Source organism: Leuresthes tenuis, unplaced genomic scaffold (genome assembly GCF_036924035.1).
Source record: "Leuresthes tenuis unplaced genomic scaffold, fLeuTen1.0.hap1 SCAF_19, whole genome shotgun sequence".
NCBI lineage: Eukaryota > Metazoa > Chordata > Actinopteri > Atheriniformes > Atherinopsidae > Leuresthes > Leuresthes tenuis.
In genome coordinates this window covers 29,999,560-30,119,087 of record NW_027325373.1, presented here as the reverse complement: position 1 = coordinate 30,119,087, position 119,528 = coordinate 29,999,560, and the positions used below count along the sequence as shown (strand labels likewise).

Here is a 119,528-nt window from a genome sequence, read left to right as displayed (position 1 = left end):
GCTGCCTGTTATTAGAGAATGAGGCTGTCCATCACCTGTAGGCACACACATGTCTCAGATGCCTGCCAGATCGCTGCTGCCTAAATGTGTCACTGTGTGGGGACAACCTGAACAGCAAGTTCATGTGTGCCACATTCAGGTTTGCAGAAGGGCGTTCGGGGGGGGGGCTGCCACAGAGAATGAACAGGTGCTTGTGTGTGCTGTCAAATCTACGCTTTACTGTGCATGCTTTAGGTTATTGCATTTATCCTCTCTTTAATAACATATGAACAAGAAATACAATACATAAAGAACATTTATGCTCAAGTTATGTCATTTCATCATTTGCAGCAATGTATAACAATATTAAAATTGGAAGACAAAGCTCGTAGCTAGTACTTTAATTTAAAGTCATGACATCAATAAGTTTAGTAAATCTCAGACCCATGGAACAACAATTCCAAAAGGTACAAATAACCATTAGTCAGTAAGATATGATAAAGGTGACTAAAGTGTCATTTTCCTGTACATTGCATTCTCCGTAATGCTTGCCACCACATTTGTTAAAAGGGTCTGATGTACATAATGTTAAGCTTTGCTGTAGGCAGAATCCAGAATGAGGAAGCGATTTTATTTACAGGCGGTAGCAAACAATGGACACAAACTCGCTGGTGGAAACGCTGGTCTGAGAACTTCTCCGAGGGGAGAGATTAGTTAGTGAGGGACTTAATATTCCAGAAAGGATCTTATTCCAAGGTGATAGCACTGACCGGTGGATTGTTTTACTGAAGCATAGATCGACTATCCTGTGAATGTCCTGACTGGTGAAGGTGGCAGCGATAGTGGTGGCGGTGCAGAGTGGCTTCTTCTTTCCGTAGTGGTTACAGCTGGTTGAAGGTAAATCTGTCTCCAGTCTCTCTGTAAGCAAAATTATACGTCTTAGTAAAGTATCCACAAGAGCGTTGACGTGAACCATGAAACTCATGAGTACTTTGCCGGCGTAGTTCCACTGGAGATGAACAAACTAACTGTTGCTGAGCACAGGGAAGACTGGAGCTTAAGAGTTGGAGCCACTGGATCAGTCACATGTGGACGTAATGAGGGCAATCAGGTCACCACCAACTGCCATGCCCACAAACACACACACAGACCAAAGAGAACTCTAACACAAACCACAGATCCTGACTCAGAAGTCAGAGACGGATCTCCCACAAGAACAGAAAAATAATCTCTAATCATGACTCATTGAAATCATATTAGAATTCTGATGAGGAGCAGCTTTGAACAACCAATTATTCGACAAGCACTGGCAGGCGCCCCCCATCTGTGTTAATGTTCCACACTGGGCTACAGATTATTTACTCCCTGCAGCACAGCAGTAAGAAAGAGGAAGATCGTTGGACTCGTTATTGTAAGGAAAGTGTTAAACATGTAGGCTGTAAGTTTAACCCTTTCACGCACGAATTATGAAAGCCTCAGTCAGGGTCTTTATCCATCTTTGGGCACAAAAAGAACAGATTATTATTATTATTATCATTATTTTTCACTGAAATGTCACATGGAACGGTCATTGTGCATCTGAGGAACAGAAAGAGAAAACGTGATGCTGTAACGTCCACTTTAGTGGCCTATGTGCAACTTTGACAAAAAAAAAAGGTTTATCATGATAAAAAAAAAAAAAAAAATTCCCGTGCATGAAAGGGTTAATGTAGAGAAAGACTAAATGTGCAAGAAGGTGGAGTTCAGTTGGAGCCATGTTTTCCACGGGTCCTCACTCAGATAGATGGCTCATCTCTTCAGCGCTTAAAGCTCCGCAGAAGCCTGCTGAAACCTCTCTGCAGTTCGTCAGAGTTCACTCACACTCATTTCAGACTTCGCTCTCCTTCTCATTCACTTTCAGCAAAGTGAAACCTTACCTAACAGGCCAATGCCTGGAGAAATGTGGGTCTGATGTGAGGCAAACATCGTTTGAGATGAAAAGGTGAGAAAAGTGAAACTTCACAATGAAGTACAGACTAGCCAATCAAATTCTGTGACTTCACATGTAGAGGAAGTATCAGACATTCAACCTTTGGGTTCTGTTTTTTCTCTAAAGTACATTTTATCATCTGAACATGTCTTTATGTTGTGAGCAAAAAGAGAAGAAAACGGTTTAAATGAAAACTGACTTTATTGTATAGAAATCTCTCTTACAGTTCCCATCAGGTGGTACTACTGTGCACCAGCATTATATCATGGTGAAGTCCAGATATGAGCAAAAGAAAACAAACTTTGAATGATTACAGTCATATACTGCTCTGGTTGTTCTAAAACTATGTCCAATAAAATAAAGCTACCGGTGCGGTTACTGAGCAGAGTGATGATGTTATTGCATTTCAAAGGCAAGTGACCTAACAAGAGCACTTTATTAGCTGAAATACAGTGCTTATTTTCTATACCAGTAGGCTTACATTAGGTCCATTTAATAAACTCATCTTTATGCAAGTCGTATTAACAGCAAAGCATTAGGTAGCCAAAGCATCGATGCATACCTCCGATCAACATCATGACTGACAGAATTCAAAGGAGTATCACATTGCATCTGACACATATGATACTAGAGGAATCAATAAACACTTTGTAGCCAAATATAGGCCCACTGAGGTCATTAAATATATGGCTTAATAATCATTACATAAACAAGTCCTCCAATGTAATCCAGAACTAAATTCTAACACACAGGAAAACAATATATTTCATATCTCACTCTTTAAAAAAAATACTGATTTTCCCAATAATTTCTTGAATTCTTTTTTTATAGATTTTTAAAAAATCGCAACTTTAAAAATTTCATTCAGTTGAAGTAATATACTGAATATCATGAGACCCACTACTCGTCATGGTCCTTTGTAAATGTGTTCAGACAAAACGAAATGTGCACAGAAACCTTGCATAGACTTTGAATAACTGGACTTGTAGCAGAATAACTGGCAACAGATGTAACAGTTCTAATAGTAAGGGCAAGCAGAATCATTTCATGAAGCCACATAGCATGTACACAAAGTTAAAAAGAGACATACTGAAAAGTATATGAACACATATCATCCAAAGCAAAGATAACTTAAAACGCACTTGAAGGCATGTATTTCAGTATCAGCTCAATTGATTATCAATGGTATTGTTACACTTTTACTGTGAAAACTAAAGACAAAGACGTCCTGATACCAATCAGCTCATTGTTCCATTTCTAGTGAAGCATTAGCAGTGGGGAGATCCTGAGCTTTCCAGGAAAAAGCATGACTGTTGCTGCTGCTGTTTGTTGGCACACCCACTCGCTCACTGTTCCTGACTGTCCTCTCGCAGCTCTGAGGGGAGGAACTTGTACTGCTGCTGTCTGATCATGGCCAGCTTCTTCCTGGCCTCATCCAGCTCCCTTTCTTTCCGCAGCATCTCCTCCTGAGCTGCAATGATCTGCAACATCACAAAGTCTGTTAACACACTGAGGAAACACCAGCTTAAAATTGTTCCCAATCTTACTATTCGCAGTTGAGCTTTTCCAGAGGGTAGGTCGGAGAGAAAGTGCATTCTAAACTAAGCTGAATCTGAGTTTTCCAATGCTCATCAGTATGTCACTGTATGACAGATGAAAAAGTGCTGCACACACTGTTCATCATTTGCTGGATGACACGTGTCTCTTGGAGGTTTGGCAGAGAAGTATGATAATTACACAACAACAGTGTTTAAGAACTTTAACCCATCCATTACAGCTTCCATCTCGATTTCTAAGAAAAAAATAGCATTTCTGATCAAAACTTTGCAACTGTCTTAACAGGGTCAAAACACTCATGTGTTTCATCAGGTCTGAATGAGTTAGAGAGACAGGTACAGGTGCACAGCAGTTCTCAGGCTCTCCATAAACCCGAGCAACACAACTCACTTCCATGCTCAGGGAGTGCAGACTCAAAGTATTCAACGTGTTGGAAAAAGAATGAAGATGTGATTGTTGTAACCCTGTGTGTGAGCAGGCTTTCCCTGTTACTGTTCAGTGTTCTTCACTGCCATCGGGACGGCACACATTCGGCTCCTACACTAAGAACGAGTGAATTTCTACACGGATGCAGATGGTTCCATAAGGCTGAAAACTTTTGAATGTATCCATGCTGTGTTCAGGCTCTTTGGCTCACCTGAGCGATGCCTCCCACCATCTTACTTTTGACCACCACAGCCTGGTCATCCTGAGCATCAAAGGCTGCTTTCTGTGCTGCTTTCACCAGGTTATCGGAGGCTCTCTTCACAGCGTTTCCGGCCGCCTACAGAAACAAACAATGAGTCAGGACTTTTTCACAATGACAACAATAAACGGACAGAAATCAGTAAACAGTATAAAAAAAAGGACAATACAATACCTTTTGTAAAATGATTAATATCTCTGGTAATGGACTGTGACTTACACTTTGAGTTAATGTGAAACAGACCCACTGACAGAGCTTTTGTAAAAACTGTGAGAACAGCTGTGAAAGGCAAAGATGACCAGCTAACTGAGTCATGCTCAGAGCTAAACAGGAGCTCATTGGACAGCTCTGCTGTAACGCCACACGTTTCCTTCAGCAGCCATGCCATACAACATGACATTAGCAGCCCGATTCGTCACTTAAACACTTTGGTCGCACAGTAAACTGGAACTTTTAAAGATTTTGTCCAAACACGCATCACTGTTGAATGTTTGGAAAAACGTACATCAACTTTAAGAATAAAGATGACTTCTCACTCCAAGTTATTACAGACAGTTAGGATTCAGTGATTCAAGGTTCACTTTATCATTAAGCAACAGGGTGAAAGAATTTGAACTCGGAGCTTTCTCTAATGGGGGCATTCATTCCCAGGAACCTTAGGAACCAGCCTCTCTTCAGACAGCAATCTGAATATTTGCTTCTTTTCTCAAAAATCAGCTGGCCTTTGATTCCGTTCTGTTTTTCTCTGAGCTGTGCACAATGACACTCCAGTTTCCTCCTGATATGGCATCTCATCCTTGTTTGTAATTTGGCCAGTAACAGTTGTTTTTCTGTGGGAATAGACATTGTGATGGATGTAAGAGCTATTTTCAACTCGTGTGAGGACAGACTGAGCTCCTGTTTCTGATGTGAGGGACATCCCCTCTTGTGCTGATATTAAGATATCAACGATAACATAAATGAGCTGACTGGCACATGCTTTTAGTGCACAGCTATGGATGTCATCAGCTTGAGCAGCTCAGTTCACTCACGCCGTTGGCAGAATTCTTCACAGTCTCTGCAGTCACACAGTGGCATGTCCTCCAGACACTTTTCAGACGGTTTTGGAGATCAAGGTGAGGACAAAAGGTACTTTAGCTCATCATGCTTTGTTGTCTGTGATGCTCTGACCTGCCTGCTCCACATGCTTGGGACTCTGGTCATGTCAGCTGACAGGTATGGGTCCTTATCACTTTACTTCCTTGTCACTGTTCCTTCAGCATCCATCTTTCCCCTGGACTCATTACAACAGATTTTTTCAATATAAACTTAGTTAACTGTCTACACCATTACCAGCTTGTCTTTCATTCACAGCTGTATTGTGAACTAGATGGTCATAGTCATGTAGTTTGTCATGTAGCTGATCCAAAATGCTGCAGCCAGAGTTCTGATGAGAACTAACAGCAGAGATCATGTTTCTCCAGTTTTAGCTTCTCTTCATTGGCTCCCAGTTAAATTCAGAATAGAATTTAAGAGTCTTATCCTCACATATAAAGCTCTAAATGACCGAGCTCCATCATATCTTAAAGGTCTCATTGTAAGATATTTTCCTAACAGAGCACTTCGCTCCCAAACTGCAGGTTTACTTGTTGTTCCCAGAGTTTCTAAAAGTAGAATGGGAGGTAGAGCCTTCAGTTATCAGGCCCCTCTCTTGTGGAATAAGCTGCCAGTAAATGTCCAGGAAGCAGACACCCTTTCCACTTTTAAGATTAGGCTTAAAACGTTCCTTTTTGATAAAGCTTATAGTTAGGGATGGCTCAGGTAATCCTGAAACATCCCATAGTTAAGCTGCTATAGGCTTAGACTGCTGGGGGACCTCATCTGTCACACCTTTCCTCCTTTGCTCTCTTTTTCCCCCTGTTTAATTTCACAATTGATTTTATGTACATGTGATATTATTGTGGTTATTAACTTGTGTTTCCCTGTTCCAACAGGTATCCTTTGAATGGCGTTATGGTGTTTTTCCCCCCTCTTTTCCCTCTTTTCTGTCTTCTCAAACCCCAGCTGGTGGAGGCGGATGGCCACCCTTCCTGAGTCTGGTTCTGCCAGAGGTTTCTTCCTGTTAAAAGGGAGTCGTTCCTTTCCACAGTCGCCACAGGCACGCTCAGGACGGGAGATTGGACTGAAGACAAGTTTCGATGCAATCTGTTGGTTTCCTTAGCTAGGATATTATTTTTTGAATTGGCTCTATATGAATTAATTGGATTATGATTACAATGAATTGAATTCCAATTGGCTTGAATTGGACTATATTATTGAAGTGCCTTGAGATGACAATTGTTGTAATCTGGCGCTATATAAATAAAACTGAATTGAAAAATTGAATTGAATAGTTTCTTGTGATAACAAACAGGATCTTTTGATCCCGCTTCTTCACAGGATTTAATCTAGCATTCAAAGATGTGAAATGAGAGTGGCTCATACAATGTCCAGGTACATATTAGTGGATGAGCAATTACCAGAAACGTCTTTATTAGCTACTATTGTAGCATATGCATTATTGAAGTGGCCACATGTTCAACAGAGACTGTATATTGGTCAAGACTGAGTAATTACAGCTGTAATAAGGACCATGACAAGGAGTGGAGAGAGCAAATGCTCCTGGTGTAATCATAGATCCAGACTAATGTTTCCAGCTCCCGGTGCCACGGGTAGACTGGGCAGATTGTTTCCAGAGCCCCTGTCGACGTAAACGTATGGGAATTACTGTGGTGGCAGCTGCAGGCCCAGAAGAGGAGGAGATAAGCCACCGCTGATTGGATCAGAGAATATGAGCTGGCCTGGGCAGAGCGATGTGCTCACAGCTAGCATACACACAGCCTTAAAGATAGTATTTTTGGGAGGATGAGGGGACAGGAGATACTGGCACTTTCTGCTATGGCTTGCAACTGACTGCATCAGTTACACATAAAGGTCACAACAACCCTACTGTGCTACAATATTTCCACCATTGAGTCAGTGCTTTCAGTGCAATTCATGAGGGAAAACCAGGAATATCTTTTTAAAAAGGCACCCTACTGATTCTACACAGAGGTCCATCAGTTTTGTTATTGACTGCCAAAAAAGCTGTTGCATAATGTCTGCTCTGTAGTCACCCTGTCAAGCCTAAAAAAGACGTCATCAAAGTGGCCAATGTCTTTGGATTTGACTAAAAGTCAGGATATCCCTGTTGTTATCGCACTTCAGTCCACCGAGTTTCAGGAAATCTTTTCACACCCTGTCATGTATGAAAACAGCATTCTTCTGCATTTATGACAGCTGTAGTTTTTGTGAGAATAGTACCACAGTCACAGCTATTTTGTCATACTCCACTCAGATCAACACCATAATGAAGCTTTAACCTATCCAACTGGGCCAATGTGCATCAGCCTAGTTGTAGCTCCGAGCAGAGAAAAATCAAACCAACGTGCAGAACACACAATGAATGGACAAAAATGGACATACTTTTCTGATAACTAGATGTGCAAAGTACAACTAGTATTTCTCCTTATAAATCATACTCTCTCTTCTGACTAGAACACAGCTTGAAAAACGGTCCAGTAACGAAGGGCATACTAGAAATCTGAGGACACGGTAGTTCTGCTCAGTATCTGGGCAGGGAATACTGCACTTATCCACAGCAGCAGAGGCTGCAGGCTCCTTTTCCCTCAGCTTCACCTCTCTTATAACTGCATCTTGACACTTCTAAGGATGATGCCTTGTAATTTCTCTGTGGAAAATATGCTTAGATAGGACAACTGCTGTATTTTAATTCTTTGGTAGAGAGCTAAATAAGGTTTTTTGAAGAGTGGCAGTAACACCATGGTGTATATAAAGAGTGGTGGTGTGTACTGCAGTGCTGACCTGGAGCCTCTTCATGGTCTGGGAGTCCTGGTCAGCCTTGACCTTGCAAGCCACCAACAGCTGAGCAGTGGAGGCCGCCACCTGCTTGGCTGATGAGATGAGCTTCTCCTCACTGGCATGTCCCTGTACTGCAGAGTTGGCTGCCTCACACAGGTTGTTGGTTGCTGCCGCAACCATCCGAGCCTGAGGAGCCGAATGACATCAATGGTAAGGAATTTCACAACCACGTTCAAAAGATTTTTACATTTAAGCTTGAAGAAACAGACTTACAGCTGAAATCAGCCCCTGAGACCACTGTCCATCATCCACGGCATTGGCTGGGATTGCTCCCACCTAAAAATATAAGACAACTGGTTTCAGTATGTTTTTTATGACAGTTACCAAAACCATGTAAAAACTTTAAATGATGTTCAAATCTAACTTTTTGGAGATTTTGGGAGAAATGAACAACCAGATCCTCATATAGGTAAAACCTGTTCGATTCATTCCTAAAATAAAAGCAATGAATAAACCCAGGCTTTGGTTTGAACATCATCTCCATAAATCATATTCAGTATTCGAAAACTCACTAATTATAGCAAGCAGCACAGGTGAGACGCACTGTTAACAGTAGGTTTTGTATGGTGCTTTCAGTTGGGTTGTGACAGACCTTTCCTTGAGCTACAAGCTCCCTCTGTGCTGCTGAAGCAGCTTTGACCAGAGCACTTGTAGCGGCGGCAATGGACTTGGCTGCCTCCAGAATCTGCTCTTCAAAGTTTAAGCTCTCGTCTGCCTCCTGTTTAAAAGAGGGGGAAACCAACAGGCCATGAATACACTGGTCTTGGGCTGTGATGAACTCAGAAAACAATGTGAAAACAAAGAACCGTTAAAACAGCTGGTGTATTGCATAGGAAGAGCTGGTGTTCAGAATTACTGAAAAGGAGAAAATTAAATGCCAGCAGTGTAAGGTCTGTGGGACAGCAAACATTCATGGTATGGCAAATTGACAGGCCAGAGGATGTGAAACACATACACTGAGTGTAACCCTGTGGCGAGGTTAACAAACTAAGTGTGAATGCCTCTGCTCTGTAAAAAGTCCTCTAACCTTGGGTTTGGTCCTCGGCCTCAGCTGCTCCAGTTTCTTGGCAGCTGCTTCAATAGCTGCCGCTGCTCCCAATAGTTCGTTCTCTGCGATGACAGTAGGGTCCTCTGGGTCCACCCACTCTGTGCCTACAGCACACAAAAATAACATTAGGTCAGTCTGTACTTAAAAACGAAGTTGATTTGTACTTGTTCCAAAGATGACCAACAGAAGGCAGATGGTGTGGTTCTAGTCAAATATCCCTCCAGACCTTCACAGGTAGGCCAACTAAGCTAAGTTCACCCAAAGAGGCTGAATTTTCAATTTGTCTGTTCTATATGTCCATTGCAAAAACAAAAGAAAGGTTTGTGCACAGCCTTGGATCTGAACATGAAGCAAACACTGTCTCAGTGCAATTCAAGTACCAAGGAATGTTCACTCTCATACGCAACATGTACAGAACTGCCCAGTGAACAGTGCTGCCAAACACAACCGCAGTCGTGGAAAAGAAAGCACACTTTGTTCTAATTCGAGGGATTTACGAATCAGAACCGAATAAAAAAAATCTTTCGATCTATTACACTGTGTTGATATTCACTGAACAAAAACCTTCCACAAGAATTAAATGAGTACTGTGAGTAGCAGCTAGGTGCTGCTAATCAAATGCACTTGGTTAACCGATCATCAGCAAGTATGATCACCTCTATAAAAGCAGAAGTTTAGTCAGTTTGCTGGCTGAGAGCATTGAGGTGTTTTCAGTTGTCAGTCTTCCCAGGAATGGACGGCCCAGCAAGTTCACCCCAAGGTCATACTGTGCAATGCTCTAAGAAACTGTAAAAAAGCCTCAGACTCTACAGGCCTCAGTTAGCATGTTAAAGGTTAAAGGTCATGACAGCACAGTTAGAAAAAGACTGAACAAGGATGGCTTGTTTGGAAGGGCTGCAGGAGAAAGCCTCTTCTCTCTAAAAAGAACATGGCAGCACAGCTTAGGTTTGCAAAGCTGCATCTGAACAAAGCTCAAGACTTCTGGAACAATGTCCTTTGGACAGACCAGAGCAAAGTGGAGATGTTTGGTCCTAATGCACAGCAGCACGTTTGGAGGAAACCAAACACAGCATATCAGCACAAACACCTCATACCAGCTGTCAAGCACGGTGGGGGAGGGCTGATGATCTGGGCTGGTTCTGCAGCCACAGGACCTGGGCACCTTGCAGTCATTGAGTCCACCATGAACTCCTCTGGATACCAAAGTATTCTAGAGTCAAATGTGAGGCCATCTGTCCCACAGCTAAAGCTGGGCTGAAACTGGCTCATCAACAGGACAAAGATCCCAAACACAGCAGCAGATCTACAGCAGAATGTGTGAAAAAGAAAAGAATCAAGGTGTTGCAATGGTCCAGTCAGAGTCCAGACCTCAGCCTGACTGAGATGCTGTGGTGGGACCTTAAGAGAGCTGTGCAGAAACCAATGCTGCAAACCTCAATGAGCTGAAGCAACGCTGGAGAGAAGAGTGGGCCGAGATTCCTCCAGAACCATGAGAGAGACTGATAACGTTCACTGCTGCTGGAGCTGCTGCTGAAAGCTGCTGGATCAGTGGTTCACTTAGTTTATCACTCACTGCTGCTGCAAGTTGCTGGTTCAGGGGTTCACTTAGTTTATCACTCACTGCTGCTGCAAGTTGCTGGTTCAGGGGTTCACTTAGTTTATCACTCACTGCTGCTGAAGCTGCTGGATCAGGGATTCACTTAGTTTATCACTCACTGCTGCTGAAGCTGCTGGATCAGGGGTTCACTTAGTTTATCACTCACTGCTGCTGCAAGCTGCTGGTTCAGGGGTTCACTTAGTTTATCACTCACTGCTGCTGAAGCTGCTGGTTCAGGGGTTCACTTAGTTTATCACTCACTGCTGCTGCAAGCTGCTGGTTCAGGGGTTCACTTAGTTTATCACTCACTGCTGCTGAAGCTGCTGGTTCAGGGGTTCACTTAGTTTATCACTCACTGCTGCTGCAAGCTGCTGGTTCAGGGGTTCACTTAGTTTATCACTCACTGCTGCTGAAGCTGCTGGATCAGGGGTTCACTTAGTTTATCACTCACTGCTGCTGAAGCTGCTGGATCATGAGATGGACTTGGTTTTTCTGAAGTTCTGCTACCACTCTTTTGTTACAAGCCAAAAGGTTCAAATACCTTTCATAGCCTCGGCAGCTTGGATGAGCTCAGTGACACAGCCCGCCACCCGCTTGGAGTAGCCAGCCAACTGTTGCTTCAGATCTTGAGAGGGCTTCTGGATGATCTGTGGATTAATGAAAAAGAAACAAGTTCAACTTCATGTGCTCTCCATAAGGATTTTTAGCTCATGGGTCCAAACATGTCATAAGTTAATGCCATGATAATAAGGAATCTGTACCATGTTATACTCAAAACCCTCCGATTCAAATGCTTTGATTCCTGGATCAAATCATCCCTGGTAGAGCTCAACTGCTGCTAGTGACTTTCATTGAGAAAAAATGCAGGGTCAGAACTCACAGAACCCTGACACTTGCTATAATTTCATTGTTCTCATTTCAATGTTATTTTTAGCACATTAAAGCATATCGAAATTGAAAGTTCAATAACCAATGTTTATGTTTTTAGCAGATGCTTTTATCTAAAGCAACTTACACTGGTAGGTAGTCAGGGTAAGAGGTAGTACCTTTCATGCAGGGGATTTGAACCCATGTCTCCCACATGAAAAGTGGGCAATCTTACCACTACACTATCCAGTCCCATGATGAAATGATGAAATGATGAAAGCATATGATGCTTAACAGTTGCAGTCGCATTAGAAGTTTGGTAAACTCACGTGTACACTAACCCTAACCAGCAATCTGCTAATATATCATAGAAATAGCTTCATACCTTTAAATATATACACTTTAAGTATAAGGAACTTAAGCATTCCTCATTCACTAGTGATTCCTGTTTTTTTCTTAAGAAATACCCAGCATCTGCTTTTCTCCCTTTATTATGAGTCCAGTTTTTTTTTTTAAATGACATTTTAGTTGCATTTGATGGCAATTAAAAACTGCAGAAATTGACCATTCTCCGCTGCCCATATGGTGACATCATGTGCATACTTCTGTGGGACAGCTCCATTGCCTCACACAGCCACACTTATTTAGTAGAATGTGATTTGAGGCACTCATGCAATCCCAGAATCATGCATAAGTGTATAAGCATACTTCTAACATTTGTCAGTACATGTTCTTCTATCAAACGAAACATTGAATGAGGAAATCAAATTTCTAATAAAATGTTTGGTCATCTTGTGACTGAATGGCAGAAACAGCAGACTGGCTTCGTACATAGTTGCTCAGATATGGTTGGGTCTGAGTTGGTGTCCTTAGACTGTCCTTGACGGACAGGAAACATTCAGATTGGAACGGTGTGTGACAGGTGCAGGGAATTAACAGGGCTCAGCCCATACTCAGCTCAAGTTTATTCAGATGTGATGTCATAAGAAGATACATGTTACAGCACGGGAACACAAGCAGGGGGCCACACTAATCCAACAGGCAAACAAAAACACACCGGCCAACTCTCAATATGGGCTGAGAGGTCATCATTACCCAATGAAACAACCTTAGAGGTCTTAAACAAACACATGAATGTTTATGTGTCACACAAATGCAAACATCCATTAGTTCAATAAAAGTTAGTATGATATTAAATGATTTAAAGGTTAACTTTACTAAGTTCTTATTTAATGGGGTAACACTGACAAGAAAGAAATAGAATTAAGAAAAGATAATGCGCAGATTAATAGTGGATTTGTCAACAAGCAGCCATGTTCTTGTTCTATTCTAACCTATAGAGGACTGACCACAGGCTCAACTCCCTTCTCAAGGCCAAAAAGTTCTGAATTCAATGCCTAATCAACTGTTTCATGGATTATTTTTTTATATTCAATACATATGAATGGAATCATTCTCGGTTTTATCCAGAAAACATTTTCATTCAGGTATCAAATGTGCAATTATAAGAAAAAAACAATATTTATGAATTTTATCACCTGATTGATCCACTCTGTATTAAGAAGTTCCAATCAGCTGACAGTGTGACTGCACTGCTAAGTCCAGCGTCACATGACCACTGGTCATGAGCTACTAAACTCAGTCAGTGTTCAAACACTTCCAACTAAGTCAGTTTCCATCACTCTCTTATTGTATTTCTAAGAATGTGAGCAAAATATTTATGCATTATGCTGTGAGATTAAATGGTCAGTGTACCATCCAAATGATGCAACCCCACACTTGTGTAAGTCAGTCATGCAGCGTACTCACCGGCTAGCACCAACATCAGTGAACCAAAAGTTAAAGTGATATTGGTAAACCGTTGGAAGAAACAGAAAAAAAAGAGTTCATCAAACATATGACACCTACAGAGGAGAGGTTAGCATGCAGCCATCAAGCTACACATGAAAACACACAAGCTCTAAACCTATCAGATCTCAAATATAAAATCATGTTTGAAAAGACTTCATCAAGTTAGAGATTACACACAAGACGATAATGTGGAGACAGCAGAGATTCGGTTTGAGCTGAGCACTGGTGGAGTAAATCTATACTGGAGTACATAGCTGTTCAGCACCCCAAGACAAGACACCTCCATCCTCCAGCAGTAACGCTCTTCATCTCTTAAGAACCCAACACACACAGACAGGTGTAATGGTGGAGGAAAAAGACCACTCCCTACAACACAATAAACATCAGGGAAACTCAGTCTGGATCTTCCCACACTTTCCACACAAAGTAGGAGAATTCCTGTCAGTGGAATTCCAGCATAAAGACAAATGAAACTTCTTTAAGTCTGTTTGACTCCTTGAGGACCGAAATGCTTTAAAAGTCACTATGACTATGCCATAAAAATAAAGGCATATTAAATTATTTCTAAAAGAAAGACACTTGGAGTTTTTTTTATATTCTAAATAATGGTACAATTTGGTTTTCAAAATAGGCAACATTAGATGTGAAATGTAACTAAAAACAGAAAGTATTTATACCCAACTCTATATTTAACTGAAAAAGTATTTTATTGTAAATATCAATGTCTTTATATTTATTCTGAGTTTAATGATGGCATCAAATTAAAACTTGTGACGGGGGCAGGATTGATGGCAAAATCAAATCTCTTAAAGAAAAGATTTAATTAGTTGGCCTCGACTGTTTTATGGTTTACACACTGCGTGAATGTGGGGAGGGTGGCAGCAAAGGAGTAGCGCGAAGGCCTCTGGATGTTATGTCTGTAGCTGAGTCATGGCATTGTAGAGGTGCTCACACGCAGCGGCGACAGAGGCAGAAATATACACGGTAAACACAATCATGTGTGAAAACTCCCTCGGAATATAATATGGCCGAATACTGACTGCCATCAGTTCAATGTCCATGCCACAGACCGGCTGTTTAACAGTGTATCTGCCATTCACAAACAGCGCCAAGCCTCTGCCTCTCCTTCTTCCACTCTCGGCAGCACTCCTGTCAGTGTAAATCCATTCATAGAAACCACAGTTCGATATCGTCTCGTTCAGCCACGTCTCCGTGAAATGCAGCAGGCTACACTCTCTGAACTGCGTGTGTGTTAGAAGGGAGGATCTTTTCAGCTTGTTCGCTTTGTTTGAGAGAGGGCGAATGTTGCCCATAATAATAATTGATAAACATGGCTTTTATTTCTCCCGACACTTCATGCTGGTACTACAGCCTGTTCTCCACCTCCGCATCTCTACTGGGATCTCTGGACTCTTTGGGTAAAGGAGTCACTTTTATAGTGTCACCACTTTAAACACAGAGGATAACATCAGTGGTATTCACAGTGAATACCACTGATGGTGAGCTAGTTTATGACCCATCCTCTTACTACACACACAGTTACAATCTAACCTGTACGGACAGATATGATGATGCCTTCACAGATGTGAAACCTATATTTTGTTGACTAATGTACCTGCATACCAACACAGAGCCTGGCTTTTGAACAGGCTTTTAAACCATTGGTTATTCCCTGGATTAACTGAAAGGATGCAATGTCCGTGATTTCTGACAATAATTCCAAAATTGCACTTGGGTCTCTTTGGATCATTGGGAGCCATGCCTGCAACACCGCCAGCATTGTTTACATCCGCGACCAGCTGATGGCCCTGAGGTCCCAAACCCTCTTGGCCGGAGAGAGACCCACCACACCGGAGGAGCTAAAGAGAAGACGACAAAGCTACAGAGCGGGGCTTAAACAGAGGATGAAGAAAAGAAGGTATAAGCCCTACATCCCCGCAGTCATCACTGGAAACGCAAGGTCATTCGCAAATAAAGTGGAGTACAGCGAGTCCAGTATGTGTTTCACATAAACGTGGCTGCAAGAGCAGATACTCCAACTCCTGGCTTCCAGACGGTTCGAGCCGACAGGGACGCCACCGCGACCGGATTCATACAGAGATTCATACAGTGCGTGTGACATCATCCACACTGTAGGGATGGAGTATTTTTTTTCGATCGGATCGTCTATCGGCGACCATAGGGAGGATCGTGATCTTTTTGTCAAACGGCAATCTTTAAGGTTATTAACTTGTGTTTCCCTGTTCCAACAGGTATCCTTTGAATGATGTTTTTCCCCCCTCTTTTCCCTCTTTTCTGACTGAAGACAAGTTTCGGTACAATCTGTTGGTTTCCTTAGCTAGGATATTGTTTTTTGAATTGGCTCTATATGAATTAATTTGATTATGATTACAATGAATTGAATTCCAATTGGCTTGAATTGGACTATATTATTTAAGTGCCTTGAGATGACAATTGTTGTAATTTGGCGCTATATAAATAAAACTGAATTGAATTGAATATATTTGAACAACAATAACTTTATTAGATCAAGGGATCAATGTGCGTAAATGAAATGCTCCTCACACAAACAACCAAACCAAAATAAAATTTTGAGCCACAGACACTTCTAACTGTGCAGATGTGGCACAAAACCTGCTTTTCTAAATAAATAATAGGCTGTAATAGAGATGGAGTGATTTTCAATCGGATTGTCTATCAGCGATCGACGGTGGCCACGGTCGAATGATCTGAAGACAGAGCCGATTTCACATCCCTACCACACTGTGACTGCAGGACAACAGGGCCTTCATCATCTTAACAGGTGACTTTAACCATGTTCCCTCTCATCCACACTCCCAACCTTCTACCAGTGTCTCAATTGTGCCACCCATGAAAATAAGACTTTGGACCTGGTGTATGCAAATGTTAAAGATACGTACAGTTCCACTGCCCAGCCACCACTGGGCAGGTCAGACCACAACCTAGTCCTGCTCTCACTATGATACAAGCCTGAGGTTCAGCAGCACCCCACCACAGTGAGGACAGTGAGGAAATGGTCTCCTGAGGCCATGGAAACACTGCATGGAGCGCTGGAGGCCGCAGACTGGGATGCACTGTATGAGCCACATGGTGAGGACAATGATGACCTGACTGACTGTGTCTCTGAGTACACTGGGTTCTGCACTGAAAACACCATCCCCACTGAAGAGGTCAACAACAAACCGTGGGTAAACCAGCGACCTGAAGGCCCTTTTCAATTAGAAGAGGGCCTTTAGATCAGGGGAGCGAGCAGAACTCAAACGAGTACAAAGGGAGCATAAGCGAAGCATTAGGGAGAGCAAAGAGAAGTACAGGAGAAAAATGGAGCACAAACCGGAGAACAACAACATCAGGGACGGATAGAGTGGAATGAAAGGGATCACCGGCTTCCAGAGGAGAGGTGGGGATGCAGCTGAGGGAAACGAACGACCTCCCAACGAGTTGAACCAGTTTTTCAATAGGTTCAACTCCAACCCCGACACGCTTGGCAGTCCCTCTACTGCTTCTCCGAGCAACAACCCCCCACCTCCTCATCAAGGCAAAGGACGCCAACAGACTGAACAAACTGATTAGGAAAGCAGAGTATACTGTTAGCATTAATGAATCAACTCCCTCTGACTATTTAAATGTTCACGTTCCTCCAACCACAGGCAGAGGAGGAGGGGTGGCAGCTATCTTCAGATCAGGGTTACTAATCAGTCCTAGACCCAAGATTAGTTTTAGCTCTTTTGAGTCTCTGATTCTCAGTTTTTCCCAAAGTGGAAATCACAAAAACCTCTTGTGTTTGTTGTTGTGTATCGTCCACCTGGCCCTTATTCTGAGTTCCTGTCTGAATTCTAGGAGTTTTTATCCCAGTTAGTGCTGAGTACAGATAAAGTCATTGTAGTGGGTGACTTTAATATTCGTGTAGATGTTGAAAATGACAGCCTAAATATTAACTTTAATTCTATATTAGACTCTATTGGATTTTCTCAAAGTGTCCACAGACCTCACTGCCTTAATCATACCCTTGACCTTGTGCTGACTTATGGCATTGAGAGTGAACAGTTAACAGTGTTCCCTCATAACTCTGTCTTGTCTGACCATTTTTTAATAACTTTTGAATTTACATTACTTGACTATACGGCTTCTGAGAAGAATTTTACATATAGAAGGTATCTATCAGAGAATGCTGTAACCAGATTTAAAGAGTTGATTTCATCATCCTTTTCTTCACTGCCATGTGCAGATATGACAGAGGACGGCTACCCAAATTTTACTCCAGTAGAACTTGACTCTCTTGTTGACAGCACTATAGCTTCAATGCGTACAACACTGGACAATGTTGCCCCTCTGAAAAGGAAGGTAATCAGTCAGAAGAGGTTGGCTCCTTGGTATAATTCACAGCTGCGTGCGTTAAAGCAGACTGCAAGAAAGCTGGAGAGACAGTGGCGTTCCTCTAATTTAGAAGAGTCTCAATTAGTCTGGAAAGATAGTTTAATAACGTATAAGAAAGCCCTTCGTAAAGCTAGAACTGCTTATTATTCATCATTGATAGAAGAGAATAAGAATAATCCCAGGTTTCTTTTCAGTACTGTAGCCAGGCTGACAAAGAGTCCGAGCTCTGTTGAGCCATGTATTCCTTTAACTCTCAGCAGTGATGATTTCATGAGATTCTTTATCAATAAAATTGTTTCTATCAGAGAGAAGATTAATGGAATCCTTCCCACTATTATAACTGATGTATCATCAAGTAGAGGAGCTTTAGAAGTATCTTTAGAACCTGATTTGTATTTAGATGGCTTCTGCCCAGTTGATCTCTCTGAGCTAACAACAGCAATAGTCTCTTCTAAACCATCAACTTGTATGTTAGACCCAATCCCAACCAGACTGTTCAAGGAGGTTTTCCCCTTAATTGACACTTCCATATTGGATTTGATCAATCGGTCTTTGTTGATAGGATATGTACCTCAGGCTTTTAAGGTTGCTGTAATTAAACCTTTACTTAAAAAACCTACTCTTGATTCAGAAGTGTTGGCTAATTATCGACCTATATCCAATCTCCCTTTTTTGTCTAAAGTTCTTGAAAAAATAGTTGCAGTTCAACTTTGATCATTTACATAGAAATAATCTGTTTGAAGAGTTTCAGTCAGGATTCAGAGTGCATCGTAGCACAGAAACAGCACTGGTGAAAGTTACCAATGATCTCCTCTTAGCCTCTGATAGCGGACTTGTTTCTGTATTTGTCCTGTTGGATCTCAGTGCTGCATTTGATACGATCGATCACAGCATTCTGTTACAGAGACTTGAACATCTTATTGGGATTAAAGGACCCGCATTAAGCTGGTTTAAGTCATATTTATCTGATAGATTCCAGTTTGTTCTTGTAAATGAAGAATCTTCCTCACACAGCAGAGTTATGTGATTGTGTAATTGTTCCCAGTTTCTAAAAGTAGAATGGGAGGCAGAGCCTTCAGTTATCAGGCCCCTCTCTGTGGAACCAGCTGCCAGTTTGGCTTCAGGAAGCAGACACCATCTCTACCTATAAGATTAGGCTTAAAACTTTCCTTTTTGATAAAGCTTTTAGTTAGGGATGGCTCAGGTGATCCTGAAACATCCCATCGTTAAGCTGCTATAGGCTTAACGAGTGCTGGGGGACCTCATCTGTCACACCTTTCCTCACTTTGCTCTCTTTTTCCTCCTGTTTAATTTCTCAAATGATTTTATGTACATGTGACATTATTGTGGTTATTAACTTGTGTTCCCCTGTTCCAACAGGTATCCTTTGAATGGTGTTATGGTGTTTTTTCCTCTCAAACGCCAGCTGGTCAAGACGGATGGCCAACCTTCCTGGTTCTGGTTTTGTCAGAGGTTTCTTCCTGTTGAAAGGTCACCTTAGGAACGCTCAGGATGGGAGATTGGACCGAAGAGAAGTTTTGGTGCAATCTGTTGGTTTCCTTAACAAGGAAATTGTTTTTGAATTGGCTCTATATGTATGAATTGGATTATTTTGTCCTTAAATGGTCCAAGACTTTAAGATAGCATGACTGGACTAAATAACTGGGTCAGATGAAGTCTCTCTATCAGGTCAGACAGACTGTGCATTACATACACGCCTAAAACAACACTCACACACGTTTATCACATCCAAAGAACATGACGAAGATGGTGGTTGGCCTGTTCATGTCACTAAAAACTGGCCAATTTTAGTTGGTTGCGTGCAAGTACAACCTCTGTGAGATAAATGTGAAGAAAATAAATATGAAATATTTCCGGATATTGTGGGCTCGGGCTGACAGATTTCCTGCGCAAGCTCTGTCACTCCAAGTCCAGCGTTGCCATACTTTCCCTGTGACCAATAACAAATACTCTGTTTAACTTAAGATTTCTCCAGCTTGTTCTTGGGCTTCCAACGAAAGAATCGGGCTAACACACTTTCTAAAGAAAAACTAAACTAAAGAGCAGCTTCAGCAACACACTCATGACGAAGATGTAACAACAATCTCAGATACAGTGGTGCCCGACAGAGATTGGGTCTAGGCCAGATACACACAGAATGATATCAGGAAGTATAAAAAGATCTCACAAACTAAAGTTTTTGGGAATCTCTGTGCATGTTGTCATGTGTATGGCTCTATGTTGTTCTGATCAATAAATTCCCTATAAGAGGCTGACCAAGACGAGCCCGACTACTCTTTTCTCCACAAAAATATGTGCTAATATAGCCAAATTGATATTATATATTTATACAATATTCTAATCTTTAGCACATTCTAGTTACATATTCATAATATATTATTTGTTCCATTCTGTGTTTTTATCTTTTCTTCCTCCGGTATATAATAAAATACAATAGAATAAAAAACGGACTGCTATGATTTTCCCTCGGAGATGAATAAATTCATCTATCTATCTGTTAGGGCTGAGTGATTTTATCGATAATGCAATATATATATATATATCTATCGATATTTTTTCACCCAATAAACAAGGTGACACTATAAATGTGTGACAAGGAAGCTGTGGTTCCAGGGAGGATGTGAGGTCTGTATGACTGGGGGCAAGGGGTAAGAGTCCTCAACACCTGCGCTGAACCTTATGAAAAACATGTTCAGCTCATTGGGTCCGTTCAGACTTCCACCAGATTGATTTTCCTTCTCCTTGAAGCCTGTGAAATATACAACCTCACTTAAAAAAAGTTGGGCTGCAGTGCAACATTTGGATAGAAATAGCATTCCACAATTTACAAATCTCATAAACCAAATTGTATTCACAATATTCACTGTAGGGCTGCATGGGGGCGTGGTGGTTAGCTCCATCCCCTTGCAATGAAGGGTGCAACGATTAGTCGATGTTGTCGACAAAAATCGATAACATAATTAGTTGCTGAAATATTTAACTGTCGATAATTGTCGGTTACGTCGTCACACGTGTTTTTCACGCTGTCGAGCTGAATGTCATTTTTCGTACGGAGTGAGTCATCTCACTTCCTACCTATCTCTGCTGATAGATGCATGCGTGTTACGGTAAATAATAGCGGGAGATGACCTGTATAAACACAGTGAAATGGCTGCGGCTGAATTATCGTCCTCTCGTCCAAAAGTGTCCAGGGTCTGGGAGCATTTCACCATCGACACCCAGAAAAAAACAGATTACCTGCAAGTTTTGAAAAGCCGACCTCAGTATCACGGGAGCACGTCTGTCATGCATGAACATTTGAAGAGGAAGCAGGTTGGAGCTCTGGTAAGATATTTAGCTTGTTAGCGTAGCCTGCTAGCTATAAATAAGTGGAGTTGTTATGATTTTAACATTAAAGTGCAACATTAAATTGTATTATTCAACTTCACAGTCCAAAGTTACAACCAGGATGTATTCTTTTTCACTTTTTGATATAGATTGTTGGTGCATTACAGCCGCACTCTTCTTAGCATTTTCAGTTAATGTTAAAAGTCAAGATAAAATATGGCTTGAATGTATCCTTTTTCAGTTTTGGATTGTTTTAATTAGTAATTAACCAATTAATCGATTAACAGTTTCAATAGTCAATGACTAGTCGACTATCAAAATAGTTGTTAGTTGCAGCCCTACTTGCAATAAGAGGGTTCCTGGTTCGAATCCTTTCTGTGTGGAGTTTGCATGTTCTCCCTGTGTATGTGTGGGTTCTCTGGGTACTTTGGCTTCCTCCCACCATCCAAAAACATGCATGTTAGGGTTAGGTTAGTTGGTGACTCGTGTGAGTGTGAGTGTGCATGGTTGTGTGTCTCTGTGATGAACTGGCGACCTGTCCAGGATGTACCCTGCCTCTCGCCCGATGACGGATGGGATAGGCTCCAGGCTCAAGTGTAAACAAATGTATGCCAAGCAATGATGTACAGAGAAAAAGCAGAAAAGAAAATGAAGACACAAAACAAAAACCGATCAGCCATAACATAGGTCATAATGTTGCTCATGCTGCCAAAATAACCTTCACCTCTGAGGCATGGACTCCAAAAGACTTTTGACGTGTGTTAGGGACCGATGATATTATGTACCATGCCTCTAACGAACAACATCACTTGCCAACTCTGCAACACTTGATTGCTATTTGAAAGTGCAAACTAATGCAATGCAATGTTCGGCCTGGATGAACAACCAGCTTAATGGTTATATGGTAAATGGTATAGCACTTCCAGTTGGAAGGTCGGTGGTGCTCTTCCTCCTGAGCTACCGCCGCCCCTTTTTCGGGTTGATACCGCATGATCGATCAACAGAGAAGAGCACCGAGGTAGATTTCATGTCAAATAAAATGCGTCTTGTGACTCTGAGCAGATGAGATTGTCTCAGTTATTGTGCCACTTAAGAGCATGTTTACTGAGTCTTGCATAATGGCGGTGGCTCTCCATCTGACCCCATAACAGGAACCACCTGTCTAAGCAAGAAATCAGCACTTTTGAAGAGAAGGTGATGTAGTTCAGAATGCACTTCTGTTTGCCATTTGTCACTATGTGACTGGTGTTTTTGTGTGGAGCATTCCAACATTACCTGCCAATAACACTTATCATCATACATTCTGAAAAAGTTCAATTCAATTATCACTACTTCAGTTACATGTGTTAGTGTCATGGATGCTGTCAAGTATGACTCTACAATGCCTGCTTTTATCGACCACTGTTAAGTCCCAACACTGCATTCGTAAAAAGATATAATGTCTCACCACCAGCACATGTTCTAGCAGACCCAGATATCCAGAGGCACATTCATTGCCATAGCGCAGAGCTCGCATCTGGACGTCCTTGCTGACCTCTGGATGGTGGGCAGCTTCCTAAAATGCAGAGAGAAATCATATTACATCTAAATGCTAACAGTATTGGCCAAGGGCCAAATATTATCTGAGAAAGCAAAGATTATGATGTCAAAAAGAGAAAATGTTTCTCCCACAGTGGGATTGCTTTGGCTCAGGTGTAATCAATGTTCAGTCAATGTTTTCCAGTGGGTGTTCAGAGAACCCTTCACATTTTAAAGCACCCTTGGGAAAGAGAGTGAACTCCCACTTTAAACCTGATATGTTCATGGGTGTGTGATTGTATTGATATTGTAGCATAAAGCCCTGCATACACAGAATGAAACAAAGACATCAGCAATTATCTTAGAAAAACAGCTGTTGCTGCCCATCAATCTGGAAGGGTCCATCATTCCACAGGGAAGTTCACAAGGTCAGACGGTGCAATGCTCTAGGAAACTGTAAAAAAGCCAAGAGCTACATCTCAGACTCTACAGGCCTCAGTTAGTATGTTAAATGTTCAAGTTCATGACAGCACAGTTAGAAAAAGACTGAACAAGGATGGCTTGTTTGAAGGGGTTGCAGAGATGACTTCTGGAACAATGTCCTTGTTGTTGTGACCAGACCAAAGTGGAGATGTTTGGTCATTAAATGGCAATGATGAACTTCCCAGAGTTACCGTGAAGAAAACCAAAAGTGCAATATGTCATGTGTTATTGATCATCTGAGGTTGTTTTTGCATCATTATAAGACCTGGTGTCCTGAACGATAGTACTTTATAACTGAAAAAGGGTGTACCTTTCCTTTTCACATGACTGTATAGTATGCATTCACTTTACAAAGCTGCCTAGCTCAGGATAATGTTGAGCTTTTTGGTATATTTGATCTTCATCCATAACTGTCAAGCTGCCCATGCAGCAAAATTTGTAGATGACAGGGCAGTCATGATTTATTCACCATTAACAATGATAAGAGCACATATAGGGATCAGTAAAGTCAGCTAAACCTGGTGTTAACCAGAAGTTTTGTCCTCCCGGAACATCAGGAAGAACATGGAACTTGTACTGGACTGAGCTCTGTGCTTATAAATGGTGAGGCAGGGAGGGAGTCTTCAGCTTGGCCTTTTGGGAGTTAACATCACTGAGGACTTCTACCAAACCACACACACCTCCACTGTTAAAACACCTTTCTGAGAGCTGAGGAGAGTGAGCCTTTCACACGACCACCTTCTCAGTTTCTACAAAAACACGTGGAGTGTACCGACTTACAACATCACAGCATGGGAGGACAACCGCACTAAACTGAAGCAGAGAATCACACAAAACATAAAACTTCTCACAGTTGAGGACATCTACCTGTCCAGACCTCAAGGCAGGGTCTCTGAGGTCATCAGACCACACTCATCTTGCATTGCTCTTCCAAGCGCTCCACGAGGACCTCAGGAATGCTGAACAGCTTATTTCTCCAAGCTGTTAAACAGTCCAATTACCCTGACAGTTAACCTCAAACTGTCCTCTAAAACCTTTTATATCATAACCTCTGAAGTAAAAAAACCCTTCTGCTTTTATTGAAAATGATTGACTCTACCCATATGCTTATTAATACTTATTTTCAAAAGTATTGTTTGTGTGTCTTAATTGACTATGATGATGCAATGCTAAAATATACTCTGACCAGAGCAAACCGTGTACAGTTTATCAGAAATCTGCTGCATACCTTGCAAGAGTGCAGCATGTCAGCAATGGCCCTTCTGCTCAGATTGGCTGTGGCAATGATATCTTCTTGACGACAGGAGTTCCCAGCAGCCACTGCTTTTGCCGTTGCCATGGTGATTCCTTTAGTCATGCGGATGAATTCCTCTGGTGTGGTTGTCTTAGGTGGTGGGTCAGAGCTGCAGAACACCTGTATGTCAAAACAGTTCAGTTCATAAACAGAGGACAGTTCATGTTACAGTTCGGAACTTTTTCAGATCCAGCAATTGTATTAATGTCAGAGTATCAAACATTTTATCATCATTATCAAGCATTATCCAATGTTGACAAATATGTGATCACTCACGGTCAGTTCCTGTTTGATGTGTTCAATTGTGGCCTCTAAAGCTCTGGTTCCCTTAGTGGCTTCATCCTCTACTGCCTTCACAGTCTTCAGGAGTGATGTTACATTGGTCACCATCACCTACAAGTTAGATCATATAGCCATAGATCAGATTAATGAATATCAAAGAAACTGTTTTGACTTTCTTCATTAGATCTTAGAAAAAAAATAGCTTAATTCTTAAAAATACACTTTTCCCATTTCAACAAAATGAATCATTTCCAGTTTACATGCATTCAGATATCCATCTTTACAATGACACCCAACTGAAATAGTGTGTTTAAAACATATTTACAGGCTAAACAGTTTAGTATAAAGCAGGACTCAAAAACTTAAGGTATCTGGAATCTGAAATGCTGTTTTGGGTGATGGATAGCTGAATTAGTCAAAAAGTTTGAAACTTTAATATGAAAACAAAGCTAACAGCTAAAGCAGTGCTGTCATACAAGTTAGTGATCTGAGACCTTTCTCAGCCACATAAGTAAAAGCTTTATTAATAAAGTTTGTTGGCATTATTAATTGGCATGGATACAAAATATAGGTTACAGTTTGAATATCACATCCATATTCCTGCTGTGTAAGAGTGGAAAAAATGTAAGCAAGAAAACTTACTGACATGTTAATTATCTATTGTTAAATATTAGTGGTCCTGAGCCCAAATTCCAGGACAGTAGTGGAAAATTTGAAGCACTGACCTTATGAGGCAGTGGTTGAGAGATAAATGTAATATTTCAAACAGCTGATGAAAGCATATTAAATCCCCTCCACAACATATGAGATGATTCCTGACTCTCAGGAAAACCTTCTGTTCAGTTATCACCCTCTCCATAGAGTCATTTTCTTTCAGTGAGAAAGTCTGAATGTGTTTCCCCAAACGCTCTTTTCATCCTTCAGACCCTCTTTACACCTTTAAGTCTGGTTATGGTTCTTTGTCAGATTGACATTGTGCCTGAGGCAAGGTAAGTGATGTGTACCATTGATGGCATTTATACCTGTACGACCACATATCTGCATCAGAGAGCACTTATGACAATGTGAATTATAACAGGTAAGTCTGATGTGATGGTGGGTTTTGTAGATTACCTTAGCAGAATTCTTAAGCTGGAGCATGCTGGGGTCATCGTGAGGTTTACCTGCTGCTGCCTTTGTGGCACTAATAAGGTTGCCCAGGGCTTTGGCCACGTCCTTCACTGCATTGATTAAGACCACCTGTAGAGAAGAGAACACAGTTCTGTAGAGTGTAATCTAAAGCCTTTTCAGAAAAATTATATTCCAACACAAATTGGCTAGCTTGTTCCAGGTGCTGCAGCTTCACTGTGTATGAAACTTGATAATGCCTCTCTCTGAAAGAGAAGCTTATCAGTCTGAGGAGGCTGGCCCCTTGGTTTAATTCGCACCAGCATACTGTAAAGCAGAATGTGAGAAAGCTGGGAGCTCTCCTCAAAGCTGGAACTGCTTTAACACTATTCTTCCATCCCAGTTGGATGATGAGCTCCTTCATCTGCATGCTGAATGAGCTCAGTGTAATTGGGTTGTGGAGGCTGCAGGTAGTCAAGACCAACAACAGGCCATCTAAAACCCTTAACCATCAGTACTGGGACCCTACAGTGTATGAATGGTCTACACTTCTGTACTCATGGTTAAAAATGACTGTATTTCACAGTCCTAGTCTGTTTGGATGTTTAAATTCGCAGGAAGGCCGGCCTTCCTCTGATTCTCAACAATACAGAAATTAAACAGGCGGCCAGCTTTTTGTTGTTTTCATTCAATCTAATTGTTTTAGTCTTTTTTAGGTAGCTGATTTGACCTTTTGTTACATTTTTTAAGATATTCATGTATTTTTTTGAATGAGTAGTTTGTATTGGGTGAGTTCACCATGATAAATCTCATTCAACCATGTTAACATGGCAATAAAGAATTAAATCTTGAATCAAATTATTTCATCAGCAAAGAACAAGAACAGTCCCAAGTTTCTTTTCAGCAGTGTAGTCATAGCTCTGTTGATCCATGAAATACTTGAATTCCCAGAAATGAGGATTTCATGAGCTTCTTCTACAAAGAAGAAGTAGCCTAAGAAGTGCTGTCTGAGTGTGTGTGTGTGTGTGTGAATGGGTTGTGTAAAAGTGCTTTGAGTGGTCAACAGGACTAGAAAAGCACTATCAGTCCATTCAATAGAATTGTTTCTATTACAGAAAAAAGTCATAACAACTCTCCCACTATTATTAGTCTGTATGTTTACACGACACTAGAAAAAATGTTAGTCCAACAGAAATTGTACAAAATTGGAATTGTCAAAGCCAGACTAATACACCCAAATAAAGTTCTGAGTGGAATGACTGCATCATGCATTCCTCAATGCACTCTGTTGGACTCAAACTAGCTTATGTGCTCTGCTCATGCTCCACAGTTCCTGTTCAGTACACAGGTGAAGAAGCCAACCAAGTAGAACCCAAAGGGACAGTGAGCATTCTTTTGTAAAAACAGTAAAGTGTAAGTGTACACGAATACAGCCAAACTCCCCATAGAGCTGCACTCATTCAGATATCTTTCTGCTTCTTTTGGGTCTGAAAATCAGTCCCGTTTCAAAATGCAGTCATTCTGCTCTGACAAAATCGCCATTCAAGTAACTTAAAGACAACATCTGTGCAGGGAATTTGGCTATATTTACATGTATGATGATCCCACACAAAGAAAATTAGAATCAGCAGAATTCTTTCAAACACTATGAGAAATCAGAAACCTTCTTCTCGGAATAAAGCAGAAAACACGGTCCGTGCATTTGTTACTTCCAGGCTCGGCCTATTGTAATTTTTACCAGCAGAATAACCAAGCAGCTCTCTGGAAAGCCTCCAGCTGCCTTAACATTTCCAGACACAAACTTTGTGTTTCCTCTCTGGAGTCTGTGCTTTTGCCCAGTGTTTGTTGACTCTCTCTCATTATACTTTTTTCTCTTCATTTTCCTGCAACTCAATAAGTCGAAGTCTGGTTCTGCCAGAGCTGTCTTCCTGTTAAAAGGGAGCTCTTCCTTCCCACTATTACCAAGTGCTTGCTCAATTGGAAATGTCTCTTTAGGTAAAGTGCTTTGAGATGATTGTTTGCTGTGAAATGGTGCTACATAAATTAAATTGAATCAAAAATTTTATTGGAAGAGCTTCTTGTGGAAAAAATATGAAACTGCCAAGTAGCATCTTCTTTGGTTTAGTTCTCAAATTGGATGACCGTGCTGACACTGCTTTCTAGCCTTGCTTTACAGACAGACAGCAACCACAAAAGAAAGCTGATTTCTAATTTTTCACTTCCCTGTTTGGCAAAATCCAAAGTTTAGTGCAAGTTGGCAGCTGTGTTGAGAAGCTGAAAAACATGTAACATGTTCTTTGACATGTTATTGTGGTGTTCATACCTGGGTCTCTGGGTCTTCAGAACCCAGACTGGCCGCTCCCTGTTTGACCACATCGGCTAGTTTGGTAATAGTGCACACTGATGACTGAGCAGCTTGAGCAAGTTTCTCCTGACTGGCTCCAGCACCAGACACCAGCAACTTAGTGTCCTCCACTAGAGCCTTGGCTGTCTTCAGAATGCATTCTCTGAAAGAAGGAAGGTCAGGAACAATAAGTTGATCACAGAATTCTGGACTGCAGCCCACTTTTATCACAGGTGTTTCATTTTGTTGTGGAAAAAATTAGATTTTGATAGGCCTTGAATCAGTGATTATCTATCACTGGCTAGCCAACTGTGACATCAGCACAGTGAGCTTGAGGCATGCTGGACTCTCAGCAGTTTTTGTGCTAAACAGTGGTTGTGGCCACAGAGAAAATGACTCAGCTACACCCAAGTAGCTGAACCAAGGGGGCATCACGGGTAGTAATGACGACCATCCACTAAAGCCCGGAAGCCCCGCAACCCATTCCTTCAAAGAGCTACTCCTGTACTCAGATAACTGGAATAGTGTCTAGAACCCCCCCCACACACACCCTCAAGGCTAAACTGTTATTTATCCTGATGATTATGTATCATCAAAGGTGAGCACTATTATGACAATCTGAGTGTTGTTGAAATATAGCGTTAGGCATTGCGAGAACTCAAGACCTGAAAATGACTAACTCTTGTCAATGTGAACAGACTAGAGCACTTAAATGTTTTAGTGTAAAAATACACAGCAACTGTTTTACTGTGATCTATTTCAAAAGAAGGTAGTAGTTTGTACCTGTGGTCAGCAAAGGTTTCAGCATTCTCCCGGTTTAGAGTACCAGCTGTGGCAAACATGATAGTGGTGTCAAGGTCTGCGATGATTCCAGACACAGCACTGGCAGCTGTTATACAGGCCTGGGTGCCACGGTTACCAGCCTGGAGGGATGCCAACACATGAGAAACCTGCAAAAAGAGAAAAAGATTTACAGTGAAGCCATAAATAAGAAAATTGTTGACCAAGGAGAAAAAGTATCATATCTCTCTTTACTGACACTTTGTTAAACACGTACCCCAAACATATTGCCCTAAAAACTATTACATTTCTGCTTGCAATCTGACCTTCTCAGAGACTTTGCGGGCACTTTCAATCAGCTCTTTTTTAGTAAAGGAGTCATTGGGGCTGCACTGCAAAGCTCCAGCTTTGGTCACCAAACCTGTGCAGGTGAAACCCAACTCTCCCACCTGCTTCTTAATGTGAGAGCCGATCTGAAGGAAAAAACGAGAGGCAACACAAATTAATCAACCGCTTGGAGAAAATGATGCCATGGCTTTTTGTGAATAGTTTCTAAATGGCACTAGAAGTTTTGTTTACGTCATCATTCTCCGCTGTAAGAGCTGCATATTTAGCCTCATCTGCAAGATTTCCAAAATTATTTGTCAGCTGGTTGGCCAATCCTCCAAGGTCATCTGGGTTGGTGTTAGACTTGGTCACCTAAAGAGAGAGAAGAAAATACATTAGTTTAGTAACTTAAGTCAAACAAGTCCATCTGACAATGTCAGTGGAGTTCTGGGGACAAGGCGCACGTATGATTCCGTTTGATCTTGAGCTGACACCAGAATAAAAGAGACAAAAAAAACAGAAACAGAAACAGAACCGGTAAAAGTAGATAGACCATGCGATTCTACCCTTGTTCGCAGCAAGTGACAGTGCTGACTGTAACATTTGACTTATTATTGGGAGTAAAAGAACCACACTTAGTGATATTTACATCTTAGCTCGTATCAAAAGCAACTTGCATGTGAGGAGCAGAAAGTGTAACGTTTTCATGGGATAGATTTAATTTTGTTCATGTCTTCCCAGACACCAACATCAGTCATGGAGTTTCACAAGGTTCTGTGCTTGGACCACTTGGATGTCAGGGAAGAGGGTGTTGTGAAAAAGCCTCTGTTATAATATTGGTATGTAACAATGATAATACATTTTTAAGTGACATTTAGAAAGTTTAAAACCAGTTTTGGAAAACACCAGCGTACTTTGGATCCAGCTATGCACAGCTTTTATTCCGATCCCTTGCTGAGCCTATCGCAGCTGTCACTGGGCGGGAGGCAGGGTGCACCCCCACCCGTCCTACACAGGCTACACAGACACTAACAGCCATGCACGCTCACAAGCACTCCTTGGGACAATTTAGAGTCATCAGTTAACCTAACATGCATGTTTTTGGATGGTGGGAGGAAGCCGGAGTACCGGAGAGAACCCACAGATGCAAAGGGAGAACATGCAGACTCCACACAGAAAGGCTGCAGCTCTTAGAGAAATCCACATGAATCAAGGAGCCCCACCTTCAAGCCCACCTCTAAGGCTGAATTATTCTTGACCGCAGCCAATCAATTTATGAAAATATCAGAATAATAAAACATTTAACAAAAAAATTGCCTCTCCATCTCTCTGTGGGTAACCTGGGTTTCATGACCAATGACTTCTTTGCTCATCTTGCGTGTACCTGTCAGTCATGCCCTTGCATTTCACATAAAACAACAAATATATGACTCAGACAACTCTTGACATAGGCTACGATTATCTCTCACCTTGACTGCTGTAAGCCATGTACTGTCACTCCATCACTCATTGAACTCACCTGGAATCAAATTCATATCACTAAAGACAACAGAGTGACTTCTGGGACTGTTAGACATCAGAGCAGAGGATCTCTTGAAGACTTCTCAAACAAACTTTGCACTTCTTCACCTCTTCTTCTTGTACTGTGTACTTTAAACAAATTTCGTATTCAATGCATTTGTTTATGCATTTAGCAGACACTTTTATCCAAAGAGACTTACAGGTAGGCAGTAAGGGGGTCTTGCCTAAGGACCCCTACTGGAAGTAGTACCTTTCATGCAGGGGAGTTGAACCCAGATCTCCCACCCGAAAGGTGGCAATCATACCACTACACTATCCACTATTTTGAATTTAATTGGATTTGATTGGGGGCTGCACGGTGGTGTGGTCAGCACCGTCACCTCAGAGCAGAGGGTTCCAGGTTCAACTCCCAGCTTGGGTCTTTCTGTGTGGAGTCTGCATGGAGTCTCCGGGTATGCATGGGTTCTCTCCAGGTTTTCCGGCTTCCTCCCACCGTCCAATTACAAGCGTGTTAGGTTAATTGGTGTGAGCGTGTGTGGTTGTTTGTCTCTATGTGGTCCTGTGATGGACCTGTCCAGGGTGAACCCCGCCTCTCCCCAGATGACCGCTGGGATAGGCTCCAGCCCCCCCGCGACCTGACCGACGGATTAAGAAGATTTAGAAGATGGATGGACGGATGGATTTGATTGGATTATGATTACAATGAATTGAACTCAAACTGGTTTGAATTGGACTGTATTATTTAAGTTCCCTGAGATGACAGTTGTTGTAATTTGGTGCTATAGAAATAAACTGAATTGAATTGAATTGAAGTGAAGTGAACTACCCCACGGTTGTACTGAAGTTTCAGTGTGGTATCTGAAAGTTGCTTTGGATAAAAAAGTGCTAAATTACTGAATGATAATGAAGTGTCATTGACTATATTGTTTAAGAATATAAAGCAATATACCATCCTTTGCGCACTATAAGGCTCTCATCTGATTATAAAGCGCACCCTCAATTATGAGGTCCATCTCTGTATTGAACCCATACATAAGGCGCACCTGATTATAAGGCGTAGTATTACCTACTGTTCTCTGATTGGTTTATGGCTGCCAGCACACGTAGGTATGTATTATGTCCCTGTGTCAGCGGGAAATGGTCCGACGGTCAAGGACAACATCGTGGGTGGTTTTTACACTTATAAACTTATAAACTGCACATCGGTCTGCTTCACCCATCTCAGACTGAAGAACAGGCACTCACTGGGACATGGGCAGAAGCATTAATGACACGATTCAATCGCTAAGTACGAGCTCCATACAATCTTCGCCCCATTCAGAGTGAATGGCTGAGACACGCCTGACCCTGCAGTCACACTGAATGCAAAGCGAGTGATGGAAGTGGCCAGTTGCCATTCATTTCCAACCTATGACAGCGAAGAAGCGCGGCAAAAGTGAACGTGGCGGTGAGCGGCATGAAGGGAGAGCGGTGAGTGATGCAGAGGGGGCTTAATGTCCCGATGAATGCTCGGCGCTCCCCGCGGTAAATTCAAAATGGCGGTATCCGTGACAGATTTTGGAATCTGGTGCACACATAAAGCGCACTGGATTATATGGCGCATGGCCGATTTTTGTGCCTTATGGCCTTATGGTGCCTGCGTTGGACTGTATTTACTGTTAAGCAACTACCACTATAAAGAGGTATCTGTAATGTTTAGTGCAGAGTTGCCCATTTCCATAGTCTGCAGATTCAGATGTGTGCGAGGTAACTGAAGGGTGTGTGTGACGTCTCCAGCGTGGTCCGTTTGTAACAGTCTGTGTGTATGTATGTAATGCAGCAATATAAAAACTAAAATCATATTTGATGGCAATAATGTGCAATATTAACAGATGCTACTGCAGCGTGCAGTAAATCTTTAAAGTTGTATGGTGTCAAGTTTGTTTCTTAAACTGATCATGATTATTTCCTCAGTTAACCTTAGTGTTTGAGGTGACAAAAAACTCAGGTTTAATATAAAGGAAAATCTTCGCCTCTCCACTTTGAAGTTTGAAATTGCTGATGAATAGGCAGCACTGATTGAATAGGAGACAAACTTGATTTAAGATTGAACTTCACGTTCCCTGTTGTGATGCAGCAGTATACATCACAACAAGATCAAATTGTTTTAACCACCAAAACAGTGTGTTTAGGAAAATGCTACTTGGATTTTTGAGCTTTACTATATAGGGTGATATTCAAAGATTAGCATCAGAGATCTGTTTCCAAATGTCTTGCTGCAAGTGACATGCTTCACCTTAAAATCTATATAACTAAATCTGAATATTTTGGAAACCATGGCAGATTGACTTGCTAAATTGGAACCTAAGGAACTGTAAAAACACCGATTGACCCTTTAACTTAAGTAGGAAACATTTTGAAAAAAGTTGTTAAACTTTGTACAAAATCCAGAGATTGTTTTTTTCTTTAACCATGAAGTAGCAATTGTTTAAGACCTTTGAGTCAGATAACTTACAAACTTACAAAAATATCATATCAGATTATCAATAAAATACAAAACTTTGGCAAAGTTTCTTACCATCTCCTGTACTGTAACAGCAATGGCCTTGGCCGTCTTAACCATTGTAGTCTGGTAGTCCACAAAGGTGCCTTCAGGTTCTTGTGTAGGTGTATCTTCCATTTTATTGATGGCATCATTAATGGAGTCCACCATGCCACCCACAGCACCTGCTGCACTGGCAGCCTCAGCCAAAGTGGCACCCAGGTCATCAACTGCTTCTTTCATCATCTGCACTGACTCCTCAAGAGCATCCTGCATGTGTGCTGCCTGAAGAAAGGAAACACACGGGAAGTCTGTTCAAACCGCTCAGCGCCATAAATATAAGAGCCCTAAGGGAGTGCCTTCTCCATAAAGACCAATGCTGTGATTTACACATCCATTTGTGTCAGAAGTTTTTGCTTTGTTTGTCTAACATATCTTTAATTGCTTATTTGACTAATTGTACATACTATAGACTGTAAAAAGAAAGACTTTTTTTCATGTAGTGAATTTGAAGATCTTAAGCATTAAAGATATGTTGTCTTTCCATAATTATCTGTTGATCTGGTCATATGTACTGAAACTCATGTAGCTCCATATAACACCAAATCTGGCTGCGGTGTACAGGCTGAGAATGTTTGATGCTATTTCACCACTAGGGGATGAAGACTTCGATCTTGATCACAACATAAAATGTGATGATGCTGTTAATGTGTATGTGTGTAATGATATTCATTTTGGGTGGAAAAAAAATGACAAAGTAATTCATCATGTCAACAGCTTGGGACCATGACATGAGTTCAGTCTCACCACGGCTTTCACGCCTGGGTCAAGTCATTTTTAGCCTACATTCAGGCTTCTCTCCTGTTGGTGGCTCAAACAACGTTTTGCAGATATTAAGCAAGCATGCATTTTGACATCACATTGGCCATTGGCCATTGGCCATCATTGTCATCATGAGCTACATTATCATTTTTGAGACTGGGTTATGGCAAGCTAGGAGTTAGTCAGGTTTCTCTTTCAGATTCCAAGATGACAGATATGACAAGTGTATGCTTCAGTACCTTGGGGTTTCCTCCAGCCTCTTTGGCAGTGTAGAGCATCTGCAGAGCTGACTCTGCGAGAGTCTTTGTCTGATCTAAGACAGCCATCTGCTGTTGGCTGCTGAGGATCTTGGAGGCTGTACCAATAGCTGCCATGATCAGGGGCTCAAAGTAGCTAGCCATCTGAGATACCTATCCAAGTATGTGGGAAACAAATGATGCATTATGGCAAGCTCAAAACACAGTTTCTGAAAAAAGAGACAGTCCCAAGGACAGCCTTTAAATGGACCTCCAACTGGTCGACATTCTTATGTCACTGTGAACTGTGTAGAGGTGTTGTTCCAGGTTTTACCTTGTGTCCAAGCTGGGAGGCCTCAGACCGAGCAGCCACAGCTACAGGATCTATCAGGTTACTGATCTCATGAACGGAAGCTGCCATCTGCTCGTGAAGAGTCTACAACATACAAACGTTTCATTTAATACACGTGGAAATGTCTAACAGTTCACAGATCAGACCGGGTCAGGACTAAAACAGAGCCAGTCTTCAGCATTTCATTACTTCAACAGTGTGGAGCTGTGTGGAGTGTTTGATTTATGGGACATTGTGTGCTACTTTGCAGTAAATTGTTGCATGACGGTGCAATAACATTTGATCATCATTATTATTATTTTATTGCATTTTTTTTCAAACTGTATCTCAATATTTAGTCCAAAGCTTGTTTTGGGTGCAGAGAGTCTGAGCCATGTGTGCTGATGTTCACCTTCACCAAGACACACAGCGTATCTGACTGACTGCAGCCTGCAAATGACATAACTGTAGCTGTGGTTGTAGCAACATCCGAACCATCCACAGGTGAAGTGGATTAACCATCTCAATGCTGCAGGGCCAACTATTTATCAGTATCAGGAGGGATGCAGGAGTTACAGGCAGGTTTTTTCTCTGCTTCATGAAACTAATTATGACACCTATGGAGCACTGTGAGCAGACGTTGCTCGTGGCAAACCTCCTTTTGTGTTTTTATGTTGAGTGATATGCATTCTATGGATAAAAGTGTTTGATGTCAAAGTGAATGTATTTTTACAAGCATATTTATAATGATCAGCAGTAACTGTTTAAGCCTTTTTTAATGAAAAAACGCCTAGAGGGCATCTATGGATGTCTGATCAAAATGTGAAAGATTGATTCATCGTGAAACTTTAGATGAGATTTCACATGGCAATATAAATATGTCCCACACCTGCTGGATTGGTACTCGGGTCCCCATGTTATTAATGCTCCTCGCAACCCAAAGAGATATATGGCCATGAAGAAACAGTGGGCATTGGGGCTTTATGATTTCTTTTTTTTTAACCAGGAGACAGTCGTATTTTCACACTTGTGTATTCAGTTCCCACCCTTAAAGTGCCTGTGAAACATCTCGCTGTTAGCATAATGCCTGTAAAAATCAGTGTTGAAATCCAGTTTGATGTCCTCTGTGATTTTATCATGATTTGCAGACTTAAGTTATGCGATTTACATATTCATCATTGTCTGTGTGATTCTGGATCCCCACAAAGTTGACAAAAATTTTAACCATATGCATTTTCTTTCTGAGGACTTCATGGCAGTAACACTTACAAACCCAAAAGAGAGTAGCAGTCGTAGCCGTAATCGGTGAGTGTGTTCTTACCTCCATAGAGATGTCTTCTCTGGGTGTTAGCTGCTGGCTTATGGCAGCAAGTGAGGCCTGATCAACTTCACGGATGCAGCTGTTCAACACTTCAATAGCATCATCACATTCTCTCTGGCCAGGAGCTTTTTCTCTGAACAAATTAAATGGAAAATGTGCAATAAGTATTTATTACATAAGTAATGGGCTATCCTTAAATTCTTGCAGCAAACCTGACAAAAGCTAAAGACACAAATCTTATTTTTAGTTTGAAATGAAAATGGCTTTTTTTTCAGCGGGCCTCATAATTCTCAAAAGCATTCATGCATTTAGACATACACACATGCCAATGGTCTGATATGTAGAAACGTCAGAAAACAATGTCCAAAACTGCCAACCTTAACCTTATGACCCTTATTTTTTTAAAGATTTTTTCTGGCACTAATGTTTTTTCCTGGCAGTAGCTGGACAGGAAGGTGGGCAGACAGTGTGAGAATGACCACAGGCTCCAGGTTTATACTCCAACCTGGAGCGCTTGAGCTGAGGACCTACAGCCTCTGTACATTGGGTATGCACACAAACAACTGAACTAAACAGTGCCCTGATGCAGAGAAAGAAGCTTTCAATGGTTACATGGAATATCACAACAGAATAGAAATAAATACTGTGTGGATAAATGTAAACCTATATGGTTCATATATATATGTGTGTGTGTAATTGCATCTTATCTGGATTTTCTATTGAGCTTTTTTCTGTGAAAACACAGATTTCTGAAACATTTTTCTGTGCTGATTTGGATGTTGTGCTACTGGAAGGACTTCTGCTGATCACTCTTTTTACATCTGTTAAAACATTATGCATAAGCATGGCCACAGGAAACAGTTGGAGCAGCTAACTGAGCTTTCCAAAACCCAAGTAATGGCCTATAGCAAGACCCCCAATTCAAGGTGAGTTGAAGGGGGTTGAACCACTTCATCCATCGATCATAACAGGAAGTGTGTGTTCACTGGCAGATAAAATGGACAAGTTTGGATCCTTAATGAGAACAAAGCAGGATTATCAGGATGGCAATATTATTCTTTTCATCAAGACATGGCTGCGACTCTTAACAGCTTTCAGACTATCCGGGCAGACAGAGACTGCAGACAGAGCGCTAACAGTAAAGGAGGAGGATCACAGAGCTGGTTAACAACAGATGGTGGAATCCTGGACCTGGCTGCAGGAACAACTCTAACAGCTCTCTGCTCAGCTTTCAGACTATCCGGGCAGACAGACTGCAGACAGAGCGCTAACAGTAAAGGAGGAGGATCACAGAGCTGGTTAACAACAGATGGTGGAATCCTGGACCTGGCTGCAGGAACAACTCTAACAGCTCTCTGCTCAGCTTTCAGACTATCCAGGAAGACAGAGACTGCAGACAGAGCGCTAACAGTAAAGGAGGAGGATCACAGAGCTGGTTAACAACAGATGGTGGAATCCTGGACCTGGCTGCAGGAACAACTCTAACAGCTCTCTGCTCAGCTTTCAGACTATCCAGGAAGACAGAGACTGCAGACAGAGCGCTAACAGTAAAGGAGGAGGATCACAGAGCTGGTTAACAACAGATGGTGGAATCCTGGACCTGGCTGCAGGAACAACTCTAACAGCTCTCTGCTCAGCTTTCAGACTATCCGGGCAGACAGACTGCAGACAGAGCGCTAACAGTAAAGGAGGAGGATCACAGAGCTGGTTAACAACAGATGGTGGAATCCTGGACATGGCTGCAGGAACAACTCTAACAGCTCTCTGCTCAGCTTTCAGACTATCCAGGAAGACAGAGACTGCAGACAGAGCGCTAACAGTAAAGGAGGAGGATTACAGATTACTGAGAAGGAGCCTCTCTGCACCCCAGATGTTGAACTGCTGGCTGTGAGTTTCTGTCCATGTTGTCTGCTGAGAGAGTTCACCTGTGTTGCCCACCAATGCTGCATGTGTAGTAGCAGCTGCTGTACAGCAAAGCTCACCTCATGTTCGTGATGAGTTTCTTGATGGAGTCAGACACTGTCCTTGAGTGTCCAGCCAGCACTGACCACTTGGGAGGGTCTTTAGGGTTGACAGCCAGAGATCGGGCTGTCTGAATTAGGCCAGTTGAGCTCTCCAGCATCATCTTTGCTGCTGCCACTATGGGCTCCATGGCTGCATGACCCTAAGGAATGTGAATGAAAATCATGACCAAAATGGCTCATCTCCATTGTTTTGCTTTGTTTCATAATGTGTTATATGTTTTCAATCTCCTATGCTGCTGTAATAGGTGTGTAATCTATTTTGGCTTAATCTTGATTCAATTCAAAATGCTGAAAATTTAAAACAGAAAAGCAAAAAGTTGCTTCAGCTTTCATTTTTTAGGCAATTACAGAATAATTGAACAAAATAATGGAAATTACATGTTAATGACATATATTCATGTTAAATAACAATAGTATTATTCAATATTGAGTCCTCTTCCACAATAGAAATGTCATGAGAGTATTTCTGTAGGTGACAGGACTCTGAGGAGGACAGAGTGGAGAGAAGCAGTGAGAGTACAGTCCTCTGTGGTGCTCCTGTGCTGCTGACCACCTCCTCAGACACACAACCTCTCAGTGTCAGTTTCTTTTTAGCACTCTTTACTGTTCCAGCCTTTTGTTGCCTCTATCCCATTGTTTCTGCGACCTGCTGCTGCTTCTATTGTGAGTAACATTTACCTTCATTTTTGTTTTCACATTTTACAAAGCGTCTCAACTCTTCAGGAACTGGGTTGTGTGTCTTGAAGCAATCATTCTGCTGTAACTTGAATGTTGTGGACGCTGGCTCCCTGACAGCATTATAGTTCATTTCTTCTAAATCCTTGCTATTCATTTTTGCTTTTTTCTAGGATAACAATTAATATTAATAAGTGTTAATCACTTAATTTTCTATACCCGTTTTATCCTGTTCAGGGTGATGAAGGCCCACAGGCACAAAGACAACAGATGACCTGAGAATGACTGAAAGTCAAACACATAACTAGGTTGTCGCATCTTGATCGTGTTGAAATAACCCCCATGAGGAAAAAAAAAAGTATTTTCTATCTATCATTATTATCAAATTCTTTTATTTATATTTAGGGTTTTTTTGGAGGAAAACAAGTATGGAGGATCAATCATCCAAAAGCTATAAAATTAATTGTGTCTTCAAAGGTTCAAATTTAGGTCCAACACTTTTTAATCTTTATATGCTACCCCACAGGAAATGTCATCAGGAGATGCGGCATTAACTTTATGCTGATGGCATAAAGTTAAAATCTGCATCTGGGTCCTACCTCCACCACGTCACGCACAATCCCCACCACACCGGTTGTGACATAGACTCTTTTTTAAATTGTATCTCTGATATCAAAACATCAATGCCTTCAGAATCGATTACTGTAATGCTCTACTTTGTGGTGAAAACCCACGGTGGGACAGCCTGAGGGCAGCAGAGAATGTTAATGATTTTATTTCAGCTGCTTTTTTTTTCTTCCCTCACTGCTGCTTACACTTTTTACTTTACTTTGTTTAAATGATTTATTGTGTTTTTTTACCCAGTTTCATTTATGTATCATGCTTTGTTTGTCTTATGCATTTATCTCTGGTTTTTACCTCATCTCTGGTTTTTCCTCACTGCTAGCACTTCCTCAGTTCATTGGTGGGCTCAGTAGTGATCTGAGTGTGTGTGTGTGTGTGTGTGTGTGTGTGTCAGAGAGAGCAAAAGTGAGAGAGAGATTTTGCTCCGGCTTTTGGAGGTATGTTGTTGTCCTGTAAAGCACTGAGCTGCAAAGTTTTATGAATAAATAAAGTTTGATTGATTGATTGATTGGAAATACTCACTTCCCTAACTATTGTGCACACTATAATAACAAACAAATAAATACACAGTTGTGGAAATGGTTTGTAAGAGCTGAAAGCTAAAATCTTCAAACATAAATTCTAATAGAATTCTTCATAATAGTATGACTTGCTGACATTTCAATGGAAAGATGAGGACAAACCTCAGGACTGATCTGAGCAGGAATGCTGGCAAATTCTGGGTTGGAAGCGAAGGCAGTCAGGTTGTCCACAGCTTCTATCAGAGGACCAGTGGCAGCTTTGCACTTCTCTCTGTTCTCCTCATTAAATGCTCCGTCTAAAGCCTGTGAAGGGGACAATGTTACTTAGAGCGTTGTAACAGACCAAGTCCTTAGGCTGGGACTCTCTAAGCCAATGTTACAAATGTGTGTTTTAAGGATCAGTACTTCTTGTTATTGTTTTATTCTATATCTATTGGGGTCTAGGTAAAAATAATCCAATGGGCTCTGTCATCATTTCTGGATTTATTCCTTCCAGACCACAGTTTTGGCACTGGATTACAGTTTAAGTACAACTACAAACAGCAAGATATGGGGAAAAAACTTGATTGACTGGGCTTCAAATAAGCAAACCACAGTTGGCCTACAGGAAGCACAGAGCCTTAATCCATCCCTTTTTGAAAACCAGGCATGTGCTTTCACTCAACACAGATTTCTTCCTCATGTAGTTGATCACAAAATGATTTGCAAAACAAACCTTTATGGATTTGACCAGGTTGGCAGTGGTGTTGGCCACCTCTTTGGCTGACTGGACAAACTGCCTCTTGGCAACAGGGTTAGGAGTCTTGGAGGAGGCCAGGCGGCACGCGTTACACAGTGCAGAAGTGTGCTTGGCCACAATGGTAGCTGCAGAAAGCACCTGAGCAGAGTGACAGTATGAATGCATTCCATCCCATTAATACGCTCCAACTGAAACAAAAACAACAAGTAAAGCTGGCCGTCAGTGGGAAACGGTAGTGAGGAAAGCATGTACCTGAGATTGGGTGCAGGCTGGGTCCACCAGGTTCTGGCAGGCCATCTGAATGGACTGATTAGCACGGGCAAACTGAGTAGGGTCCACCAGGCCCTTCTGACCAGCTGAACTGTTAGGGTCTGACACTCCCACGAGATAAGCAGCCTACAAATATCAGCAGATCACTCGTCAGCTTCGAGTAGGTAAGAGTTAGAAATGCTTAGATTAGAAACAAGCTGAACATACTTCTTACCATCCTACTCCATTTTCTCATGAAAAAGTGCTCTTATGGCACTAATACAGTAGCCTAAAGTCAGGGTTTTACCTGTGCAGCTGCTTCTGTGAGACCACATAAGGCTTTGGACGCCGCACTGACTGAATCACCAAACTCTGGCAGGTTTGAGTTCTTGGCATGATGTGAAATACCAGCCATGGACTCACCAAGAACCTGTCAACGGGACAAAGCTTGGTTTGAGGAATGAAGTCATTGTTTCTTTTATGACTTTACAGAGAACACAGGCTAAACAAAAAATCTAAAGCTACCATCATAATAATAAGGTGTGTATCAAACCTCGACACTTTGTTGTTGATTACTAAAATCTGGCAATAGTTCAGACTGTCAGAAATGGTCAAGAGCTGATAGCACCCATCAAATGTTTGCTCAGATTTGTTCCTGATTTCAGTCCAAAGATCTGAATGTATTCTTAATCCTCTCTGTTTCAGAGGATCACTCCTTACAGATCACTCTTGAAATCTGTTTTCAGATACTTTCTTGTGGTGAAAACATTTAGAATGTCAGCCTTTCATTTATTTGATTATATTAGGCAGCTATAGCTACACAGCAGCAGGACTGATGCTGTTGATACTGTTTCCCCACTGAGAGGGGGGCTATTTGTGCAGCTACACCCCACACAGATTCACATTCATTGTATGAAATCTACAAATTACACAAGATACTTTTGAAGGGTCAGTGCAATTATGGAATGTCCATGTTCAAGTATTTAGGTTTCAATGAACTTCAGCTGCTAATCCACATCTAATCAGGTCAGCGTGTTTTCACTGGCAGAAACAGCTGCTTAAATTTCCAAAAGCTCAGAAACAAGAGGAGGCTGATCAAAGCGAACAGGTGAGAAGAGCAGCAGCGGTGTGTGTGTGTTCAACCTTAGAGTTTTCCATGACGCTGTCGATGGACTCAAAGAATGACTGGTCATTCACAGCTTCTGTTGGGTTCTCCAGCATCCCCCTGACTGACTGCTCACAGAGACAAAACAATCACAACCAACACACCTGAGAAACACACACTGCACCGATACATCTCGGCTGACGACATAAATGACCTTTGCATCCTAGAATCTAGTGCCTGTTATATGACTTTCCTTTTTCTCAAGGTTCTCAGGGTATCGTGGGTTAACCAGTAGATGTGATAGGTTGATAGATTTACGATGGTTGTTACCTCCAGCTCTCTGAGAGCATTGTCACACTCCTTCTGACCTGGAGCCTGCTGAGTGCACATGGTGATGAGCTGGTTGATACTGTCTGTAACCGACCTATAAACGCAAAGGCTCAGATATGTAAAAAAAAACCTCATAGGTGATGAAAAAAACTGGCCGAACTCGAGGACGTGAAATGTTCCTTTACCGAGCAGCTGCTGCCAACTGGTTTTTGAGGTTGGGGGAGCTGGGATCAGTGGACAGAGCTTTGGCCGCCAGCAGCAGCTTGCTTGATGACATGGAAATTGTCTTCAGGTTGGACACCACCTGCGTCTGGTCCTCTTTAGACTGGAGGAGATGAGGAAGACGGTATGTAGAGAACTTTAGACAGCAATCACAGACCCGTGTTAAATTGGATCGACATAGTAAATATAAAAGGAGTCATATGTTGTGAAAATTTGATCTAAAACCTTACAAACTGCTTCAATACAATTTCTATGCTGGAATTACAGAGGTTCTCTTGACTCCTGATAGTATGACATGCTTTAGCATAAACAGCTGTGAAGTGAATCAACTGTCATGTTAAGTTACATAAAGTGTAACGTTAACAGGAAGCTTCACATCAGCTTCTGCCAAAAAAAACCTCATGATCAAGTCTTTTCTCATCAAACTGACATGGGACGTTCCAGCCATGTCAACACCGGCCTCCAGGAAGTTGGTGAAGTCATTTCCAAACTTGCTTGTTGCCCTGGCCAGGTCCTGGGTGGTCCCTCTGGATGCCTGAACCACCTCGTTGGCTGACTGGTTCAGGCCAGCTGCAACCTCATTGAGCTGCACCTGAACCTCCTGGAAACTCCGTCCACTGGATGGGAACTACAGCAGGAGGAGAAGAACAACAAGAGCTATTGAAATTAAAATATAAGAGGTTGCTTTTGCTAAAAAAAGAGAAAAAAGTCCTCCTAATTAAAACTGCATCAATGTTCATAAGACAGTGATGTTAGCTGATGTTGTGTGATGATAACTTTTAGTTTTTGGATGCGGTTTGTTGTTTTATTCATTGCTTTGATCTTGGCTCTCTCATATGTATGTTATTGAATTCTACAGTACGGCCTGAAGACCAAACACAGAAAGACTGTTTTGGACAAAGAGGGAAAATCCCAAAACAACATTTGTATGCTTAAAAAATAAAGAAAGAAAAGAGTTGGAACAGTGGATGTTGTGGGTCTCTGATGTGCATCTATATTATCTATGACAACTCCCGCTGGATTGTGCATGTAACTGCTCAAGCCCATGTGACCTCAGGCACTGGCAGTCCTGTATGCATGCCTCACTCTATTTAAAAAGTTGAAGCTTTTTTTTCCCAGATGAATTTTATTTCATAGTTCTATTGTCCAGCTCTTCATATTTCAAACTAATATGAAAGATGATCATCTAGCTGAGTCAATGAACCATGCCTACATCAAAAGAGACACCAGTGAAAAGTGTCCATGAGCAAGATACATAATCCAACATTTTCCCTCCAACAATGTGTGAGTGAATGTATTATAACAAGTCGGTCAATCAGACACGGTCATGGTGTCTTGCTGACTGTTCTTATTCCTGTCATATATACGCATAAGTCACAACTCACATAAGTGTGAAATGAAGAAATATGGAATTGAATATCTTGTTCGTGGACACTTTAAACTGGTGCTGCCTGACACGTCATTTGAAGATAAAAATGTGAAAGTGAGGTGGGAAATAAACACGACATGAGAAAACAGTAGTCCACACACTGAACTTTAGTAAAAGTGAATGTTATCCTGTTAATGACTTGGCTCTTCAAATACAGGACAATGCTCTGCCGTTCCAGATGTCTAGAAATGGCTTTAGATATCTGGGCACTAACATCACAACAGACATGCAGAAGCTTTACCAGGAAAACTTCTGTCTGTTATTTGAGAAAGTCAAAGCAGACTTGAAGAAATGGAAAACACTTCACCTATCTTTAGCAGGAAAAGTGAACTGTAAAAAAATCTGTTTCAGTGTATTCCACTTTATCTCCCTAAATCTTTCTTCAAATGCATTGATAAGGTCTTCACTTCATTTATATGGGAGGGGAAGAAACCTAGAATACGGCTGCAACTGTTGCAGAGGCCTAAGATGCAGGGTGGCCTAGCTCTGCCAAATCTTTGCCATTATTATTCAGCCACAAATGTTAAAAAAAAATAAAAATCAAGCACTGGAGTGTGTGGCCAGGCAGTGTACTTTCCGATGCGGTCATGCCTAGTTTTGTAGCACTTTACTTTAAAAACTATAATATACCCTTCAAGTCATCAACTGCTTTCATTATTTTTCAAATGAAAAGCTCTAAAATACTTTTAAGAGTACTTCCAAAACATCTCTTTGTCTTAGATACCATATATAAACACACACTGGAAATGACATAACTAACCAAATTACATTTAACAGCAAATCATCAACACTTCAATGTGTGTTGACAATAAAGATGTCTCAAGTACACATTCTGCATTGAGGGTCTTGCAACTGACAGAATGATAACAGAAATAAATATTCATAAAGCCTCTTTTTATGTATATGTGAGGGTGTCGTGTTTATGATATTTGTCAGGCCTCTACATAATGTATCAAATTACTAAAAGTTCATATATATTCACATTGATTTTTTCATTTTTTTAAATGATATATTATACCATTATCAACAATATTTTTTGTACTAACAGAATCAGCCAAGAGGGCCTTGCTGGCTTCGCCCACAGTCCGTATGGCATTGTCCACATCCCTCTGGCCAGGAAGGGAGTTAACGCATCTGTTCAGAGCCTGAGACACTGCCTTCGCCACCTGCACACAAACACACACAATCATTATCACTGAACAAACCAGTCCAAACGTGTTCTGATGTCAAATGAAAAAGCATGCTTTCATCTACAGCTGTGTCCCAGCCTCTTTTGCTGGAATGTTAAATCACAGCCTAACGTCCCAGCCTGGCTGGGAACCATTGTTCTTCAGTATTAGCTCAACTTCTAATCGCACACTGTAGCAAAGAGTAGGTTAATTTTACACTCAGTAACAGATATTTAAAAGCCATGTCAGAAATGAAGCACTAATTATAGCTGCCTTGTACATTCCTGACGATAGCTGATACATTTTTTCCATTCTCTGTCACTTTGTGTCAAACCTGGGCCAGCCTCTGTTGACTCTCTGGGTCTCCTGGCTTAGCAATGGCTCTCTTGGTTTCTTCAATCAGGTTGGCTGACTTGTCCAAAACATCCCCAGCACAGTCGAGCACAGCGCTGCGTGCTGCTGGGTCATCAGTGGTGGCAGCAACTCCTCTAGCAGCTGAGGCCAGGGACTTCAGAGCCTGGGCCATGTCTCTGGCCGATATCCCTGGATCCGACAGAGGAGAGCAGAGGTGACAAGCGTCAGTCTGCATTATATGCGGTGTCATTTGGAGAAGATGAAGGCACTTGTTACTGCTCAAATTGTCCAAATAAATGTTCACTATATTAAGGGGATATTGTGAAATATGAACCTTTAAATCAGAAATAATCACATTAAAAAGGTTCTTCACATGATTCTGCCTGAGAACAATATTACATATAAACCGGCCCTGTCTTCAGGTCATTGAAAATCACTCCATCCCTATTACAGCCTATCATTTATTTAGAAATACAGTTTTGTGCCACATCTGCACAGACAAAAGCTCAAAATTTTATTTTGGTTTGGTTATTTGTGTGAGGAGCATTTCATTTACGCACATTGATCCCTCGATCTAATAAAGTTATTGTTGTTCAAATATATGCGTGAATCATTTATTTTGTGACTAAAAAGAAAGATAATATAGCACACCACTTGTAGCGCAGAGGAAAGTGTTTGGTAAGCAAGCAAGAAGATGAAGAACAGAGGAGACAGAGAGAGCCTGCGTCCGCGGTGAATAATAAACTGAGGAGTTTATTATTGCACAGATCAGAGGGCTCTGAATGCACACATGTTGCTCCATGAGAAACATTTTTAAGTACACAGTAAAGTGCAGGTTCTAGACATTTTTTCTTCAATATCTTATAGCATTAAATTAATTCAGGTTGGCCTTACAGATCGCCATTTGAAAAAAAGATCACGATCCTCCCTTCGATCGCCGATAAGACGATCCGATTGAAAATCACTCCATCCCCAATATAAACCATCTTGAAAATTGATTAAGAGGCAGAGTAAAGATATATGTAAAGAGAGAACCCGTTCATTATGGTTTGGACACAGGTTACTTGCTTTCAAACTGCAGAAATAGGCACTGGCCTTGGTGGAAGATGTGCTCCTACTTTGAATTGCTCTTATCTAAGTGTGTTTATGTTTAACCCACCGATGTAGTTCTCATTTCCCTGGGTGGCCTCACTCAGCAGCTGTGCGATACCTGAGGTCACAGCCTTAGTGCTGGTACCCAGATCCTGGGAACATTTCCCGAGCTGAATGGCACATCAAGAAGACAAAGGAAGAAACTCATGGTCATACTCACTGTTCTACATGCACTTCTTTCACTTGTCTGTTTCTAATAAATTCAATTTAATCTAGTGTTAATATCTACTACAAAATGTGCCCCAACCTAATAGGAAATGTAAGCCTTTGATGTGTGTGTGTGTATGTTTCACCGTGTCTCCGGGCAGTGGTTTGAGTTTGCCTTCTTCAGCAGAAGCCTTGGACTCCTGGATGTCTTTCTCTAGATCTCTGACCATTGTCAGAGCGTTGTCTATCTCCAGCTGACCACAAGCATCCTGAGCCTTGTAAATACACACACCGAGACACAGATTGTATACTTCAACAATGTTTTCTGATGTTCGATACTGAACCCTGAGCCCTTACCATAAGCATCACATATCATCGACGCCCCCCTGCAGCACAGTTTATTCACTCCACACGTAGTTTGCCACTGATAGTTTTGTGCAACATGGCAGGATATTTATCAGATTTTGACGACGTGGACGACAACTTTGAGTACGATGGACGTCCTTACTGGAGTGAATAAGCTGTGCTGCAGCGGTGGTTGTCGATGAAGTCATCCCAGAAGACGAGTGCGTAGAAAGCCCTCTATAAGCCCCCGTTAGCCGCCAATAACAACAACACAGCAGCTATGAGCTAACAGTCTCAATTAGTCTTGAAAGATAGTTTAATAACGTGTAAGAAAGCCCTTCGTGAAGCTAGAACTGCTTTCATTTGCTTTCCATTCACACTATTGGGTCATGAAAACACAATGTGCAGTACCTTCTGTGAGGCAGTTCGCAGTTCTGCCAGGGCGCCAGCCAGATTCTTAGCACACTGGCTGAGCTGCATAGCTGAGGCCTGGTCACTGATGGTGGGAGCTGTGGCTTTGGCGGCTGTAACCATCTTAGTACCTGGCTGGTGGAGGAGGAGAAGTTTATTTCTATTGCCTTCATTAAACAATATAAAAAAACAAAGCCCTGATTAGAAGTGCATCTTAATGTCCAAGGTTTTTATAAAAGGGCAAACTAGAGCTAAAATCATATTTGAATGGAAGTAAAATACACACTCATTTAAGTTTATTTTTGAAAAAAAACTATAAAATAGTAAGTCATCTTTTCACTACCCTACAAACCTGAAAATCACAGAACATCAACAAAGTTTAAAATAAGCACAAATTTTCTATTTCTCTTGGTAACTATTATTTACATTATTATTATATTATTTATACGTGTGTTGCTGCACAAAATAACTTACTACTAACATTTCTAACCCCAGTTCACTGAGTGAATGAAAGACGTAGTGTGACAATCACCTGAAGGAAGTTCTGACTGGCACTGATGAGGGCCAGCTGAGCGCTTGGGCTGTCAGGCTGAGACTGGCTGCCTCTGACCCCCTGGACTAACTGAGGGATCTGCTCTGCCACCACCTGATGGCACACACAAACACTTCAGGAGAATACAATCAAATGAAATTAAATGACCTTGCATGTTTGTGCAGTAATATTAATGAATTGTGTTATGCCATCATTGTATTGTAACCCCATGTAGTATGAACGTAAAACTGATCTTCACTGCTCTGGGGGCTACAACATATTCAGAACCTACCTCCAATTCCCAGTAGACAATCCTATTGCACCTATTGGATAGCATTGCACTGTATGCTGTGGGTTTGCCCATCCTATGTGAGCTGACAGTCCAACGATAGTACATGTGACTATATGATCACAGTCTTGAAGCTGAAAGAGGCTCGGATTGATAGAAGCCTGGACAGAGCCAATGAGCTTAACATGTTTTTGATTGGGTTCGGTTCAGATCAACACTCAGCATGCTCCTCATCTGCCTCCAGCAACAGAGACTTCACAGCTCACTTCTATTCACACCTTCCCAGTCACACCTCAATAATATCACTCTGCACATCCATCATGGATACAATTAGACTTCTCCACCCCCCCCCATACAGACTGTCTGTCTCTAACATTCAGGTGGAGAAACTGATGTGGAATAAGACTGCAGGTTTCAGAGGGCCTGCATGGAACTGCAGTATGGGACTTTACAATATCTTTTCAACCTTAGCTTGAGTCATCAGAAAGTTCCAATGCTGTGAAAGACTTCCTGCCTTGTTGTGGTACCTATGATACGTTATTCATCTGCCCTCAGTGACAACAGACCTGTTACCCCAACATTCCACATCACAAAACTTGGGGAGAGACTATGATTGACTCACCAAAGTATACAAGAGAACATCTTTTCAACTCACAACAGTTTGCTTATCATCCTGGATTTGGAGATGCTATCATCAGCCTAACCCCTGCTTCAGCAAGCTCACTCTCATCTGGAGAAAGCCGGCAGCATGATAAGGATCATGTTCTTTGATTTCTCCAGTGCTTTTATTACAATTCAGCCTGCAGTGCTATGTGAGAAACTCGAGAAAATACATACAGATGCCTCCGCATTTGCCTGGATTACTGACAACCTCACAAACAGACCGCATTTTTATGAGACCGAGAAGGTGATCAGCAGCACAGGAGCACCATGGGGGACAGTACTCTCACCATTTCTCTTTACTCTGTACACCTCAGACGTCCAGTAAAATTCAGAATCCTTTCATCAGCAGAGATACACAAGATGACTCTGCAGTTGTGGGGAGTATGAGTGAAAGGTTAGAAGCTAAGTACTGGACGACCACTTTGTGGGATGGTGAGAAAAAAAAATAAATCGCCTCATCTTCAATGTGGTGCTTAATCAAACATCATGAAGTGCAAAGACACTTGTCAAGCACAAACTCAAGTACAGCGCTGAAATAAAAATGAAGAAGTAGAAGCCACAACCGTTTGAACTGTAGATTAAGCAGTTTTGTGGCACTGTGCATGAGCCTTCACACACACATACTCAGCACTGATTTGCACACTAATATTCAGCAACATGAGCATATTTCAGGAAGAAATTTCATTTTACAGATGTTGAATAATTGTGTGTTTGACTCATACATTTCCGGCTTCAAGAACAGTGAATTCCACAGATCCTGAGCATAGTCTCAGAATTGGAAAATATTTCCTCAGTTCTTTTGGGAAGACAAAATATGTGGAGTTTTAGTTGCTTCCTTTGGAATAATCATTTCAAGTTTGAAATCATGAAAGATGTCTTGTGTTTTTATGTCCTAATATTTAGATATGCATCTGGTCGACTATGAGGCACACCCGGTGTGACCGTTCTGCCTTTAAGCTGAGCTCAACAGCAATGTCTGATAAGCATGGCTGTCTATCTAAAAAAAACTAGGCTTGTTTATAATTTTCAAGTGCCGTGTGGTCATCAGCCCCAGACAGTGGGACTGAGAGTGCACTGCCAGCTGTTTTGCAGTCAGTCTCTTTTGTCTGTGAGCTGTCTCTGTCAGTTTCGGAGCCCTCGTGTGAGATGTTTTATAATATTTAAAGATGCCTAAACAGAACTGAATAACAATCATCCAATGCAAAGAATGACAACATTCATACACTACATTGCCAAAAGTATTGGCTCACTTGCCTTTTCACACATATGAACTTAAGTGACATCCCATTTTTAATCCATAGGTATTAATAGGTAATATTAATTAATAGGTATTAATCCATATGACTTCGGCCCACACTCTTCCGGCCAAGCTTTCCACAAGGTTTAGGAGTGTTTGTGGGAGTTTTTGACCATTCTTCCAGAAGCTCATTTGTGAGATCAGACACTGATGTTGGACAGAAGGCCTGGCTCTCAGTCTCTGCTCTAATTCAGCCCAAAGGTCTTCTATCGGGTTGAGGTCAGGACTCTGTGCAGGACAGTCAGGTTCTTCCACACCAAACCTGCTCATCCATGTCTTCATGGACCTTGCTTTGTACACTGGAATTTCTAGCATATTGCACAGCTGACTTGAGCTTCCTCTCCCAAAGGACTGCCTTTGCTCACATCAAACTTGCAAAATTTCCCTTTGGGGACAGGTTAGGTATTTTATCTAACCATCTATTTATCAGCCTACTAACCTATCATCCCAAGGTCTAACCATGTTATGTTCTGAGAAACTTAAAAAAACCCAAGAGCTACATCTCAGACTCTACAGGCCTCAGTTAGCATGTTAAATGACGATTCATCACAGTACCATTAAATAAAGACTTGAGAATTACAGCTTGTTTTACAGGGGTTTCCAAAAAAACATGGCTGCACAGCTTACATTTAACCGAAGCTCTTTAGTCATACTGCACAGCACTACAAAAACAATGACTTCATAATGGTTCCGCAAGCTGTTGAACTTATGCAGTGGACTTTGTTTTTCCATCCTCTGTTTGGCATTTTGGCATGTTCAATAAATTATGACACGGTGTAATATGTCGTGAACTGATGTCTATCTGGGGTTGTACTTATCTCATTTTAATAACTGGTAAGGGCCACATGATATTTTTATGTTCTGAGTCATAAAACCTTAAAACAGAGTCCCTGTCATTCCTGAAACGCAAATACTATTTGTACTATTTTGTTCTGAAAACAGTCTGCTCTTGAGCTGGATTTCTAGTGCATGCAATTGCTTGTTTTCAAATGCCTTGCAAGACTCTTGTATTTCCACTACATTTATGGTTAAGACTCTAGAGCTTTTGGCATGTTAGCACCACACATTTAAATAGAAAAGAAAACACTGAGCCTGATCAGTCAAAAATGCCTCAAACTGGTTTTAACAACTGGAAACTCAAATGGAACTATGGGAGCTAATCGATATCATATCCACACCACAAGCTGTCTGTCCTGACAGAGGTCAGAGGGTTTTCTGGCTGGGTCAAAAACAGAAAATGTTTGTGGAAAACTCAGACACAATGGCACCAGATAGAGATCAGGTTTTGGCCATGTAGGAACAGAACGTTATCAGAAAGTATCAGACAATACCACAATCGATTGTCTTCGAGAATTCCTCGAATGCTGCTGTGTGACATGTATCTCTGGTTGTTTCTGGTAATAAATTCCCAAAGAGGCTGCCAGACTGAGTTCAACTACTCTAGTCCTTTCTCCACAACAGAACTTGTAATTTGATTCACCTGAAAGTGTTTTATCATTTTCAATTAGAAAAATTAGTATAAAAGTTCACTTCAATATGCTATTTGTTAGAGTCTTAATAGAGTCTGAATAGGGTGTGCAGACTGAAGCAGACAGTGTTTACCTTGCAGCTCTGGACGAGCTGCTGCTGGGCAGCCTGATTCCTGTTGGATGAGGCAGCATGCTGGGCAGCGGCTATCGTCTGAGTGGCAGCAGCTGCTGCTTGTTTGGCTGCATTCTGGCAGGAAACAGGGAAAACATGTGTCACTCTAAAATACTGTACTTTTATTAGACAGCTCATGGTAATGATAAGAACTTTAATAAGGGCAACTGGACTTCTTCTTGGATCCTGAAGAGGTTTCTCCCTCTCATCTGAAAGGCTTCTTCAGTTCTGAACTAGATTGTGGGGAGTATGAGTTTATAAGCAGAGAGGGTCGTTACAGTCACACCAGGTGCCCTTATTCAAGCTTCATCTCAGTGTGAACAGTGAGTGTGGGATGAGTAGGTGTGTGCACCTAGGGAGAGTAGAGCTTGTGTTTGTCACAACACTGTGCTTGTGGGACCATGTACAGTGAAGCATCTGTGTGTGGTTAGGAGCAGCCACGAAACATGACAGAAATAGACTGCAAAGTGGTGCTCTGAAAAAGTCTGACAGAGACAAGGAGGGAGAGGCCACATTACAGTGCAACTGAGCAAACGTGTTGCAAGAGTATGAATAGAAAGAAAAAAACTGCAAAATGGCAGGTGGGGGAGATATATTTCAGGTGAAATGGTTAGATGAAGGCGATGTGGTGAACATAAAGCAGGCAGAATAAACTGCCTTGGATATAAATAGTGCTGATTATGTGTGAAAGACAGAGTTTGAGGACAACTTGACTGAAAAAAACTTGCTACCATCCTGATAATGTGCATGCATGAAATAACGCAAGGCATGTCTGCAAAAGATCTATTTTGAAGTAAAATACCCCATAATAACAGATTCTTTCTTTGAAGAAGAATAAATGGAAACTTCCATCCATGAGTGCATGAAGAATATGGTTGCATCAGTCACTGCCAATAATACAGTCCTATAGGAGCTGTTTATGTGGGCAACACAACACAGAATACAAGCAGTGGTTTTTCATTGTTTTACCTCCAACTTGTTGACCAGCCGTTTCTTGATAGCATTCTGGGCAGCAGCATTGGTGGCCATGCGGAGACCTTCGGCGGCCTCACGCAGCTTCTGCTGTTGTTCCTCACTGTCAGGATTTGCAGCTGCACCCTAAAGAGAAACTCATAGCTTTCATTTCATTGAACAAAACAAGACTCGTCGTTGTGTTATGTGCGGACAAAATATTAAAAGGGGCATACCTTAGCAGCCTCCACCATCCTGGCAGTGGCATCAGCCAGCAGCTTTGCAGCAGAAAGAAGCTTGCGCGAGTTCTCCAAGTCTGACTCTCCCTCGGCATCCATCTTTATAGCGTTGACCAGATCAGATGTTGCCTGGGCGAGGATACGAGCCTGACGAACCATCTCACCTGATGTTTAACAGGGAAAGGAAAAAAAGCACAAGTAATAAACAGAAAAGGTTAAAGACAGTTTTTCTCATGGGATTATATTGTTTATTATCACTGCTCTTCAAGACTCATTAATAAAGGAATTAATGCGTTTTCATATCTTATAAGAACCATATTCATTGTCAAATGTATCATAGGCATAATTGTTCTGAGCAACACAGTTAGCACTGGACTTCATCGTCACAAATATTTTGGGTGACCAATCAGAGGTCTGCAGTCACTTTTTAGTGGCTCAGTACTAAGTTGGGGGGCCTCATCTGTCACACCTTTCCTCACTTTGCTCTCTTTTTCCCCCTGTTTCATTTCTCAAATGATTTTATGTACATGTGACATTATTTTGGTTATTAACTTGTGTTTCCCTGTTCCAACAGATATCCTTTGAATGGCGTTATGGTGTTTTTCCCCCCTCTTTTCCCTCTTTTCTGTCTTCTCAAACCCCAGCTGGTCGAGGCAGATGGCCACCCTTCCTGAGTCTGGTTCTGCCAGAGGTTTCTTCCTGTTAAAAGGGAGTCGTTCCTTTCCACAGTCGCCACAGGCTCAGGACGGGAGATTGGACTGAAGACAAGTTTCGGTGCAATCTGTTGGTTTCCTTAGCTAGGATATTATTTTTGAATTGGCTCTATATGAATTAATTGGATTACGATTACAATTAATTGAATTCCAATTGGCTTGAATTGGACTATATTACTTAAGTGCCTTGAGATGACAATTGTTGTAATCTGGCGCTATATAAATAAAATTGAATTGAATTGAAAAAAAATTCCACCTCATATTTTTTGTATGATCATACCAACAGTGGAAAACCAACATAGACATGGACCACAGTGTGGATTATTTGTACCTTTAAAGGAATCCTGTGATTTTTTTGTGAATATAATATAAGTCACTTTTAAAAAAAATATATAAATATATATTTTTATATCAATTTTATAATACTGAAAAAAATTTCACTTTTACTTGTCTTATGATGCTCCTGTCTTTTTAAACTTTTTTAAACTTTAATAATCTAGTATAAATGTTGGAGTAGACACATTGATGGCCAACTGCTAAAGAGTAAAAGCAGTGGGCCTCATGCAAGAACACTTTAGTATTTTTATTCTAAATTTCTCTCACTTTTTTCTTATGAAGGTCTCGTACGAACACGCCACGTCAGATTCAACAAACACTCTTAACTTCGGAAAAAGTGTGTAAACGACCTGCGTAAATGATGAATCCCACCTGAGCGTATTTAAGTGCACGTGCGCATACTCCACGCCCAAAATAATACCATATAAGGCTACCCTTCCTCTCTCCTGTGCCAGGAAGTGTTGAGTCATGAGAATGGCACCAAGGTGCAAAAAGAACAACTTTACAGGCTCTGAGACTGAGGTTCTGCTTTCAGAGATCCAAAAAAGAACATCTGTCTTGGGTAAAAATGGGAAGGAATTACGAGTGCTGTTAATTCTGTGTCACCTGTAGTTCGTAATGTCACCGAAATAAAGAAGAAATGGTTTGATTAGAAAATGGCTTAAAAAAAAAACTAAAAAAACGCCATAGCCAGGCGCTCGATGACTGCAACTAAAGCCGTGCAATCAGCTGTTTGATGGAGCGGTCCATGAGGGGCGTCTTCTGCCATGTTGTCTGCCTGGGCTGGTTCAGGTAGTGGGAGACCCTCATTCATGGCAATATTGTGCAAAACGCAGCATGCCAGAATAATCTGAATCAGAATAATCAGAACTAATCTTCTCTGGGCTATAGAGCAGTTTGCCCCCCACCCCCCCCCCCCCCCCCCCCCACCCCCCCACCCCACCCCACCCCACCCCAAATCTTCTCATACGAGTGGTTCTTGCATGAGGCCCAATGTGAGTTTTGTGGTCAACATCTTGTCGTCTTACCAGCATCTCCCATTGAGCTAAAGATGTTCTCAGTGACATCAAGAATTCGATCAGTGGCCTCTCCGTGTCGTCCAATAGGATGTCCTCCACTGGCATACTGTTTGATGTGTTGAAGCAGCTCATTGAGGGCCTGAGTGACACCTGTGGCAGCCAGTCCCACCTGTTTTAGTAGGCCCTCATCATTGGTGGCCCACTGTGATGCTTCTACACAGCCCTCTACTGACTTGGCTACCAGCTTGCCTGCCTCTATCAGCTGCTCTTGGCACACTGGGGAGCTGATGGTTGGAGCCACCACCTTGACAAAAAATAAAATTTTGGAGGACAGAAGAATAAAGAGAGCTCAGACTGCACATTCAACAGCAACATCTAAATTCTGAGCATCTACCAAAAAAATCTTCCCATGAGCTTTCAGATGGTGAATATCATGGGCAAAGTCATCACCAAGGAAATGTATCACAGACTCCTACTCACCCTTGTGCAAGCTACCAGCTGAGATGTGGACAAAGCGCACTGAGTGGCTGCTGCAATCACCCGGTTCTGTTGGGCTGAGTCCTCTGTCTTCTGGGCTACATTTTTAGCTTTGAGCACCAGAGCTGCTGCAGCATTAGCCACAGCTTTAGCAAGTTGCATCAACATATCCTACCAAAAGCAAACATACACAGCAGGATTTATTACTGACTATAGTTATGAATGGCAATGTGACAAATTACAAATAATTTATATGCAAGGATGCTTGTAGAAATCAAGAAAAGATTCCCTATACATGATTAAATGTGAAATGATGGTCCTTCGATCAATTACTCACTAATCACTGTCACTAAGAAGGTTGATCAGAAGATTTAATCAAATTTGTTTCAGAAAGGAGTAGCGTGTTCTGCCCTCATCCCTTGACATTATTTTGTGATGACTGTGTGCCCCCACACCACCCAAATTCAATAAATCAATAAACACAAGAGGAGAAAATCCAAAAAACCTAAAAAAATAAAATAAAATAGATTAAAATTAGATCTCTCCTTTGAAGTCTCTGTTAGTGAATGATTTGATCTGTGATCATCATTTTGATATATTTTGTCTTACAGAAACCTGGCTGCAGCAGGAGGATCATGTTAGCATTAATGAATCAACTCCCTCTGACTATTTAAATGTTCATGTTCCTAGAACCACAGGCAGAGGAGGAGGAGTGGCAGCTATCTTCAGATCAGGGTTACTAATCAGTCCTAGACCCAAGATTAGTTTTAGCTCTTTTGAATCTCTGATTCTCAGTTTTTCCCAAAGTGGAAATCACAAAAACCTCTTGTGTTTGTTGTTGTGTATCGTCCACCTGGCCCTTATTCTGAGTTTCTCTCTGAATTCTCAGAGTTTTTATCCCAGTTAGTGGTGAGTACAGATAAAGTCATTATAGTGGGTGACTTTAATATTCATGTAGATGTTGAAAATGACAGCCTAAATATTAACTTTAATTCTATATTAGACTCTATTGGATTCTTCCTTTTAAAAGGGAGTCGTTCCTTTCCATAGGCACGCTCAGGACTGGAGATTGGACTGAAGACAAGTTTCGGTGCAATCTGTTGGTTTCCTTAGCTAGGATATTATTTTTTGAATTGGCTCTATATGAATGAATTGGATTATTTTGAAATTAATTAACTGGATTTGATTGGATTATGATTACAATGAATTGAATTCCAATTAGCTTGAATTGGACTATATTATTGAAGTGCCTTGAGATGATAATTGTTGTAATTTGGCGCTACATAAATAAAACTGAGTTTAATTAAAGATACTTCCACAGCTGTTGCACTTGATGATACATCAGTGATGATAGTGGGAAGGATTCCAATCTTCTCTCTGATTACAAGGATGATGGAATTAACTCTTTAAAACTGGTTACAGCATTCTCTGACAATTAATTGGACTGTATTATTTAAGTGCCTTGAGATGACATTTGTTGTGATTTGGTGCTATAGAAATTAATATGAATTGAATTGATTTGAATTGAATGGCTAAATATCTGTCAGATCAGTGCCAGCATCCAGAGATCAATATCACCCCCTCCAAAATCCTCATTAAGCCATCCTAAATGTGAGATTAATAAATTAAATTTGAAACTAATAATAAACCTTCGGGAAGTGAAACAAAATGACTGCTTATGTGCAACAGGTTGATTTAATCAATTTTGATTTGATCTGTTCAGAGGTGACTCCAGTGAAAATCTTAAGGTTCTTAAAGACCATCGTTTCATATTACAGTCACAAACAGGAGGTTTCCTCAGGGAGGCTGATGAGTGGACACATTGGGCCTCACTCACCAACAGTTCTTAGGAACAAATTTGTTTTTAAGCCCTTCTTACACACTTTTTATGAAGATTGTGGCATTCACAAATGTTTTCTCAGCCAGGCAAGAACATAAAGACCTTAGGTAAGAACAAATCCTACTGACATTCATGAGTAGTCTTACGCACATTTGGGTGCTGACGTGTTTTAACTAAATAAGTTTGTGTGTCGTCTTCTGTTGGACAGCTTATTAAGATACCATAATAAAACTACATTATCAACTTTTAGTCATTTACAAAGCTTAAGTACACCAACATTTTAATTTCCATGACGTTAGTCGCAAAGCATGCCATCAGTTATTGGTTCCACCCTTTTTATACACCAAACTGGCCTTTCTTCATCCCAGACCTGCTCACAAAATGGCACATTTATTGTTGCTGCAAAGATATTGCAGGTCGTGCCCTACAGGGGGAACAAATCTTTCATGACCATGCAGATTTATTTGCACAGTGATTAGTACATATTTGAATGCTTTAGACTACCAAGAGCTGTTCTCGTGGACTTTTACAATTGTTTGGAGCCAGCACGGCAGAGCCACACACAATGATCCAACCCTGTTCCACCACAGGTGCAGGTTCTCTCGACCTTGGGCTTTTTGGCCACAGAAACATTTTAGCGGGAGCTGGGAGACAGGGCGGGCATATCACAGCCATCCACCAGCCGCGCTCCTGCGAGTCGTGGATGCAAGAAATCAACTGGCCACACAATACATCGAGTTTCCACATACAGCTGAAGAACAAGTCGTAATTAAGAGGGGGGAGCAAGAACTCTTGCTGGTCTTCCTAACACCATCGGAGCAATGGACAGCACCCATGTACGCATTACAGCCCCCCTGTCCGATCCATTCTCATACCTCAACCGCAGTCAATATCACTCCATAAATGTGCAACTCATTTGGGTTTCCCTGAACCACCTAATGGATGTGGTCTCCTGCTTTCCAGGAGGAGAACACGACTGCTTCATCTTATAGAACAGCTCCGTGGGCATGCGCCTCCAATGAGGGGCAGCTGGTGACACATGGCTCATATCTTCTAATAATTCATTTGTTCTACAACAAAGGCTTTTCACTACAATTTGTTTATTAGGAGATCAAGGATATGCCCTGCCCCCCCGGTTAATAACACCACTGACCAGCCCTCAGACACAGGAAGTTTCATTTTAAATCAGATGCACGAACACACTCGCTCCACAATCGAGTGCACCATAGGCATCTTAAAAGAATCAGATGGCCCTTCAGTCACATGCCCTTTTAAGGGCATTTTCAGGTGTTTACCTATGCAAATCAGGCATTCATCAGTCTAAGAGCAAAGATGCAAACAATTTTGAACATGTCCAAAAATCAGATGTAAGATTTTCTTAAGAAATTTCTTGAGAACAACTCAAGAAAGAATTTCAGAAAATTCTAAGATAGATGATATTGGTGAATAAGGACCATTGTACTGTCCAAATTCTAAGGCACCTAAACCCTTCAACATTCAAAATCTTCAACTGGCTTTTTGGAACTTGGCGCAGCAACTGACTTCTGAAATAAAACCAGGAAATGCAACTTTAATGCAAAACTTGACTTGGTCATCACATGTACATATTACAATGAATGAACTGCTGGTGACTTTAATAGAAAATATATTGTAATTCAAGCTACAACTCTCATCCCTACTGGTGATCTACTGTATAAATTTTCTCTAGAGTCATCTGAGACATAATTGGATTTGTTCTGAATGTTTACAGACAGAGTGAATGGTGAATTATTTTTTTTTTTCATTATTTTTCGCTTTTGTACTTTTTGATTGACCTCCCGAAATTGAGCATTTTCTTGATGACACATTAGTTACCAGTATTTGACAATAAGAGGGGATTCTCCATCTGGCACCCCTGAAAGATCCTTTACCTCCAAGCTGTCAAATATATACATCAAACAGAGGGAACACAGGACGTTTTATCATACAAGAAAATGCACGAGTCTTATGAGGTGTTGTTTTCAGCTACTACAGTTCCAGTGAAAACCTCCAACAGACCTACCTATCCAAATGAATAGCCACATTTATTTTCTCACTCTTTATGCATGAAATGATTATATTTTAATTCATCAAAAGCTATTTTATTAAAGGAAATCTGGTTTTGAAAAATCTGGAATAGCTTCTGTCTCTCATGACTAGAATGGTCCCACTTATTGAATAAGGGCCAGTGTTATTTGACCATATTTGACCATCAAAACCATTACATCTTTCTATCTCAGACATTTCCCACTTACACTGAAAAACATTAAGTACCACCAAAAAGTAGCAACATTTCAATCACCAGAGTTAAGATGGACACACCTGAAACTGTGGATCAGTATCCGTCTCTCCTATGTGAGACAGGAGCTCTCCACTGGCCTGTCCCACATTTCCGGCAGCCTGCAGCAAGTTCTGACGAGGCTGAAACAAGGAGATATTCTGCACATAAACTCAAATGTCAAGTAGAAGAGAATATGAAGTATGTCTCTCCGTTTTTTTCTGGACTGGGTACCTCTGTGTTTGCAGGCTGCGCTGTCTTCAGCATGTCAGAGACAGCACAGGCAAGGTTCTTGGCAGCACCGAGCAGCTGCTGCCCATTTCCCCCTTCATCCTCCATGAGTGCTGCCAATAGTTTAACACCCTTTGACATCTCTGTTAAGTTGGAGGAGATTGTGGTAACAGCACAGCCCACCGCTGTGTAGTCCGTCTCTGCTGGATCACCTTAGTGCACACACATAGACCGAGAACTCTATTAATTACCAAAGGAAAAACTGTATTTTCATTTGCATTAGAAAAAAATTCAGACACATCAAATTGAAAGGCATGAAGTGGTACATTAAATGATCTGCATAAAACAAGAAAGAACAATATGTAAAATAACTCTGTCCTAAAATAAAAGAAAAGAAAAAACTCTTTATTTGTCATGGGATACATTGCAGTGCGTTGAATATTGTATTTTAGTTGTAATGTTTTGGGTGTAGGTGTTCTATCACACATCTTAGGTCAGGGAGACGGATCTGTTCAGACATCTCAAGTTATCCACATCGTGCTAGCAAAAGTTTTAAGAGTAAGAGAGTGGATGCCTTCAGCCTAGTTTACGCTTCTGCGTCACTCCTACGCCATAGCTACGACCTGGACCCCTACGCCGTAGCCTGACGCGCACCTCCAAAAAATTCTAACTACACGTCGCGTTGGCCGTAAGGGCTGTGATTGGTCCGCTCAGAACATAATTTCCGGCAGTTGCTTTTTCCGCTCTTAATGGCTGTATAGGGCAAAGAAGCTCGTCAAATCGGCCCGTTGACATTTGAAAGTATGGAAAGTGCATTTGTTCATCCAGGTTGTAAATTCACCCGTTCAGCCTCGGCCGGTCGTACAGACCCCCCCCCCCCGCAAACGTCTTCTCTGTCGCCAGCGCTCCAACATTTGCAATTTAAGCATTTGTTCTTCAGTATTGATGAGCTCCAGCTGCAAATACAGCTGCTGCACCTCGGTTGCCATCGTTTACTGTTGTTAACTCTGACCGGAAGAAAAAGCAAAGATTCGGCTATAACCTGAAACCACACAATCACACAGACACCCCCCCCCAGCAGCATGGTCCTACGCCGGCAACGTGACGCAGAAGCATAAACAAGCAGCCATTCTCCTCCTTCTACCTGCAGTGAGGTTGACCATTGAAGCTGTGCCTGCTGTGATGGCATCCACCTGAGAATGGATCTCATGCTTTGACTCATCCATCTTGTTTTTGCGCCATGCTTGGGATGCCTTAAACAGAGAAACAAAATGGAGTTTTCTGGGGACCCTTCCAGAAAGCTGCTTTGTAAGCCCTGATATAAGGAAAGAAGCTAACAAAGACATTATAATTTCCATAATGAGATGTAACCATGGTGACTGTCCCAATGCTTTTGTTACCTCTAAGTTGCCATTTTATAATAGAGGTCCCATGTAGAAATAAATTAACTCAGTCCTGGGTTATTCTCAGAGTTTGCTAAACCAGCTCTCTGGAAGATGCACCATTGCCCATTTCATACTGAAATCAATCCATATGAACAAAGTTTAATCTCACAGCATCTGTTCCAAGTGGTGGCAGGGTATCAAAGTCATCCAGAGAGGCTTGGGCAGCCTGGACAGCCTGCATGCTTGAGTTAATGGTTCCAGTCAGGGCCTGTTGTGCTGAAGTCTGTGAATACATAGAAGACACTTCATTCATTAACACAAATACTAATATATTTCTGTGTCCTGTCTGTGGCTCAAGGCCACAAGCCATTTGATTGATAATAAAGACTGTAATTCTTTAGAAAATGGATTATAGATAATTGGCAATCTTTCTGGAGAAAACCTGGTCTGATGAGGAGAGACGGCATCCATCCCACTTTGGAAGGAGCGGCTCTCATTTCCAGAGATATGGACGAATTTATTACTCATCCAAAAACATGACAACCCAGGGTTGAGACCAGGATGCAGAGTTGTAGTCTTACACACTTCTCTGCAGCTTCCCACCTGATGCTACCCCCCCTCCCCAAACAAAAAACACAAGAGGAGTACATCCAGAAAACCAAAAAAGATAAAAACAAAAAATGTAACTGAACAAAAATAAGACTATTAAATGTGGTTTGCTGAATATTAGATATCTCCTTTCGAAGTCTCTGTTAGTGAATGAAACCAACAGGTTGGTCAGACTACAAGCCTGTCTTAAAGACATAAAGACCTGGATGACTCAGAACTGTCTGCTTCTAAATTCAGACAAAACTGAAGTTGTTCTCTTTGGACCTGAGCGCTTCAGGGAGAAATTGTCTCGCCTCCAGCTGATCCAAAATGCTGCAGCCAGAGTTCTGATGAGAACTAACAGGAGAGATCATGTTTCTCCAATTTTAGCTTCTCTTCATTGGCTCCCTGTTAAATTCAGAATAGAATTTAAGATTCTTCTCCTCACATATAAAGCTCTTAATGACCGAGCTCCATCATATCTTAAAGATCTCATTGTAAGATATTTTCCTAACAGAGCACTTCGTTCCCAAACTGCAGGTTTACTTGTTCTTCCCAGAGTTTCTAAAAGTAGAATGGGAGGCAGAGCCTTCAGTTATCAGATTTCCTTTTTGATAAAGCTTATAGTTAGGGATGGCTCAGGTGATCCTGAAACATCCCATAGTTAAGCTGCTATAGGCTTAGACTGCTGGGGGAGCTCATCTGTCTCACCTTTCCTCCTTTGCTCTCTTTTTCCCCGTTTAATTTCTCAAATGATTTTATGTACATGTGACATTATTGTGGTTATTAACTTGTGTTTCCCTGTTCCAACAGATATCCTTTGAATGGTGTTATGGTGTTTTTCCCCCCTCTTTTCCCTCTTTTCCGTCTTCTCAAACCCCAGCTGGTCGAGGCGGATGGCCACCCTTCCTGAGTCTGGTTCTGCCAGAGGTTTCTTCCTGTTAAAAGGGAGTCGTTCCTTTCCACAGTCGCCTCAGGCTCAGGACGGGAGATTGGACTGAAGACAAGTTTCGGTGAAATCTGTTGGTTTCCTTAGCTAGGATATTAATTTTTGAATTGGCTCTATATGAATTAATTGGATTATGATTACAATGAATTGAATTCCAATTGGCTTGAATTGGACTACATTATTTAAGTGCCTTGAGATGACAATTGTTGTAATTTGGCGCTATATAAATAAAACTGAATTTAATTTAATTGAATTCACTGCATGTAGTGTTAAAAGTGCTTTGAGTGGTCAGCTAGGCTAAAAAAACACTATACAAGTATAATCCATTTATAGTCCTAAGTATAGTCCTAAGTCCATTTACCATTTACTGTACCTTGGAATCAGGACATTCAAACCACTTTCCACTGGCTTTTTATTTAGCCGTTTTAAGCAAACTCTCATCAGCAGCTATATAGTTCGCTAAACTTTAGCAATCAAAATTCTATCAGTAGTTTGTTTAAGGTTTAATCATGAGAAAATCCAATTTTCAATTTTTACACGAGCTATCAGCTATAAGACAACTTTCAATTAAGGCACACTCCGTCGAAGAGAAGGGAAGAGTGTAATGGAGCTGTTCATTCTACGTCCCGTAGTGATTTCAAAGTAAAAGAGCTAGAGATTCATGGTTTTAAAAGGAAGAGTTGAAATGTATCTCTGCCATATTATAACCAAAGCAGACCTCAAGAAAGAGTGCCAACTTGTGAAAAAAGGAGAATATATGTCTCCTTTAACACAATTAAAAAGGAATCCTTTGTATTTAATTGTGAAATGAACACATATACACTCACATTCCTATTATGAACAGATGAGAATGAAAATAAAATAAAAATGTATTGGTTTCCAGTTTAGTTTTCATGCTCTGTGATATCTGTCTTGGTTTTACCAGTGGAGGCATGTGTCCCCTGTGCATCTGTCCACTGGTGATGTGCTGTTTGGCCTGAGGCATAGAACCCATCTGGAAGCTCTCTGGCCCTCCGGCTCCTGAGCGCATGATAGCTGGAAGGGCAACTGAGCCTGTCTCCACTTTGCCCACCTTGTTAAACTGCTGCTGCAGAACAGTGGACCTGCATCACGTGAGAAATGAAATGACAGTGTTAAGGCAGAGAGACATTTTTGCTGGGGTTCCACCTCGTAAAATATAGTGCATATACACACACGTATACACATACAAATATACATATACATGCACTTACTTTTTAGGTGACACGGAGTCTTCCAGCATGGTTGACTCTTCATCTCCCTCCAGGCCAAAATGGTCTTTGCTCTTTTTCTGTTAAAAGGCAGGCATGTGGTGACACATAATCAAAACAGACCACAGAGTGATGGATTGATAGACATGGGTAGATGTGTTAAGAGTTATGACTGGTAATGTAAACAATGTCATTGAACAAGGGGGATCCATCAAAGAAGTTTTTTTTATTTTTTATAAATCAATAAAAAATTATCAGGTAGTGACAATTGACATGTATAATATTAATTTTATGTTACAGCTGACCTTCTTGAGGATGATGTCGATGTAACCAGCAATAAGCTGTGCTATCTGTTCTCCTTCAGTGGTCTGCACAGAGTAGTAACCATCCTGGTAGTCTCCAAAGTCCTGACAGAAAATCAAACAAAACACATGCAGCATGGCAAAGAATACCTGTATTATGGATTCATTCAGTGTGACAGTCACACAGCACAAGAGCAGGGTATACCCAAAAAACATGGACATTGTCAACAAATGGCCTTCTTCTTTGTGCTGCCTTGCGAGGCCTTTGTTGTTGTTTGTTAGTGGGTCTATCTGACTTTAGCTTTGTCATCTTCACATGATATACAGCTCCACTAGGTTTAGTTCAGGTAAATGTTTCCTATACAGCAAAATATCATTGTTCAGCAGATAGAATATTCTCTGGACACTTTTGAATTCATTTGGCTGCTTCTAACTTCTACCACCTAACAAATAAATATTTGTGATTTGGTCATCGAGGCTACTGTAAACCCACTGCTTCGTGGAGTTCTGCAGGTGATACTGTAGATTCAAATCATGAGCTGTTCAAAACCTTCTTTAGACTTTTTTCTTTCTATCATTTTGGTTCAGGTTGACATCGAACTGTGCTGACTTTTTAAGTGTAATCTAGTCATTCTGTGCTTTAGGCATATGAATGGTTTGCAGTTTGTGATGAACCCTCTGTATTTGCCTTCTGAAATCATCTCTTTATGGAACAGCTGTCTTCTGTAGAAATCCCAGCTCATCTCACAAGGTCTTTGTTCCATCTCAGAATGTACCAAAATGTTGACTTCCTGCTTTCTGTGACTGCTAATCTTGCTCTAATTCAGTGTTTCTCAATTCCAGTCCTCAGGACCCACTGCCCTGCATGTTTTCGATGTTTCCCTCCTCCACCACACCTGATTCAAATGATCAGCTCATCACCAAGCTCTGCAGTGGCCTGATAAGGAGCCATTCATTTGAATCAGGTGTGGTGGAGGAGGGAAACATCGAAAATGTGCAGGGCGGTGGGTCATGAGGACTGGAATTGAGAAACACTGCTCTAGTTGATCCTTGCCTGTGTGCTGAGAGTTCACAGAAACTGCTCAAATGCAAATACAACAATTTCTAATCAACACTATCCTGGGCAGTGGATTGTACAGTCTTTCACAGAACACCTTACCAGGGTGAAGCTCTTGGGTGATGCAGCCCAGCGTTTGATATTGGTCAGGTTCCACTCCTGGATTACCTCCTTGGTCTTCTCATCTACCCTCATCACACACTCCTTGGTGATACCCAGCAGACGGGGCACCAATTTATTCTTACCCTTCATTTTCTCCTACAGTAATTGAGAGGAAACAACATCTTTATTAAAAATACAATAATAATGTTCATGGAAAAACTATTGGCTATGCCATATCTGGCATCTACCTCACTTATCAGTGTCATTATTTCCCCCTCAAACTCACATTTCCACAAACAAGCTCTTGAAGATTGGATGAGCACTTTCAAAGAAAATATTTCTTTTCAGTTTTAATTCATTTGAATAATCAGCATGTGAAACAAGTAGAAACAAGTTCATATCTGTGAGAGAATGGAAGAGACTGTGATTCAGTCTTTACTGATACTGATCATGTTTTCTATCTAAAAACGAAGAATTACTTCTTATACAATGTGCATTATTACATGGTCCTTTAAATAGAACAATCCCCAAGCTTTACATTGGAAGGTCAATTTGATATACTGCAGGTGTGGATTCATCTGCTAACTGAAAACAGGAGTGAAAATGTGGAACAGGAAGCAAAACTAAGTGATATGATACTTGGAGATGAATCAGAATGTGTGTCTAAAGCTAACTAAAGTGCAGACAACCTGAGTGTTACACTGCAAAGCAAAGGGACAAACTGACACTTATCAATATGTCTTGATACAAAGCCCGTTCTCTTGCGAGGTCTGAGCTTCTTGTTCCTTCTTCTTTTCAGATATTACAGGAAGCTTTGTTTCTGTCTTCCATTTTAGATAGCTTTTATTTCTATGTCTGTAAAGACTTCATGAACTCAAAGGGCTTATACATGTGTCCACAGTAAGTCACCTTCGTGCCAGTATCCGGCCCAAAAGGTAGCAAGAGTAAGGTTGCTGTGTAAAAACGGTCATTTGCTTGGAAATGACAGAATCATTTATCTAAATATGGTGCAGTGCAACTCACTAATCATGCAGACAGACACTGAGTTTTTGAAAGGGGAAGTGAAACCTCTTGCCTCTTCGACAGAGAGCATTTAAAAATAGGCACCATAAAAAAGAAGTTTTAAGCATTTCGTGGGAACTTCTCTCAATAAAAAATTTGTACAGAGAAAATGAGCAATGTATGAAAAGCAAGATGCAGATAATGTGGACATACCTGAAGCGATAAACTCCTTAATCATCAAACTTTCAAAAAAATGAAAGCACCAAGCATCTAAGTCTTTCTCTGCCTGTCAACAACACACACTGTGTGTGAGGGATTATTGTCAGTTTGTTAGCCTTTGGCAGCTTCTTTTGTTAAATAATTTCATTCATTCTGGCAGTCTGTAATGAGCTGAAGCTGAACAGTTTGATTTGAGCACCCAAAACAGTGTGTGGTTAGGCCTTAGGAATCCTTGCACTGAAAAAGTCAGCATAAAAAAAGAAAAGTTCCTGGTGTTAGTCCAACTAAAACCCTAGACTTTTAAATATCTAAGTCCAACCGAAATGTTACAAAAATCAAGCTTTTCAAAGTTGAAGTAGCACACCCAGATATATCAGTTGGGAGTCAAAACTGGTGCTGCACATTTCCAGTCCAGTATCCATGATAAAAAGAAGCCAGTAACAACAAAGAAAAAACATGGGTAGTCTGAGTGTATAATATGGCCATTCGTATATTTTTCTATTTGACTGCAAAACTTGTCAGAAACTGCTATTAAAAATCAGCCCATTAAGACTACATGGCAACTCGCGGGCACTTAAAGCATTTGCAGACTCGCTCTGTATCATAAAATCCTAATTTTATCATTTCAAGCCTTTCAAGTACTGGAACTTAGAGAAAACGTCTGTGCAGAGTGTTTGGCTATATTTACATGAACAACAAAGAGGGTCTAGAATGTTTTCTCACAGTCCACAGCATCGTGGGGTTGGACAGTCAGTGGTGAATAAATCCATTCCCTTTCGGTGCATGCAAATCACTTGGGGAAGTATTTAAATGCCTGCATTTAGTAAGCATTTAGTTTTCTCCATTTCTTTCATTTTGTAGTAAGTGAAGGACAAATACAGGGAGGAAAAAAAACTATTTGACTGCGTTTAAAGCAAAGGAATCCAAAATGTATTAAAATGTAATGGTGCACATCCTCCATGTTGTGTCGCAAAAATCAGTCACATGATCTGAGTAACTGTAGCTTTAAAAAGTTTACACATTAGCTCTAGCATGAACATTAGCATTATCATTAGCACGAGCAAAGGAAAGCAAGAGGCCTGCAGTCAATTTAGGAGTGAGACGGTTGAAGCCTGAAGCATGTCGATGTGACTTTTGAATAACTCAGAAGTGCCCATTGAATCGCCCCCCCTCACCATTATGCAATTTAACCAGAATAACAACAGACGAATGGACTTCCTCTTACCTTCACCAGGAAGAATGACACGCCGTAGGTTTTCAGGGACCTGGCCAGCTTCACATAGCTGACTTTGGCCTCAATCTCGGTCATATTCTGACAATTTTTATGAGCCTGTAGAGGCAAGAGAAACAGAGTAGTAGATCAGTTTGGTGTAGTTTTACAAACGCAGACATTTACTGGATGTCCATTTGAGTCGTATAATATCTAATCTATTTCAAATCTCAAGAAGTGGATCTTTCAGCAAAGAAACTAATATTGTTCAACCTGGACACACCTGACTTAATTTAACCAAGAAAAAAAATCAAGACAGTGAAATGAAAGAAAGAGTCCTTCCTTTTTTACCTGGAAGATCTTTTTCTCTCCTTTGTTCTTGATGTACTCTTTGGGAAGGAATTCCTTTAAACTGAGCAGGGAAAATGTCCAAAACCAGACATGCCCAATTAGCGTTTCAAGATGCCAAGTCACAGCAGAAATGTCAAATCAAGATGGATGTAACCAAAAGAAAGGCAGTGATGTCAAACGTGAAGTAAGGACTTACTCTAAGAATCCAGGCTTGTGTTTGGACTCGTTGTGGTCACCGAACTGAATCTGACACTGATAACCTGCAAACTCACAGGCCTTGTCAAAGGAGACTGGATGAGATCCATTCAGAATGTCATCTCGAGCCTGTACGCACCCACACAGACATGTGCACACAAGCACAAACACACAAAGTGACAACACCAATCGGGACAATAGCTAATAACATATTCAATGTTATTCAATCACTGTTAAATGAATAAAGTAAATGAGTTATCTATACACAGAGATAGCACGAGGTTAAATAGAATAGAAAAATACTTTATTCATCGGAAAAAGTAAATTAAGTCAAATTAATTGAAAATTAAGAAATCAAGAAAGAGTAAATGTATGCCAGTTTGTTTTTTCATGTTCTTTGTACCGCCACTGTATGTTTCTCTGAATTTATCCAAGTTTTCAAGGTTTGTGGAGTACTAGTACTGTGAATGTAGTGTGAATGAATGTGTGATTTTCATTATCTGCTCTGGTCTTTATAATGAGACTACATCACACACAGAGAGGAAGAAAACTGGAAAAATGATCCTGTGTGTTCAAAAGGCAAAAAGAAAAGAAAATGAGAAACCAAAGTACCCATAAAAAGTAGTTCTGTGGGCAGTTACCTGCACATAAAGAAGGTTGAGCTGAACAGGGTCTCTGGAGTCCACATTCTGGTCTGAGTAGAAGAACTTCCTTCTCAGCAGCAACATCTCTGTCTCCTCCACACCCTGCTCCCTCAGTGTCCTTCCATGGTCCAACCAGTTCACTGAGAAAAGAAGCATTTGATTCAAAGAACTGGATACCAGCAAGTCTTTGTCATTTCTATCATGTGTTGGCATGTTAAAGTTATATATAATACAGATAAAGAGGCAAGAACCTTTACACCTACCTGGAGTTCTCTAAACACTAGATTCTTTTCATGATTTTTTTTAACTAGTGTCCTCATTTAAAAATTGCTTGACAGGAAATGGGGTCAGAGAGAGATAGGAGATGACATACAGCAACCCAGGCCGGCTCCGCTGAGGAGCTTTCTAGCTTCTGTACATGGGTCGCCTGCTCAACCAGCTGAGCTACCCAAAATTTAACCTGATGCTCAAAGACGTTCAAATAAAGACAAAAAAATAAAACTTGCTGATACGGAACAGAAAATGTTTAAAGCTGCTGTCATATACTGTTAGTCATAACCCATCAGTCATTATCTTATAAGCCCTGGGGGATGATAGAATCAGCACACTTGGAGGAAGCTAGTCGGATTTTTTAATTAGTAAAAAAAACATAATAATAATAAAAGCAAAACACAGACATGACACAAAAAGATTTATTTAATAGGTGTTGCCTTTGTTAAACATATCCCAAAACATTTAAGAAAATGCTTTCATTCAGTTTCACTCATCACTCGCTCATGAGGAAAGAAATGATGGAACCACAGCAGTTGACAGAGCAGGATGGAGTCTTGTCATGGACAATTTTCCATTTCCACCATTCATTTTCACTCATAATGAGATCCAGACTTTTTCTTCATGACTCTGGCCGTGTCATTGAGTTGATATGTCTTTCCTGAAGGAACATTTAAACACTCTGCTCTGTGGCAAGATGCATCATCCAGGAATGAGTTCAGCATCACCAAACCTCCTCTTGATCAATGGAATGAGAAAAGTGTTAAAAATGTCAGTGTCCACCTGTGTATTTCCTGCACAGGTGATGGCTGCCATCTCCCCTGGTCCTTTACCTGAGATCAGCTCATATCATCAGTGATGGTGGAAGTATGATTGTTTTCTTCAGCCAGTCATCTTTCTATGTTTCATCTGACCTGCACTGTGCAAAAGTTCCAGCATCGTCTCCTTGTTCAAAGCAGACTGCTTTCCTCTCTGAATCTCACTTTCACCCAACCATCCACAGTCCATGACTGCTTCTCTTCAGCCCGCTGGAACCTGGTTCTCTTCTCTTTAGGTGTGACTGATGAACGCTTGGCTTTCTGGATGGAAACCCTGTTTTCTTCAGCTGGTTTCTTACAGCTTAGTCACAAACGTGAACTCTTGTTGCTGACAACTGTTTATGATCGGTTTTGTTGTGCATTTTCTATCTTCAGTCTAACTGCTTTGAGTTTCCTGTCCTCACTCTTTGACGTTTACCCTGGAAGACCTGTTTGTTTCCCTTCTACAACCTTCAGATTTTGTTAGTACTTGCTGACTTGCGCCATAGTTCCCTCTGACAACTGATAGAATAAAAACTTGCATACTTTTATTTTCAAAACATTTAGCTATGTTTTACAGAACACAGATGTCAGCTGCTTTTCTTCTTTCTTTTTTTTTAACAAAATAAAAGAGCCTCCAAATGTAGTGACGCCATCATTTCCGTCAGAGGTTGTAGCTGATGGTAGAAATGTGGTTTGACTTGTAAACTGTCTTGTAAATTAACAGTTGCTTCTTTTGGCTCAGATTCCTCCCCACTATGATAGACTAGAACAGAATCTGCATCACTGCAGACGATGCACAGATTCATCTGCCAAACTTTCACTCCATTCTTTCCACACTCATAAACAAAAAGAGAATTTTTTTGCCCACATATGGCACTAGCTCATTCCAATCCAAAAGTGGTCAATCATTTCTGTTTTTGATGAAGAACCAAGGACTCTGACTAAGAGATGTTAATTCTCATCCTGCCCACTTGAAAATGTCTCAACTCCATGTCGTCAAGACCAAATTAAACACAAAAAGCATGGAAGCAATCCTTATCTGACTAAATTAAAAAGCTCTGCCTAAAAGCATTAAACTGAATCGTCACAAAAAAACAAAGAAATTTGTGCGATTTACTTCCAGCAATGCAACCAAGATCTCACTCCTATTGTGCAGGACAGTATGACCATCTGGGAATGGGCCTAGTAGCCCATTCTTCCGAGGCACCTCCCAAAGCACAACCTTTGGGATACAGTCATAAGCCTTCTTCTTTTTTTTTCCCTTGTCCTGTTCAGCATTATGGCAGCAGAATTGTAGTCTGAATACTTTTGATGCCAAACAGATTTGCTTTGCCAAGAGAAGTTTTATAAATGTAAAGCTCCCTTTGATGCCCATTTATTTATTTCTGTTTACAATATATGACATGTAATAGAACTGAACCGGACCGGGGGACAAGGAAAGAAGAAGAGGAAAGAAGAGGAAACAGAACAAAAATAGAAACAAAAAAACAGACAACCAGCTGCTACACCTGTAAAAAACAAAACAGACAACAATCCATGGCCTCTGAGGGGAATCCAGCCTTAGCGCCACCAGGAGCACCTGAAAGCAGACAAGCAGAGAAAAAACAAACACACAAACAAACAAAAACAAGCACAAGAAGCGGTAATCGCATACAACACAGCTGTGAATATAGATGACCTGAGACGACATGATAATACATCAACTGCTTAGCAAGCATGCTACTGGACTAATGAATGTGTGTGTGTGTGTGTGTGAGAACATGCAACACCCATGGCACAGGACCTACATGATAACTGTGCTTAGTTATGAGTGTATAAGTGTACAGAGCCACAATCCACAGCCCCCCCCCAGCAATCAGAAGCAGGCAGAGAGGGCCACAAGACCCAGGCCACCAGCAGCCCCCACGGAGCACAGAACCCAGGAAGCCCACCGCAGGGACAACCACGCATCCACCCAGAAGACTGCAGAGGAAGCCCCCGGACAGAGCCCCCATAAGCATAGGGCAGAGGCCCTCCGGGAGCCAGGGGCAACAGCCCACCGACCCCGCCAGGCCCCAGCCGCCCAGACATGGGCCTTGCACTGGACCCGGGAGCCCGAGCGCCCCCAAACCCCCCGGCAGAGGCCCCACCCAATACCTAGGAGGGCCAAGCGCCCCAGACAGCCACACAGTGGGTCAGCGCCTGCCCCAGCGCCCCTGGCCAAGTGCCCTGGGAGTCAAGACGTGCCCACAGGTGGGTGAAGTCGCGAGCAGCGGGGAGAGGCAACGCCGCCCCCCCATCGGGAGAAGCACAGGCAGGCCAGGCGACAGCAAGTCCCAGATCCAGGCCCAATCATTACCACACACACTTTCACGTCCCATAGATCCACACATCCTCCCTCCTTCGACTTCGCTGGGGTGTAGTGCAGCGGGCACACCAGGGGGCCAGCAGCCCCCCAGCCACCACAGACCCCGAACCAGCAGAACAATTAATTAATCCTCTTGGCCCCTCCCGCCCCGAGCAGCAACCAGGAAGCAGGGGTGTGAGAAGACCCCTCCCCTCACCCTTCTGGCTCTTCAATATTTTCTAATAGTGAGCGATTAAAATTGAGGGGCAGCCAAACTTGTAGAACTGGGAGCGCGGCCCTCTGGGCAGCCTACATACCCAAAGAGCCCCGCCCACCAGATGCCACTCAGTGTAACCACCCCCCAAGACCTAATGTGTGTGTGTGAGTGTGTTTGATAAGTAGTGATGTCTAAGGTGTAATTAAAACAGGGGCGGGGAACTGCAGAGTGCAACCAAAGGGGACCACCTCCGTGGCCCCATCCACTACACCCCACAGAACACACACGCCCCCAAAACCCTTCATGTCTGAGTGTGTGCTGTGTACAGGAGCCAGAAGGGAGAGGGGTATGGGGATATACACCGGGGCAGCTACTCTCCCCCGGAGAGGGCAGCCAGGGACTGGCTGCAATAGGCATCCCCGCTACCTGGGACCCAGCACAGGGCAGGAGGGGCTGATGTCCACCAGGCTCGGGGCCTGCAGCGACCATATTCCGGGAGCTACTGTACCCCCAGAAGGTACCCATCCCGCCCCACCCCACTCAACCCAACCCACCCCAGAGGACCTCTACAAAAAACAAACAAACAACAACAAAAAAACAAACAAACAAACCACCCGGTCACACCAGTCGCAGCAGCCCGGGCCTGAGACCCACCAGGCCCGGGCAAAAGCCAGAAGCTATGACTAGAACTGATGGATAAATCTGCCTCCCATTTTGAGGATGGAAGAGACATTGTGTCATCTTTTGGGGTGCAGATGCTTAGAAATTCTGCTACCCTAGTCGGGAGTTGTAAGTCTGGTTGGTGGAGGATATATTTCTTTGTTATTATAGACTTAAGCTCAATATTCTAGGAATTTATTGCTGCCTATCTCATGTTGTGATATGAGCTCATCAAATGAAATAAAATTTCCATTTTGGATTATATGTTCCAGATGTTTGATTCCTTTGATCTTCCACAGAGTAAAGTTTAGTATTTTTTTGTTTTGCAGTATGTCAGGATTGTTCCAGATGGGTAAAGCTTACATGGAGAAGTGAAGACTTTGATATTTTAAGAAATTCCCACCAGGCTGTCAGAGAGGTGCTGATGTTAATGCTTTTGAAACATTTGTGATTTTTTACGTTTTGACTAATAAGTGGCAGGTCAGAGATTTCCAGATTATCACACAATGCTTGTTCTACATTTATCCATGGTTCATCTATTGGGCTAGGTTTAAACCATTTTGATATATACTGTAACCTATTGGCTAAGGAATAGTGCTGAAAATTAGGTAAATCTAATCCACCACAGTCCTTGGTCTTCTGTAGGGTTTTTAAACTAATACGTGGTGGTTTGTTTTTCCACAGAAATTTGGAGATGCATGAATCTAGTGACTTAAACCAAGTAGCAGATGGTTTTATGGGGATCATTGAGAACAAATAATTAACTTTTGGTAGTATCATCATTTTAATGGTTGTAACTCTCCCCATAAGTGATATAGGTAAGGACTTCCAACGAGAGAGATCGTCCTCTACTGTCTAATTGCACATAGACAGTAGCCTGGAGGAAATGTTTATGCCTAAATATCTAATATTTCCTGACTGTAAAGTGATCGCAGGTATATTCTGGACCCTACAGTTAATGGGCAGAACTGTGGTCTTAGACCAGTTGATAGAGTAGTCAGAAAGTGCTGAGAATTTATTTATGAGTGTGATCGTGTGAGTGAGAGACGTCTGTGAGTTCTGAAGGAAAAGTAATACATCATCAGCATAAAGACTTATTTTATGCTCAATATTTTGGGGTTGGATGCCTTTAATATTTCTATCTTGTCTGATAGCAGCTGCTAAAGGTTCGATGAAAATAGCAAAAAGTGAGGGAGAAAGTGGGCAACCCTTTCTTGTACCTCTCTGCAGACTGAAGCTTGGAGAGGTTTGATCATTTGTCCTGACACATGCATTTGGGGAGCTATATAATATGATGAAGTGTGACCCAAACCCAAATTTGTTAAATGCTGCGAATAAAAATTTCCAGTTAACTCGATCAAATGCTTTTTCTGCATCTAGAGAGACTATTGTGGTTTCCAGGTTGTTGATGTTAGAATAGTCTATGAGATTAATTAGCCTGCAAGTGTTAGTGGATGAGTGTCTACCCTTTATAAAACCTGTCTGGTCAGGATGTATTATAAGTATAAGCCTTCTTCAAGTCTGCAAAACTCACATGCATCCCTTACGTGTTCTTTTTATGAATGCCTACATTTTGTTCGGATGCTCCAGTCACCCCCACCGTCCAAAAGAGGAAGATCAGTGCACAGAACACACAAAAAGTCTTGCCTTCAATAGGCTGTGGGAACGCAGCAATAAACAGGTCGTTTCCACAGCAGGTCACACGGAGGGCCTTGAGTTTGCCAAAGACTCTCTAGAAAATGCTATAGCTATCAAACAGTGCTGTGCCCAACATAAAGGACACAGAGGAGGAGCTTGCTCTAGATATTTTACAAAAAAGGACCTTAGAAATTTAGTTCAAAGGGCATACTGAATGAAGGAAATTTCACATCAAATCAAATCAAATGCAATTGCTCAGGACAAATACACGTATCATTACACTGCCGCGTTGAGCAAAAGTAACAGCCTCCCTTTCCAGACAGTTAGTCTAACTGTGGACTGATTACCATCTTATCTCTTTTCTTGTCACAGTGTAAAAGTAGTGTCAAGCAGCAATCAATACAGTCTCTATCTTTATTATCATGCTAATGTGGCATGTGTGCAGCCTTTATGTCACAGTGAAATCCAGTATTTCAGGCTTACAGAGCAAAGTGACAATTTGGGAAAAGGTAGCATGAATGTTGCACTTTTTTCATATGGTATGATCAGGGACTCCTAACACAGGGGCTGTTTGATTTCTCATTTCCATTTTGCCCATTCCAAACATGTACTAAGTGTCTGTCACAGACAGCAACTACTTTGAACTATCAGCACAATATAGCTCACCTCGTCACATAATCCAACAAACTTTATTATCCAGCAGAAATCCCTTACAGTCATTGTTTTGTCATTTTATCTCTGTGATAGTATAGTCCTTAAAGTAGCTGTATTGGAAATTGTTAATGTGAAGGCTCTTTCTTGTCTGGCACTTACACTCATCATCTGTGTGGAGCTTCTGCTTCAGCTTCTCCATCTTTTTGTCATCTCTTAGAAGTGTCTTGTCTCTTTTCAGTGTGCCTGTGGTTTCCTCCTTTTTCTCCTCCCCAATGTCTCGCACCAACGAGTATTCGTCATAGTTTGTTATGCCTGGCAAAGAAACATATCTGCCTTTACTTTACATTTCACATTGTAGCACGTTAGATAATAAGTACGGCAAACAGTGTAAGACTTAATTAGATTGACAGTAATTGAGAAAAAAGAAAAAAAGCCATTAAGCAGCAGCGGTATCAACACACATTATCTTTTCCTGGAATGATGTGCTAATGGTTAAACAAGCAGATGTCAGTGTGTTACAGTACTTTGCTACATTTCAGGAAACTGTTCATGTTAAAGTGTGAGCAAAGTATAACAGAACTGACCGATTCTAGCACATATGGTCATGAGCATGTCACTGACGATCTTAGAGTCATCCACCATCACAGTCTTTACTGTGCCATCAAGCATGCGGATCTTCAGGGGCCTCTGCTTTTTCTTGTATTCCAAAGTGTCCTATAAGAGAAAGAAGACGTTTTGGTGGAATTTTGATCGAGGATGTCACAAGCTGCACAAGTTGAGTTATGTGTTCCCGTCATGTTGGCTGAATCCTCCATACAATAACGAAGTTATCTTGAGAAGCATCTCACAATTGCTAAGTCATTGTTGTCATACCTCACTGTGATTGACAGAGCTCTTTTGGATCCACGACACCAGTGACATGATTGGTTCAGAGACGACTGAATAATTAAAACACATACAATAACCTGCATGGTGTACCAAACCAGTGATCTTTGCTCATCAAGCAGCAGAGAACAGCTTCTCAACCACTCTGCTTTATTGTTTTTAATGTTGCATTTGTCTGCAGCAGTAGATATAGGCTCTCGAGAGCAGCTAGAACAACAAATACTACACAAAACCACACAACAAATGTTACTTTTGGCACATCCAGTTTGCAAAAGGTTTCTGTCTTTTTTGTAATGTTTTTTTTTTATCTATTAATCTATTTACCTGTCTGTGTATCTACCCACCTACCCACCTACCTACCTACATGGGAAACCGGTATGAGCAGGCAGTATATTTGCAATACATGGTGATGTTTCAGCATGTCTCAGAGTGACTCACCCCATTTCTCAACATGTAGTAATCCAGAGCCTTTCCAGCCTCCAGCCAGATGCCTTTCTTTGGGTCCTCATCAGACAGAAACAGACCATAGTCATTGGCTACAGAAGAAAATAGAAATACAAAGTGAGCCACTGTAATTGCACATCCTGCAGATGTAGATATTCAGCAACGAAGAAGCTGTAACTGTCTAAGGTACTTGTGCTGGCTATAACTTCTAGTTTGTATTAACCTAATCAGCAAATAACGGTTTCAAAAGAGACATGCACTTCAAATATGACATGACAACTTTTTAACTCTTTAAGAGGGACCTTTCAGTTGGGTTCACTTTTATTCATGTTTCCTTCTGAAGGAACTAGTCACAACAAAATATCACGTTAAGAGATTTAAGCAAGTACTCAGTAAAAGTGGGAAGAACAAAACAGGAGAAAACTCAGACAGGACGGCCATATACCTCAGCTGACTGAAGGTAAGAGGACAAAAAGAGATAGACAAAATCAGCAAATAATGTAAAATGCTTGTTTAGACTGAGAGACTTTATAGCTGTTGAGAGGTATAGGAAAAGAAAATATTCCTTCCTGAAAAGGAACATGAAATTAAACGTACAGAAAGAGAGAGGAGCGTATAGCGTAGAGGGGAGATGCTCAGTGCATCATGGAATGTCCCCAAGTATCCTTGGCCTATAGTAGCATAACTAAAGGGATGATTTAGTGTCACCTGAATCAGCACTATTAACTTTTACCTTCAGAACACATGATGGACAAGAAAGAGGCCTGATAACTGAAGGCTCTGCCTCTCTTTCTGTTTTTAAAAACTCTGAGAGCCACAAGTAAGTCTGCAGTGTGTGAGCCAAGTGTTCTGTTAGGAAAACATCAAACTATGATATCTTTAAGATGAGATGGAGCTTGGAGATAACAAGCTTTATATGCAAGGTGAAGGATTCAAAATATACAGCTCGGATAGGCTCAAGCCCCCCTGCAACACAAATTGGATTAAGTGGGTATAGAAAAAGGATGGATTTCAGAAGGAACCAGTGAGGTTTGCTTAGTTCCCATCAGAACTCTCTCTGCAGCATTTTGTATCAGCTAGAGGCTATTCACACATCCTGATATTAAGAAATTACAACAGGCCAACCAAGAAGTAACAAAGGCCTGAACTAGTTTTTCTGCACCACTCACACACAGGATGATTGTGTCAGCAAAAGAAAGCTATGTTAAGCCTCTTTCACACCTCTGTTGCCTCTTTTGGGTGAAATAAAAAGATGATCTTGTTAACCCGCTACTGTTCCTTCTCATAACTCACACTGCATTGCTGTGTCTTTCCAGACCTCAAGCTGGCGTCGCAGAATTAGCTGACTGACAACAGGACCTTTGGTTTGAGTTCTGCATGTGGATGTGGGATCGTTTCATTTGTTACCAGCTCCCTTGCCACCTCAGACACATATCAGTGGCCTATCAGCTTTGACTCCTCCCCCTTAAGCGCAGACAACTCTGTACCAACTCTAGGTCTTCTACAAAAAAAAGGAATGACTTTTTTAAAAAGAACCCCAAAACTGTGGCTGTCTGTGAAATCACCATCTACTTACTATTTAGTGGACTACATAATGAATTTACCATTTTGTAGGGCTGCCTAAATGAGGCTGGAAATACCCCATTTAGATTACTCAAAGCACCCCACATTGTACCATCAAGAGGTGTTGAAAAGATGGTCATTAACCCAGCACATATTTACTTATCGGTATTTGCATTTCACCAAAAGTTTGTGGAAACATAAAAAATGGTTGTTTGTGAGGGTGTGTGTGTGTGTGTGAATGCAAGAGATCCACTGCCACGACAACCTTTTTCCTACTTAATTCCTGTCAATCTCAAAAGCCTGTTATATGACTAAGAAGTGAGGTGTGAATCCTACCAAGGTGACAGGGTAAACTGCCAACTTTTCTTCAAAGCAAAGGGGATAAACAGAGTAGCAAAGCAGCAGAGAAATAAAACAGTAAATTAAAAATAACCAGCTACACTTTTATACAGTAATGTTATCATTGTAGTTAACACTTTGGTCCCCTTTAGAGGGGTTAAGTTTTTTTATCATACATGTTCTTCTATTTGTGAATCCCTTCAGGAAAAAGAGCTGTTACAACATCAAAAAGCCTGAAACTTGCCTGCAATCTCCTTTTTATAACTCTTAAAGGTCAAAACACAGCACAGAGCTGCTTAAGCCCTCACACTGGTTAAAATTTGGCTTGTTAATGCAACAGGAAAGTGTTGAACAGCATTCAGTTCGATGTCAAATGACTCCATAGTACACTATATTGCCAAAAGTATTCACCCACCCATCCAAATAATTAAATTCAGGTGTTCCAGTCGCTTCCATGGCCACAGGTGTATAAATCCAAGCACCTCGGCATGCAGACAGCTTCTACAAACAAAGAATGGGTCGCTCTCAGGAGCTCAGTGAATCCCAGCGTGGTGCTGTGACAGGATGCCACCTGTGCAACAAGTCCAGTCGTGAAAAATATTCCACAGTCTGGGGTGGTCGGTGGCTTAGTGGGTTAAGCAGACGTCCCATATACAGAGGCTAGTCCTCGATGCAGTTGTTCGAGTAGCTCAAGAACAGTGTATAGAGAGCTTCATGGAATGGGTTTCCATGGTAACTGCATCCAAGCCATACATCACCAAGTGCAATGCAAAGCGTTGGATGCAGTGGTGTAAAGTTGCCACCACTGGACTCTGGAGCAGTGGAGACGCGTTCTCTGGAGTGACCAATCAGGCTTCTCCATCTGGCAATCTGATGGAGGTGTCTGGGTTTGGCGGTTGCCAGGGGAACGGTACTTGTCTGACTACATTGTGCCAAGTATAAAGTTTGGTGGAGGGGGGATTATGGTGTGGGGTTGTTCTTCAGGAGGTGGGCTTGGCTCCTTAGTTCCAGTGAAAGGAACTCTGAATGCTTCAGATACCCAGAGATTTTGGACCATTTCATGCTCCCAACTTTGCGGAAACAGTTTGGGGATGCCCCCTTCCTGTTCCACATGACTGCGCACCAGTGTACAAAGCAAGGTCCATAAAGACATGGATGAGCAGGTTTGGTATGGAAGAACTTGACTGGCCTGCACAGAGTCCTGACCTCAACCCGATAGAACACCTTTGGGCTGAATTAGAGCAGAGACTGAGAGCCAGGCCTTCTGTCCAACATCAGTGTCTGATCTCACAAATGAGCTTCTGGAACAATGGTCAAAAACTCCCACAAACACTCCTAAACCTTGTGGAAAGCTTGCCCAGAAGAGTTGAAGCTGTTATAGCTGCAAAGTGTGGGCCGACGTCATATGGATTAATACCTATTAATTAATATTACCTATTAATACCTATGGATTAAAAAGGGGATGTCACTTAAGTACATATGCGTGAAAAGGCAAGTGAGCCGATACTTTTGGCAATGTAGTTTAGTTTCAGGTAGTTTTAGAGGGTCTGGCTCCAATCTTCAGTGGATGGAACACTATATATGGCAATTATCACTGAGGGTGCAGCGCAACAAAAGTGAGTGCAGCTCTCTTTTTCTTTTTTTTTTCATAAACTTGTTTACAGACTGTAATATCTTGCAAGGATTTTACCTGACTGTAGGATAGGATAGGCAGTTCTCTGTCAGTCCCACTGTGTAGGGCTGACGTTCCAAGTCCAATATCAAATAGACTTGGTATCTCAGAAAGTCATAATTGTCAGAAAAGTCACTCCAAAAAAGAACGTGTGTGTGTGTGTGTGTGTGTGTGTGAGTGAGTGAGTGAGTGAGTGAGTGAGTGAGTGAGTGAGTGAGTGAGTGAGTGAGTGAGTGAGTGAGTGAGTGAGTGAGTGAGTGAGTGAGTGAGTGAGAGAGAGAGAGAGGACTCACGCTGGCCAAGCTGTGCCTCAGGAACTCTCTCCCTGATGATCCGGCAGGCATCATAGACCATGGTGGAGGGCTCAAACTGCATGGTTTTCACCACATTCCCCACACCAATCTTTAATGACAGGGCAACCATGATCGCTGCTCTGCACCGCCGACGAAGTCACACCTGCATCGAGGTGAAAAAAAGTTAGCTGCATTGTACAGATTGTTTTTAATGTGTAAGCAGCATCAAAAATGTTGACTCATCATAGGAGGGGACCTTAACATGGTTTCTGACTCAGGAGTAGACAGACTCAGTACTTCAGGAAGTCAGCGGAGCTGGCAGTCCACGAATATTGTTAAACAGTATATGAAGGATTTTGGTCTTTGTGATGCTTGGCGCTCCCACCACCCCACTCTTAGAGAATACACCTTCTTCTCACCGGTACACCACTCATATTCAAGAATAGATTATTTCTTAGTTAGCAGTTCCTTGATGAGGGATATTTCAGACACCAAAATCCACCCCATCACTATCAGTGATCAGTGAGTTATACCACCAGCGAGGAATTGGAGATTTAATACATCATTACTAAAAGACCCTGATTTTATTCATTATTTCAAAAGGGAATGGTCTGTATATTTAGAAAATAATGACCTGCAAGGAATGTCAGCTTTTACTCTCTGGGAAGCCGGAAAAGCAGTTATGAGAGGCAAAATAATCTCTTTTTCATCCAATAAGAAAAAGAGGGAAAGTTCAAGGATATCAGATTTAGAACTCAGGATTAAATCATTAGAAGTTGCCTACAGTACCTCTAAAGAGGAACACACACTGAATGAACTAAGAAAAGCTAAACTTGAACTATACTAAATTATTGATAAACAAACACAGTTTCTGATACAAAGACTTCGCTTGGAGAACTTTGAGCACGGCAATAAATCTGGAAGGTTCCTAGCTAACTAACTAAAGAGAAATAAAGAAAACAACAATCACTTCTGTTAAAGACTCAAAAGGAAATGTCACCCATGACCCCAATGTAATCAACAATGCTTTCAGGGACTTCTATAAAACCTTGTATTCATCACAAAATGATCCATCAGACAGTAACATAGATCAGTTTCTTAGTAATATCAACCTTCCAAAATTACAAACCGAACAGGCAATGGCTCTGGATTCACCTCTTTCAATAGGAGAACTCAATGAAGCCCTTCAACATATGCCTAGTAACAAAGCCCCAGGACCAGATAGTTTTCCAGCAGAGTTCTACAAAGAATTTTGGACTGTTTGGGCTCCTGCATTTCACAAAATGGTATTACAAGTTAAGCAGAATGGCAGATTATCCCCACACATGAACTCTGCTAACATTATCTTGCTACAGAAACCAGGAAAAGACCCCATACTTCCATCCAGCTACCGCCCAATATCTCTAATAAATGCAGACCTCAAAATAATTTGTAAAGCCCTCGCCAAAAGAATAGAAAAAATAACTCCACTTATAATACATCCTGACCAGACAGGTTTCATAAAGGGTAGACACTCATCCACTAACACACGCAGGCTAATTAATCTCATAGACTATTCTAACATCAACAACCTGGAAACCACAATAGTCTCTCTAGATGCAGAAAAAGCATTTGATCGAGTGAACTGGAAATTTTTATTCACAGCATTAAACAAATTTGGGTTTGGGTCACACTTCATCACCTGGATAAGGATATTATATAGCTCCCCAAATGCATGTGTCAGGACAAATGATCAAACCTCTCCAAGCTTCAGTCTGCAGAGAGGTACAAGACAGGGTTGCCCACTTTCTCCCTCACTTTTTGCTATTTTCATCGAACCTTTAGCAGCTGCTATCAGACAAGAAAGAAATATTAAAGGCATCCAACCCCAAAATATTGAGCATAAAATAAGTCTTTATGCTGATGATGTATTACTTTTCCTTCAGAACTCTCAAACGTCTCTCACTCACACGATCACACTCATAAATAAATTCTCAGCACTTTCTGACTACTCTATCAATTGGTCTAAGACCACAGTTCTGCCCATTAACTGCAGAGTCCAGAATATACCTGCAATCACTTTACAGTCAGGAAATATCAGATATTTAGGCATAAACATTTCCTCCAGGCTCTCAGAGCTAACAAAGCTAAATTATGTGCAATTATTAAAGACCGTAGAGGACGATCTCTCTCGTTGGAAGTCCTTAGCTATATCACTTATGGGGAGAGTTACAACCATTAAAATGATGATACTACCAAAAGTTAATTATTTGTTCTCAATGATCCCCATAAAACCATCTGCTACTTGGTTTAAGTCACTAGATTCATGCATCTCCAAATTTCTGTGGAAAAACAAACCACCACGTATTAGTTTAAAAACCCTACAGAAGACCAAGGACTGTGGTGGATTAGATTTACCTAATTTTCAGCACTATTCCTTAGCCAGTAGGTTACAGTATATATCAAAATGGTTTAAACCTAGCCCACTAGATGAACCATGGATAAATATAGAACAAGCATTGTGTGATAATCTGGACATCTGGAATCAGATGTTTCAAAAGCATTAACATCAGCACCTCTCTGACAGCCTGGTGGGAATTTCTTAAAATATCAAAGTCTTCACTTGTCCTGTGTAAGCTTACACCCATCTGGAACAATCCTGACATCCCACCAAACAAAAAAAAAAGCTAAACTTTACTCTATGGAAAAACAAAGGAATCAAACATCTGGAACATATAATTCAAAATGGAAATTTTATTTCATTTGATGAGCTCATATCACAACATGAGATAGGCAGCAATAAATTCCTAGAATATCAACAACTTAAGTCTGTACAATGTCTCTACCATCCTCAAAATGGGAGGCAGATCTATCCATCAGTTCTTGTCATAACTTCTGGCCACAGATAATTTTGAACACCTTCAGAATGACTTCACAGAACACATTATACAGGACAAAGGATGTCCAGGATAGGTCTGACACACTCAATCATCTGCTCACATTGCACAGATAACACACCTGATGATTATGCACACGCTTTGTGGTTCTGTGCGCCTGTCCAGAAGTTCTGGCTTGAAATCTGTGAGGACCTATCAACATGGCTAAAGTGTAGCATCCCTGCATGCCCCACACTGTGCATACTGGGTGACTTAGACAACATCAACATGGAAATTAACTCAGCACACATGGTTCTCACAGTGTTATGTATCGCAAAGAAAACTATTCTCATGAACTGGAAAGCGAAGAACAATCTGTGTTTTAACCAATTTAGAAATTTTCTTTTAGATTATATTAGCATGGAAACAATGTCTGCCTCCTCAAAACATCAATTGGCTGAATTTCATTCTCTCTGGTCCCCACTGATTAGCTCCATCACTTCACAGTGGGGGTGGGTTGCTGTCCCGTCGCTCTGGGCGGTTGGTTGTTTATGTTAATGCATTTAGCAGACGCTTTTATCCAAAGCGACTTACAAATGAAGATAACAAGCTATATAAAAAGCTAACAATAAACTACATAGAAGGAACCCACTAGTCCGACTCTTTCAGAGGTGACAGAGTAGAGATAGGGTGCAGGCATAGAAGGAAGTGCAGAAAGGTAAAGTGCAGAGATAGAGGGGGTAGGGAAGTGTTAGGATAGGAGATGCTCTCTGAAGAGCTGGGTTTTCAAGAGTTTCTTGAAGATAGACAGGGACGCCCCTGTTCTGGTAGCGCTCGGTAGGTCATTCCACCATCGTGGAACGACACATGAAAAGAGTTTGGATTGTCTTAGGCGTGGTGTAGGAGCTGCTAGACGACAATCCTGGGACCAACGGAGGGACCGAGTTGTGACGCAAGCCTTTGCAAGAGCATTCAAATAGATGGGAGCCGTTCCATTAAGCACTTTGTAGCTAACATCAGTGACTTGAATTTGATGCGGGCGGCTAAGGGCAGCCAGTGGAGTTCAATGAACAGAGGGGTGACGTGTGCTCTTTTAGGCTGATCGAAGACCAGACGCGCCGCCGTGTTCTGGACCATCTGCAGAGGTTTCACAGCACAGGCTGGGAGACCAGTTAGGAGAGCATTGCAGTAGTCAAGGCGGGAGATGACCATGGCCTGCACCAGGAGCTGGGTGGCATGTTGGGTTAGGTATGGTCTGATCTTTTTTATGTTTAGTAATGCAAAGCGGCATGAACGAGCAACCGAGGTAACGTGATCTTTGAAGGTTAGTTGGTCATCAATCATGACTCCCAAGTTTCTAGCAACCTTTGATGGAGTAAGAGATAGGGATTCCGTTTGGATGCAGATGATGTGATGTATGGTTGGTTTGGCTGGAAAGATAACCAGTTCAGTTTTTGGGAGGTTAAGTTGGAGGTGATGGGCTTTCATCCATGTTGATATGTCAGAGATTCGTGCTGAGACTGTGTGGTCATCAGGTGGGAATGACAGACAGAGCTGGGTATCATCAGCCTAACATTGGTATGAGAAGCCATGTGATCGGATGATCTGTCCCAGTGAGTTGGTGTATATGGCAAAGAGAAGAGGTCCCAGTATTGAACCTTGGGGGACCCCTGTGGCAAGGTGGTGCGCTGCAGAAGTGTGACCAAGTCAGGATACTTTGAATGACCGACCAGTGAGGTATGATTCAAACCAGGAGTGTGCTCTCCCTGTGATGCCCATGCTAGAGAGTATGGACAAAAGGATACTGTGGTTGACAGTGTCAAATGCAGCCGATAAGTCGAGCAGGATAAGTACAGAGGACTTAGCTGTTGCTCTGGCTTCTTTTAAGGCTTCTGTCACAGCCAACAGAGCCGTTTCGGTGGAGTGTCCACTTTTAAACCCAGATTGGTTTGGGTGAAGGAGGTCGTTATGTGAGAGGTAATCAGTGACCTGCTTAAAGACCGCCCTTTCAATGGTTTTAGACAGAAACGGGAGGAGAGAGACCGGCCGATAATTCTCCACATGAGTTGGAGGGAGGGAAGGTTTCTTGAGCAGCGGTGTAACCTGAGCTTGTTTGAATATGGTAAGAAATGTGCCCGATGTCAGTGAAGCATTAATCACATGCGTGACTGCTGCAGTTACAGTAGGAGCAATGGATTGGAGAAGATTAGTAGAAACGGGGTCCAGCGGGCATGTTGTAGGACGGCTACATGTGAGAAGTTTAGACACACTGCTCTGAGCGAGAGGGGTAAATGAGGAAAATGATGTAGTAGGACTTCTGCATGCAGATTTTGTGGTACAAGGTTTGGTAAACTGTTTGCTTATAGCTGCCACTTTGTCAGTAAAAAAAATCAGGCAAAGGTGTCTGCTGTTAGATTGGTAGCAGGTGGCGGAGGGTTAAGTAGAGTTTTGAAGGTGTAAAAAAGTTTCTGGGTGTCAGTAGTCCTATGAATATTGTTAATGTAGAAAGACTTTTTTGCATCAGTAACACTGGATGCGAATGATGACAGTAGCGTCTGGAGTTTAGCTAGATCTGCCGGATCTTTTGACTTGTGCCATTTCCTTTCAGCAGCTCTGAGATTGGTGTGCAACGCTCGGAGAGTATCATTAAGCCAGGGGTGAGACTGGGAGGATTTGGTGGATAGAGGACACAGACTATCCAGAGATAAGCTCATCATTAACCTGAAGGGAGGAGAATGTGCTGGAGGTTGGAAGAGCGGAGGCAACAACGGAGGAGAAGCGGGTGGGCGACAGGTTGCGGAGACTGCGGCGGAAGGAAACCATAGGGGTAGAGGCAGAAGTCTCGGAAGACTCACTCTGAACTGAATGAAATAGTGGTCAGAAAAATGCAGAGGTGTGACAGACAGGGCCTCTGTGGCACAGTTTCTTGAGAAAATTAGATCTAGTACTTTGCCAGCTTTATGGGTCGGATGACTGCTGAGCATGTGTAGCTCAAACGAGTGCATTAGTGTCAGAAAATCTGAAGAGTTAGAACTGTCAAGGTGGATGTTCATGTCACCAAGGACCATTATGGGACAGTCATACCAGATAGAAAAGAGAAAGGTGTCTAGTTAATTTAGAAAGTCACCGAATTGTCCTGGTGGGCGATATACGACAATCATATAGATTTTGACTGGTGCAGTTACCAAGACGGCATGGTATTCAGAGGTATTTTATTTAGAATCAGGTAGCAGTTAATTGTATTTCCATTTGTTGGAAATGAGCATGCCTGTTCCACCACCTCTCCCAGATGTACGAGAGGTGTGGGAGAATGAGTGGTTGGTTGAAAGTGCAGCCGGGGTAGCTGTGTTTTCAGGCTTAATCCACGTTTCAGTGAGAGCCAGGATGTCAAGAGACAGGTGATTAGCATAAGCCATAATGAAATCTGCTTTGTTTACCTCCGATTGGCAATTCCACAACCCCACAGACAAGGGCGTGTCACAGAGTGAAGCGGGCTTGAGAAAGCGGAGGTTGTTAAGGTTGCGGTGGCGTTTGGTTGTGTGAAACCTTCTGTGCGAGCCGGAGACAACAGGAATGGGATTGAAGCACATTTTAAAGCAGGTGGTGAGGCCAGAGCGACATGGATGAGGCAAGTAGGACAGGTTTGCCTTGTTCAGAGGCCTTGCTCGGTGGACACGCGCAGGTAGACACGCTAGTCTTTACCCAAGAATGTCTTCACACGAGAATGGCTGACGTCACCCCTTATTTTATGTTGCGCGCACAATTGGACACAGCCGTTCATGTGTTGGCTAATTGCACTAGGCTGAGACCGCCCACCGTGTGTGCTGGGTGGGCTGTGTGCCTTCGGGCTTCTGGTGGTCTCTCGGGTCGCGGGGACCGGGTTGATCATTGCTGGGGGGGCTGTGTACCTTTGGGCTTCTGGTGGTCGCTGTCTTGCGGCATGGGGCGGGGTCACTTAGGAGCCCTGGGGTGGTGGCCGCTGGCTCTGGGCCGGGTGGCCGGGCCGTTCTGGAATGGGTGGTGGTGCTGGGCCTGGGCCCTGCCTTGCGCCCCTGGGGGGAGCCCTGCCTGTGCCCGGGGGGGTCTGGGTTGCCCTGGGCATGCCACAGTATGGGTGGGTTGGTGCAGGTCCTGGTCCAGGGCTGGTTGCTCTGGGACCTCCGATGTGTCCGCAGGTTGTTTTTTTTTTTTTTTAAGGTGTTGAGGCGTGCGGCGGGGTGGGGGCAGTGCTTTTCCCCTGTTGGGGGCAGCATGGGTGGGCCTGGGTGAAGGTGGGTCTCAGGCCCGGGCTGCTGCGACTGGTGCGTGGTTTGTTTGTTTTTATTTTTTCTCTTTTCTTTATTTGTAGAGGTCCTCTGAGGTGGGGTGGGGTGGGTGCCTTCTGGGTGCACAATAGCTCCCTGAATACGGTCGCTGCGGGACTCGAGCCTGGTGGACATCAGGCCCTCCTGCCCTGTGGCAGGTCACCCCCGTGGGTGCCTATTGCAGCCAGTCTCTGGCTGCCCTCTCCAGGGGAGGGAGCTTCTCTCCCCCAGTCTACCCATCTCCCTTCTGGCTCCTGTACACAGCACACACTCACACATGTAGGGTTTTGGGGGCGTGTGTCTTCTGTGGGGTGTAGTGGATGGGGCCACGTAGGTGGTCCCCTTTGCTGCACTCTGCAGTTCCCCGCCCCTGTTTTAATTACACCTTAGACATTAATATTTATCAGACACACACACACACTCTCCTCTCCCCTCTGCTCGCGACTTCACCCACCTGTGGGCATATCTTGACTCCTGAGGCACTTGGCCAGGGGCACTGGGGCATGCGCTGGCCCACTGTGTGGCTGTCTGGGGCGCATGGCCCTCTCGGGTATTGGGTGGGGCCTCTGCCGGGGGGGTTTGGGGGCGCTCGGGTTCCTGGGGCCCGAGTCCAGTGCACAGCCTATGTCTGGGTGGCTGGGGCCTGGCGGGGTCGGTGAGCTGTTGCCCTTGGTTCCCGGGGGGCCTCTGCCCTATGCTTATGGGGGCTCTGTCCGGGGGCTTCCTCTGCAGTCTTCTGGGTGGATGCGTGGTTGTCCCTGCGGTGGGCTTCCTGGGTTCTGTGCTCCGTGGGGGCTGCTGGTGGCCTGGGTCTTGTGGCCCTCTCTGCCTGCTTGTAATTGCTAGGGGGGGGGGGGGGCTGTGGATTGTGTCTCTGTACACTTATACACTCATAACTAAGCAGGGTTATCATGTAGGTCCTGTGCCATGGGTGTTGCATGTTCATGCACACACACACATTCATTAGCCCAGTAGCATGGTCGCTAAGCAGTTGATGTGTTATCCTGTGGTTTCAGGTCATCTATATCCACAGCTGTGTTGTATGCGATTGCCGCTACTTGTGCTTGTTTTTGTTTGTTTGTTTTTTCTCTGCTTGTCTGCTTTCAGGTGCTACTGGTGGCGCTAAGGCTGGATTCCCAACAGAGGCTGTTTTGTTTTTACAGGTGTAGCAGCTGGTTGTCTGTCTTGTTTTTCTTTCCATTTTTGTTCTGTTTCTTCTTCTTTGCTCTTCCGCTTTCCCTGTTCCCCGGTACTGTTGGGCACTATTACATGTTAAGTATTGTAAAAAAAATTCAATGAATAAACAGTTTATGGGCATCAAGGGGAGCTTTACATTCTTAAAGCTTCCCTTGGCAAAGCAAATCTGTTTGGCATAAACGGTATTCAGATTATTGTCTTGGTTATGAAATTAGAAGTTGTCGGTCCCTCCCAGCTCCTGCCGGCTGAAGTTAACGTTCAACTAATCAGCTTTCAATCAGCAGAGCCTATGTGTTGTTAGTTTTTTTGTAGGATTGCATGTCTATATATCTTTTTTTTTCTTTTTTTTTTTAAATTGACTTCTGCGGGGGTTGAGAGTGAGTCAGACAAATATAAAGGTAAAGGTATTAAAAACAGATCTTAGTCTTCCCCTTTCTTGATCAAAATCACTGCGACTTTAGCTTTTAAATGCTTCACGGTGTTCACTTGTTAGTGGGTTGGTTGGTCAGCTGTTTTTTCACTAAGAACCGCTGGAAATTAGGATGATGAAAGCATTGAAGCTGCGCGAAACAGAAATTCTGGCACATCTAGCAGCCTGACTTGACCTGAGGGGAAAAGAGTTCTCTCTGCGTTAAAAGGACTGTACTTACATAGCACTTCTCTAGTCTAGTTGACCATTTAAAGCACTCTTACACTACAAGGCACATTCACACATATAGTACTTATATACACACATATATCACACTTATACAGCACGTCTCAGTCTATACACTTTCAAAGGCTACACAGTGCTTTTTTCATCCATCACACACATTCACACACTACCAGTAGGCAACATGGGGTTCAGTGTTTTGCCCATTGATGCTTTGACATGTGGTGTGAGGAAGCTAGGATCGAACCACCGACCTTCCAATTGGCAGAGGATTGCTCTTCTGCTTGAGCAACAATAACATGTTAACTGTAGAGGGACAGCATGTGTTTGCATCAGTAATCAGAGGAACTAACACTAAATGTATCAAAACAGCCACCCTGACACCCTTAACTTCAATTCCTACTGACGCTGTAACAATATCACTTCCTCCTTTTTCTTGCTCCCACTTTGATGGCAGATGACCAGAACTGAGATGTGGAGTATGGAAGTTTCACATTTCAGCATCAAGGCATGAGTATGAATGCTAGATAGTGTAATCACAGATAAAACAAACCTAACAGGAAATGAAGGAGGACTTGCTCCTAAATTCATTAACTGAAACAACGTTTAACGTGCTGTGCCTCATGAGCCACAATCAGGAGTCAGATTTCTGTGACTCAAGCTTACCGTTAGCTAACAAAACTTCTTGTGCTTTTCTATATTTTCTAAGAGTGCTTTAAATGTATTTACAATATGTGTCTCGTCATTAATCCTACTCTGTAAACTGCCAACAAAATGCTAAGATTCTGAAAGGTGGGAGTACTGGATTAACCTCACATCAACTGCTGGTTGATTTTAATTTAATATATTCTTAAGCATATTTAAACTAGAGAGGGGTTAAGTAAATACCTGATATAAAAAAAATGTCCTCCCTGTCCACTCTGATGATGAAGTCTGGGTTGAACCAGTCCTGGTTGAATGAAAAGAAAGACAAAGACTGGGTTACAAAAATGTTTTCCCTTACATGACCCGAGCTATCGCATCTTTATGATTGCAGAAAACAGTTATCATGTTATCATGGCTCCTCATGATATACAGGAGTTTTACGACCTGGCAGTCAAACTCAACAATTAACAGGTCGTTGGAAATCTTCATTTGAAATCAGTAAAAACCATATCTGACCCACGTCTGACTTTCCAAATCATGTGGACCCCAATCAAGTTCAAGGTGTTCAAAGATAACAATAGGAAAAACCTCATCTCAGCTGAAAGCATCAGAGAAACAGATCTGAAAACGTCTGGAAATGACAAAGTGAATGTGGGAAAGGTGAAGGCGTTGAAACATTGCATAGAGCTTTCTAATACTTTCCAATTCAATTATTTCTTCTGACTCTGCATTCACATTAACGCTTGAGATCTCCCTAAATAACTATTCCACAAACAAATACAATTAAGAGAAAAGGACACTAACTTACAAAAATAGGAGGACTTTGTTCAATTCTCCTTTTATTTCACAGAAAATAGTCCCACTTAAAACTAAAGGCCATGGGTGGTCGGTGCTGCATGTCATTCCCTCTCTCTGCCCTGTTTCCTGTCTCTCTCCACTGTACTATCAATAAAGGCACTGAAAAGCACAATAAAATACTGAAAAAAAAACCAAAGGCCATATGAAGTTGCTGTAAATCATACACTTGTTCATGTACTGCTGTTAAAGTGCAGCAGTGCTTCTAATTTCTCTGGTAGATATGTTATTCAAGAAGTTTATTAATTCAGCTATTTCATTATTTTAGATTGAGAAGAGAGTTTGGTCAGGTGTTGGTGGCCTCATCTGTCAAACTTGGATCTTACTACTTTGAAATGACAAGGCTCTTGTGAGATCAGATGTCCTGATACCATTTCCTGTTTTTTAAGCCCTTCAATGCCATAAAAGGGCATTTCAGACATCTGTATGCTCCCAGCTATGATTCAGCAGGGAGCACTGAATCCTGTCTGCATTGAGCGTAAAGTCAGTTTGTTTGGCTCAAGAAAAGATAAAAGTTGATTCATCTGAAGCTCATTCAGGTCTGTACAGGAGTTCCAAAGTTTCCCTGTTCAAAATCTTTCCCGCAGTGGTTGTCAACAATCGATTATTAAAGACATTTTGGAACTTTAAGATACACAAGACTGAAACACCACACACACAAGGCTAGTTTAACCTTCCACTTATCCAGTTTAATTAATATCAGGTCAAAGAATGAGAGATAATCTCATTTCAAAGGTTTGCAGACTTTCAGTCCACCCAAAGGAAGTGCAGTCACAACAGTCATTACTGTAGTTACTGAGGAATGAGGAAGGGAGGTCAAAATTAGCTCTGCTGGAACAACATTTTTTACGTCTTTCGGCATGAACAACCATTAGAGGTTCTTCACGCTTTTAAATGAAATACTTTTGGTTAAACCACAGTTAAAGTGGTTTAAATCATGTAGACAGGGACAAAATGGTTGCTTTGTGTCCAGCCCATCTGATCAGCAGTAAGCTTGAGAGATGTACAAACAAGATGTTGTGGTAAACTGACTATAAACTGGAAATGTCCATTTAAATGGAGCTGTGCTATCATCAGTGTTAGTGCTTAAAGATCTGCACAAGCAGACGTGTCTTCCTGTCTGTCGAGTCCAGACTTCTGCAAAAAGTGACAGCAGCCAGCTGTCATCACCAAACCCAGCATCCGGTCTATCTCTGGGAGTCAGATACTGTACATCAGTGTCTCTATCTCATGTCCTTCAGGACTGGCCAAGCGTTAGTGGAACTGTCCGCCTACAGCCGGGCGCACATTTCACTAACTTATCTTCTTGTGCTAACACACTTAACTTAGAACTGTTCCTCAGGGCTGATATTCTTTTTATGGAATACTGCAGACAGAATCTAATCAACAACTTTTAATATTTTTTAATAACAAAAGGAAAACCGTTTTTTTTTTATTTTAGCAAAACAAATTTATTGTGTCGATGAAAAAAAAAAAAAAAAAAAACCTGCCCCAAATAATCCTTGGACTACTGTTCATATGCAATTTAGCTTATTAGAAATAACAGACCTACTCAATTTAGTTTCAGTGAATATGAACTTGTGCGCCAGTAATCACAAATCAATTTACTTTATAGTGTAAATGTGCTTCTTTATTACTATTCACAAGAGGAAACACCCTTAAATCTAGATTATATGTCCCCAGAGTTCACTTGAGACGACGCTTGTGATTAGACCAGTTGAACTATGACATGTTTCAGAAAAATCACAGAAACATTTCACTGCAAAAAGTACACACAGAAGCCAAAATAATCTGTACATTACACCATGGCATCAATAAAACTGGTGGCACCAGGCCAGATATCAGCTAAACAGAAGGTCTTTAACCATGGCTATTAGAGGTATAGCAGCTGGGAAACATAAAGGATGACAAAGGACAAGGCTTAGATAACGACTGCATTGGGGTTAGAAGGTGATTGAATTGTTGCGTGATAATCTGTTTTTGTCCAATCGAATGCAATTTGTACAGTTGGATCAAATACTTGCAGTTGGATACACAGTATAGTACAATTTCATTGTTATTCTACGTCACATTGCAGAGGATTGTACCAATTTCAACTGAATACTTTCTTTTTTTTAAAAAAGGTTATCACGTCTGTATTTAAGTGTCACTAACAGTGCGCAAGTGCTGCAGTGAGAGTAAAACACCTTGAGGTTCTAAACGCCACCATATCTGTTCCACGCTGCTCTCACACTTCCTGTGCGACTCTGCTGGCTGTGCTGCTGCATAATAATGTGGGCAGAGCAATACTGACTCACAGTTACTGCACACAACACCTAGATCAATACAAATGTATACGAGTAGTTCTCCACCGTTTCTACGGGGAATAAAATGTGAGCAAACATAAATCATTGCTCGGTCATATAAAACTTGTTGCTGCTAAATAGACGCACTTTTTCGATTTTTTAACCTGTCCTCTGTGTTGTGCATGTGGGACTTCCCTTTTCAGTGAAAAGTAAAAGTAAAAGGAAGTTCCATACCTGCATCCTTTCTACAGTGCACACAGCTTATGAGCAATATAGCCATAACACCCCCACTCTGAATATATATCTACATACACTCCAGCATCTTCAAAGTGCCCATAAACACGCACGTCAGGTTAACGGATGGACTCTAAATTGTGAGCATGGATGGTTGTGCGTCTCTGTGTGGCCCTGTGATGGACTGACGACCCTGCATCTCGCACAATGACAGCTGGGATAGGCTCCAGGCCCCATCCAGTCAACTGAAGCATGTCCAGTGAACTGTGAGAAATCATTTAAGGCCTTGTGCTGTTTCTGACTTTGGCTGTGGCAGAACACAGTAAATGTAAGTGTTGCTCAAGTCACTGCACCAATATTGTGTGACCATGATTATCTGTCACACTTAACTGTCTGGGAAAAGAAAAACTTGGAAGCAAGTATGAGAGCACCCAAGCTTATTTGAGTTTGTTGAAGATAGAAATTCATTTGAACCGCAGCAGCAGCATCTTTGTGTGTTTGGTGGGATTTGAGAAGTGTGAATTTTAGAAGTTCCATCTTGTTTGGAATAACGCAATCATTCTTTCTTTTTTAACCTATTTTCACCATTCCAGGTTTACAATAATATTTTCTCTAATGGAGAAACATAAAGGATTAATGAAACTGCTGGTGCACAATAGGAACATTTGAGCCGTATCTTTGTGGAGAGCTTTAAGGTGGAAAGCTTCTCTGCTACTTCACAGCCTGCAGAGGATCTATTCTCTCTAGAATACCTGCATCAGAACACAGGCATGGGGAGAGAGCTAAGACTTTATTCAGACTTATGTCATTGGCAGCAAACCTGCCAGCCAATCCAAAATGAACACAGGAATATGAAAACAGACATTCTGTGGCAGAGGGAAGATAACATGTTTGAAACGGTTCTTAACCTCAGTGAAGTCAACTAAAACAAAGCTGACTGCAAGTATTTGATCATTTTCTTTTTCAGACTGTGATTCAGAACATCAGTAAAAACCTTTTTAAAGAAAGCCTCAAGTATTTGCTTTAAGGCTAGCAGGCTTACTAAAAATGACTTACAACTGACTAATGCACAAAGCAGCTTTCAGCTCATTTCTGCTGCTGAGGGAGTGGTGGAGTGTTTAATGATATCATCAATAATGATAATACTACGATGAAGAAGAAGAGGAATGCATTTATAAAATATGTAATAAATATATCAGAGAAATTTTAAGGGGGTATTTGCAGATTGCTTTGTAGCCTGCAGAGCATAGAGAATGGACACAACTGAAAATGGGAAAGGATTATATTAGCTTGTTGAATATGTTTGACAGGCTTTAAAGCTAGGATTACGGGTCGTATAGCTCTGGTTATTTCTTGACAACAATCTCTCCTCACCTATTTCACAAATACATTCAATATGAGTAAGTACTGCTATAGCAGCAAAGTAGAAAACACACGTTTAAAAACTAAAAGCATCCCAAATTAAAAAAAAGCTGCTGCGTTACAGGAGCCAAGGTGTACTTGAATGAAGCAGGTAACTATTGTTTCCTCATTAGCAGCAGAGCCTGAAAGTAAGACATTGTTGAGAGGTGGCATCGTAGAACACTTTCCTCTCATAGGAAATAAGAGGAGCAGCTGCTTTGTTTGGCCTGACCATGATCATGGGTCATTTTTGGAGACACACACACAGTAGGACTAACCTGAAACCCAGTTCTATTTGATATCGTCAAAATACATCCACCAACTGAACATGTCCATACAAAGTTATAACAAATATATATATATATATTCCAGCATCAATCAGGGCTGATCAATATTCAGGGGAGTCAGAAATTAATTCCCATTTGGTCTCTGAACATCAGCAAGTTTCACCTCCCTGCCACTGTAAACTACTGAGTAAACATGTGAAGCACTTTTTTCTTATAGCATTTATCAAATACCTCAAATCTTTACTGCATTTTATGATCTTTCAATTAAATAAGCACTGGATTTTCCTCTGGAGACTTTTCTGTGGCCTGACTGGACTCCCACGGCATCTGACACAGGCTTTGAATTGGCTCAAGTCTAAAACAAATGATTTCTTGTGCTGGAGTAGTAGGAGCATACGTTGTCTCAGCCAAATATGGCTGAGTTTAAGTACTACAGTCCTCTCTCTGCAGCACACTGGAATGAAAAGCAGGTTTCCTTAACTGGGGTTACAGTGCTCTCCAATGAAAAGCAATAGAGATGTGGGTACACTGCCAAAGACCATGTTGGGGGAAAAAAGAAGTACATAGTACAATGTAAATTCAATTCAATTCAAATAAAACACGTGTCATTGCAGGTGTGAAGGAAAAAAATTCACATAAAGTTAATTCATAACTTTGAAACATGAATTTTTAAATATATATAACACTTTTGGCTAAATTGACCTCCCGCGTGCCTCTTCCAGCTTCTGGACTGCAAAAATCTGATTCTATCCCAAACACTTCAGAAAGATATCTAAAAAGAAAATCCAGCCAGACACATAACCAAACTTTCATTGAATTCAAAGCCAAAACAAAAGCCAGAACAGTCTGTGGGAGTTTGCACTGTTTGGGTTCTCCTGGTTCTCTGGCTTCCTGGCACAGTTCAAAAACATGCACGTTTTGCTGAGGAAAGCGTGTGGGCGTGCATGGTTGTTTGTCTCATCTGTCTTTGTGATGGACTGGTGACCCATCCAGGGTGTTGCCCGTCTATTGCCCAGTGGCAGCTGGGATAGGCTCCAGCACCACTAAATTGGATTGAGCAGGTATGGAAAGTGGATGGATGGATTATTGTGAGTCAAAAATCATACAGAAAGGAAACAATGGTATCAACCTGAATCATCTGAATCTAAAAATACATGTGGCTCTCTTCTCTTCACTTTTTAAGAAGTCTGTAAAACAAGAACACTGCCTAGAAGAATGTGTTGGTAGCCGATCGCACAACTCTTCCCCATTTTAGACATGATTTTTGTGTTTTCCAGCCAGCCAGTCTGCATTCATTGAGTCACTTGTCAGATGACATCCTGTGCATCCCTTCTAAGCTGTAAAACATGCTCTCAATGCAGATCAGTCAGTAAAATCTATGAATCAGTGCACTATCACAGTCAGCAAGGTTGACATGTGGTTCAAGATTCATTGGCACAAAACTGATATCATATTAACAAATTATTTTCATCTTAGCTATGACGGCTAAAGCTCTTTTACTTTGGATCTTTGAGATTCAAACTTAAAGACAACAACCCGGTGGCTAAACAAAAGCAGCAAGCAAATCACTTTTGCAATCACTTTTAAAAACTCTGTCAGTAGTTGTAAACGCCACTGAGCCCTACAAAGTGCATTCTCAGACACCTACCGTCAAAACTGGTGATACTAAGACATGGAGTTCAGGGATAACAAGTCCAACTCTGATCTGGGGAAAATTGTGACTTTAAGGTGAAACACTTCATCTGTAACATAATTTAAGAACATAAATCAGAATGTGTTCTAATGTAAACATCTCATAAGGTTAGTCTCTGACATGGAGCAACCATTTACTCATTTTACTCCAGCTAGCTAACATCTGGTGTGGTTAGCTTCACATCAGAGAGTCTGACCATGTGCCCAGAAACACTGTCTTAAAGTTTAACATAATAACAACTGACACCAAGAGCTTTTTTATTATTCCTAGGCATTAGAATAAACAACGTAATAAAAGTGTGTTACATAAACACTCATTTGAAATGTCAGGAAGTAGTAGCATTGTAAAAGCGATTTTCAACACCCATTCCTATTTATCATTACATAACCCCTCAGTCATCAAAGACTGAGTTTGAAATGTTACCCACTGCTACTGACAACTACTCCTGCCTCAATGCCAACAGGGTCAGACACTTATTATCCCTGCCCCAGTATCTGCTCATCTCAAACAGCAAAAAAGAGCTGAAAAAAGACTAGATAGAAATATGATCACTGATATAAACCGAATTTAAGTATTTTATGTTAATTAAAATGGTAGCAATTTACATAGGGTTTGACTTCCAACTTCTGTAGTGTGAATTATTTAATGGACAAAGTTATAATCAAGATCCATAACTTGAAGGAAGTCAGTCATAACACTGCAGTTTATACCAAGTGCTGCTATCACATCTGCATCATTCAAAACTGACTTGTAGCCTATCAAGCATCTAATTAATCGGACGTAAACATCGATACAAATTCCTTTACCCTGTTGTACACACGCTCAGTGCTGGAATTTCTGCCCTGAGGCTACATTTCTTTCGTGCTGTGCGTGGTATAACACGCCCAACAGTAAGTTCCGAGCAGCCTACACAATAAGGGTTAGAAGCTGAACTTCTGCTGTAGGTCATAAAAGGAACAGTCAAAGTTAGAGGCGGTCTCATGACAAGACCCTCTTTAAAATACGGAACTCACAGAGCAACACTTTCATCATATTCCAGAACGAACACGCATACAAATCCACACAGATACAGATATATCTCAGCATACCAGACCTCCTTCGGCAAACTTGAACAGAGTATTTCAAATACAGACCGAAATACCTTCAGCTCAGTGTGTGTGTGCGTGCGCGCGTGTGCGCGCGCCCATGTATGTGGGGTGTGAGGCGGGGGGGGCTTCACTGTCTATGTGGCGTGCGTTACTTAGGAGTTGATTTGCTTTTGTGTGCTTCAGTCTGCATCTTAACATAGCCTACACGACAGTCTGTTGTCTGTAAATTAGTTGGCCTACTACCGCGTTTTCTCCCACATTCATGCGACGCCAGCGACTTCTTACTACAGACCTTGAAACTTGTCAAAGTTAGAAACATTCTATCTGACCTGCACCCGCGAATCCAATCCCGTAGACGAGTCTTCGAACGATGAATTCAGAAAAGTTATTGTGTTTAAGTTATTCCCCTTTAGAAGTCTAGTTTTCGACAAGGGGAAAGGCCAAAAACGACTTTTTGTCCGCTCCCCTCCCTATCCGTTCTGAGCAGTGGTGCTGCTTTAAACCCCACCCTGCCCGCGTGCGTCGACGTACAGTGGGGCGGTGTCGCACTCCTTTTGCCGCAAGCGTTTTTTTCTACAAACAGCTTCAGTTTAAGTTAAATATATTGCGACCACAGTATGGATATAAACTAAAGAGACCTATTGTCATTTATATTGTTCTCGTTGTTCACCAGCGTTTGAGCGCGAGACTCGCGAAATTAACACGTCACACAGTCATTTTCTCATAAACTGATAGAACAGTTCGTAGCTGATAACGTTGTAGAGCACAAAGACTGACAGGTCACATACAGGGCAAAAAACTACTGTGCTTTCTCAACGAGCTTATTTGTCACCAGTCAAATTGGGAAATGTTTCAATGTGCGCTTCCCAAACTAATCTTGTCGTTGTATTTTGCAGCGTCTATCATTCCTGTTCTGTTTGGTGCGGGGAAGGGAAGCGTGTGTAATAGTTACTATGGTAACACAATGTCGTGTCACTGTTCTGTGCAACTTTCTTTCCTTTGTCAACTTGTGGTCATCGTTATCTGAGCTTATTATATTTTTATTGCAGTTTTAACACTAAGATGACTTTGAACCCAGTACAGAGTACAGCGGATGTCAACCCTCAAATTTAAAAATTGTTTAACAAGGGTTAAACATCCAAATCACATACAGATGTTTTTAAGGTTATTTCATTAGGCCTAGATTAATTGTCCAATTTTGACCTTGTTGAAGTAGCTTGTAACTTTCAACCATTTTAGGCAGCTTAATATTCATATAAAATAATTTCAAATATTCAATAGTTTTTTTCCTAAGCTTCTAATAGTCAATTTAAATCTAGGTACACCCAGAAATTTAGCCTTCGATTCCTGAGGCACTATTGGATTTCACAGGATCCTCAGTCTGACTATTCTGTACTTGTCACAGCCACAGCTGTGACACCTGGTCCGTAACTCACCTGTGTTCCATCTTCCCTTGATTGCCCCGTTAGTTTAAATACCTGGTCTTCTCCGCCTTTCTTTGCTCGTGTGTTAATGTATTTGTTATGCCTGTTTGGTTCACGACCTGGATCCTGACCCTTGATGTTTTGTGGATTATTTTCAGTTCTTGGATTACCTTGGTTTTTTGTTCCGGTTCTGCAGGCCGACTTCCCTGCTCACCAGGCCAGGTTTTTCCTCTGTGTGAGATTTTCTGTTAACTAATAAACTTTTGTTTGAACTAAGAGTTCTTGTCCTCCTGACTCTGTGACCGCACCGGGGCCCGCACTTCATTACGGTGTGACAGAACACACGAGCCAAATGGACCCCGCGGATCCAGAGTCGGTTCACCAGGCGCTGACCGCCCAGGGCTCTTTATTGGGACAGCATGCCCAGGACCTCAAGGACATTATGGAGGCGTTGGGGTCCTTGACTTCTAGCGTCGCCTCCCTCTCTCAGAGACTGGAACTGTGTGCTGCTTATCCGCCACCTGTCGCGGTTCTGCCATCAACGCCCCCTCTTCCTGAGCCCCATCTCCCGACGCCGGAGCGTTATGGTGGGGACGTGGGAGCCTGTGGACGTTTCCTCCTCCAGTGCGCTCTGGTGTTTGAGTTGCAGCCTCGGATGTACCGGGAGGACCGCGCCAAGGTGGCGTATATCACCAGCCTCCTCTCCGGACGGGCTGCACAGTGGGCGCTGGCTACGTGGGAGGGCAACCCCCAGCTCTGCTCCTCCTACCGGCGGTTCGTGGCGGAGATGAGAGGGGTCTTCGACCATCCTGTTCGTGGTAAAGAGGCGGGAAACCGACTGCTCTCACTGCGCCAAGGCTCCAGGTCAGTAGCCGACCACGCGATTGAGTTCTCCACACTGGCGACGGAGAGCGGCTGGGATAAGGCTGCGTTGATGGGAATATTTCTTCGCTCCCTGAATGACAATTTGAGGGATGAGCTGGCGGCTCGGGATGAGTCAGAATCCTTGGCCGATTTAATAGACCTTGCGAGGCGGTTGGACAACCGCGTGCGAGAGAGACGCCGGGAGCGTGACCGGAGCTGCATCGCTTCCGCCTGTACCCCGTTGTTTGGCCCTGCCTCTGGCCAACAGGTGGAGGTGTCCACTCCAGCAGGTGCTCACACTCCTGTTGTCCTGCCCCCTCCTGAACCCATGCAGCTTGGACGGGCCAGATTGACTCCGACGGAGCGTCAACGGAGACTTCAGGCGAGGCTTTGTTTTTATTGCGGCCAACCCGGCCACGTTCGAGAGAACTACCCCAATCTGCCAAAAGCCTAGGCTCACCTGAGGAGGGGGGGACCCAGGTGAGCCAAGATTCAAGTTGTTTGCCTTCCACACGTACTCGGTTGTCTGCCGTTTTGTGACTCTAAGGAGGTGGCTATGAATCCGTTTGTGGATTCTGGGGCAGATGAGAATTTTATTTCCGCAGATTTTGTTAAACTACATAATATTCCTGTTGTGTCACTTACAGCACCTCGTAAGGTAAATGCTCTAGACGGTAGGTTGTTGTCGGTAATTACTCACCAGACTGTTCCTTTATCTTTACTTATCTCTGGTAACCACCATGAGCTTATCAGTTTTTTTGTTATGCCTGCTCCTCATACTCCTGTGGTTTTAGGTCTCCCCTGGCTTAGGCTGCACAATCCCAACATTGACTGGACACAGAGCACAATCATTAGCTGGAGTGTAGCATGCCACAATAATTGTCTTAGATCTGCTGTTCCAGCCTTGAGTCCTCCTGCCATAGTTCCTTCCGTCTCTCCTGATCTTTCTGGGGTTCCTCCTTGTTATCATAACTTGGCTGAGGTATTTAGCAAACATCAAGCTCTCTCTCTCCCACCACACCGTCCCTATGACTGCCACATAGACTTACTGCCTGGGTCTCCTCTCCCCTCCAGCCGCCCTTACAACCTCTCCCGTCCCGAGAGAGAGACCATGGAGAGGTACATACAGGAGTCATTGGCAGCAGGTATCATTCGCCCCTCTTCCTCCCCTGTAGGTGCTGGGTTTTTTTTTGTGTCTAAGAAAGACAAGACCTTGCGCCCCTGCATTGACTATCGTGGTCTGAACGCTATCACTGTCAAAAATAAATATCCCCTGCCACTATTGGATTCAGCTTTTCACTCCCTTCATCAAGCCACTGTCTTCTCCAAACTAGATCTTCGGAATGCATACCATCTTGTCCGTATTCGTGAGGGGGATGAGTGGAAAACGGCGTTCAACACACCTCTTGGCCATTTTGAGTACTTGGTCATGCCTTTTGGGTTAACTAATGCACCGGCAGTTTTTCAATCCTTAGTTAATGATGTACTCCGTGACATGCTCAACCGTTTTGTTTTTGTTTATCTGGACGACATTTTAGTTTTTTCTAGCACACTGGAGGAACATAGCAAGCACGTCAGATTAGTTCTCCAAAGATTGCTTGAGAACAGATTATTTGTCAAGGCTGAGAAATGCGAGTTTCATGTCCAGTCAGTCTCTTTTTTGGGCTTTTTCATTGAAAGAGGTCAGATTCGCTCTGATCCAGCCAAGGTAAGGGCGGTGGTTGAGTGGCCAGCACCTGAGAACCGCAAGCAACTTCAGCGTTTCCTTGGTTTTGCTAATTTTTACCGGCGCTTTATTATGAATTTTAGTAAGGTGGCTGCTCCACTCACCCAACTTACCTCCACCTCCAGCCCTTTTACCTGGACCTCTGAAGCTGCCCAGGCATTCTCAAGACTTAAAGAGCTGTTTTCCTCTGCGCCTGTTCTCATCCACCCTGATGCCTCTAAGCAGTTTGTAGTGGAGGTGGATGCCTCTGACAGTGGTGTGGGAGCCGTGCTTTCGCAGGTCTCACAACAGAAGTTGCATCCGTGTGCGTATTTTTCTCGCCGGCTGTCTCCGGCTGAGCGCAACTATGACGTGGGTAACCGGGAGCTTTTAGCAGTCGTTCTGGCATTAGAGGAGTGGAGACACTGGCTGGAGGGAGCAGAAATTCCATTTGTGGTTTGGACGGACCATAAGAACTTGGCCTACCTTCAGCAAGCCAAACGTCTCAATTCTCGACAGGCCAGATGGGCACTTTTTTTAGGCAGATTTAATTTTACACTCTCTTATAGACCTGGTTCCCGTAATTTAAAGCCTGATGCCCTTTCCCGTCAGACAGACAACCATTGACTGATCCTTCTGAGCCTGTGCTCCCTCCAAGCTGTTTTGTGGGAGCGGTCCATTGGGAGGTTGAGCAGCAGGTTAAGAGGGCCCTTTCCCGTTGTCCCCGTCCAGAGATCGGACCACCTAACTCTTTGTTCGTTCCCGAGAACGTTAGGTCTCAGGTGCTGCAGTGGGGGCACTCCTCCAGATTGGCCTGCCATCCTGGGGCTGCACGCACACTTGAGCTCATTCGACAGCGGTTCTGGTGGCCCACGCTGGTCCGTGACACCAATCAGTTTGTGGCAGCGTGCTCTGTCTGTGCCCGAGGGAAGGCCTCGCACCAACGGCCCGCTGGCTTGCTGAACCCTCTCCCCATTCCCTCAAGGCCGTGGTCTCACATCGCGGTGGATTTTGTCTCTGGTCTGCCTCCTTCTGCAGGTAACTCTGTCATCCTCACTATTGTCGATCGTTTTTCTAAGGCTGTGCATTTTGTACCACTGTCGAAGCTCCCTTCTGCTCTGGAGACTGCTGAGCTCTTGGTTCATCATGTTTTTCGTCTCCATGGTATCCCCATGGACATCGTTTCTGATCGGGGACCCCAGTTTGCTTCCCAGGTTTGGCGAGCGTTCTGTGGCGCATTGGGGGCGAAGGTTAGTCTATCGTCTGGGTACCATCCTCAGTCGAACGGCCAGACAGAACGGGCCAACCAGGACCTGGAGGCCGCTTTAAGATGTGTGTGTGCACGTAACCCATCCTCCTGGAGTGTTCAGCTACCGTGGGTGGAGTACGCTCATAACAGTCTCTCCACATCTGCTACTGGTATGTCGCCATTCATGGTAATGTATGGTTTTCAACCCCCTTTGTTCCCTTCCCAGGAGGATGATGTGTCCGTCCCTTCTGTTCAGGAACACTTGCGACGTGTTCGCAGAGTGTGGCTGGAGGCTCGGGCTGCGTTAGTTAGGTCCGCTGCCCGGAACCGACTGTTGGCGGACCGTCGGCGTTCGCCCGCTCCTGATTATCAGCCTGGGCAGATGGTGTGGTTATCCACCAGGGACCTGCCTTTGCAGGTAGATTCCCGTAAGCTGGCCCCTCGTTTCATTGGTCCTTTTCCAGTGGTCAGAATTATTAATCCCTCGGCTGTGCGCCTTAAGCTCCCAGACTCCCTTAAGGTACACCCCACGTTTCATGTGTCCCTCTTAAAGCCAGTCACCTCTTGTGCACTTGGTCCTCCAGCTGAACCTCCTCCTCCCCCCCTGGTCGTGGATGGCCATCCTGCTTTCTCAGTTGATCGGATTCTGGATGTCAGACGTCGTGGCAGGGGTTTCCAGTATTTGGTTGACTGGGAGGGTTATGGGCCAGAGGAGCGTTCTTGGGTTCCACGTCGGTTTATTCTGGACCATGCCCTCATCACCGACTTCTACAGAACCCACCCTAACAAGCCTGGTGGGCCGCCTAAAGGCGGTCGTCGGAGGGGGGGTACTGTCACAGCCACAGCTGTGACACCTGGTCCGTAACTCACCTGTGTTCCATCTTCCCTTGATTGCCCCGTTAGTTTAAATACCTGGTCTTCTCCGCCTTTCTTTGCTCGTGTGTTAATGTATTTGTTATGCCTGTTTGGTTCACGACCTGGATCCTGACCCTTGATGTTTTGTGGATTATTTTCAGTTCTTGGATTACCTTGGTTTTTTGTTCCGGTTCTGCAGGCCGACTTCCCTGCTCACCAGGCCAGGTTTTTCCTCTGTGTGAGATTTTCTGTTAACTAATAAACTTTTGTTTGAACTAAGAGTTCTTGTCCTCCTGACTCTGTGACCGCACCGGGGCCCGCACTTCATTACGGTGTGACAGTACTGGTGCAGATGGCTGGTTCTTGACCTAATCCAAGAGGTTAGGGCAAATAAAAATACTGATATATTTACTCCCCTATTTTAAAACACAACCAGACACCCATGCAACTGGTTGTTTTTCTAAGTAGGACTGAGCAAAGCTAAAACTAGAATCAGCCCACCTTTAAAGGAACACTGTTGTCATCTGTAAGGAGATGAAACATGGGCCCTTTCTTGGGGGAATAGCCCCAGTCAATACGTATTTCATAAATAACACACACTTATTGCACTTACAACAAAAGTTATTTTAACTTAGTTAAGTGACTGGGGAAGGATTAAACAATACACACGCATGCACATACTGATGATATGAATATACATACACACGTACACACACTGATGATATGAATACGTGTACACACACACACACATAAACGTATACACATAGCTGAACTTTGGTGGCCAAAACTAATGTCTAGATTTACTATGAGATATACAAATAAAGACTTCACAATTATAATATAGTTTTGAGAAATACAAGACGGTCCTTCTTTCCTGACATTATCACTAAGAACAATAACATTGCACAATCCTTGTTTGATGCTGTGGACAGATGAACAAATTCTCGTGCACCATTACCCTGTGACTTTTTATCTACCACAGCCTGCAATGGCTTTGCCACGTTTTTCACAGTCAAACTCTTTACCTTAGACAAGTAATCAATGCCTCTATTATGGCAACTAGAAATGCAATATCCTACTTTATGCAAAAGTAATCAATATGACCTTGAAAACATTATAAAGCATCTTGGACCCTCAACTTGCTGTTTGGACATTTCACCAACAATCTATTTCTAAATGTTTACAGTGGCTTAACTTCAGACCTCTTGGATATTGTTAATACATCTGTTCTTTCAGTTGTTTTTCCACAGCCTCTAAAAACTAAAGTCATCAAGCCACTATTGGGATATAATAATAATAATAATAACTTTAATTTAAATAGCGCCTTTCAAAGGACCCAAGGTCGCTTTACAAAAAACATAAACAAAGAACATGGTCGCAAGATACCACAGACAGGATGAAGGGAATTACTGGTTGAAAGCCATGTTGAAAAGATGAGTTTTGAGGGTGGTTCTGTAAGTGTCAAGAGACGGGGCATTGTGTATATCATGGGGGAGAGAGTTCCAGAGGGTGGGTGCGGCAAAACTGAAGGCCCAATCCCCAAAGGTGCGGAGTCGGGAGCGCGGAATGGAGAGCAGGTCAGAGTCCGGAATTTGGTGTGGAGATGGAGGAGGTCAGACAGGTACTGGGGGGCCAGGCCATGGAGGGACTTGTAAGTGAGGTGTAGGATTTTATATTTTATACAGAACTTGACTGGAAGCCTGTGGGGGTGATGTGCTGGACCCTGGCAGCTGAGTTCTGGATGTACTGGAGCCTGTCCAGGGTTTTGTTGGGAACCCCGAACAGGATACCATTGCAGTAGTCTAAACGGGAGGTGTTGAAGGAGTGAATGAGTTTTTCTGCCACAGAATCGGAGAGTGATGATCGGAGTCTGGCAATTTTTTTTAGATGGAAGAAGGCAGATTTGGTGAGGGCTTTGATGTAAGACTGGAATGAGAGGGTGGAGTCGAGGAGCACTCCCAGGTTGCGGACCTCTGGGGATGGAGAGATGGTGGAACCGTCGATGGTCAGGAGAAAATTTCCAACCTTACTGAGTAGGATTTTGGGGGCTACCACCATGAGCTCTATTTTATTGCTGTTTATTTTGAGTAGATTTGATGATGTCCAGATTTTTATTTCAAGGAGGCAATTGACCAGAAACTGAGGGGGGAGGTGGGCAGAGGGTTTTGTGCTAATGTAATGCTGGGTGTTGTCAGCATGTGAATGAAAGTTGAGATTATGGCGGCGGATGAGTTCGCCAAGCGGGAGCATGTATATGTTGAACAGAAGGGGTCCAAGCACTGAGCCGTTGGGGACACTGTGGGTGACAAATTGTTCCCGGTATGATGGAGTATATGGTATATGTGGGACCTTGGACATGTTGTGTGATGTTGAAGCAGTCCGGGAGTGACAGAAATTTAGTGGCAAAAGTGCAGGTGCTGGAGTAGACGTGGATGTTAGAGTCACCTAGCAGTAATGTGGATAGAGATCTGGAGCAAATTGAAGTGAGGAGCTCAAACATGAAAGTGGTGTAGGCTGAGGTGGAGGTTTTTGGGAGGCAGTAAATTAGGATAACCTGGAGCTGTGAGTGACCAGCCAAGGAGAAGGCGATGGACTCAAATGAGGTGTTACGTAACACCTATTTACTATAACCTGTATAACTACTTGGACTTCTCATAAATAGAAAAGTACAGGCAGATATCAAACCTTTTACATCTGACATTTTACAGTTAGGGTTCCGTCCACTCCACAGCAACACTCTTGTTAAAGTAACAAATGACATTCAGTTACTGGATCTCAGTTCTGCAATTGTTACAGTTGATCACAACATATTGCTCCACAGAATGGAAAACTGGGTGGTACCTTCTGACATGGCACTAAACTGGTTTGAATCCTAATTAAAAGACATAGACTACTTTGGGTCTATAGGTACTCACACATCTCAGCAGACAAAGATGGCATGTGGAGTTCTTCAGGGTTAAATTCTGGGGCCTCTTTTATACATAATTATAATCACTTACAAAGACTCAACCTTATGTGCTCTTAAAGAAATAAACAACTGAATAATCCAGAGGTTCCTTCAGGGAAACAAAGATGAAGATGTCATTGTCTTTGGAGCCAGTGAATGGTTAAATATCTGTGCTCAACTTACGTCTGTAATTTTGAAAACCACAAACCAAGCCAGATATCTGAGTGTGGTTATGGACTTAGAACAGTCATACCAAGTCTGTTATAAAGTCAGCCAAGTATCACCTGAAGAATATTTCAAGGATTGAAGGATTTATGTGTCAGGGTGATTTAGTAAAGCTGCTCAATGAAATCATTCTTGATTACAACAACAGTGTTTCTACTGGTATGCCTAAAAGATGGATCAGGCAGCTGCAGCTGATTCAGAACACTGTTGCTCTAGTCCTCTCCAAGTCCAGAAAAGTGGATCAAATCACTGCAATCCTGAAGTCTCTACACTGGCTCGCCGTCTTGTAAAGGTGCTGATTTTAAATACAGCTACTGGTGTACAAAGCTTTAAATTATTTGGGGACAAAGTTATTCTCAGATCTTCTGGGACATTATGACCCTTAAAGACATCTCACGTCTTCAGGAAGAGGTTTGCTTGTGTCTGCTGAGTTAACACTAAACATGGAAAAACTGACTCCAGTTTTTATTTACTATATACATGGAACAAACTCCCAGATAACTGCTAGTCTTCGTTACATCCATGTATTATGTCACTTAGAACAAATAACCACTCAAGGGATGCCACCAGGAATCACACCAAACTGCAGCCGCTAGAGGTTCCATCATAGAATCTACACAAAACAGTATTCAACTTAGTAGTCCTAGGCATATACCACTACCCAATTCAAAGAAATATGTGTTTTCATTAGTTTGTTTCTCTTCAACTGGGGGATTATTAGGTAGACCTACGTACTAAATCCTTCCTCAAATCCAAAAATGTCTATACTTCTAAACAAGTATCCCTATCCTGCCATATCAAATGCACGGGACAACAGTATGCCCAAATCATGAAAAGTAACTGCTGAGGTTGATTCATTATTTGCACTTTAGGAGTTCATTGCTGTTGCTCTGCAGTAACCTATTCTGCTAGAGAGCAAGTTACACAAAAAAAGCCCAAAAACTGTTGAACCACCCTTACCTAATAGAATAACTAGGGAGTGGTTTATACTGCCACATAGAGGAGAGTCATCAGAATCCACTTCCGATTTTCAGAAAGTTTAATTCCAACAGAACCACACGTAGACACAGCTAGCCTTGGATCTGATGTTTCAAGCCAGTTATTTTTTAATGTCACTCATAGAGGAGTCTGCTGCCAAACACTACAAGCTAATTCTGCAAGAGACACTGATTCATAATCTGTCAATCTGAGCTTATTTTCTCCCATAAACTTACTACATGATTTTAATTTTGCACTGTTTGGCAGAGAGATGGGTTCTGTCCTTCATTGTGTTCTCATGAAATCAGAGTTTGTGACTTATTTCTTACTCAGTTACTGTAAATGGACTGTACCTATATAGCCTAGCTGATCGCTTGTGCTTTCACACATGCCACATTCACTCATACAACATGTGTTAGTCCATACAGGCTACAGTGCTTTCTTCTACATATTCATACACCAATGGATGCATCGGAAGGTAACGTGGGGTTCAATGCCCTTGCCTCTTGCTAAGGATGCTTTGATATGTGGCCCGGAGAAGCCGGGAGTCAAACCACCAATCTTCCGATTGGTAGGAAATCTTCCTCCTGAGCTACAGCCACCCCAACTGTCTGTCGTGCTGATCGAAAGCTTACCAATTCAGAGCCAGTGATGAATTAGAAAGTTAAACAATTGTTTTGCAGATTCACCTGCTAATCCTTGACTACACTTAATAGTGTTAAGGTTTGGTCTTTAGGCAGGATGCACAGAAGAGTGAGAGAAGCAGATAAAGCAAGTAAAAATGGTTTATTTACAATATACTTCCAGAAAGCAAAGATAGGATGAGATTTCACTTGATGATAAGACTTCGGTTTTCTCAGAGGAGATGTTTGGTAGAAATAGTTCATGTAGATCTGTAGAGCTAAGAATTTCCATGATGGTTAGGTACTGACTGGTAAGTGGTTGAGTAAAGACTTGAACTGACCTTCCCTGTGGTGTGGTTGTCTCAGATGGTTTCCTGATGGGTAGTAAGTCTTGGCAGTGCAAAGTGGCTTTCCAGTAGAGAACCGCTTGGCAAAATGGTGACTGATCCGGTGCAGACTTCCTTGAAGGTAGACAAGGGCTTGGCCAGTGTTGAACCACTTGGGAGAACAAATGATCTGGCAAGAACAAGTGAGAAGACTGAGTCTTTTAAGGATCCACAAACATCCAAACACCCACAGGGAGAGAAACATGGACAAAAACACTCTCTAACCATGAACCCTGATAAAATGTTTTGATGTTTGACCTAATTGTTTTGGGTCAGGTCCAGGTTTAACCAAATATTTTCCATCGTTGACCGTTTTTTTTAAAACGGTGACAGAAAAATCTGAAGGCCATCTGTCATTTTGACAGATTGCAATTCACACCCCTGACCACTTGGTGGCGAGTGAGTATATGAGCTATTGTCTCTCTTGATGTATGACCTCGATGAGGCAGGGGTGGACAGCCCGCGTTGGAAGGGGGATGAGGAACAGCTGTGGGGTGCGGAAGGATAGTTTGGTGGAGTGCGGTAAATTCAAAAACAACACGAGAGGAAAAAAGTGAAATAAGGAGTGTTTAACATCATCACTAGAGTATAGAAGGTAGGTAGAAAAGTAACTTACGGAGAGTAGAGTGGGGGATATCGGCCGACGGCCTGTACAGGTCCGGTAGCGATATCCTAGCGCTACCGGACCTGTAAGCGGGTGTAAAATGGAGGGGGATAAAGAGAGCTGTAACAATACGGAGATGAGTGAAGAGGAGTTTGAGATTGATAAAGAGGGTGGTGAGTGGGAGCAAGTAGGGAGAGGAGGAAGGGGTAAAGGGGAAAGTGGGAGAAAGAGAAAGAAAGAAGATAAAGATAGCGTAGAAGACACGGAGAGTGAGGGACAGGAAGATGAGGAAAGGAATAGGAAGAAGGGAAACCTTAATGTTGTAGTGAGATTTGAAGGTGAAGGGGGAGTTAAAAAAATGGATCCATTAAAAATTACAAAAATAATCAGAACACAAGTAGGGGAAGTCAAATACGCTAAAGTGTTAGGAGATGGAAACTTGCTAATCGGGTGTAACACAGATACACAAGTGGAAAAAGCTCGGAAAATGGTGAGTGTAGGAAAAATGAAAGTTACAAAAACGGTGAGAGTTGGAGAGCAGAGACGTTTTGGATGTAAGGGAGTGATAACAGGGGTTCCCCTTGGAATCAGTATGAAAGTTGTAATAGAAAACATGAGAGTAAGAAATACGACAGTTAAAGATGTTAAAAGAATGACAAGAGGGCCTGAGAAAAAAGAATCAGAAACAGTGGTTATAGAATTCGATGCAAAAACTATCCCAAAAGAAATTTATTTTGGATTTGTAAAGTATAGTGTTAGAGAATTTGTCCCAAAACCAATGAGGTGCTTTAACTGTCAAGAGTACGGACATATTGCTAGCAGGTGCACAGGGAAAAGAAGGTGTGCAAGGTGTGGAGGGGATCATGAATATGGGAAATGTGGGACAGGTGTGAAACCAAAATGCTGTAACTGTGGAGGAGAACATAGTGTAGCATACTGGGGATGTGAGGTTATGAAGAAAGAGATAACAGTGCAGCGGATGAAAGTGAATGAGAAAATATCGTATGCTGAAGCTGCCAGGAGAGCGGGAAAGGAGGATGATAAGCAGAAGCATAGAGAGAAACAAGTGGTGACGGATGTTGGGCAAGAAATTGAAAAGAAAATGGTGGAGGAGAAAAAAAGATTGGTGACATTTGTAGCAGGGGTCATAAATGCGACTGCAGATGTTAAATCTAAAACAGAAAGAATACAGATCATAGTCAAAGCAGCAGTACATCATCTGGGTATGAGAGGGATACGATGGGAAGAAGTGAGAGACGAGTTAAGTGTTCAGGCCAGTCAAGATTCATCATGTATTGGATAGTATTAATAATAATGATAATCCTTCAATGGAATGCAAGAAGTCTAATTGCTAAAGGTCAGGAATTTAAACAATTCATATATAGTCAGCAGGAAAAACCAGACATATTGTGCATACAGGAATCATGGTTAAAACCAAATTTAGATTTTATTATCACAGGATACATGGCAGTCAGAGGGGACAGGGAAGAAGGCGTAGGAGGTGGGTGTGTCACGTTCGTTAAAGAGGGCATTCCTTACAGGGTTATCGATATTGGAGTTGAGATGGAGACTATTATAATAGAAATATGGATAGGGAAGAGAAAGTTGGCAATAATAAATTTTTATAACCCATGCAGGAAGTTGGATATAAAGAAACTGGAAGAAATGGGGGGCAAGAGCAATGGAAATACAGTGTGGTGTGGAGATTTTAATGCTCATAATACATTGTGGGGGAGTGAGAAAAATGACAGTAATGGAGAAATAGTAGAAGAAATGTTAGATGGACAGAATCTGGTTTGTGTGAATGATGGAAGAGGGACAAGGATAGATGTAAATACTGGGAAGGAGTCGGCTATAGACCTGACAATAGTGACGAATGTATTAGCACCACTGTGTGACTGGAATGTGTATCAAAAAGGGACCATAGGAAGTGATCACTACCCTATATATAATAAAATAAATATAGCGACAGTGCACGACACAGAGAGAGTAGGGGGAAGATGGATCTTAGAAAAAGCGAATTGGATAGAGTTTACAAAGGAAAGTGAAAAAAATCTGGATCGGGTTAATGATAATGTGGAGGTGGAAATGATGGAGAGGGACATAAAGCAGGGGATCATATCAGCAGCAGACAGATGTATACCTAAAAGTTCAGGGAGAAAGAAAAACAAGTTAGTACCATGGTGGGATGAAAAATGTAAACAAGCAATAAAAAGTAGAAATAAAGCGTTTAAATTAGTTAAAAGGTACCATAACTTTCAACACATGATTCAATATAAGCAAGCACAAGCAATGGTAAGGAAAACAATAAGACAAGCAAAGAGGTCGTATTGGAGGAAATTTTGTGGATCGATTGGGAGCAAAACTAAGATAGGAGAAGTATGGGGAATGTTGAGGAAAATGGGTGGGGATAGGAAGGATTGGACTTATCCAGTCCTGAGTTCTGGAGAGGAAGTGGCTATAACTAATAAAGAAAAGGCGGAATTAATGGTTAAAACTTTTGTTGCGGTGCACAGTTCAAATAATTTAACTGAGGAGGGAAGAAATGGAAGGAAGAAAAAGAGAGACGAAAACAGGGAGGTGTTAATAAGAAAAGAAAGTAGAGAAAACGAAATAGATGTACCATTTACAATTAGAGAAATGAAACGAGCAATAGAGAATACAAGAAGGAGTGCGCCAGGCAAAGATGGGATATGTTACACTATGATCAAACATTTAAGTGAGGGGGGATTAACAAAGATATTAACATTATTCAATAAAGTCTGGAAAGAGGGGAAAGTACCACGAAGTTGGAAGGAGGCAATAATAGTGCCAATTAGGAAGTCGGGGAAAGATCATAGTAAGACAATAAATTACAGGCCCATAGCACTAACATCCCATATAGGTAAGATAATGGAAAGAATGATAAATGAAAGAATGATGTATTATATAGAAATAAGGGGATTGGTAACTAGACATCAGAGTGGGTTTAGAAGAGGTCGGAGCACTATTGATCCAGTAGTATGCATTGAAGATGATATAAGAAAAGCACAAGTAAATGGAGAAACAGTGGCAGCAGTGTTTTTTGATGTGGAAAAGGCATATGACATGTTGTGGAGAGAGGGATTGCTAATTAAAATGCATCGAATGGGAATTGAGGGAAACATGTTTAACTGGACTATGGATTTTTTAAATGAAAGAGTTATACAAGTTAAAATAGGGTCGGAGGTGTCAGAGAGCTATGTGGTAGAGAATGGCACACCGCAGGGGAGTGTGATAAGTCCAACGCTATTTACAATAATGATAAACGATATATTCGACAGTATACCAGCAGGAATGGGAAGATCTTTGTTTGCAGATGATGGGGCATTATGGAAGAGGGGAGGCAACATAGATCACATAGTTAAGAAACTACAGGAAGGGATAGATCAAGTGGAGAAATGGGGAGAAGAGTGGGGTTTTAAATTTTCAGTGGAGAAAAGTAAAGTAATGTTCTTCTCAAAAAAGAAAATTAGTGAAAATACAAAGTTAAACTTGTACAGAAAGAACTTAGAGAGAGTAAGCAGCTTTCGATTCTTAGGAATGATAATGGATTCTAGATTAACATGGAGGGAGCATGTGAAGGGAATTGTAGAGAGAAGTAAGAAAGTATTGAATATTATGAGGTGTTTGGCCGGATTAGAGTGGGGTGCGGATTTTACAGCATTAAAATATATATGCATAGCATTAATAAGGTCTAGAATAGATTACGGTTGTGTGGGATATGGATCGGCAGCAAAATCAGTACTCTCGCAAATAGATATAATTCAAGCCAGAGCATTAAGAACTTGTCTCGGAGCAATAAAAACAGCACCAATATGTTCACTACAGGTTGAAGCAGGAGAAATGCCACTAGGGCTCAGAAGAAAACAGCTAATAGCCAACTACTGGATAAATTTAAAAGGACACAAAGAAGAACATCCAGCAAAGAGAGTTCTGGAGATGTGCTGGGAAAAGGGGAAGGAGGAAAAAACGAGTTTTGGGTGGGTCAGTGAGGGTTTAGCAGAACAACTAAAAATACAACATGTGGAATTCAGCCCAACAGTTCTTTGGACAACAATACCAAAATGGATGCTACAAGAAACAAATGTAGACTTAAACATGTGGAACATCAAGGAAAGAAATAAAACAGCAGATCTAGTGCAGGAATTTTATAACTATGTGGAGGAAAAATATAGAGAATATGTGTATATATATACAGATGGGTCCAAAGAACAGGCAACAGGAGTAACAGCAGCAGCAATGGTGGTTCCCATTTATAATAAGACAATTTCAAAAAGAACATCAGATCATTTAAGTATATATGCAGTAGAATTATGTGCAATATTGATAGCAATTGAATGGATGGAGGGGGTGAGGGATAGGAGAATAGTTATATGTAGCGATTCATTTTCATCACTCTTAAGTATTAAAAGCGGAACAGCAAAAACACATCAGGAAATTTTATATGAAATACAGTTAAAAACATCCAGGTTAATGCAACAGGGGAGGGAAATAGTGTTCATGTGGGTACCAGCTCATGTAGGAATAAATGGAAATGAAAAAGCAGACAAAGCTGCTAAGGATGCAGTAAAGAAAGAGGTGGTGGAAATTAAAGTAAAATTATCAAAAACAGAAGGGAAAAGTTTAGTATGGAAAGAAATAAACAATCAGTGGAATCAATATTGGAAGAATCAGGAAAAAGGAAGACATTTATATAAATTACAAAGTATAGTAGGCGAGGCAGGGTGTTATGGACAGAACAGAACAAGTAATTATTAGCAGGATAAGAATAGGTCATTGTAAACTGAATAATACACTTAAGATAATGGGGAAACATCCAACTGGGCAGTGTAGCTGTGGGGAGAAAGAAACAGTGGAACATGTGTTGATAGCATGTCCCAGATTTATCTAAATCACTCGATGAAGGAATCCACAACACCCCTGTATTCCTCCTCTTTCCCCTCAGTGACACAGCCCACAACTGCGGAGTCGTCCGAAAACTTCTGCAGGTGGCTGGACTCAGAATGGAACTGAAAGTCAGAGGTGTACAGGGTGAACAGAAAAGGGGAGAGAATAGTTCCCTGTGGGGCCCCTGTGCCGCTGACCACAGTGTCAGACACATAGTCCTGGAGTCTGGCATACTGTGGATGACCCGTCAGATCGCCTGTAATCCAGGAAACCAGAGGGGTTCCACTTGCATTGCCGTCAGCTTACTCCCCAGCAGGGCAGGCCGGATGGTGCTGAACGCACTGGAGAAATAAAAAAAACATGATTCTCACAGCGCTTCCCGGTTTGTCCAGGTGGGTACAGGCACGGTGGAGCAGAAAGATGATGGCGTCCTCCACTCCAAGTCTCAGCTGGTAGGCAAACTGAAGAGGATTCAGTGATGAGCTGACCTGGAGCTGAAGAGGTGATAGGACAAGCCTCTCCAGGGACTTCATCAGGTGGGACGTCAGTGCCACTGGTCTGTAGCCATTGGAGGTGCTGGGATGAGCCGTCTTTGGTACTGGAACCAGGCAGGATGTCTTCCACAGCACAGGGACCCTCTCCAGACTCAGGCTCAGGTTGAAGATGCACTGAAGGACTCCACTCAGCTGGGCTGCACGTGTTTTGAGGACCCCCGGGCTGACACCATTGGGACCTGCTGCCTTGCCTGGGCGGAGTCTGCACAGCTCCATCCTCACCTGCTCAGCTGTGCAGGTCTGTGTGTTGTGTGTGTTGATGGGGAAGCGGGGAGGTGATGATGGTGGGAGAGAAAGCACAGGTATGGTGTAGTCAGGGAGGAACGATGGGGGAGGGGGGTATAGACTTAAGACGTGCTGTATGAGTGTGTGTGAATGAGTGAATGTGGCATGTAGTGTTAGAAGCGTTTTGAGTGGTCAGTTAGACTAGAAAAGCGTTATACAGGTACAGTCCATTTAATAGCTTTCCCAATCTCCTTAGGTTAAGTTAACTTTATTCGGTTATTAACAATAATAACTTCTTCTAGCTTTTCTGAAGTAACAGTTGAGTAAACTATGACGAACGTAACTTAAGTAATTTGTGAGTGAAGTTAACTTGGGAGCATGAACTAAAGGGGGCAATGACATGGCTACATCAGTTGGGAGAGAAGAAGTAACGGTTATGCACGTGGCCTGGGATAAGGCAACTTAGAACTTGAAGCATACAGGCACCAACTTGCAAATCGGATAAGATAATGGTCATTGTGTACCCCTTGAAGAACAGGTAAGCAAATAACATGATTTTTTTTGTGTGTTTGCTAGGAAAGGATTTTGTATGTATAAAAGTTGTTTAGGTGTATGATGAAGGGATTTGAATTCCTACTGTTTTTCATGGCTTGGTGTCAGAAAAATAGCCTAGAATTACACGAGTGGGAGCAACCACTAGGGCACTATCACTCATATCTCAGTCCGGTCTCTGGTACTCCTCTGTAGGCTGGACAGTGACTATGATGCCACAGTAACCCAACCGACCATTGTCAGAGTTAGATTTGCATTGACTGAGCCAGTAACTCCAAGGAAGATGGGTAGTCATAGAAAAAAGTTAACTAACACGGGTTTTCTTTTTTTTCGGGGTTTTCAAAGTAGACAGTGTTTTAGCTCCTAATGTTTGAGTGGTTAATATAATTATTTAGACTGTATTCTTTTTGATTTACAATAATGTGATCACTTACGTGGTCAAGATGATTGTTTAAATTGTAATTTTGGTGTTGAATGGTATATTTAATAATGATATGGTCACTACATGGCTATTATAGTTTATTTATATTTTCTACTGCTCCTAAATGAGTAGAGAGGCAATGCTGCTTTGGAAATTACTTTAAGAGCTTCGTATGAATGCCTGTAAATATCAAACACAAGTATTTTCCTTTAGTGCTTTATAGTGTGCACGTGTCCTGACTATGTGTCTGATTTACAAACTATAGCATTGTGAGTTTGTATCATAACACTTTTAATGAAAGTTTGCAGCATTTTGATTTCTGCACTGAACCCTTCTTTTTCAACATAGACACTAGAGGTGAGATGCCAGTAGTACATATGTGACGCCTACAAATGTGTATGGTCAGAAATTTTTGGTATGAAAAGGCAAGCCAATTTAATGTGTTTCGTAAAGAGAGTGTAGGTCTCTAATTCCACCACAAGAGGGAGTATTACCTCGCGTGACCGCCTGTTGTGGTACTCTGCGTCAGACTGACTTTCCTCAGATAGCTACCAGCCTGCCATGGAGAATGCGCAGAATGACTTCTGTCTCTTCTTTTCCTGTGAAAACAGGGCATTTTATCTTCTGTGACCAGGTGACTCAACCTGACGCCTGTAACACATACACTATATTGCCAAAAGTATTCACTCTCCCATCTAAATAATTAAATTCATGTGTTCCAATCACTTCCATGACCACAGGTGTATATTTTTTAAGTTACTTTAACTCAAATGCAAGTTAAATTCACTAATTCAGTATTTGTAAGTGCAGCATATTTTTTTCTAGGCCACTTTTTTTTAAGGCAATCGGTTTGCATGCTTTTTCTAAGTAACTAATTGGATTTTACAGTGTCCAGCCCTCTATGATTTGTTATTTTAAAGGGAACAGGGTACAGCTTTGTCTATGTTTACACTAACCTTGTGTGTTATAGTTGTATGAAAAGGCTCAAAACAAAGCCAGGTCTGCCTGGCTGAACATTATGCTTTTCTCATGTCTACAGATAACCCAAACTCCAAGAACCTTGACAATGCAGTGAGTTATGATAGTTGCACAGTGAAAGTTACAATATAGTATTTAGCATTAGGATACTGACAATAAAACGTATTTTGAGAACATAGCTTTTCTCAAAATACTGTATCAACAAATGTGTTTATAAAAATGTGTATTCCTCTCATTTGACCAAATAATCTGTGCAGATGTCTGTCATGCACATAAGTCTTGGACTGTCTGAGTTTTTTTCAATACATGTAACTACTTATTCACAAATGTACATCAATCAGCCACAATATTAAAACCACTGACAGGAGAAGTGAGTATTGCTTCCCACCCTTGTTACCATCCAGTCTTCTGCTGACGCTTTGCGGTAAGATGTATTGCGTATTGCCTATTGCCTATTACCTTGCTTGCGTTCTGTGGAATTTATTGCTCCTCTTGGACTATTAATAATTACTCAATTTCTCCATATAAGTTACACATTTTTGTATAGTTAACTCTATCGTGTACTTGTTCTATTCTAACACTCACTCCTACAGATCTTTGGTGTTTATTTGCTCTTTTTAGCGGTGTGTCTGGTTTTCTAGCTTAGCATGGCTGTCAATTCTCTCCCTCTATCTCCTGCTTTCACCTGCTCCGTGTGTCAGATGTTTAGTTACTTTTACAGTTTATGACAATGCCAAAATGAGTGAGCTAGAGAAGTAGGTGATAGTCTGCATCTATCACAGGTAGAGTCTACCCCTGGGAACATTTTCAAGAGTTTAACTTTAGAAAAATGAAGGCGTGGCAGCACCCTGAACTGAATAAGACCATGCCGAACACAGATTGAGACTGTTTGGACCTCCTCTAAGGCCTTTCTCCACTGCTCCGCGGCTACAGCCATCCCCAGGTCCCCCTCCCATGCAGATCTTAGAGTCTCCAAAGAACGATTTTGCAGGTTTAACAGGAAATTATAAAGATAGGATATTGCACCCCGTCGGGAAGGCTCAAAGGAAAACAGGGTTTCTATGGGCAACTCATCAGAGAGATTGGGAAAAGAGGGAGTATTAGCTTTAATATAACTACAAACCTGGAAGAGTCTGAAAAAATGGGCTTGTGGTAAATTAAATTTATGCCTCAGTTGTTCAAAGGTAGGACATTTGTTATCTATAAAGAGAGCCTTCATGTCCACGCCACCCTGCCTCCAAATATCGTTTGGTCATCCATGATGGACGGAGAGAAGAGGTGGCTGAGGTGAACAGGAGCAAGTAGAGAACCACTCTGCCAACCACAGTTTTTCCTAATAATGGACTGTATTTTCAGCGACTGTGTTACAATGGGTTTATTCTTGACATACTGATA

The 119,528-nt window shown here is 42.1% G+C and overlaps 1 protein-coding gene across 1 annotated transcript; it reads right to left on the bottom strand.

The window, feature by feature from the left end:
• Positions 1–2,130: 2,130 nt before the first annotated feature.
• On the bottom strand, positions 2,131–99,120 carry tln1 (talin 1). The gene is made up of 57 exons (XM_072372305.1): positions 98,965–99,120; positions 91,036–91,096; positions 81,140–81,302; positions 77,267–77,364; positions 76,528–76,657; positions 76,103–76,255; positions 69,376–69,518; positions 68,736–68,863; positions 68,540–68,600; positions 68,204–68,308; positions 65,758–65,913; positions 64,602–64,703; positions 64,300–64,376; positions 63,990–64,170; positions 61,700–61,813; positions 61,290–61,398; positions 60,149–60,357; positions 59,959–60,057; positions 55,782–55,949; positions 55,311–55,605; positions 53,231–53,397; positions 53,013–53,141; positions 52,005–52,118; positions 48,154–48,267; positions 47,622–47,756; positions 47,012–47,140; positions 46,726–46,828; positions 45,547–45,755; positions 45,090–45,209; positions 43,045–43,242; positions 42,578–42,717; positions 42,393–42,486; positions 42,101–42,190; positions 41,265–41,387; positions 40,961–41,104; positions 40,685–40,846; positions 40,132–40,272; positions 38,108–38,289; positions 36,126–36,258; positions 34,808–34,909; positions 34,477–34,647; positions 33,452–33,700; positions 29,626–29,745; positions 29,373–29,519; positions 29,050–29,216; positions 28,246–28,429; positions 25,929–26,054; positions 24,810–24,926; positions 24,468–24,653; positions 22,686–22,793; positions 11,316–11,421; positions 9,157–9,281; positions 8,722–8,847; positions 8,343–8,405; positions 8,073–8,255; positions 4,143–4,268; positions 2,131–3,429 (listed from the first exon to the last, which is right to left on the bottom strand). Exons 3-57 carry the CDS (start codon positions 81,267–81,269, stop codon positions 3,295–3,297), a joined length of 7,626 nt encoding a protein of 2,541 aa, XP_072228406.1. The 5' UTR covers positions 81,270–81,302; positions 91,036–91,096; positions 98,965–99,120; the 3' UTR covers positions 2,131–3,294.
• Positions 99,121–119,528: the final 20,408 nt, after the last annotated feature.

Excerpts from the sequence above, each read along its gene's own strand:
- tln1 (XM_072372305.1), bottom strand. The coding sequence starts at position 81,269 with ATGGTTGCCCTGTCATTAAAGATTGGTGTGGGGAATGTGGTGAAAACC. Across the intron at positions 29,520-29,625 it reads TTACAGCGGAGAATGATGAC|ATCGGCTCTCACATTAAGAA; the intron begins GTAAACAAAACT and ends TTTTTCCTTCAG. Across the intron at positions 8,256-8,342 it reads CTCAGGGGCTGATTTCAGCT|GCTCGGATGGTTGCGGCAGC; the intron begins GTAAGTCTGTTT and ends TCGGCTCCTCAG.